The sequence below is a fragment of the Castor canadensis genome, chromosome 1 (assembly GCF_047511655.1).
Source record: "Castor canadensis chromosome 1, mCasCan1.hap1v2, whole genome shotgun sequence".
In the NCBI taxonomy this organism is placed as follows: Eukaryota; Metazoa; Chordata; class Mammalia; order Rodentia; family Castoridae; genus Castor; species Castor canadensis.
This window is the reverse complement of record NC_133386.1, coordinates 97,938,188-98,082,366: the sequence shown is the minus strand read 5'-3', so window position 1 is coordinate 98,082,366 and position 144,179 is coordinate 97,938,188. Positions and strand designations below refer to the sequence as shown.

Below are 144,179 nucleotides of genomic sequence, written 5' to 3'. Positions count from 1 at the left end.
AGTCTGCTTATTCTTAGTCTGCTTCTCTTGCTATATGCTGGACTACATAACTCACAACGAAGAGAAGTTTATTCCTTTCAGTTGGGAAGGCAAATCAAGATCAAGGTAACAAACAATGTATACACATGTACATAAATGCAAAAATTATACCAGTTGACACTATTCCAGGAATCAGGGGAGGGGAAACAGGAGAGCAGTGGAGGGGATAAATTCAAGTATGATATAGTCTTACATTAAAAGAACCTTTGTAAATGCTACAATGTACTCCCACCCTACACAACAATTTAAAAAAAGATCAAGGTATTTGCATCTGATGAGGGTCTTTTTGCTGAGTGTACACATGGCAGACGACCAGAGAGGGGGATTCCACCCAATTCATCCTTTTTATGAGAGCCGTAATACATGCTTGAGGAGCTCTCCTGACCTTATCACCTCCCAGAGGGTCCACCTTCTAATGCCATGAACATTGTGGTTGTATGTCAACATAAATTATGGAAAGAACAGCACATTTAGGCCATAGCAATGGATTAGGGAAGCTAATTTATGTAAACACAGGAGTAAAGATGTTAGGAGTTAGGGGCATAAAAGTCTAATTATAGCAATAGAGAATACATTCCATTTTCAATTAAAATTTATGAGATGGGATACCAAAAATATCCAGCTGGACACAGAGATGGTTGTTGAGAGAACAAAGTGTAGAAATTGAGACCACTGTGCTATGCTCATTTGTGTTGGAAAGGTTAGAAAATGCGAAGTGATTCAAGAAGAGTCATTGGAGGAAGGGAAATACAGGCATTGTGAAGTCAGAATTTCACCAATCATTGTGAATTAGGATAGAATTAATGCTAAAGAGAGATTAAATGCGTCAGCCACAATCACATCCAGCTCTGTGTAGCTCTAAAGGTTTTATATATTTAAAGTTTGAGAATAATTCCAAATCATCTTCTCCCCAATATTGTTGAAGATGGAAGTGGTTATGAGGCATTTCAGGACAGATTTGCCAGTCAGTCATGTTGCTGAGGATCCTATGGTACCATGGGGAGCTCAGAGGCTAGTCTGAATTTTGAAAGTTTTGATTTCCTGATTCATATTTTTTCCTAGATCTTTATATCCAGTGTATCTTAAAATTTAACATGAAGGAATTGTTTCAGTATAGGGTGCTGCTGCATGAAGAGTAGGGCTTGAGAATTTTCTTCTGTGACAAGTTGCCAAACACTGATAATGTTAGTACTTCTGGGACTGCACTATAAGGAAGATTGCTCCTCACAGAGGGTTACTCAGGCAGTGAGACTACTCTGAATGCCATTATATTGACAGATGTATGTCATTGTACATTTGTCTAAACCCATAGAATGAACACCACCAAGAGTGAACCATAATGTAAAAATCAGGCTTTGGGTGATGGTGGCCAATGTAGGTTCATCAATTGTATGAAAGGTACTGCACTGGTGGTTGATACTGATAGTGGGGGTGGATGGAAGAGGCATGGGATACAGAGACTCTCTGTATTTTCCACTCAATTTTGCTGGGAACTCAAAATTGTTCTAAAATTAGCCTATTTAAAAAAAATTGCTGTTTAGGATATATCTCAGCATGATGCATTTACTCAAAATTTTTCATTTTCAAATAGTCTGTTCTTCCCTCAAAGAAAGCTTCTGGTATTATCACACAGGATATCATTTTCTATTCAATTTTTCCTCTAGCCTTTTGAAAGAATATTAATTAATTCTAATACGTTTTCTCTATATTTTTCTCCAATAGCATTTAAAAATAAAATTCTTTACTCCAGTGAGTTTGTGTTTGCAGGAAGGAGAATAACATTTTTCTTTTGTTTATAAATATTTTTCTTATAAAACACAAATAAATAGAAAGGCACAACAATTATTAAATAATTATGCAGTGAATCCCCAAGGAAGTAAGGAAGGAAATACTCATCAATACCCTAGAAGCCTTTGAGAATTCCTTTGATATTCAATCTGTACCCTGAATTGATTTATATGATATTTGCTTCTTCTTTGTCCTTTCAATTTTCCAACCTAAAAATGCATTCCCAGACAAAATAGTCAGATTTTGTCAGAATTTGAACACTTTTATAATTGCAATAATATAATTCATTTTTAAATTTTTATTTTTAGTTCATTTAAATTTTTTACAGGTTTTTTAAAGATAGGCAGTGGCATTAACAAAAACATATTAAAGGACATTTGGTAAGGTTGTTTAAGGCAGTATATGAGAACATAAATGGCTGGGATGGGATCAACTTGGAAATGTCCATTTACAATTTATTTACTGAAGGCAATCTCATAGCCTTTTCAACACAGCATAGCTGGTCCAGCTGTTTGACAAGGAGAGACAATTAATTAGATGATAATTTAAAAGTCATACGCAAAGTATATTGCTTCTAGTAATTTGTCTAATTCTTTTATATCTTCAAATGATCTTTGCTAAAAATTATTCAAATTTGAATTTTATTGCCAACTAATGATGTCAATGATAAAGTCATTTCTACTTTTTTATCCAATCTACCCATTATTCATGTTATCTTTTTTGTTTGCTTGGTCAATATCAGCAAAACACTAATAGTGTGTTTCTCTTTTTAAAGAGTTTAACTGTTGAACCACCTTAAGTATCTATCTACATAAATGAATTCCACTCTTCCTTTTTCTCTGTCTTTATTTCATATTTTGTTTGTGTGGTAGTATGTAAGAACTGTGTTTGTATTGTAAATTCAAACCAAGATATGTAACTCTCCCCATAGAAAACACATTTTTCCACCTGTGGTTTTCTAGATTCTTAATTGCCAAATAAAAATTGTATAAATTTAAAATGTGTGACCTGATGCTTTGATAAACCTATACCTGTGAAATAATTATCACAGTCAAGATAATTACCATATCTATGCTCTGTCATACTTATCACTTCTTATTTTTATTGTGAAAACATTTGAGATTTGTTTCTCAGTAAATATCAAATATATGTAGCTCATTGTTATTAATTATCGTGACTCTATTTTACATTAGCTTTCTAGAATTTATGCATCTTAGAGTTAAGAAACTATACAGTTGTTCAAAATCTTTCCATTGGCCCCAACTCTAACTACCAGCCTCTACCATTTTACTCTTTACTTTCATGAATTTAACAATTTTAACCTCTGCATTTAGGCAAGATTGTAAATATTCACCTTTCTGCATCTGGCTTCTTTTATGTAGCACAAGGTCCTATAGCTTTACTCGTTGTCCTGAATAGGTGCATGCGTGTGTGGTAAGGGGGAGGTGTGATGACAGACACAGAGAGAGAAGGAGTGTTTGGGTGTGTCATTTTCATGTCTTGTCTATTTTGGAATAATGTCCCAGTGAACATGGCTGTGCAAATGTCTCTACAACACACAATTTCTTTTCTACTGGATATATATATTGCAGGGGATTTCTGAATAACACGATATACTAATTTTTGAGGAGCTTTTATACTGTTTTTCACAATAACTGCATCAATTTACAATCCTACCAGCAGTGGAGAAGAGTTCCCTCACCAAATCCTCATCAACAGTTGCTATCTTTTCTCTTTTTCTATCTATCTATCATTAATCTATCTATCTATCTATCTGTCTGTCTATCTATCTATCTACCTATCTATCTCTACCATCTTTCTATCTATTTGCTTTTTGTGGTACCAGGGATGGAAAGCAAGACCTGACACATGGTAGGAAAGTGCTCTACCTCTCATTTGTTTTGATTTTGAGATGGAGTCTGGTTTTGGGATCATAACTAAACCTCATTGCCCAAACTAATGGCAAGAAGTTTTTCACTGTTTTCTTCCAACAGCTTTAGAGTCTCAGGCAATATGTTCAAGTTACTAACTGATTTTGGATTGGTTCAAATGAAATGAACCATAGAAAATAGGAAAGAAACACACCCAAATTTGAATGATAAGGAAAAACATTTGTTTTGCATATGGTGTAAAATAAGGTCCAAAATCACTCTTGTATAGACAGTATTCAGTTTTCCTAACTTAATTTTTTCATTTGCCAACAAACTGACTAATTCAGATTTTTTTTCTCAGCTACTTAATTCTGGAGAACCTAATGACTTTTCCTATCAACATATTTTAGACTCCATCTGTTCTGAGTTCCCAACTAAAATGACATGAAACCATGTGTTTCCAACATGTATGAGAATGTGAGTGAGATTTTGGGAAGAAATAAAGGATAGTATTTTTTTTGTCTAAAACCCAATTTGCAGTAACTACTCTAGCCTACTAGACTGCTGTCCTCTGGTTTATAGTTATTTCTGTTACCAAATGCCTCAGAACATATTATAAAGTAGGTGAAATTAGTTCCTAAATCAAATGTTGTACATAAACTTCTGGGAAAAATTACCATTACCATATTACCAATTACCAGAAGTGTCATAGAGACTTACTTTTAAATGTTTGTTTTCCTAAGTATTCCATTTTTAAGGCAAGGCAACTGATAGAGAAATACTGTTGTTAATAGCTAACTAAATCTTTTAATCATTGCCTTTCCAAAATTCAAAGTTCATACAATATAACATTCTGTTCTGATACCCTAAAACGTTATTCCTATTCTACAATATTTCTAAGTGAGATTTATGTGTTCTGTGAACATTGTAACACTGATACTTCTGGGGCAAGTTACTTAGAACTGGGTGATGTGTCCTCTCAGTCTTTGTTCCAAAGACTAGCCAATCTAAAGAATGGTGGGCAGTTTTCTGTATCATGAACTCAAAGTTCCTTTAAAGATAGCAAGCTCTTTATATGTAGCTAAAATTTGTAGAGATGGAATGTTCAGAGCATATGACGTGAAAAACAGAAAGTAGGAGAGAGACACAGTAACATTTAAATGATACATAAAAATGTATGTGAGTGACAGGTTAGAGCAGGAGGCAATGAAGAATATTAATGTATGTTAGTGGTGGAATAATTCCAGTGCTTATACTATTAATGTATGTCTGCCATGTGTTTTCACCTGCAAGTCAAGCCTTTTATAAGAATTAGCAATAGAATAAACATTCCCAAGTCATACGATTAAATGCTTACACAATTCCATTCTATACAGTTTCTGGGAGTTACTTTCATTCATTTTTTCAGTGTGTTTATGATCATTCAGTGTAGGGGAGTTGTAGAGTACATAATGCCTGGTTTCATGAAGCTTAAGGAAAAATTCATAAATAAATCAAAATGTGATAAATTTATTACTGAAATAGTAGTATCTGGCCAAGTAGACAAACAAAGGAACATATGTTCTACGCATGGCGGATGGTAGGTATCTGAAAAGATTTTCCTGCAGGAAATACTGTTTATACAAGTCTTCAGAATAAGTAAGATTGCCTAGGGAGAGCTTGTAGCAGGAATCAGAAGTCTGTCAATGCTAAAATAGTCTAGGAAAAGAGAACAGTATGCACAAAAACAGCAAGCACTGTTGGAAGAAAACTAAAATTTTCACCTTAGAACCCAAGAGAACCAAGGTTCAAAATGTGGGATGTGAAGAATATGTAATGGAAAGAAACAATACAGTAAGTCAATGACTACGACTTAACAATGGCTCTTTCATGCATGTGAAAATACATGGTAGACATATCTCAAATAGCACGTTTTTCCTTATATATGGAATTTAGAACTTAAAAAATGAAATGAATGTAAAAAGGAGGTTTTTGGGGGGCAGCAGGTGGGACAGGGCAAAAGGACGAGATGATAGGATGGTAAACGTAATCAAAGTACTTCATATGCGTCATGAAAACAGAATAATAAAACCAATTAAAGTTGTAAAAAATTGGGGAGGAGGATAAGAAAAAGTAGAAGAGGAGTTAATTTGATCATAGCACATTATATGCCTATATTGACACATCATGATGAAATCCCTTTGTACAATTAATATATGCCAATAAAAATTTTAATTACAATATCTAATGACTGGATTTTGTCCATGAGCAACATATGTAAAGCCTGTTCCTTGCCTCCTGCTCTGATGTAGGAAGTGCAGAATAATGTCATGAAAAGAAACATGAAGTATGCTATGATCTAAGAATTAACCATATTAAAACTCCCAGATTTATCCTCACAATCTTTAGGGATCAACAAGAGTATAGCTTTTATAGTAAGAAAGTATCAGACAAGGAGAGAGAAAAGAATTAATGAGAAATTTGGAAGTACAATATGTGAGCTTAATATACTGCTTTTATTTATTTGGCTTAGAAAGTAAAGACAGAGAAGAGAGATCTTGTTTAAGAAGAAGAAAGTTATGATTCTAAAAGTGGAGAGAAGTGAACTGATCACCCAGTGTTGATGGAGGATAAAAATGATGCAAAACATTTAAACTGATTCTTAGAAAATACAGCTTATAAATCACTCAGCAAGTAGGTTAGTGAAGTTTAAAATAATTGTTTATGTTGGTAGGTTGAGGCTAATGTATTACAGACATTAAGGAGAGGAGAGCTCAAACTTGACCAAATTTTCTGTCTTTGAGAAATGTAAGAAAAGATGTTATTAAGACTTCCCCAGACAGATAAACACCTTTTATTCTCAGGAAATGTTAAAAAATGATAACTAAGCAATAATCTTCAAAATCTCATTGTAGTATATTGAATATCATGGCCTAACAATTTTCATGTGTTCAGTCTAATTGCATAATCAACAAAATTACATATCAGATGATCAACCAGCTACGTTATGCTACTTTTTGGTATGTACAATAACTACTCCACATTTCCTTATCATCTGAAAATTACCCTCTATCTTATTTCATCAGATTATTATCAAAGAAAAACATAAAAATTTATAATCTAATCACAGCTACTTGGCTTCACATAGTATGTACCTAGAGGTATATTCTATATTTTACAGTGAATTTCATTCTCTTGAAAGGATACAAATCCTTAAATTTTTAACTTTAAATTATAAACACTTGTAAATTAAAAATCATTATGTGTATAACTTTCTCAATAAATAAGTTATTTTATATGTCATAAACACTGACAATTGGTAGGAAACATACAGTTAGCCAAATTATTGCAAGATTTTTAGTATGAGGGGTGAAGGAGTATATTTAATATTTTAATAAGAATTATACAAAGAGTTCATAGATAATAAAGTAAGTGGGACATTGTGGCATACACCTGTAATTCCACCTACATAGGAGGCATAGGTAGGAGGATCTAAGACTAATACTGACTGCAGGCAAAAATGTAAGACACTACCTGAAAACTAAAGCACAAAAAAGGGTTGGGGTGTGGCTCAAGCCATAGCATGTGAGGACCTGAGTTCTAACTTTAGTACCCCCAAAAGCAAAACACAACAGATTAACAACAACCATAACACAGTCTTACAAGTAACATTCACATATTTTTCTCACAAGGCTGGTTTAATTTTAGCAAAATCAAACTACAAACTGATGCCCCCAGTACTTTGCATATTAATGTTGAGTAATTTGTGAACATTATGTCTGAGAAATATACCTTCAGCAAAGAACATAGACATATTTGTAAATCTTCTATATGTAAAGGGTGCAGCAATTTTGTAACATCTTTTTTTCAAGCAATCTTAATCATTATAGATTTAGATAACATGCATGTACCTACTTTGAAACTCTGGCCATAAATGTTGTAAATGTGTCCTCACACCCAGTATTGTATTATTGGGTTTTTATTTAAACTGTCATTACACTCAGCACAAATACTTTGAGGTTAGATTTGTATTTTCTTTAGTCTGGAGGACTAGGTGTTGACATATGTGTATTGTAACCGTGAGCCAATTTCAACTCCAACAGGATTCTTTTCAGTTTTCACTCTGCATGAATAACTTCACTATTAATCCTGCTCACCTGTTCATGATTCCACCACAGAAACTTAAATGGCTAACTGTGGACGTACTTCCTAATTTATTGTTGCATAAGGTGGTTTAAATTTTACATGTGATTTTCAACTTGTTCTTTGTTTTCAAGAAAATTTGCGTTAGAACTCTGCCCTTCATTCTCAAATGCCCATCTGTTCTTACTGTTTATTTCTAGACTTAAACCGTGAGTGACATCATCATCATTTCTATAGCAACCAATTGCATGACATTAAAAATGATACAGCCTTCAGATAGTATAAAAACAGCAGAAGCTTGTGAACTGTTAAAAAATGATTTCTTCTGTTCATGCAAATGTCTTTAATAAAAAGAAAAAAATGAATTTGTTGTAACTCTTTGAAGGCATGCACACTCTTAGGCTTTAAAATTCTTATGAATCCAAGTATTCCTAACTTTTCTGCTTTGATATTTTCCCAATTTCTATATAAACGCTGAATTTTTGTAAATTTGAAATGAGAAACCACAGGGGGTATAACAGTGATTTAAATACTGTTTTAAATTGAAATATAAGAGCTTGTGTTTACTCAAATATTCTTAAGCATTAAATATAAGATCATATAGAGCTAGATTATGACAGATATGAGGATTGTGGTAGAAGGAAGTATCAGGATCCTAACTGAACAAAATGAGGTCTGAAATTGAGAGCGTGGAGATGGGGAAGCTGGTGGTCTGAGATAATGTCAGTCAGTTCTGTGTGGACTTAGGTTAAGGGATATAGTGCATGTGTGTGTGTGCGTGTGTGTGTGTGTGTTTTAGACAGAGACGAAACATTGTGAAAAATACTAAAAATGTGAGTGTGTTGGAATGTTGGGATGAGTATGCATATGTTGCATCACACAGATCCCACCCATGGACACAAAACTCCATAGTTACTGGGAGTTTGGTAAATGTTTAATCTCAAATAAATATCTCTACAAAAATTGTTCTCAGGGAGCATTGTCAAGGATGTGATGGCACACATCTATAATCTCAACTACTAAGGAGGAAGAGGTAGAAGATGGAGGTCTAAGGCAAAAATACAAGACCCTATGTGAAAATGAACCAAAGGAAAAAAAGGATGGTGGTGTGGCTCAAGTGGATAGCACGTACCTAGGAAGTATGAGACCCTGAATTCAAACCCCAGTACTGCCAAAAAAATAAAAAAAGCATTGTCTTATCTAATGTTACCTTGTCCCCCAGGCCCCACTTATATTCTGTGGCAGATCCATGAAATAATACTGAAGCCAAGCCATCTCGGGGCCTGCTAATGAAGGAAAGAAACTAGTTCTATTGCAAAAGAACTATAGGAACTAGCCAATATGTACCAGCACAGGCCCTGTGAGGGCATAAACTGGATTCTAAGAAGCTGAATGATAGCAGAGAAGACTAACATTACAGAAGGAAAAGTTTATCAATACAGCAAAAACCTCAAGAAACAGGACACTCTGTTTTCACAGTACTTGCATGGCCCTTGAAGCTAACACTAAGTGAGAGAAATACCTTAGAAAATAGTGAGGAAAAGATTCAATGATTCAGAGAAGAGATGATATTCTAAGTAATATTTGAACACACATACACTAGATGCTGGAAATAGTTTGTGGATACCATGTCAATCAAAGCAGTACACACTGTTCTGCAGAGAAAGTCAAAACCACCATAGAGAAACTCATCTCAGATTCGACACGTCTCTCAGAGACAGGGCACGGTGCCAACTTTTTGTCAGTATCAGAGCAGGAAAGGTTCCTGCAGCAGATCAAACACATATAATTATTCAAAAAGAGATACTCAAGTGCCACTGAATCCTGGAAGAACAAAAGCAACCGACCATAACTCATCTGGTGACTTTACAGCTAGGAAGGTAGGGTTCTATCAAATCCCCCAGTTTGCTGCACAGCAGTGTTCCATCTTCTGATTGAAGTGCTGTGTTCAGGATTGAAAATGAAAATGTCCTAAATTTGCAAACAAGCCTCACAGCAGATATCCTAGACACTGAAGTCATTACCCACTCTTGCATTCAGACCACTCATTAGTGAGTGAGTGAATCTGATTCCCAGATGACTGAGGCAAAATACCATCTTGGTTTTGGGGTGGCTAAGAGAGTAGAAACTGAGAGAAAAGATAGAAATAGGAAGTGGAAAGAATATATACTTTAAGATTCAGAAATGTTTGCCTAGTTGGGTAGCAACTTTAAGGTAGGAAGACTATAATATTAAGAGTAAGAAGATCCAGAGGAAGGTCTTGTGCTGGATGTCATAAACTGTAAGGATCTTTGTATTGTATGTTAATTAAGTACTACTATGAAAAAGACACTAAGTAATCAATAAAAGAGAATGAGTCTACCTGTCAGCCTTCCATGGTAGCAGGTCTATAGACTACATGTGTAGTCTATGGTCTGGGACTCAGTCAACACATTTTTTGCCATTGCTGAATATCCCAGCTGCCATCTTAAAATCCCCTGGGATACATCCTTCAAGGAGATCAATCAGCCACTTGGACTGCTGAAATCTTGGTTCCTTAACTGGAAAATACACAGGTTCCTCATATGGATTTGCTTTTGCTGCTCTCCAACCCTTAGCCAGCACTATTCTCAAGAGTGTTGATGAAGTGTTTTATTTCTTTACAGGAGACCTCTTCCAATATTTCATCAAACCAAGAGATCTAACTGATAGCAAAGATGATAGATGTGGAATGAGATCTCCTAGAGTTGTGGTCTAAATGTGACTTCCAAAATTTATATGTTAAACTTAATTCCCAATGCAGTGTAACATTTTTAAGTGGTGGAATCTTTATTAACTTAGCACTTTGATGCTAAGTCAATGTGTGTTACATGAGCCTGTGTGCCCAACAGATAGAAAACTGTTAAGCAAGAGTACTCCTGTTCACCCCTGCATGAGATGTAATTGAGAAAGTCATAAATATCAGTTGAAGCCTCTGGTCAGGGGCAGTGATGAGGTACGAAAGTGGATGATGTAATTCATCTCAGTAAACTCCTTGAAAATTGTCTGTGGAAAGGAAATCAAACAAAATCTTGAAAGATGGCTTGAAAATTTTGTCCTTAAAAGACAACAGATTAAATGGATCAGGGGCTGGGCTCAGCAGAATCTTTGTTAGGTCACCCAGTCCACCCTTTAACATTGAAAGATTCATTCCTCCATCCTCCAGATATGCTGAAAGATGACAGATCATAGCCAACTTTTTCTCTAAGAAATCTGTGTAGGTAGAGATAGTAAGACCTCCCAAAGGGTTCCCTAATTCCACTGACTGGTTATATGTTGACCTAAAGAATGAGCTGTCTTTCTGAAGGGCAATTCTGAAGGGATATCCCAGGCTTTGCATCACATGACCTGGAGCCTTTTGCTGTCACATTCCTGTTTACTTCTTTCCTCTATGCAGTCTTTCTCCTTTCAGTACTTTGTAGAAGTGGATTCCAAGGTCAGTCGCCTCCACATTGACTGAACCTCCAATATGGAAACCCAGGCATCTCAATCTAAGAAAAATGTCTACAAATTTAAAGTCATTAGAGACAGATGCCAAGTAGTGTTTTTTCTCAGTAGAAGCAAGTAAGCAGGAACTTAGCTGTCTCCTCGAGCTATTATATATTCTTATATTGGGCGAGAATTTGAATATGAGATCTATAAGTAATTTTTGAATTCTAAATTAATCTTTTAGATTCCAAATATATAGTATATAAGAATATAAATAAATTTATATCTTTATATGTGTAATGGGAAAAAATTAAACTATTTACTTATATGTGTGAAAATAAAAATAGTGTTTTCTCAAAGGCCAAGGATATTCCTACTTTTATCAAACATTAAGCTTAAATCTACATAAATAAGATAGAATAGTGAATCATGGTTAGTAAATAGATGGATAAAAAATGGAAAATTATGGGAAAAAGTATATTGATATCACCTAAAATGTAAACTTTTATTAAGTGATAATTGCATGCATTTTTTGAATATTCTTGAATAAAAATGTTAAATAGAGCTTTAGTTTCTTTTTATCCTTGTACTCTAGTGTTAGTGCTACTGCTGTCAGCAATTTTACTTCCTAGCAGAGCCAGGCCTCTATAAATATGGTTCACTGCTTGATGAAGAAAATAAATTAAACTTTGAAGATGGCAATGTAAACTTCAGTTTGCTTGATAGGGGAGCTAATGAAAGTAAGTGAATTGGGGCTTTACATCCAGGTTCCCTGTTTGCTGATTCAAGTTTATTTTGCTATACATGTTCTTTCCAACGAAGTGGGTTTTTTTTTACATTGTGACAGACTTGTGGCTGATAGCGCTATATTGTATAATTCCAGATACATCCATGCTTGTAACAGATACTTTAAATTTTTCCAGCATATGCAAAACTATTTTCTCCTCAAAAGTCATTGTTATATACTCTAGTTAAAATCAATCATTGTTCTATACTGTAGTTAGAATAAAGCAATAAAAATAGTGAATATGTACTTCTATTTTCTTAAAAACACATTATTATAAATTATTATATTTCTTTTTTTGGTGTTTCATTTGTTACTGTTTTTTCTTTTTTATTGTTTATTCATTTATTTATATGTGTATACATTGTTTGGGCTATCTCTCCCCCCTCCCTCCACCCACCTCGCTTCCAGGCAAACCTGTTCTGCCCTCTTTTCCACTTTTGTTGAAGAGAAGACATAAGCAATAATTAGAAAAACATAGCATTTTTGCTAGCTTGAGGTAAAGACAGGTATACAGAGGGATTCTTAGCATTGCTTCCATTCACATGTGTATTACAACCCAAATTGGTTCATCTCTACCAGACCTCTTCACTACTTCCCAGTCACCTTCCCATATTGACCTCTGTCAGTTTAAGATTACTATATTAGCTGCTCTACAGTGGGCACATCAAACACTTTCAAGTTTTGGGTTTCCTACCTTTCCCTATTCCTCCTGTAGGTGTTCTCCCCTTAGCGTGTGACCCAAGTCTCATAATATTACTGCATTTATTTTAGGTCTAAGTCTGCATATGAGGGAGAACATACAATTTTTGACCTTCTGAGCCTGACTAACTTTGTTTAAGATGATGTTCTCCATTTCCATCCATTTACTTGCAAATGACAAATTTTCTTTCGTCTTCATGGCTCAGTAAAATTCCATTGTATATAAATACCCATTTTTTTTCATCCCATCATCAATCGTGGGACATCTTGGCTATTTCCATAACTTGGCTATAGTGAATAGTGCTGCAGTAAACATGGGTGTGCAGCTGCTTTTGTAATAACTTGAGTTGCATTCCATCAGATGTATCCCTAGGAGTGGCATTGCTGGATCATATAGCAGATCTATCTTTAGTTTTTTAAGGCAACTCCATACTGTTTTCCAAAGTGGTTGTACTAACTTACATTCCCACCAGCAATGTGTGAGGGTTCCTTTTCCTCTGCATCCTCTCCAGCATTTGTTGTTGATGGTACTCTTAATCTAGCCATTCCAACAGGGGTAAGGCTGAATCTTAGTGTGGTTTTGATTTGCATTTCCTTTATGGCCAGGGATGGTGAGCAATTTTTCATGTGTTTTTGGCCATTTGGATTTCTTCTTTTGCAAAAGTTCTGTTTAGTTCAGTTGCCCATTTCTTTATTGGATCATTGATTTTTGGGTAGTTGAGTTTTTTGAGATCCCGGTATATTCTGGTTATCAGTCCTTTGTCTTATGTATAGCCAGCGAATACTTTCTTCAAGCCTATGAGTGGTCTCTTTAGTTTAGAGACCATTTCTTTTGTTGTGCAGAAGGTGTTTAATTTAATGCAGTCCCATTTGTCCACACTTTCTCTTAGTTGTTGGGCTGCTGGAGTTCTATTGAGGAAGTTTTTTCCCATACCTATTGCTTCCAGAGTATTCCCTGCTCTTTCCTGGTCTAACTTCAGTTTTGGATCTGATGTTAAGGTCCTTAATCCACACTGAGTTGATACTAGTACAGGGATGGATCCAGTTTAAGTTTTCTGCAGGTAGATAATCACTTTTCCCAGCAACATTTGTTGAAGAGGATATCTATTTGCCAGCATATGTTTTTGAATCTTTTATCAAAAATAAGGTAGTCATGGCTGTGTGGATTCATATCCAGTCCTCTATTCTGTTCCAGTGGTATTCATATCTGTTTTTGTGCCAGTACTATGCTGTTTTTATTGCTATGACTCTGTAATATAGTTTGAACTCATGAATTTGATACCTCCAGCATTTCATTGGCCATTTGTAGTCTCTTGTGTGTCCAAATGAACTATAGGGTAGATTTTTCAATCTCTGTGATGAATGTCATTGGGCTTTTGAAGGGAATTTTGTTGAACATGTAGTTTGCTTTTGGTAGTATAGCCACTTTTACTATGTTGATTCTACCAATCTATGAGCACAGAAGAGCTTTCCAATTCTGTAGTCTTCCTCAATCTCTTTCTTCAGGGGTTTGTAGTTCTCCTTTTAGAGGTCATCAACATCTTGTTAAGTTTACTCTTAGTTATTTGATTTTTTTTAAGGCTATTGAAATGGAATTGTTTTCAAATATTCTTTCTCAGTTTGTTCATTGTTAGTGTATAGAAAAGCTAATGATTTTTGTAAGCTGATTTTGTATCCTGCCACATTGCTGAAGCTGTTTATGGTGTCTAGGAGTTTTGGGGTAAAGTTTTTTGGGTCTTTGAGGTATAGGATCATGTCTTCTGCAAATAGCAATACTTTGAGAGATTCTTTACCTATTTGTATTCTTTTATTTCTTCTTCTTGCCTTACTGCTCTGGCTAGGAATTCCAGGACTATGCTGAATAAGAGTGGGGAGAGTGGGCAACCTTGTCTCATTCCTGATTTTAGGGGAAATGGTTTCAGTTTTTCTCCATTAAGTATGATGTTGGCTGTAGGTTTGTCATATATAGCCTTTATAATGTTGTGGTACATAACTTCTATTCCTAGTTTTCTTAGAGCTTTTACTATGAAGTGGTATTGAATCTTATCAAAGGCTTTTTTTCATCTAATGAGATGATCAAGTGGTTTTTGTCTTTGTGTCTATTAATGTGCTGCATTACATTTATAGATTTGTGTATGTGGAATCACCCCTGTATCCCTGGGATAAAGCTGACTTGGTCACAGTGAATGAGCTTTCTGATACAGTGTTGGATTCAGTTTGCCATTATTTTACTGAGGATTTTTGCATCAATGTTCCATTAAGGACATTGGCCTATAGTTCTTTCAGATGTGTCCTTGTCAGCTTTTGGGATGAGTGTAATAGTAGTTTTATAAAATGAGTTAGGCCATGTTCCTTCCCTTTCTATTTTGTGGAAAAGCTTAAGGAAAATTGGTATTAGTTCTTTAAAGGTCTGATAGAATTGAGCAGAAAATTTGTCAGGTTCTGGAATACTCTTTTTTGGGAGAGTCTTGATTGCTGCTTCAATTTCATTTTATGTTATAAATCTGTTTTGGTGGTTAATATCCTCTTGGTTTAGTTATAGATGCTCATAAGTATCTACAAATTTGTCCATTTCTTCAAGATTTTCCACCTTATTGGAATATAGATTCACAAAGTAGTCTCTGATGATTCAGTGGATTTCCTTGTTTTTTGTTGTTATCTCCCCTTTTGCATTTCTGATTTTACTGATTTGGGTCTTTTCCCTTTTTGTTTTTGTCAGATTTGCCAGGGTTTTGTCCATCTTGTTTATTTTTTCAAAAAACCAGCTTTTTGTTTTGTTGATTTTTGTATGGTTTGTTTGGTCTCTATTTCATTAGTTTTGGCCCTTATTTTTATTATTTCTGTCCTTCTGCTGATTTGGGTTTTCCTTGTTCTTGTTTTTCTAGGAGTTTGAGGTGTAGTATTAAGTCATCTATTTGAAATCTTTCTGTCCTTTTAATATATACACTCATGGCTGTACATTTTCCTGTTAGGACTGCCTTTGCTGTGTCCCTAGGTTCATGTAGGCTGTGTTTTCATTTTCATGAGCTTCCAGGAAACTTTTAATTTCCTCTCTTATTTCTACTATGACCCACTGATCATTGAGTAATATGTTGTTGAGCTTCCAATTGTTTCCATATTTTCTGCTTTTTTTGTTGAGTTCTACTTTTAATGCATTGTGATCAGATAGAATGTATGGGATTATTTCTGTATTCTTATACTTTCTGAGGCTTGCTTTGTGTCCTATGATATGATCAATTTTGGAGAAAGTTCCATGGGCTGCTGAGAAAAATGCATACTGTGTGGATGTTGGATGACATATTCTGTAGACATCAACTAGGTCCATTTGATCTATGGTGTGATTTAGTTCTATAATTTCTTTATTCATTTTTTGTTTGGATGACCTACCTTTTGGTGATGGGAGTTATTAAAGTCTCTCATTATTACTGTGCTGGAGTCTATATGTGTTTTAAGTTTTTTAGAGTATGTTTGATGAAATTGGGTGCACTGACATTGTGTGTATATAGGTTGATCATTGTTATTTCCTTCTGGTGTATTTCCCCTTTTATTAGTATGAAGGGTCCTTCTTTATATCATCTTCATCTTCAATATAAGTTTGAAGTCTACTTTGATACAAGTATTGTTTCTCCTGCCTGTTTCTGGGGGCCATTGGCTTGGTAAATTTTCTTCCTGCCTTTAGCTCTGAGCCAGTGTTTCTTTCTGTCAATGAGATTGGTCTCCTGTAAACAACAGATTGTTGGATCTTCCTTTTTAATCCAGTTTGCCAAATGGTATCTTTTTATGGTGGAGTTGAGTCTGTTGACATTCAGCGTTAATATTGATAGGTGTGTGGTGATTCCTGCCAATTGATGTAAGGTGCTTGTGTCTGGGATTGCAGGGGGTTTGGGCTGTGTAACATTGGTGTAGTAGACTGGTCAGCAGGTGGTGATAGTTTAGGAAAGAGGGTTAGTGTGTTGACAGGTTGGTGGAGAATGGTAGGGGAAGTGTTAGGAGGGGGAGAAAGCGTATGCGAAGTGGAAGAAAGAGTAGTGGAAAGGGAGAGCAATGGATTTTATCATAGGAGAAGGAGGAGGAGTGATGCATGTGAGAGTGGGGATGAGAAGATGATTTTTACAAAGTTGATACTATAGAAAGACAAAATAGGAATAAAAATTTAAAACCCACAATAATAAGACAAAAAAGAAAACAAAAAAAAATTAAAACAAAGCAAGACAAACAAGCAAACAACAACAACAAAAGAAAAACATGAGATTCAGGAACAATGGAATTTCGGTCTTAGTTTAAGTTCTGGAGTTACTCCTCCAGCATCCAGTCCTGGTATTGGCATAAAAGCAGAATCTCTGACTGGTCTCACAAGGTGATTGTCTTGCGAGTAATGTTTTGTTCTTCTGTCTACCAGTTTAATTGAAATTGTTAGGTGATGTAGATTTGCCAGACCATGCAGAGTGGTCAGAGGTGTTGATTTCTCCAGCTGACAGCTGTGTTATCCTTCAGCTGAAGCTGGTTTGGTCAGCTCCTCCCCCAGCAAGATGGGGCAGTTCAGCTTTGAGTGCTGCCTTCTGGCTCAGGAGATCAGCTCTGCAGTCCACTGCCTGCCCTGCTTTGGAGGGGTCTGTCCCTGTGTTTGTTCACTGAGAGTTCAGCACTGAGAATTTAGTTCTTTTCCTTGTCCCCTTTCTCCAGGGCACATTCAGCATTCCACCCACCCCTCCATTGTGCTTTATTACAGTGCACTGTTTTTCAGTTTTGTGGGACAGTTCTGTTTTGGATGCTCTCTCTGGCTCAGGAGATGATCGCTGTGATCCATTACCTTCCCTGCCTCAGGGAGTGTCTTATTGCCTGCCCGCTGTCAGTCTTCATTGCCTTTCTTGTGTTTGTTTACTGAAGTTCTGTCCTGAGACCAGCTCCTTGCCCCTCCCCATTTCTCCAATGCACTTTTGGCATTCCACCTGCCCTCTCCACTGTCCATGCTAGATTACAATTCCCTGTTTATTATTCCATTTTACTGGGGAAGATCAGTCTGGCCAGAGGCTGTGCTGGTTTATATTCCTGGGGGTGGATAGGGTGCATGGTGATCAGCTGTTTGTCTGTCATTTAATGCTCAGTCATGTTTGGAGCTGGTGGCAGAGGTAGTGGCAGCAGCATCAGTGAGAAATGGCACCAAATTTTCTTAGTATAGTGTTGCATTTGGTGGCTTTCCAAGGGCTAGGGGTTCAGGATGTCAAAAGTTTGATTCTGGTTAGTGCTTTATTTCCACTTGATGGAGGAAGGAGAAGAGAAGGAAAGAAAAAAGAAAAGAAGAACAAAAATTAATATAGGGAAGGAGGGTGTCTAGGGCTGGACCCCCCTTGCTGGCTGTGCAGCAGGTCACAGTTGTTAGATGCAATTAAAGGCTGATTTGTGGGTCAGTCTTTGAAATTTTCCTTGCACCTAGTGTGATGGCAGTTATTATTTTGGCTAGAAGCAGTCAGAATTACCCAAGAGTGGCTCCAAAGTCTCAGGGAGGTTTTAGAGTTGTAGAGCTTAGGCTATCTGCTTCTGCATGCTAGTTGCCATCTTGGATCTCTCTTCCATTACATTTCTTTATAATTATAAAATCATCTTTTTCTTTTCAGTCTTTTAACTAAAATTAAACACATGCATGCCTTGTAAAATTCTGAAATTTACAATGGAAATCTTATGCTTTCTACAGATTTAATGCAATTACTACCAAAATCCTCGTTTTTTTTTTTTTTTTTTTTAGATAGAAACAGTGTATGAAACGTATATACAATCTCATCAGTCTTCAAATAGGAAAACCAACATTGAAATAGAAGTGTGGAAATCTATGCTTCTTGATTTCAAAATGTGACACAAAGCTACAGTAATTAATCTTTGTGCTGGAACCATAATGGCAGATCAATACACTAATGGGTCAGATTAGAGAGCCTGGAAATAAACCATTGTGAAACTGTTGCATTGTTTTGAAAAGGGTTAACAAGAGTATTCAAAGCATAAAAGATATTCTTTTCAGTAAGTGTTACTAGCAAAATTGAATATGTGCATATAAAGATAAGGTTGGACTTTTACCTAACATTATGCACACCAAATAGTCATCAAAGATCTAAATGTGAAGTATGAAACTATAAATCTCTTACAGGAAAACACTTGGAAAAGCCTTCATGGCATGGATTTCACTTTGAATTCTTGGCTACAACAATAAAGGTCTAGGTAACAAAAGAAAAAGTACATAAATTAGATTTCCTGAAAAAAAAATTTTAAACACATCAAAAGATTATATCAGGAGCATAAAGGGGAAACACACAGAATTAGAGAATTTATTTGCAAATCATGTACATGATAAGAAATTGATATCCAGAAAAAATAAAGAATGATGAAAACTCAATAACTACAAAAAATCTGATTTAAAAATGGAACAAGAACTTGAACAATTTAAAAAAGTGGCCAATAAAGTCATAAAAAGATAAATGTGTTCCTACTTAGATGATGTATTTGCAGTAGTCAAATTAGAGACAAAAAACAGAATGGGGTTTCCAGGGATGAAGGAGAGTTAATAACATATTTTTATTGCATGAGTACAAACTTTCAGATTTGCAATTTGAAAATATACCTGGAGATCTATGGTAATCATCCAATTTTATGTATGTCTTTAATAACACAGGAATGCATTCTTTAAATGATTACAAGGGTATACTCTATGTTATATGCATTTTAGCACAATAAAAATGAGAAAAAAAGTAATTTTTACAAGTCCTTGGAGTTTATAATGCATGGAACACTTTGGGAGAGAAGCTTGGGTGTCCTTTAATTTGTTTTCTTTAGAATGGGGAAATATTCTCATCTGCTTCTAACTAGCCATCTTGACTTTCTTAGCTTATTTCCTTTTTCCAAGATAAAAATTTTTCCTTACATTGAAATGTACTCTATCAAATGGTTGAAAACACGGTCACTGAGAATTCTGATACTAAAGTTAGAAAGACCTTATCAAATTATGGTGTTTTAGAAACCTAATTTATGATCACCAAATCTCATCACAAATTCCTCCTCCTGTATATAGATCTGAATCGCTTTCAGACCACAGAAAAGTCATTGAGTAACTTAAAGTTTCCTTTTTCCTCTTCTTGATACAAGAGAAAGATGAGAAAGAACACACGTTTTAGAGAATAGATCTCAAAATGGTAGAAGCCTTGTCATTAGGTGCAAGTCCTAAATGACTATAAGAAGAGAAGTCAGTCACAACTTGCACTGGATAAATCAACATGATATCAACAGTTATCATATTAAAATATTAAGATGCTACTACTAATTGCTGTTTTACTCTAACTTAGCTTACTCTGACCTATTTTACCTGAACAAAAGGGTAGTAATATGTAAAATTAATAGTAAGATAGAGATAACCATATAAAGACCAGTGTAGCAGGATATTATTTTAAAAATCTAAATAGACTTTTATTTTTGTTTCCTAATTTTATGTTCATTCATTTTTCTTACTTTTCTTAGTGTGTCTTAATTGTGTACAGTTAGTGGGTTTCTTTATGATATTTCCATACATCTGTATAATATACTTTGATCATATTCACCCCCTTCTTATGCCCCCAAACTTGTTTCCTCCTCCACATCCCATTTTACTTTCATCTCCTTTTTCCTCACCTCCGAATTCCACATATAACATGCTATTCTTGTCTTTGTGACAATGGTTTGTTATGATTTTCAAGATGACATCTTTTTTTTTTCTTTATGGCTAAATAAAATGCTACTCTGTATGTTTACCACATTTTCTTAAACCATTCATTCACTGATGGGCACCATGTCTGATTCCACAGTTTGACTGTTGTGAACAGTTTCACAGTAAACATGCCATGCAAGTGCCTCTACAGTATAATAACTTTCTCTTGAGTATACACCCAGACATGGTGTAGCGTGATCACATGACAGTTCCATTGTTTAATTTCTTGAGGAAATTCCATTCTTATTTCGATAGGGGACTAATAATTTACATTCTCACCCACAGTGTATAAGTGTATAAGTGTTCTTACTTCACTTATGTCCTTGCCATCATTTATTATGCTTTGCTTTGTTTGATCTCATTTTGTTTTGTTTGATGAAACCTACTCCAATTGGGGTGAGATGGACTTTCAATGTAGTTTTAATTTGGATTTTCCTGATAATTAAAGATATTGAGAATATTTCTCCTTGTAAATATTAGTCACTTACATTTCATAATTTGAAAAGTGTCTGTTCAGTAACTTTACCCATTTATTGATTGCTATTTGTTTTTATTTAATTTTTTGAATTCTTTATATATTCTGGATGTTAAATTCTTCTTGGACAAATAGCTTGCAAAGACTTTCTTTCTGTATTGGGTCTCTTCATATGCTACTTGTTTCCTTTACTATGAAGAAATTTTTAATTTGATCCAATCCCATTCTTCAGTTCTTGAATTACTTCCTGAGCTATTGAAATCATATTCAGAAAGTCATTGGCTACATTTATACCATGAATTGTTTCCCATATGTTTTCCTCTAGTGCTCACAAAATTTCAGGTGTTTGATCCATTTGTGCTGAATTTTGTTGGGGTGAGAAATAGGGTTCTAGTTTTATCTTCATCTTCCTTCTACTAGTCTTGATATTTGAATTCATTGCTGCTGTACGGATATTCAGTAAGATGTAGGATGTGCACTCTTATTTTGGGCTTAGTTAAAATAGGCCATTATCTTTCAAAAGGGAAGACTACTGGGCATAAATAAATGTATGGCGGAGATAGGTTTTTGGAAAAAGTAGATCTTTCTTTTTTACACTGAATGAAGGAGACACAGTTGTTGATAAGACATTTTTGGTTCTAAAATGGGGCTTCTGGTTCTTACTCCTGTGGCTACAAGGAGGCCACAGGAAAGCAAAGACAGAACCATTATAGAGTATGAGAATAGATAAGTGTGGCCTACAGAGATTTCTCTGCCATATATAAGAATGACTGAAAGACAAACAAATCTCTTAAGTTTAAGTATACTGTGTGTATGTCTGAATTATGGATGGGATCCTAGCTGTGTTAAAAACAGATTTGTGGTATTTGTACACAATGGAATTTCATTCATCCACAAAGAATGAAATTTTATCATTCACAAGTAAATGCATAGAACTAGAAAACATCATCTTAAGTGAAATTAGCCAGGCTCAGAAGCCCAAAAATCACATGTTCTCCCTCATATGCAGATTATAGACCCAAAACAAATGCAGTAATGTTACTGGACATGGGTCACACACTAAAGGGAGAACAGGCACAGGAAAAATAGGGAAAGGAAAGGAAACCTAAAACTTGAATGTGATTAATGTGCTCCCCTTTGAGGAGCAGATAAAGTAATCTTAAAATAGCAGAGGCCACTATGGGAAGGAGACCGAGAAGTAGTGAAGAGGTCTAGTAGAAATGAACCAATGTGGGCTGCAATACACAAGTGCATGCAAGCAACCCTAGGAATCTCTCTGTATAGCTATCTTTTGCCCAAACTAGCAAAAATGCCATGTCTTTCTTATTATCTCTTATATTTTCTCTTCAACAAAATAGGAGAAGAAGAGGGAGGAACAAGATCTGCCTGGAAGCAGGGTTTGGGGGGTGGGGGCTGGGGGTGGGAAGGAAGTGACATAAACAATGTATACACATGTAAGTAAATGTAAAAATGATAAAATAAAAGGAGAAAGAAAAAAACTAGAACTATATTAGGAATTAGAAACCTAAAGGAAAAAATATAACATAACTAAACCTGACAGTTGCTATTGCAGGTCCTCACACAAAATGCTGTGGGTTAGAGGTGGAAGCCACTAAGTGTTCTTTTTGAGGAAAAACAAGTGGTTTACAAACTATCATTATGATTTGAACTACAGGGTGCTCTAGGGCATGCCTTGTACTAAGAAGTTTGGGCAGAGTTTCATATTTCTTTTGCTCTAGTAGTAGTGTTTCATCAATTCCGTGATTGCAAAAGGGAAAAATTTAGTATTTTATGTTTCCTTAAATGACTCTTAAGTTACTTGTATTTTTTTTTAAAAAGTCACAAGATGAAACAGAATTGAAGAATAAGTTGTCTGAAAGGTGGAAAAACAAAACAAAACAAAAAAATGAGAAATACAACCACCCTGTGGTTTATCTACAATTTCCTTATCACTGCTGTCCAGTGTCCAAAGTTAAAGATGGTCAGTTGCGGCTTATCCAGTGGAAGAAATATTCCCACAGCCTGCCTATTCTTTGCCATCCTAAAAGTATAAATCTCAAAATAAATTTAAAAATACTCTCAGTTTATACCAAGGACTAGTTAAGAAGTTAAGGCCTAAGAGTAATATTTTAAGCATTGCGAACCACATGTTTTCCTTTGTAACTACTTATCTTTATCATTCTGTTATGAAAACAGCTACAAGTAATTCCAAAATAAGTAAATGAATGTAGCAGTTTCCAATAAAACTTTAGTTACATAAATAAACAGTGAAGTGAATTTGGTCCCTAGGCTCTAAATTTCCTCTCCCCAGACTAGACTATTGCTTAATTATCTTAAGTTAAAATAAAGTCAAAACCATGAGTGTGTTTTTTTTTTAAATTTGAGATCATTATTTTAGACTTTAAAGATATTTTAATTTATCTTAATTTCATGTGTTTATTTACAAAGGTCATTTACCTTTGTCAATTACTCAAATATATCCAAATGTTCTCCAAAGTGTAAATGAAATGATTTCATAATTAGGAATCTGCAATGCATGATGAGTACATGACTTTTAATTGAATTGGAGACTGACAAGCTACTCCTATAAGTTGGCAGTAATAAAATATAACAGAAAAAGAAAATATGTAGCAGTCTGATATCTTTTGAAATACAATGAAACTTATGGTATTTTTTTCCCACCATTTTAGCCATTCACATTGGTGCTTTTCCCTTACTTGCAACGCAGTTATTTTATCTCCTTGAAATGCTGAAATCTAGCCCAAATTTCAATACATTTCACAGTTAAGAGTCTACTGTGCAGAATATATTTCTTTTGCACAGTTAACAGAATTCCTAATGAGTTGTTAATGAGCTGTCAATTTCTAATATATGCTAAAGAGCGTGAGTAGTTACTGAGGAATTCTAGAAGCAGAAATATGTTACATTTCTGAAACATGATCAAATGATTCATTCAAAGATTTATAATTACCCCTAAGTTATACTGACTTTTTGAGTGATTTCTAAATCAGTAGTAGTTTTTGAAGCTCAATTAGGATCTTAGGTATTTATCATTTTACTGTATTGTTATTTCTAACATATTTTTATTTAATTTATTAAATATATTTTTTGTTAAGATGTACAAGACATCACATTCTTGAAAATTATAATTTATTGATTATCTTAATAATGATGAGGAAGATACTATGGTAATACTGTGAAGGGATAAGCAACCCCACTTATGGATGGTATTCATCCATTTGAAAATAATTTGAAACAGGCAGAAATTATTTTTCATAATTCAGAAGTGTAAATAAAACCAAATGAAAGTGGAAAGGAAACCATTCCATATTTTACAGTAAAACTTGAGGTAGATATAGTCCCTTACATTAGGCTGAATTGTACCATTTCTGACACCTAAAAAACTAGCTAGCATTTGTTGCCCTTAATGCAGAGAAACTAAAGCAGATACCTTAAAGCAACTGAGGCCAATAGGAAAAGGAGACCAGGAACTAGAGAAAAGGTTAGATGAAAAAGAATTAACCTAGAAGGTAACACCCACGCACAGGAAATCAATGTGAGTCAATGCCCTGTATAGCTATCCTTATCTCAACCAGCAAAACCCCTTGTTCCTTCCTATTATTGCTTATACTCTCTCTACAACAAAATTAGAGATAAGGGCAAAATAGTTTCTGCTGGGTATTGAGGGGGGGAGCGGGAGGGGGTGGAGTGGGTGGTAAGGGAGGGGGTGGGGGCAGGGGGGAGAAATAAACCAAGCCTTGTATGCACATATGAATAGTAAAAGAAAAATGAAAAAAAAAAAAAAAAAAAAAAAGGAATTCTCCAAAAATCTAAAATAAAGCAAAACAACCTTAAGCTAGTAGTAGAATCACACAAAGAAATTATTCCAAGTTATTTTTAAATACATCAGTCAACTTAACATGCTAAGTAGAATAAAGCTTAAAAAGAGAAGATCTACAAAAAAATAAAATAAAATAGTCTCTTCATATTATCTCTGTAGTTTCTGTAAATCTGACAGGGAAAGCACAGTGGGCAAGGCAATACGTATTTGAAATGGTAGGTTGTTTTTGGAGGGAAATAGTCATCCCATTCACTGAACCATACAGATACAATTGTGACTGACTGAACAGCTCTTAGAATTCATAAGTCAAAATCATAGAGCAAATTCACAGACAAATTTAGGTTTTCCAAGGAAAGATTTCAGCAGTGAGTCCTACAGTATTTGTATAATGTAGATCTGAACATATAAGAAAGTTTCCACGAAAGTCACTTTGATTAAATTGTCTTTCTAGTGTTCTACTCAAGAGTTTTATTGTCTTGAAAAAAATTCATGAGCAAGATGTTACAGGGTAGTATGACTAAGAGAAAGAAGAAAAGTAATATCTAAATTGGGGAACAGGATGGAATTTCAGCATCACTGGTTGGGGCCTCTATAGAAAAAAACACACAGGGTTCTTAAATTTAGATCTATAAAAAATATTATGGAGTAGGAGTAGTTTTATAAAAAGAAAGCCTGTCAGCTTTGTAAGGAATCATACCAACCAAAAGAAAGAGGATAGCCACCTTTCAAGGGCAATCATAAGAGACACATCTTTTCTCCCTCATTACTTCCTGCTGCATATCTCAAGGTAGGTGGTGGAAACAAGAGGGGCAAAGAAAGAGTATGTGATGACACCCTCCTTCTCATACATACACTGCAAGATACTTTAATCACAGCTAAAGCATGCCCCCAAATGATTGAATGAGAAATAGAATCAGATACAAAGTTAAAGTTAAAAGTTTAAGTTAAATAGGATTAGCTTATTGATACTATGACTGACGTAATTTTTATTATTTGCTTATCTATTAACATAATGGTTGGTGTGCAAGTGACACACATACAAAGTGTATCAGAAAATTATAAATTTCAGTTAGACTGATATAGCTTATAATTTTTCATATTGTGATATTTTTACAAATGCATTTTCATAAAATTGGCAAATTTTACAGTAATATCTATGTTAGCAACACAGATGTATTCTAGATATATTATTAAGATATGTAGGCATATATAAAATCATTATTATTATTAGATATATTATTTAAAATATGCAGGCATGTAGGAAATATAAATTCTTTTATATATTCCATTACTTAGGTCAAGTATTAGATTTAAACAGCTATATAATCTTTGTGTTTCGCATTAGAAACAGTGTAAGAAGTATTTTATGTATAATTATTTACTTTTATTGATTCAATCATAAGAACTTTCTACACAGAAAAGAAAATGTAGAAAATACAAAACGATAAATCAAATAAAATAAGTTACAATATTGAAGTAAGACTAGAGAAATTCTCTGGTGTTTACAAATAATACAATTTTATAATTAGGATATCTGATAAGTTAATTGAAGTGAATAAAATGAGTTGTTAGATGGAAATAATGTTGGAGTCACCAAAAAATATGCAGGTCTCTTCAAGATTCTACACACAGAGTGTTATGGATTATTTTAATATATCTGTCCATTGTATACTTGATATAGCTTCTTGTGGAACTACTGCTTTCTTTCTAGTGAATTAAGTGAATATACAAAAGGATAAAAAAAATTTATCAGATTTCACAGTTAACAATAATGGTTTGCTTTTATCACATTGTTTGTGTGTCAGGTATTTTTATAAAATATTACTAAAACTATTTCCTGTGGTAATTCAACATTACATAATACTCAATATAAATCTTAATAATATAATGTAATTATATTATTTTAGAAAGCTGAATCATAAATGCATAAAAAGGAACTTTGAGAGAATGATTCAAAGTCAAAATTCTAAGAGTAAACATTATTATATGCAAATAGTTACTATGTGAAGGATATATTGGAGAATATGAACTCTTGACATCTTGTATCCTGACTCCAAACCCTTTAAAAATCCAGACGAAAATGCTGTAGAATGTTTTAAATCATACTTATACCAACAGAAGGAATTACTACATGCTATAAATGAAACAGGAAGTGATGCCACTTTGGAGAGGAGGGAGTGCAGACATAAAGCTTTGCAGGAACATTGAAAAGAAATAATTCCTTGGAAAGGATTTTGATTAATAAACAAGGTAAGGTGCTACTGTGGTTTGAATATGAAATGTCCCTCACTGGGTCATGTGTGGAGTTTGGTCCCTAGCTGGAGGCACTATTTGGGGCGGTTGTGGAAACTTTGGAACTTGGTCCTAGATGGAGGAAGTAGGTCACTGGCGGTGTCTCTTTGAAGGTTGTACCAGGTCCCCAGACCCTTCTTTTCTCTCTCCACTTCCTGTCCATCATGAAGTGCCACACATCTCATCACCATGATGTTCTTCCCAAGTGCTGGTACCAACCAACCACAGACTGAGCCTTCTAAAACCGTTAGCTAAAATAAATCCATCCTCCTGTTTAATTGTTCTCTCAAGTACTTTGCTCACAGCGATGAGAAAGCTGATAGAGGTGCTGAGTCACATTTCCTTTCCATTTTAAATGTAACTCCAAGGAAGGGCAGGTTGCTTCATATAAAGAGTTTAAAAGTTTCAGTGTTGGTTACGGATGTGTCAAGTAAATGAATCACTCATGTTGGAATGCAAGTTTGTGGTGTAAAATGTATTCTTGGCAAGCAATGGGGAACTTGACCTATGTAAAGTGCTGACAGAGGTCTATAAACACATAAACTGTGCTGCTTAGGTAACCTGAGATGGGAAGGCATCAATACAGATAACTCAGAGGACAGAGAAAATCTCATAGGAAGAAAAGTCTGCTGAAGATTACTATACAGTCTAAGTTACAAACATAAAAGAAAAGAAACTCCAGGAGGGAAAATGAGCAGATAAAGAAGACATGAAAATTTGATCTCCAAGGCCAAGCATGAACGAGTACTAGGGAGACGGAGGCAGAAGGATGTAAAAATTCCAGGCCAGCCTGAGCTACATAGTAAGACCCTGTTTCATAAATGAATGAATGAATTAATGAAATAACACCCAAGAAACAGGTACTTCAGGAATATGCAAAATTCCTTAAAATATATGTACCAGTGCATTAAAAAAGATGAAGATAAGCAAAAAAGGTAATTGATGATGCAAGAATGATTTATTGGGGAATTGCACATGGACTTGAAAAGAAACTAAAAGGAAGAGAACATCTTTAAAAACCAAATTATTGAAATGAATATTAAACTTAGAATATATTGTAGAGAGATGAAAAGAAGACGCTATGCAAAATGCAGCCAAAGCTACCTTGGGACCATCAGAATGGTACTTAAGTTATGTATTTTATATTCCAGTGTGATTCATAGGAGTAAAATATAAAGTGCCTACGGAGTTAATGGCACATTGCATGAACAATAATAATAATACCAGTTATTACCGTGTGTTTTGCGAAAGATGAAAGGATAGTAATGAAGAATAGCATGAAAAATTCCAGTAAAAACAATCAAAACTGGGACCCAGTCAACATTTGACGTGATAAAGTGTAATATTTTTTCAAATCAAATAACAAGGAAACAAAGTATTAATACTGTAAAATGCCGAGATGAAGGGGAAAAAGAAGCTATAATTTACAGAAATATTAAATAAGAAGTAATTGAAAATGCAGTTCACTTTAGTATTGAATGTCAAAAGGTAATGGAATATTTTAATCGATAAGTGAAAACATAACCAAATTATGTAAAATTTCTCCATTGAATTCTAAATTTTACCATTTTTTTCAGATTTACAAAAGTGTTTATTTAATTTTAATCATCTAGGTCAATTTTTTTAGGTTCTTTTCAGAGAAGAATTCAAACTTGGATTCATTGTTTATCACCTGTGTTTTATAATTCCATTACAACTGTGTATGGACTTAACTCTATTACATATTGTATGTTAGTGGTTCCTACTTACATTGTCCTATTCTTTAGATAAATGCTTTTCTTTTACTTTGAACTGGACATTGTGTTTAAAAAAATGTTTATAGAAAGGCCTGGGCCCCAGGACTTTGTTTACTTTTGCACATGGTTATAATTGGTTCCTGCACAGGAGCACAGAAATTGTGGGTCTTCTTGATGGAGTAACTCCATCATTATGTGTGAAGAAAGCCCAAGTTATTCCTAATTTACTGGCATCCTATGTGGTGTAGCAATTTTCACACATTTTTCTTTTGTAAATAATTATGAACAGTTGTGATATTAAAATAAACCGCACTGGACTAGGCAAACCTCTGCTTTTACTGACTCCTTAGAAGGACATGGAAGCAGAATTCAGTAGCAAAATTCACTGAAAAGCTCAGACAGTTAAAATGAGAATGTCATGATCATATTCCCACAGATGTTGTTCTGGCCAAGAAGGAGACATAAGAGCTAAATTATCTAGCTAACTGCTCAGTGTCTACAACTTATGAGAGCAGGTCTAAGATGGCTGTAATCAAATGTTTAATCTTATGAGCAGCTGTATTCTGAATTAAATAAGTACAAGATGCAGTATTTCCAAAACACTTATGCAAAATTTGGGGCACTGATCAAGAACAATTGGTTCTGTGACATTAGGATTGGTCCCACATATTTGAACTAGATATATGTGAGATGCATGAGGAATGAAAATGAATGTAGCTTCCCTGACAGCTGTACCAGATGTGCCTCCCTTAGATACCGAGACAATTTATGCTTGTCTTGAACATCTCAACTGAGGAAATTATTCAGTGAGGTGCAGTCAATTCAACCCAGCCCTTCCCACTACTGACCTTACTTTCTCAAATTTGTAATTTGTAATTCATAATCCTAGCAGATTCAGAGGGGTTGCATTCTCACTTCAGGTTTGTATCAACTCTGCATCTCTGTGATTTGATTTAGGCTGCAGTTATAGGACAGGTTGTTGGGACATTGGAGTGTCAATTTTATCTTAATGGATCCCAGAAGTTCAGGGAGTGACAATCTACATGCTTAAATAACAATTTGGATGGCACATGTATGCCAGAGTGTGGATCAAAAGATCATAAAAATCTCAATGAAGGTTTTCAGTGTCCTGTGGTCTGTAGAAATATCTCCTGCACAGTGCAAGGAAAAGGTGCTACACTTTGCATAGTCAGATTTAATATGTGATCTATTTATTTTCCATCTTCAGGAAAATAAAAGACTCGCTGGCTTCAGGACAAAGAATTCTGTGACCTCAGCAATGTCCATTGCGATCCAGGAAACAAATGCAGATAAAGTTATGTCTTATACGGCTTTAAGATGTAAAGGTGCTCGAGCACTTCAGGGTGAAACGTGTATGCTCTCGAGCAAGTAATCATTCTCACTTGTGTATTCAAGTACATGTTCAGATGAAATTTTATTAATAATATTTGGAATATCCTAAGTATATAAAATATCCGCATGACTATCTGTATTGAGTAATAACGTGTAAAAATTGCATACATTTCACACTCAAACACACAGAAATCTCCTTTAGTCACATAGGATGGAAGTCCTGAATTTTAAAAGAAAAATGTCTTGCAGTAATATGATATATACCAGAATATCAATTTTATATAGTGTTGCTTCATATCAGATATTCAATCATATTTAGCTCATGGATGCATAAAAATAGAAAAAAATTATTGTAGCAGAAAATGAGAAACACATTCTTTCTCAAGTATAAATTTTTCTCACAATGTAACTCTAGCTTCCTTTTCAAGAGAACACGTTTTGGTGGCGTGACTCAAGAGGTAGAGTGCATAATTGGTAAGCATGAAACTCTGGGTTTAAACAGCAAATCCATCAAAGAGAACAAGTCTGGGGTACGTGTGTGTGATTTTTTTTTAACATCAGAGCATATTTCTTGTCTTGTGTTCTTCACATCATATTTGTTCTTTCCACCCAATTCAATTTGGTTTTTACTTCTATATTCCACTAAAACATTCTGGTAACAATGTGAAATGATCTTCCAGTGACTGTATGTGAACACTGCTTAGCTGTGTCACTGTGATTATGCCTGTTCTGCCTCACTCTGTAGATGACCCTCTACTTCTAAGTCTTCCTGTGGCTGGCTACTCAGAAAGCACAGTGTTTTCTCATCTCTTTAACCCTCCCCTGCTCTGTCATTTGTTTTTATCCTCTTCCTCTGCCTGCTCTTTTAAGGTTGGTGACTTTCATCGTTCTTTCAATCCTCCTCTCTCCAGTGTTTTATAACTCCTACAGCCTCCATTTCATACACTGAATAATTCCCAAACTACATTTACACTGAGATTTCCCTTGAAAGAGATCTGATTTAATTAATTCACCTCATTATGATTCTCCCTCTTCTCAATCTTGTTCCTGTATGTGCAATCTTAGTCAATGGCACCTTCCTCCCATGACACGTGAATCAGAATCAAAAGAGTAATCTTATTCTCAGCTCTCACCCTTTCTCTAATGACACAGAGCACATTTGATTGCACTCCATTAACTTTTCTCCAATTTATCACATCCTCCTCCCTGCCATCTTCACTGCTCCTCCCTTACATTTTAAACCCCCAGTCATTCATTCTCTAGATTAATTTGGTGGCCTCTTGATTGGAAGTTATCCTTCTAGTTTACTTCTCTGAAATTCATGCTGAAAACACTAGTGGTGTAACACTGTACATGCTGGTCTGACTTTGACATTCCTTGACTTGAGCCTGAAAATGTTCCCTGCTAATTTTTATTTTTTAAGGCTCAACGTTTCTCCAGAATTGACAAGTATCTGTGATTGGTGTACCTTTCAAGATTTAACTTCGTGATACCGCTTTCCAATTGTTGGCAGTTTTCATCATACAGAGTTATTTTCACCCTTTAAAATGAAGAGCTGGACTTGTGGAGTAGCTCAAGCAGTAAGAGAACCTAGCTAGCAAGCATAAGGCCCTGAGTTCAAACCCTAATGCTGCCAGAAAAAAAAAAAATGAAGTGTTATTAAGTTCTCTTCTCGTTTCTTCTTTCTTTACTTTGTCACTACAGTGTTATTTTTCCTATGGCATAGGGAGCTATTTTCGGAAATTATTTCAGATATATCTAAAATTGTTTTATATGTATTTATTATATTATTTGAAATGTATTACTTGTCATTATGTTTCTCCCATATTTTTATCTGTTTTTTTTGATGAAGTTGATACTTGATTCAGTTTTATAGTAGTAGTTTACTTCTTCCCCACAAAAAGCTTACACTAGAAATCCTATTCTCCTGTCACCAGATGATCCAAAAATTAAAAGATGACAATATTTTCCTATAAGATCTGGAAATATACACATCTATACATGTTCACACACACACACACACACATACACACACATACACACACACACACACACACACACACACAATAGAAGAATAAACCTTACGGCCTAAGATTCGATTTAAATCTGAAAGGAAAAACTAATGTCGTATGAAGTACTCTAAAACTGAAAAGAACTCTAATAGCCAAAGAGTTATGTTAAAGAGTCCTGTAAGGGATCCTACTTTTTGATTTATCAATTTTCCACCTTAGAAACTCTAACAGGGCCTGTCTATGTATATGTACAACCTGAAAAGTATTTTATGTTAAATTTTATAAATACAACAAAAATAACCTAATAGCCCTCTCTCTCTTGATTCACTGTCTTCTACTTATCTATAGGAGACACATCTATACTTTTTTTCTGACTTCTAGGTAAAAATTACCAAGGCCAGTCATGAAATGACCCTTGCTTCCTTAGAGCTCTCAACCCAGAATACACTCTCATTCCTTTTCTTTAAATTTTATTCTACTGTTTTTACATTTACTTACATGTGTATATGTTATTTGGGGCATCTCCCCTCTTCTATCTTCCAACTCTGGGCAAAGCCTGTTCCATCCTCTTGTTCTCTGATTTTGTTGAAGAAAAAAACGTAAAAGATTATAAGAAAAACATGGCATTTTTTGTTAGTTTGAGATAAGGATAGCTATACAGGGAGGTTCTTTGTGTTGTTTCCATGCATATGTGTGTTACAACCCAAATTGGTTCACTCCTTGAGCCCATCTCTCCAAGTCAGTCAGCACAACTTCCCACACTGCAGCATGTCCTTCCTAAATTCATCAAACTGAGAACCTTCAAGGATTCCCACAGAATGTGCTGTCCCCAATGAAGGATTAATAAACCTTATTTTATTTGATTACCAGAATGTTCCTGGTTCTCTCATTCACTGGGATTTATTGATTTATATGTTGTCCACAGTATCCAAATTTACCTTAAAATAGCTTATATTAAAATTAGAAGATTAAATATGCAGCAAAACTGCTGCTTGCTAGAATCACCTGGAAATGATAACTCAATTTGTACTGGGAGGGGCTTGATTATTCTTACTTTTTTGAAATTTTCTTAGGTGATTACAATACTGAAAGTGTTGAGAAACTCGGGATTAGGAGAATGGTTACAGTGTCATCTGGGTTTTCTCCTTTCCACCATTTGCCTTACACTGATGTATACTCCATGGCACGTTGCCTGGAGATTGAAGGTTCTTCCTGTTAGGACTTTTCATTAAAGGCAGAAAGCATTTTGTCTGTGCAATTGCCAAAAATCTTTTAAAGAAGTCCTTACACACTGAGTCTCCGTCAGAGCGGAAGTCTTGTCTTCCAATCAATACTTTCTTCAAAATGATGACAAACACCTGGTGGAGTGGCCCAAGTAGTAGAATGCGTGCCTAGCAAGTGTCCAGCCCTGAGTTCAAACCCCACTACTGCCAAAAACAAACCCAAAAATGAAAAACAGTTCTAACAGAATTACAAAACTGTCTGCTCATCTTAATTGATCTGTCTTTTCATTGCTGACTTCATTATTTCTAATTCCCTCAGAATTCTCTGTGCCCTTGAAGCATAGGAGGGGCAATTTTACCCCAATTTGTGTGAAGAGCAATTTCCTGAGAATATTTCTCTTCCTGCTTGGGCCCATTTAATTCTCCTATGTTCAACCGTTAAACATTTCCCAGTCCCACAACTCAAAGGCATTTCTGTTTAATGAGCTGGCTGCTGATGAATTTTACTCTGTGGATGTTCTTCAGTTTACCATTACTGGGTTCACACCAGAAGCTTGCAGACTTTTGGCTTTCATAGACCAGTCTAATCTCAGAGAAAAAAGGAAACTGAAAACTATAACTGCAGTTATAGTATCAAAATATACTGTTATTTTTCTCTTTTTCTTTGCATCCTAATTTATAAGCATTTTGACATGGAATATTATTTATAAGCATTTAGAATCTGCACATATATATTAAAATATATATATGCATATTTATTAGTAAACATTTCAACCTGTAACATTTCTTTTTGTTATTGTCTTACTTCAATGGGATAAATAGGCATTTAACAATGAAGAAGAAAAACTGAAAAGACTATAAATTTTCCAATCAAATTGGCATAACATTTAATAACTACAGTGAGAAACTTATTCACAAATTTCTATTTGTAAAATATTTTGTATTCTTAATGGAGGTAAAAAGGCAATTATCTGTGAAAATGTTTTGATTGACTTACAGGTTTCAATATGAAAGGTATGTACTTTTGAGAAGAGTTTCTACTTAGCAAAATTTGTTCTGAGTTTACTAAATATCAACAGCTATATAGAAAATTATTTCTTAATGCTAAATCTCATAGATCTCAGGAAAAATTTACATGCAGAGAAAAATTTTAGGAAATCATTTTAAACTTCATTATAGCTACAACATGAAACTTTGAAGAAAACTGCTGATATTCTTTGAAGAAGTAAAACTATTAATAAAACAGAAAAGATCCTCAAAAATACTACTAACCTAACTGTAAGTTTGAATGCACTATAAACTACATAATGGGTATCCAGAAAGTTTGTTTATGCTATTTTAAGTGCTTAATAGCTAGTAAATGAATTTCATTTTGCCTTGTTATATGTGAATACTATATTTTTAGAAACATATTACATTTTGAGAATATTATCAGATACAAATCATAGGTATAGCATAATTAATGTAAAGTGATTTTTTTGGTCCATAATATGTTTACATTTTTATGTAAATTTAATTATTTTTCATCCCCTGTTGTACTGTCACTCTGTAATAATTCAAGTGATCAGCAAGGTAAGATTTTACCTCTTCCAGGCAACCTGGTGCCTCTTGCTTGTCTTGGCCTTGGGGCGACTGGTTTGCTTCCAGTTCACACCTGCCTTTCAGATTTCAAACCTCCAAGCAACAATGTGTTGACAAGGGACTAGGACCCAATTCCTTTCATCAGCTTTTGGAGGACTCCTCTTACTTCATTCTTACACTTTCTCTGATTTAATGCTTTTGGTTTGGTTTTTGGTGCGACTGGGGTTTGAATTCATGGCTTTGCAATTTGCTAGGCACAGGCTCTACCCCTTGAGGCAGGCCTCCAGAGTACTTCCTTTGATTTAAATAAATCCTTTTTTATTGCAAGTTTTTTCAGGATTCTTAAAAATTAGCTGAATGCCAGTTGCTCATACCTGTAATCCTAGCTACTTGGGAGGCAGAGATCAGGAGGATGGCAATTTAAAGCTAGTCCAGGTAAATGGTTCACCAGAACCTATCTCAAAAATCCCTTCTCCCTCCCCTCAAAAATAGGGCTGGTGAAGTAGCTCATGATGAAAGCCCTGAGTTCAAGCCTCAGTACTGAAAAAAAAAATTGTATTTTAAATTATTTTCAAACATATCTTTTAAAATTTTTCTTCAGTGGAATATTTGTTTTGAAGTCCCTAGTCAGACTTTATGCGGTACTTCTGCAATGAAGTAGAGAAAAAACTCTATTAAAACTGCACATACATAATATCACAACCAATTTTATTTTTTGATTAATGACAATGGTACAATTTAAACCAGATCCAAGATCCTCTGACTTTTTTCATTCAGAATGTGATGTTTTAGTCACTGTTATATTCATATTTAATTGAGCCTTTCTTAAAAGAACATGGCAATTAGATTACACTACTTCCCTTTGGTTCTACACAATTTATTTTCTTAAAAGTTATAGAACAGATTTTTAAATCATGTTGTACAACACGTAATGAGATTTCCCAGTATAGTATATGTTGTATATAAATCGAACACAAATTAGATTAATTAGATGAAAATTATCTTGTGAAAGAATAAGGAAGTAAAAATATTGCCTGTGTGGGAACTTAGTACATTGTGAAGTAACCAACTAATCAAAGCAGTAAGCATATACTTTATAATTATTCTATTAACTTCAAGCATGCTACTCCTCCTCTTACCTATTCAGACTTGTATTAATGAAACCATTCATCTATAATGACAAAGTCTTTTTCAAAATAATTAAATAATACACATTGCAAAAAGAGTTTTATAGTTTTCTTTCTTTATGAATAATATAACATTGACCAAACAAAAGTTGAGGTATTTACTTCTTGAAGTTCTATGATGAAATGATCTGAGAACATTCTTGCTGCACAACAATAAAATGGATTGCTTTGTTATTGAATGGATTAAATGCCTTAATTAGAACATGTGCAGTATTAATTTCCAAAGGGAGAGATGGAGGGAGGAAAGGAGGGAGTAGAACAGGTACAAGTGACCAAATTTATTTAATCACAATCCAGTTTTTCTCTGTTCTGGTGTAAGAATTGGTTATTTTGGTCTACAGTTAGATTATCCAACATGCAATGAAAAGTTCTCATACTTGAAAGAGTGCACTATTTGACTTGATTTAAAAGACTTGATTTAAAAAGAGTCCTGCAACTGATCAACAGAAGGAAATGCAGACACAGCATGAATATTAGGGTTATCAGATAAGTGCTATGACATTAAAATATTTTAAAGATATACTTAAAAGGAAAATGTGCATAATTAGGTTGGAAATTTTGCAAACACAGGAATGAAATTAAACATAGACTAAATCTGCAGAAATTACACCAGAAAATATTCAAATTGAAACCGAAACAGAATAGAGTACCAAAAAAGTTCTCTGCAAACTGTGGATATACCATATGTTAGATTGCAGTCCCAGAAGGTGTTAGGAAAAACGCCACTCTCAAAGAAAGCTCACGAGAAAACTCACGTCCATAGAACAAAGTTTAATGGCAGGCCCAAACTGCCAGGCTGGCTGGGGAAATGATGGCTCAGCCCCGAGCCTGGGCGAGCAGTGGCTTTTATAGAAGGGGGAGGGTAAGGAAGTTAGTACAGGTGCAGTAGTCTCTGGTAGGGATGGGGCTGTCTTAGAGCATGGGAATTTGTTTAAGGGTGGGGCTGCCATTTTGGCTGATTCACAAAATGGCGACATTATTGTTCTATCATTCCCCCATTTTTTCTTTAATAATGATGAGGGTAGGAGCTGAGGATCAGGAATTGGGGTGAAGCATTGGTCTCTTTAGCTGCTTCCTGCTGGCAAAAGATGTTGTATGAGGCAAGATCCTCAGGCTTCTGTGTCCGGGTGGGGGCCCCTCAGAGCAGTCCCCTGGGTGGTTTTGGAGAGGTTGGTATCCCTGGAAGTACAACTGGTTAAATTTTTGATTAGCAATAACAGAAATGTAGTATGATACAAGGGAGGAAGCTTAAGAATAAGAGAGCAAGAACATAGGCATTAGGATGGGCATTGGCCAGGAGAACCACTGTGAAATGTTCTTCCCTAGACAATTTCAAGAGTCCTCCAACTACAGAGAGAGAAATAGGTGCCCATACATTATCTAAGACCCAGATAGTAATATTAGGAGGAGCATAAAAAGGTGTCTGTTCAGGGACTACATACCTAGGGATCTAAATTCTGCAAAATCCTATAACTGCCAGGAAAGCTGTAAGCTGTCTTATGGTATGGGGGTTGGGAAACAGAAGATTGGGTTGATGCATTTGTGACTCAGGGAGTGAGTCTGTCCCTTTAAGGCCACACCTAGGTAGGTGACCTGTGGGAGGCAGGAGCTGTCAGGATTTAAATGTAACACTCTTGGATAAAAGAGAGCTTTAGCTCATTATTTTATACAAATTGGTACTTTTAACTTTCTAAATGTTTGTACCATATTTAGATAAAGTATAACATAACACTGTTACAAGGTGGTCATTTAAGACACATAAGCAAATATATAAATGAACTCTGATTTAGTAGTACTTAAAAGCTTGACAAGATCAGCACAAAACACAAATAATTTCTTTGATAAAATCTTTCTCTGTAATGGTTTATTGTAGATGGTACTCAGAGCAGAACAATATTAAGGTAACCTTGTTATTTTATAGACATAGAGGATTTAATTTTAGTTTGACATGACCCTAAAAATCTTTTAGGCAACTCTTAGATTATATTCAACTTTAACTTTATCACACACTGAAGTTTCTTATTATGCACTTTTAAAACTTACTTAGACCTTTATATAACATACTAAACCCTTTGATAGCTTGTTTTTATCCCTCCTATTTGAAATAATCTTTAGGATAAACCCTTTTTTACAAAATCCTTTCTCATCCAAAAACATTTATTTTTCCTTTAACTTTTTAAAAAATACATTTATTACCTATCTATATCCTTTCCAGTTGTTTACTTTGTAGCTTGTATTTTAAAATTAACTTTTATAAGAATTTTAAATTTATTATAGGGGCTGGAGCAAGTAATTAGTAGACCTTGTTGTTTTTAGGAATAGGCATAAGGCCTCATCTCCCTCAGGCTTGAGGGGATATTGTTTTAGGTGTGGAAACTGTGAGGGATTTTTGAGTTTTATTTGACTAGGGAGGGCCATCCTGGCTCACCCTACACTCATCTCATCAGTCCACACTGTGGAATCTCTTTGTTCCTGAAGGAGAGGGCAGCAGAGATAGCTGCCTAGGGGGAAGAGAATTTGAGCTTTTAGTTGAGATAGTAAATCCCGTCCCCGTGGGGACACTGGAGTTTCAGGTACTATGGGGAAAGAGTGACAGGAGAGGAGGTCTCCCCAAGAGCAGGCCAGAGGCCAGGTAAACTAGTGCTCTAGGGGCTAGCCAGATTTGCCCTGAGCAATAACTTTTGTCATTGGACCGGGGACCAGGAAAAAAAGGTAAAACAGAGAAATGGGCTCCACTGTCTAGGAGGAAAATGGCCTTTTGTTTTTCTGCCATTATGGCTCCTCAACATTGATGCCAAGAAGTGGAGTGTGGCCAGGAGGCTTGGACCCATCAATCCATAGGAAGGTGGCACCTCGCCTTCCATCTGGTGAGGGGGTCACTTAGACCTCCAGTGGTTACCCTTGCAGAGGGCAGCATCCAGTTTGGGGGCAGGGCTGTCGTCCCCCCTTAAGCATTCTCTGCAGAAGTGCCCCTCCTGTACACCACAGTAGCAAGTTCAGAATACAGGCCCCAGTCGGGTGGGGCCCTCTCTGAGAGCAGCAATGAAGCCATGGTGTCTCTTATCTTTTCTCTTCTGTCAGTAAGGTCCCAGACATACAGACATAGCCATAAATACAGACGTGGTTAGCTGTATTACTTGGTTCAATGACTTTTCCCTTCAGCCACAGTCTGAGTTTTTTATGAATATCTGGGGCTGACTGTTAGAAATTTATCTTTGAGGCAAACCTCTCTCGCCTGTGACTCTGAGTCAACCGTGGTATGCTTTCTGATAGGTTGTTGCTGTAAAGTAAAGTTGTTATTTTACATTGACACCTGACACTCTGGAGAGCAGGTCTCTGAACTGTTCTGGGCCTCAGTTTCCTCACTTGAAGAATGAGGGATCTGGTCTAAGTTAAACTACGTTTTTCTACTATGAGATGACTGAAGTGACATTAATGCCACTTATCTTCTTTATCATTTTTTAAATTTTTTTTAGTAATGCTAGGGAATTGAACCCAGGGCTTTGTACATGCTGGGCAGACATTTTCCCATTGAGCTACTTCCTCAGCCCCAAATATTATTATTATTATTTTTTACTTTGGCTGTACTGGGCTTGAACTCAGGACTTTCTGCTTGTAAAGCAGCACTCTACTGCTTGAGCCATATAATCATTTCCAACCTACTGGCCTGGGCCCAAACCCACTGCTTTTCTAATGAGATAAGAGTCTGGTCTAGTAGAAGCAAAATATCCTTTCATGTCAGTTGAAAGGTTTGGATCACAGAGATAAAGGCTTGAATGTATTTGTCTGGGTATCAGTACAGCTGTTTAGATGTTTTTAAATTTCCCTTAGATCTGATAACTGGAAGGGGACATATGATTTGTCCTCTTCCTGCCATTGCCTGTTGAAGAGGGAAGCACTCATTGAGAGGTTCTGAGTACTGGGGTGGCTTAGAAGGTAGAAATTTGTTTAGGGGACCTCAGTTTACTTTTTTACTTTTATAGAAAAGTCTATTGTAATTTAAGGAGCCCTGTGAAAGCCACTTCTCTTGGTCACCCAAGGCATACTGAGGTCGACCTCAGCACAAAGCTTCCAACATCTACCAACCAGAAGACTGGAAGATGCAGCTCCCATCTAGAAAGAACAAAATGTTAGGATCCTGTCTTTTAGCTAACACCAGGCAACCTCTTTAATAAAGGCTACCTTTTTAACAAAGAAATCATTTGTAAAGTTAGAGAAGGGCATTCAGAGGGCATTTTAGGCCAATAACAGTGCCATATGGGACAACTAGTGTTAATATTTGGAGGGAAAATTTATGCTGAGGCCAAAGGTATAGAACATTCTAAATGAGAAATTTAGAGACCACAGTAATGTCTATTTAGTTATTTCTGGAACTATAACCTTGAGCTAACAATTGGCTTACAAGGGCTGGGTCTGATGCCCCAAGGTGTGAGTTTGGGCTAAGAGCAGGACTTGTGCAAGGCACCACTCCCTCCACACACCTGGCACAAATGACCCTGACTGCCTAGGCCTGATCCTGCAGCCTGTCCCCCACCCCCTTCCTGTGTACTCTGCACACATTTATTTTAGGGGAAGTGGCAGTGGGCCACAGCCATCACCAAGTGTGGCTGGCAACCCAGGATGTACTGGGTCCTCTCTATGGATTTTCTTAGCTATGGCAGGCACTTTTGCTGTGTCCAGGAGCCAGCATCTTGTGCACAGGTGCACCTGTTTGCTCTCCTTCTTCCCCTTGTGGGGGCGAAGTTAGAGCGTAAGCGTGGCAGCCACAGTTTTTTGTAAGTGCTTTTGTAAAGCAGCTGATTTAAAGTTACTTTAGACCTAGAGGCCTGGCAAACTAGTTGGAATAACTTAAGTCATAAGGTACCATGCTACAGGTTTTTCATGGGAGGCAGGGTCCCAGTAAGCCCAGGGAGGGGAAGGCAGGCAGACAGAGACAAAGGACACATGGTAGGACCATGGAGGAGGCAGAAAGGTGTGCTGACATCTTAGGTAAGGGAGGGGAAGGCAGAGCCTGGAGGCATGACACAGGCCTGAGGGATTAGTCATCACCTGTGTCTGTAGGTTGCTCCCATTGATTGATACTGGCAGGCTTTCAGCAAAATGAAACCTCCACTCTCTGGTTAACAAATAAATCTGGGGCTTTGTCTCAGCAAACAGGAAGGCAGCATGAGCTCTCTAGAGCTGGAACCACCTTGAGGCCAGAGGGCAAGATGTGGCTTGCTTAACTCCATGTCGGGGAAAGTTTTTCAGGAAGATAGGAGGAGATAGGTATAATAAGCAGTGCAAGAAGTCTGTTTACGTGGGGAAGGAAGAGGTTTGGAGAGGAATTGGCTGATTTAGAAACTGATTTACAGGCTGATAGAATCTGCACAGGGGAACACAAAGTACAGAGGTAGGGTTTGATGCAGAGGTAGGGAAAGGATTGGACGTAGGAAAGTCCCTTCCATTTACCAGCATGGTCACAGATATTGCACAGATCCCTTAAAATATTGATACTTAAAGTGCCATTAAGTGGCCACTTGGAGGCATTGTCCAATGGATATTGGGGCCAGGCCTGATTACAGAGAAAAATGAGCTTTCGTGGCTTAAGATCAGGTGTTAGGCGGAGGGGCCCAAGGTTGGCCAGGAGACATCCCACTGGGGAGTCTGAAGGAATTTGGGACGGTCCAACTACCATGGTGAAGGCCTGACCTGAGGAGAGATATGGCAAGCGTCCCCAAAATATCAGGTCCTCAGGAGAGAGAGAGAGAAATGTGGAAAACAACCCTCAGAAGGAAAGTCTTCACTACCGGGGAGTCCACAGTCCCATGTGGGGAACCCAGTTCTCGGGATGAGAGTAAGCTGCAAACTAGTGCTAGAGTTTTCGAGGGAATGAGAGAGAGACCACAGCTCTGTGTGTGAGGAGGACTCACCGAGGGAGAGAGGACCTTAAAGGAAGATTGGCCAGTGGTGGTGGATGGTGGTTGGAGGAGCGCTGGGGTGGAGGAACTTCCCTGTGAGCTAGTGAGAGAGTGGCGCTTTCTAGGATCGGGGGTCCTAGTAAAGCAGCTCAGATCCCGGAGGAAAGCTGGGAGAGCAAGGTCAGTGCCAGGAACTCAACCCAATCCCGGGTTTCAGCACCAAATGTTAGGGAAAACTCCACTCTCAAAGAAAGCTCACCAGAAAACTCACGTCCATAGAGCAAAGTTTAATGGCAGGCCCAAACTGCCAGGCTGGCTGGGGAAAAGATGGTGCAGCCCTGAGCCTAGGTGAGCAGTGGCTTTTATAGAAGGGGGAGGGTAAGGAAGTTAGTACAGGTGCAGTAGTCTCTGGTAGGAGTGGGGCTGGCAGGGCTGCCATTTTGGTGATTCACAAAATGGAGACATTATTGTTCTATCAGAAGGGAAGAAGTGAGTGATAAGGCAGCAGAAGAAATTCAAGAAGAATTAATGGCAAAAGTTTTCTATAATCAATGAAAAGCGAAAACTCACAGATCAAGAAAGTTTAGGTAAATATAAACATTATAAAACAAATAAAGTCAAAACTAGGCCTATAAATTAAAACTACTGACAGAGAGAGAGAGCAAATCTATAAACTATTGCACAAAGAGGGAGAATGATAAAATTATGGCAAACTTCATCAGAAATAGTAGCTTCAATGGAATAATATCTTGAAGGTTTTGAAAGACAAATAGCCATTAATAACCTACAAATTAGTCTGCTATTAATATAAGGATTAAAATGTATGCAATGTATACACTTTTTCAAATGGACAAAAGCCAAGGGAATTTTTTTAGAAGGTCTACATTATAAGAAATACTAAATGAAGTACTTAAGGTTAAAAAAAAAAATCATACCAGATGGAAGTTTATATCCACAGCCAGGAATGAAGAACATCAGAAAAAGTAAATATGTGAGAAAATCTAAAAAAGAATTTAAATTCAACTTGTCATTTTACTTCCTCTCTCTCTCTCTTTGTCTTTATATATATATATATATATATATATATATATATATATACATATGTATATATACACAAATATGTGTGCAGTATGTTTGTCATATGTGTATATATGTGATACATGCCATAATGTAGATAAGCTTTCAAAACATTTTGCTAAATGAAAGCAACCAGATACAAATGGCCACATATTTTATTCTTCCATTTCCATAAATTACTCAGAATAGATATATCACAGATTATTAACCAACTACTAAATAGTGAGAGAAGACTTGGGGGAGAAGTAACTGTTTAATGGGCAAAGGATTTTAATTTGGAATTATGTAAATATTTTGGAATTAGAGATGATGGTTGCACAATATTGTGAATGTAAGTGGTGTTATTACATTGTACAATTAAAAATTAACAAATCATGAAAGTAGAAAAATGTCTTATATGTTCACATTCTATATTCTGTAAAATCATACACACAACCACAATAATAAATGAAAAACATATTAAATGTAAAGAAAAATAATTAAATATAAGAAGCTGGGAAATATATCATATAAAACATTAAGAATAAAAAAGAGGGCATATTCTGTTAATATTAGAAAAATAGATTTTAAAACAGACTGTTATGACATATAAAGACATTTCATGTACATCAAACTGTAAAGGCATGAAGTACACATAGCAATCATAAATGCAAATGCACATAAGATCTTTAAAACGTGATAAAAATTAATTGTGTAATTAACAAATGTACAAACTATTTGATATGTTAATATCAATGTATTAGAAATTAAATATACCAATAATTGAAAATTCATTGAGAATATAGAAGATTTAGATATTCTTATGAAACAATTACTATAATCAATGATGCTATAATATCATTTTTCCCCATCCCACACAGATTCCCCAATATAATCCAAAAAGAGAGTTATAAAACTATTATGAACACAAATAAAAGGATTTAGATAATGCAGTGGTTTGAATGTGAGATATCCTTCCCAGGCTCATGTATTGAGGAGTCCCCAGCTGGTGGCTCTTTTCTTGGAGACTGTGGAAGCATTAGCTGGTGGAGCCTATTTGAAAGGAATAGGTTGCTAAAGTGATCACCTGGTAAGCTGTTCATTGTCCCAAGCCCTTCCTCTCTGGCATCTGCCATGAAGTGAGTGGCTTTGCTTGACTACATGCTCCCTGATGTGATGTTCAACCTTGCCTCAGGTCTTTAGCAATGAAACCAGCAGACCATATATTGAAATTTTTGAAACCATGAGCAAATCTTAATCTTTCTTCCTTTTACATTGTTCTCTCAGGTACTTGTCACAGCAGTGAAAAGTCTGGCTAATGAAGAGTTCTGAAAGCAGCAGTGCTTGATGAGTGATTCTGGTGGGAGATGAAAAGACCAGAGTGCAGGGGCTAGTAAACTTTCCTCATGATGGTTCAGATAGAGATGACAACTCTCTTAAGAAATGGACCACAGGCCACATGTATTATATGCTGGCCAAGTGTTTGGCTACATTTTCTATAAGCCCTGAGATTTTGAGGATGGCTGAATTTAAATGTCACAAATTAAATAATATAGTAGAGGAGACTGCAAGGCACTATAATATTTAGGCTATACTATGGTGATTTCTGATCTCAGTCAAGTTTAGAGTGAGATTTGGGGGACAAAAAAGCAGAACAGAAAAGTTTGAAAGCAGTTTAAAGCTGCAGACCAAGTGTATGTGGCTGGGAGATTAGGGCAATTAAAAAGAAGCCAAGTACCCTCCATGAGGACAGTTGGAAAGATGCCTTGAGGCCATCTCTGGAATTGGCTAGATCCACCCTTTGCAGGCCCAAGATGTGAAGGTATTACCTCATATTAAAGATTTGCTTTGAGAAGAGATCATTAGAAACTCCGTGCTAGCATTGAGAAACAAAAGGAAGTATTCCCCTCTATTCAGCCACCCAGGCACTCATGGTCCAAGGTAGTGTAGCTATAGTTCTAGCTGACAGCTTCACCTGGCCTCCTCCACTGTTTCAACAGATAGGCAAACTACAAGGGTTATGTAGTACAGGCTTCCACGCATATTGCATGAGAAAGCCTGAGAAGCCAGGCAAGTGTCCCAGGTTCTGATTCCCTGAAAATGGCACCTGAGAAGGCATTGCATGACAGTGTGAAAGTGAAGCCAAAATGCAGTGAAAACCCCAAGAAGTTAGAGAAGTTAGGAACATGGAATGTCTGCCAAGGAAAGCCACAGCCTATGAGAGGACCCAGCCCAAGATTGAGGACTGTAAGTGACATAGGGCTGAAGCTGCCCAGAACCGCGGAGGCACACATCTGTACCATGTGCCCAGTATTATGGACATGGAGCTACAAGCTTTAATGTTTCCTTTGCTTTGGTTGTCTTATCCTTCCTTGGAAGTATCCTATTCCTCCTTTTGGAATAGGACTTTTTATCTGTATCATCAGATATTGGAAGTATGTAGCTGGCTTTGTGCTTCTACAGAGACTCACAGATGAGAGTTTATCTGGAGTCTCAGAAGAGACTTTGGACTTGAACTTTTGAGCAATACTGGAACCATTAAGACTGGAAACTTTTGGAGGTGGACTTAATGGATTTGCTTTATGAGATGGACATGAGCCCTTATGGACCAGGACTGGAATATAATAGTTGGAATGTGAAATATCCTCCACAGGCTCATGTGTGGAGGACTTGGTACCCAGTTGACTGTCTTATTTTGGGAGGTTAGGGCCTAGTTAGAAGCAGTAGGTCACTAGTTGTGTGTTCTGGAAAATGTACCTTGTTTAGGGACACTTTCTATCTCTCTCTACTTCCTATTTGTCGTGTGGTAAAAGGCTTTGCCCGCAGCAATGGAACCAACCAAACATGCACTAAACCATCTGAAACATGACCCAAAATAATCTTCCCACCCTTTAAATTGTTAAATTGTTTCTTTCAGGTATCTATCACAGTGATGAAAATCTAACTAATAAACATAGTATGATTACTTATGATGATAATTTAATATACAAATCAAAAATATAAGAAATTTAAAAATAAAAAATGGGAATTATGTATATATTCATTCCTAATACATCAATGAACTGAAAGAGATACTAGAAAATATTTTTCACGGAATAGAAATAAAAAGACATTCAATGTTTACTGTTTATGTTCACACAGATATATATATATTAATTTTAATATTAGAGGCCCACTTTTTTTTTTCTGTGACACAGTTTACTTCAAAGGCACCTGCACACCCACGTTTATTGCAGCACTATTCACAATAACCAAGTTATGGAAACAGTCAAGATGCCCCACCACTGACAAATGGATCAAGAAAACGTGGTACTTGTACACAATGGAATTTTACTCAGCCACGAAGAAGAATGAAATCTTATCATTTGCAGGTAATTTGATGGGACTGGAGAACATCATTCTGAGTGAGGTTAGCCAGGCTCAGAAGACTAAAAATTGTATGTTCTCCCTCATACGTGGGCTTTAGATCAAGGGCAAATACAGCCATGTTGTTGGACTTGCGTCACATGCTTGGGACAGCACATACAGGAGGTATGTGGATAGGTAGAAAATCCTTCCCCCTCCAGAAAAATGCCTTACTTTGGATAATGTATATATGTACTTCAAAATATGTTGTATAGATAAATGCATCCAATTCTACCTGAATTAAAATAATTCAGATAGATAGTTAAACAGAAAATGAAAAACAAATGCTTATATTAAGAAACCTGAAAAGTGAAGGAAATTAATATTCTAAGCTTCAACTTTACACAGTTGAAATTGACAAGAAAATTAAACCTACGTAAGTATAAAGAAAAAATTAATAAAGATAAAACCTGAAATAAATAATACAGAAATTTATAAGAAAAATCAATAAAGCCCAAAAGTCTGATTTGAAAACATTAATAAAATTTATCAGTCTTAGGAATGCTAGTAAAGAAAAAAGAATATCCAAGTCCAAATCAAGAATGAAAAAGTAAACATTGCTACAAACTTTTAGTCATTAAATAAATAAATATGAGTATATATTAAAGTATACATGTGTCAATGATTCTGCAAGCAGAATTGAACTGATTGGTTTTTCTTCATTTATTTATTTGTTTATTTCTTCAATTTTTAGGCAAGGTCTTGTTACATAGCCCAGACGAGGCTCCTGCCTCAGCTTCTGAATTTCTGGGATTAGACGCATGTACCCCCATACCCAACTAAACTCACACATTGTAAAATACAATGTTATAAAAAATACGTCAGAAATCATTATACATATAACTATTGAAGCACTTAAAATGAAGACATAAACTATAGAATTTAACTACTAGTAAGAGTAATTCTGACAAAAATAGTTTTAGGAATCAATGTCACTAAATATTTAAAGAAGAGCTGAAAAAATATTATATGAAAACTTTCAGGAAATGGAGAATTTGAGCGTTTGTCACAAATTATTTTAGGAGTCTTTTGTAAACCTAATGTAAAAACATGATAAAGATATCACAAAAAATTATTGTTCATGAATATAGTAGCTAATATCCCTAAAAAATGTAGTAAAAGAAATCCACAATTTATGAAATATCCTGTCAAAGTGGAGTTCGTTCAAGAAATAAGTTTTTGCTTTTCGTGGAAACAATTAAACACTGTAATTCACCAAACTGGACAGAGGGGAGTCTTGTACAAAATAAATATTTGGTATAATTCATTGCACTTATGTGATCAGAAGTCTGAGCAAGCGAGGAATACAATGGGCTACTCAACCAGATATGTGACATTTCTATTAGATCTACGTCCAACATAGGACTCAAAACCGATGACTTCCCACTGAGATAGAAACCAAGATAAGGTTTTTTATTCTCATTAAGCTATATACAGTTTTACAAGGGAAAATGGCATAAAATGAATTTATCAAGGTTAAAGAATTAAGATCCTAAATTAAAATTATTTCTACTACTAGCAACAGAAATTTGCCAAAGTAAATTTTTTTTTACAAATGTTTCATTAGGATATATGCGTTACATAGGGGGAGGGATTCATAGTGACAATTCCAGTTAGACTTACATTGTACATTAATTACATTGCCTCCGTCGTCTCTCCCCCTCGTCCCCTCCCCACCCCACTTAAAGCAATTGCAAGAGGTTTCTTAGTTCAGTTTCATATAGGTATCTGAAGTCCATATACCATACACTGTCACCTTAATCTCCTTCACTCACCCTCTCCCCTCCTACTAGTGCCCCCACATTCTGTACTCTATTTTATGGTCCTGGTTTTCCTTATTAATATTTAAGTTGATGTTCAAAGGGTGTCCCAATGTATGCCCACTGTGGGTATACTTTACTTTGACCCATTCAACCCCTTTTATTATTCTCCCTGATCCCTTTACCTCTCACTTCCCATTTTTCAACAGCTTTCAATACACATCTCTGTATCCTCTACCTTTGCATCTTATGTTATGTGATATTACTAATCTACCATTCTTTTTTCCTTTCCCTCTTTCCCCAAGTTCCATAGAGTAGTTCCACTGTTACAAACATGTTCTGCATCTGAGTTTGTGACTGATCATGCTTGTTTTTGTTTATACGTTTATCTTTGGATCTACCTTCCATGTATCAGAGAAAACATGCAGCCTTTGTGTTTCTGAGCCTGACTTGATTCACTTAACATGATGACAGCAAAAATAAATGGATAAACAAATTAGCATATGTAAATAATAATAATGACTCACAAAACAAAATACAAAGAGTCCTGGGAATAATTTTACTTAGGATATATAATAGAAACATGGAACATTCTTGATCCAAGTCACTTTATTTGGGTATGTAGTGGATAAAATAAAAATGTGAAGAGATGATCTAATTAACCAGTATATTGCACAAAACTTATTCTTCGGCAGTTCCTAATATATTTAAGATGTATTAAATCTAGATTATTATTTGGAATAAGGGAATTCTCAGTTAAAAAACAGTAAAGAAGAGGAATGATTACATTCTCTACCATGTCTTCAGTGTGTTTTGCCTAGTTGAGGGTAAGGAAGAAGAGTGATTATGTGAGTCACTGAAATATAATTATTATTCTTTGAAAATTAGAAGAGAGAATGGCAAATTTAATAATTGCAGAGTTGTCATTTAAGAAGTACCCATTAAGTGAAATATGTAAGGAATTTTTCTCACTCTGCTCAAGTCAGATATTCATGTCTCAGGAAAATATGTTCACAGATTAACTCTTGGTGTGTAAATTCTGTTGAGGAAAGAGGTAACCAAAATTGATAAGGAACAAATGGAGACACTAGAGGAAGAATGCTCTCCTGGATGTCTATATCCCTGATGCAGTTCATTTATTGATAAATGTACCTCTAATTTGTTTATTTATTCTTTGATGTGCAGCCTTCAGACTGTTTGAATTTAAACAAATTATCATGCTTATATGCCAAAGTTCTCTAGGGTATGACTACAGCAGAGGAATTGCTAAGTAAGTGGACATGCGCTCCATGTACTCATCCCTAATCATTAGGTATTGTCAAGTTAATTCTCCAAAGAATTAGTCACAAAGTGCAAACTAGAAGCTTATCTTCCAGCTGTTAAACATTTCTGCCAAAATTGTTCTTGTCAAATCTTGATATTTTCCTCTTTTCCATCTATAGCTTTTGAAGTCTATGCTATTGTTAAATAGTACATTTGAACATCTTTCTATATGGTCTCTAGTTTTTCACATATTTATGTACCCTGTTCATACTTTTTATAATTACCTCTGGCCTCTTTGCCTTTGTCTTGCTGATGTGCAAGAAGTCTTCAGATATCCTCAATTGTAATCCATTTTTCATTCAATGAGCTATAATAACTTCTATTTTAACTTTTCTTTAAAGTTTTAGAAAATTTTCTTTTTTGTAACAGAGTCTTGTTATGTCCATCAGTCTGGTCTTGAACAGACAATACTCCTGCCTCAGTCTCCTGAATTCTGGGATTACAGTTATGTACCACTATTGCTGGTGTAAGAGAAAAAAGTTTCTTTTTTTTTTTTTTCTGGTACTGGGGCTTGAACTAAGGGTCTACATCTTGAGCCACTATACCAGCCCTTTTTGGGGTAAGTCTCACAGAACTATTAGCCCAGGCTGACTTTGAACTGTGATCCTTCTAATCTCTGCTACCTAAGTAGCTAGGATTACAGGCATGAGTTACTAGTGCCTGGCAGAGAAAATTTTGATAAAATAAAGATTTATTATGTTTATTGAACATTTTGAATTTTCCCCTTTACCTATAGAACATAGAGAAGTTCACTGCAAAGTTTTGCTAATATAAATGATATATAAAATACAATTTATAAATAATAAGATATAAAATATGCCTTTTGATGAGTTCTTTGCAGACAATTGATTTTTCTAAGGCAGTAATGTTTATTCTGTGATCAGAATGACAGGAAGGCACAAGCAAAACCTGAGGAGTGATGGAGAGTGTTTTGGCTGTGGGGAGTGGTGAGGCTGGAAGCAGCAGGACATTGAGAGAATGTCAAATGGAAGCCACAGTGGATACTGCTTAGGTGTGAGAGAGAGAAAAGGATGAAGCTCTAGAAATGAAGAGAATTATGAGCCCTGTTAGAATCATTGAAAGGGTTTCATGGGATGGTCTTCTCTTCTGTATTTTGTTAATTTTATTAAAATAAAATTGATATGAAACTTCATATATGTTATGCTTATACTTTTGAGTTTGGACATATGCACACACCTATGAACTATGGAATGGAGTTAATAAACATGTCCATCATTTCCAAAAGATTCTCTGTGGAGTCATTTATTTATTTATTTATTTATTTTGTTAGTGCACATGTGACTGTGCATGCATATGTGTCTGTGTGTGTGTCTGATAAGAACAACTAAACAGAAACCTATTCTCTAAATATATTTTAAAATCCACAATACATCACTGCTAACTGTAGGCAGCTGCAGGCACTATGCTATAGATCAGCATTGTGCAACATAGTCATCTTGTACCATCGATACTGTACAGAAACTAAACAGTAATTCACCATTGCCCTCTTCCTTGTTCTACTCTACACGCATCAGCATGACTTTTTGGATACTTCATACAGGTGGCATCACACAATGTTTTCTTATTTCACTTTGTTGTGGTGTATATTCAGGGCCTTGAGTCACTCTACCAGCCCTTTTTGTGAATGGCTGTTTTGAGATAGGGTCTGAAGAACTGTTTGGAAGTGCAATTGATCCTCCTAGTTTCTGCTTCCTGAGTAGCTAGGATTATAGGTATGAGCCACTGGTGCCTGGCTATTTCCTTCTTTTTTTTTTTAATTGACTAATTCTGATTGTACATAATTTGGGAATGGAATATCATGAAATTTAAATGCTTGGATTTGTTTTGCAAATAATTTATTTAGAATTTCTGCATCTGTGGTCAGTATATTCAGGAGTGATATTGTTCTGTGGTTTTCTTTTCTGTAGTGTCTGTTTTATTTCCCACTGAATTTCCTTCCTATATAGCTTGTTTCTAATGCATAGCAACACAATTGTTTTTATTTTCCTAATTTTCAAGATTGTATTTTACTTTAGCATTAGCATATATTAATAATATGAGGGGAGTTTTATTGCAGTAATTCTATAGCCATGTTCACTGTATCTTGAGCCCGCCCCCTATATTTCTATAACCCCATCCTGGAGGTTGCACTAGATTAAATTCCCACCAACAGAGTAAGGGGGCTCCTTTGTCCCACTTCATCACCAGCATTTGCTGTTGTTTGTTTTCTTGATGACTGCCATTCTGATTGAGGTGTGTTGGAAGAACCTCAGTGTAGTTTTAATTTTCATTTCCTTTATGGTTAAGGATATTGAATATCATGTATTGATTAGCCATTTGTATTTCTTCTTCTTATAACTACCTATTCAATTTATTTGTGCATTTGTTGATTAGATTGTTCTGCTGTTTAGTTTTTTGAGCTCTTTATATATTGTGAATATTAATCCTTTATCCTTTGAATGGCTGGTGAAGGTTTTCTTCTATCCTTTGGATTGTCTCTATATATTGGCATTTTTCTCCTTTGATGGGTAGAAACTTTTCAATTCATTATAGATCCATTTTTCAACTCTTGTTCCTATTTCTTGGATAATTTGAATCCTATTCAGAAAAAAGTTACCTATGCCTGAGTCTTCCATATATTTCTCTATTTTTCCTGTAGTAGTTTCAAATGACACATTTAGTTATTTGGCCCATTTGGAGTTGATTTTTGTACAAGATGAGAGATAGGTGTCTAGATTTGGTTTCTGCAAACAGGTAACCAGTTTTCTAAGCATCGTTTTTTAAGCAGTTGTCTCTCCTCCACCGTGGGTTTTTGACACCTTCATCAATAATCAAATGGCTACAGCTGAGTCATTGTATTTCTGGGACTTCTAATTTATCTCATTGACGTTCTTGTTTGCTTTTGTCCAGTACCATGCTGTTTTGTTACTATGGCTCTGTGGCATAATTTGAAGTCTGGTATTATTATACCTCCAGTGTTGTTGCTCTTTGGCTCAGAATTACAATTCCTAGTTAGTGTTTTTAATGTTTCCATGTGAATTTTATGATTAAGTTTTCTATTTATATGAAGAATGACCTTGAGACATTGATGGACATTGAATTCAATGTACAGATTGCTCTCATTAGTATAGCCATTTTCACAATATTAATTCTGCCAATTCATGAATATATGAGGTCTTTCCATCTTCTTCAGTGTTCTTTAATTTCTTTCTTCAAGATTTTATAATTTTTATAGCAGAGGGCTTTTTACTCCTTGGATTTTACCTAGTTATTTTTTGAGGCTATTGTGAAAGGAATGGTTTTCATGATTTCTTTCTCAGGCTGCTCATTGTTGGTATATTGAAAAGCTGCTAATTTTTGCATATTGATTTTATATCCTGATAGGTTACTGAAAGTATTTATTAAATCTAGATGTTTTTACATACAATCTTTAGGGTCTTTTGAATATTTAAACATAACATCTACAAATAGGTATAATTTGACTTCTTCCTTCTTTATTTGAAATCTTTTTATTTCATTGTCTTGACTAATTGTTCTGAATAGGAATTCCAGTTCTATATTGGATACGAGTGAGGAGAGTAGACAACTTTTTCTGTTTTTTCTGACTTCAGAGGAAATGATTTCAGTTTTTCTTCATTTAGTATGATGTTGGGTATAGGTCTATCCTAAATAGCCTTTACTATGTTCAGATATAGTCCTTCTATTCTTAATTTCTTTAGAGCTTTTATCCTCAAAGGTGGTTGAAACTTGTCAAAGGTTTCTTCTGCAACAATTGAGATGCTAATGAGATTTTGTCCGATTCTGTTTATCTGCTGCATTAAATTTATTGATTTGCATATGTTAAACCTTCCTTGCCTCCCTGGAATGAAACTAATTTTATAGTGGTATACAATCTTTTTAATATTCTGTTGAATTCAGTTTGCAAGTATTTTATTGAGAATTGTTGCATGTATGTTCATCAAAGTGATTAGAATATAATTCTCCTTTTTGATGTGTCCCTGTCTGGTTTTTCTATGAGTAGTAACACTGGAGTCATGAATGAATTTGGTAGCATCAAATGCGTCTAGTACTTTGTCCATTTCTTCTGTATTTTCAACTTTATTTGAATATAGTTTTCCAAGAATTTCCTCATGATTCTTTGGATTTTATTGACACTTGTGATAGCCCCCATTTTACTTCTAACTTTATTAATTTGGGTCTTTCTTCTCCTTTTTTTATAGAGTTTGGCTAAGAGTTTATCAGTCTTATTTATCTTTTCCAAGAACCAACATTTTGTTTCATTGGTTCTTTGTATAAATTTGGGGTTTTGGGGGGGGGTGAGGTATGTCTCTATTTCATTCATTTTTATCCTAATCTTATTCATTTTTGTCTATGAAATTTTTGTTTTGTGATTCTTGTTTCCTAGGATCTTGAGGCACATGATAAGGCTATTGATTTGAGATCACTCTGATTTTGTGTTTTCTTTCTGGTTTTTTTTTTTTTTTTGAAGTACACACTCATAGCTATAAATGGTCCTCTTTGGACCACTTTTGTTGCATCCCAAAGGCTATGATAAGTTTGTTTTCATATTCATTAGATTCTAGAAAGTTTTCATCTCCATATGTTTTAATATTTTTTATAATTTCTTTTGCTGTTCTAGTTTGATTCCATTATGATCTTACAAAACAGTTAGCTATTTTAATTGTCTTATATTTGCTAAGACCTGCTTTATATCCTAAAATAACATCTCCTTTGGAGAAAATTTCATGGGATGCTGAGTAAAATGCATATTTTGCAGCACTGGGTGAATTACTCTAGAAATGTCCATTAAGTCCATTTGGTATATAGTGTGATTTAATTCTGAAGTTTCTTTGTTGATTTTTTAATTTAAATGACTTTTATATTAGTGAAATTGCAGTATTGGAGTATCCCACTATTACTAATTGGGATCTATGCTTTTAAGTCCAGCAGTGTTAATTCAATAAAGTTGGTTGCACCAAAATTTGGAGTTTCTATGTTATTTCCTTTTGATGAGTTGTTCCCTTCATTAGTAAGAAATGACCTTTGTTTCTTGTGACTAATTTTGGTATGAAGTCTTCCTTATCAGATATGAATATATCTACTTCTGCTTGCTTTTAGGGTCCATTTGCTTTGAAGAACCTTTTCTACCCTTTCACATTAAGCCAATATATATTTTTGTCAGTGAGGTATATTTATGTATGCAACAAAAGATCAGGTTATCCATTTTAATCCAACTCCTCATTTTTTTTTGTCTTTTGGTTAGAGAATTGAAACCAGTAACATTCAATGTTAATATTCAACAGTAGGTAATATTTCCTGTCATTTTGTTGATTTTGTTTTGCTTACTATTTTCCTATTCCTCATTTGTTAATCTACTTGTCCAGTGGAATTTATTTTTTCTTATATTTTTCTGCTTGTGTTTATCTGTTCTGTGTGTTGGATTCCTTTAAGTACCTTTTGTAGTACAATTTTGCTGTTCATGAATTAATTAGTTTTTGTTTACTGTGGAAGCTTTTTTGTTTCTCCTTCAATTACAAAGGGTAGTTTTTCTGGACACACTGATGTAAGTAGAAAGTTGATTATTTGGAAGTTCTGGGATTTGAACTCAGAGCCCTCATACTAGCTAAGTAGACACTGCCACTTCAGCCACGCTACCAACCCAAAAGTTGTCTTCTTGTATCCTCCCTTTATCCAGAGTTTATGTTAAAACTTTGCTGTTATTCTAATGGATTTGCCTTTATATGTGACTTGTCACTTCTCTTTTGCAGCTTCAAATATTCGTTTTTTGTTTTATTTATTAATGTTTTAACTATATGCATGAGGGTGTTTCTTGTCTCCTCTAGCATGTTATTTGTTTCGAAAGTTTCCTTTCCCTGGATGAGCCTCTCTGTCTCAAAATTAGGGACTTTTTCTGCTATTATTTAATTGAACAGCTTCTCTAAGCCTTTAATTTTTATGTCTTTTCCTTATTATATAAGCATAATTTCTACATATTGTCTTTTGATAGTGTCTGAGAAATCTCACATGTTCTGATCATGTTTTCTTAGTATTCTTTGACTGATTAAACAAATTATTCTACTGTATCTTCAATCTATGATACTTTATTTTCAACTTTTTCTATTTTATTACCTGAGCCTTCTGTTGGAAAGTGGGTGTCAGATTCATGACTTTTTTTTTTCTAGCTTTCTATTATATTCCTTCTCTTTCTCTGGTGTGCAAATATATTTTCTTCTTTATTAATCTTGAATTTTTTTTTGTTTTGAAGTTGTTTTCTTTTTATCTTCATTCTTATACTTCTTTGTTTTATTGGTCAGTTTGCCTGAAAATCTTGCAGTTCACTCTGGAGAAGTTTGTTTCAGCTATGGATGTGTATATTAGAGAAGAAAATATCAAAATATAATGTGGAAATTCAGGAGACTTGATCAAAATTTCATGAAGTGTGAGGTGCTACATTTTCTAACTAATACTCCTCTACAGGTAGTATTCACATAAGCAAACACTGGTTAAATCGACCATTTCACCCTAGTTAGTATGAAAACAATGAAACTAGTAGTATTTTGAAATGCAAGCAAGCACGATTTCTCTTAAATGTGCATCATTTTGCTATGGCTTTTAGCTGTTGTGTTTGTTGGGAATTTGTTTTATTATCTCTGTTCAAATGTAATATGTATAGAACATAGAATATGACTTTCTCCTATTTCTCTCATAAGATTGTTTTTGTAAGGAAAAATAATGCATATGAAAGTACTTTATAGTCTGCAAACCAATCGACTAATGCACAAAGTAGGGTTAAAATGTAATTGTATTATGTGCTTTGTTGCTTAACAACTACTATTTCCAGGTGTATAAGGAATAACATATTACTCTAACCGCAGTATATCTTCTTGGACTTACAATCCTTAAGCTAGTTTAGTTCTCGGTTCACTAAAGAAAGGTGATTTGAATTAAAATATATCATTCTATTGCAAAATGTTCAATTAAATTTGTTTTAATTTCAAAAGTCTTTGATAACATATTGAACTCTAAATCAGATATTTTGAAAATTCAAACTGTGTATACAGAAAATTTATGCTTTACCTTCTAGTTATATAAGTAGGTGAATATAAACTATGAATGCATTAGAAATAATGCAGTAGAAATACATAGGTCTCTTGTTCTCTGGGAGTAGTAATGGGTATTAAGAAAGCCATTCATCTTGTGTTATCCAATTTTTACATATTTGGAAGATGCTTAACTAGTCTGTGGTGATCTTTGATTTATGCATATAATGAAATGATGAACTTTGATATTCAGAAAGCAATTAAGATAAATGATCATGAAAGAATTATGAGAAAATATACATACAAACATATTTATTGCCTTTGATATTTCCTTAATATGTTAATTTTTTGTAGGTTAACCATATCTTTTCCATATAAGGAAGGGAGATTGTGTTTTGTAATGAAGATTACACAGCTATAATCTTTGTTTGCTCCTTCTCATCAACTCTTCTCAGTATCCTTTGCTCTTACAGAACACACAGTGTAGTAATGGTCATCCTACTAATGAGAATGGCGTGATGCAATATTAAGCAGTCACAGGCCTTGAAGGAAAAGCAACATCACAGTATTTCTTAATCTAAAATATGAAAATTGTCAAAAATAACATCTTTCTCACCAATTTTCATGCATAAATATTCTAAGTCCAGATGCTATGTATCCTTGATGTGCCCCATGAGAAAATTGCTCCCCCCTTTTCTATTCTTTTCAATGATAAGTGTGAAGGTTCATAGTTACACTGTTATCAGGATGGTCCATGAACACCACACCGGTTCCAGATGAGAGTCCACTTGGACATGTGCGTCAGCAAAATGACTTTCTTCCAAGTCCCACAATTAACCATGTCATGTATTTCCAAAACACGTCTGTGAAAGTATGTCATGACCAGAAGTAAGAATAAATATAAAACTTATTTTTACATGAACTAAATGAAATCCATTATTTCACTGTGCTGGTGACTACAGCCATGGGTCTTCCTCTCCAGAGTAGAAATAAAAAGAATAAATACAGTGTACAAGTCCTCTGATTTGTCATTGCTTATTTTTACCTAGCTTTTACATCTATACATTTGAATGTTGCACACCAAATGAAAAATAATTATTAAATAAAGCATGATACACCACTGGCAATTTCTACAAGATTCAAAATGTTATTTGGATGTTTCCACATAAGTGATCATCATCATGGTGCTATTCCTAATGTCAATTTTATTTTAGGTCATATAGAAGGCCTGTTACAAAACCCAGTGAAATTTTAAAAGTACAAGTCATTTAATAGTATTTCATAACTCAGTACATGAATGATCAAAACCTTTACAGTACTGACCAAGAACAGAACCAGGGGAAGAATTTGATCTCATTTGGAGGGTTTGAATTATTTTTTCTAGTATGCATTCAATAAAAAATTCATTAAGCATTTGAAATTCCAGGGGGTTTTATACAGAATTGAAATAAGATCTTGATTTCCTTCCAAATCCTTTTCTGGTCAGTAGAATCTCCCTGCTAATATATCTAGATATTGGCTGATACACGTCAGGAGAGTAGTTAAACTCTTATAGTGGCTTCTCAGTGGATCTATGATCTTAAAGTTACTGTGTAATGGAGTGTATTGCCATTTGCCATATGATAAGATAGTCTGTCTGTCAGCCAGGGAGCTGTTTAAAGTTATATATAGGTCAAATGAGCCAAAAAGAGCAAAGGAAGACCAGGAATAGTGCGTGTCTCAAAAATGAAATGATCAAAGCATTTCAGCCACCAGGCAATTTCTTCTAATGTTTGTCTTAAATTATTATGAATTATTGAATTCATTGAGAAATGGATTTCAAAGGCGTGGCTTTCTTCCCATGCATCAATCACATGGTGTACAGATTCTATTTTCACAATGACTCTATTACTATCTGCATTTACTAAGGAAGGGTGTACTAACTTTTCCAATTTATACTTCTGGAATCAAATTATGTTTTCATCTTATTAAGAATCACTAAATGCTTTTTTTCTGAGTTTTTTCTTAGCTAAAACTACCATCCATTTACCATTCACTGACTAAAGATAAATAAATTAAGTGATGAAAATAAAAATACTTAAGCTGTTCCAAAAGCACCTTCACTATTAAGAACTCTTTAATAAATTGGAAACATAATGCTTAATATTTAAGTGATTAAGAATTTGTAGCAGAAATATATTATTATTATTGTCATGTAAGAAAGTATTCTGAAAATCTGCATGAAATTATAATTAAAAATGAATTCTAGACTAGATGAACACTGATATTAAACACACTGTAACTGTGACTCTAGTTGGATATTTTTATTTACCTTATTATAATTTATCAAAATAAATATAATCAGTGTTACTTTCATATGTGGTTACATATCTTCTATGCTAATTAAAGTATTAAAATTAATTCTAATGTAGATTTTTATAGGAGACCAAGTAGAAGATATTGGAATTAATATAAAATGTCCCTGAAAGATTGACACAGAATATTCAGCAAATGTCAGGCAAAATCTGCTGTTCCAAAGATGCTTTTTCCACAGATGTAAATCCTGCAACCGGGCAATGCCAGCTTTGTATTCAAATTTTAAAAAGGAGTTTAACTTAATTTGTTTATTCTTTTAACTACAACTTGTTGGTATTTCTTCCATTTATTAGCAAATGTTTCAAATTATTAATACAAAGTACAGAAAATGTCATTTCAGTTCCACGCAGCTTCAGATCTTACCATATCTAGAAAGATACCATTCTTACTGAGTCTGATTTTTCAGTTACATAATTTATATAATCATTTAATGGGTAGCATTGGACACTGAGAGTGCTTTGTGTTTTAAGTGATTTCCCCACTGTAGTACTGGAACTGTGCAGACTCTTGTCTGCCTTCTTGTGAAGGCTCTCTATACTGTGCTTCCGGGTGTGGCATTTAGCAAGCTACCTTTAGAAGGTAACTCGGCATCTAGTTTATGACCAGCTATTTCTCTTTTCTTTTAGCTATTCCATATGCTAGCTAATAGATTATGCACACACATGAAAACATGTGAAAACAGACTTTTCTAATTCTTTTGTGTGTGTGATACTGGGGCTTGAACTCAGGGCCTTCACCTTGAGCCACTCCGCCAGCCGATTTTGTGAAAGGTGTTGTTGAGATAGGGTCTCATGACCTATCTGCCTAGGCTGGCCACAAATAGCAATCCTTCTGATCTAACTCCTGGTAGCTAGGAATATAAGTGTGAGCCACTGATGCCTGACTTATTCTAATTTTTGTAACAACATCAATTTGAAAGCAATTTATACATTAACCTATTAGTAAAGTATCGAAACAAACTACTGAAAATTATAGTACTTAGTATTAGGATTTTGCAAAAAGAATGAGTTGATATTGTTAGATGAAAATGCTGACAATTCTAAGTCACACAGAATTCATTTAGGCAGCATAAAGAGGTAGATATTAAAATTGAGTTTTAAGATTACATGTTTAGTTTCAGAACACCTGAAACTTTTCATATAAGAAATAACTTAATTTCTGTTTTGAATTTTCCTTATCTGAAAGTTGAGTTTAGTAATATTTATCTATCATGTTATTATACAGATTAGTATATATGCATGCATAATACATGTATATTATACTATATGAGTATATATACATGTTATAATACTATATAGATAATATAGTTAATAAATCTCAAAGGACAATATAGACATACCCCCAGATTAATAACAGTATTTTTATTTGGAGAAAGAAATAGTAGGCTATTTCTCTTTTCTCTTATAGTTTGAGTCTTAAATAAAATCAAGTAAGACTAATATTAACATATACTTTAACTTCTATTTTTCTATTGTATAATCTTTTGATAGAATATTCCTTCATTTAAAAAATAAAGTGTTTAGTGTACAGTAGCAGTTATATAGAAAAACAAAATATAGACAGTTTGAAATGTTAAAGTCAAAGAAACTTTTGAACATGAAATTATTTATTTGAGGCATTCAGATAAAATGGATACATAGATAATATTAATTAGAAATTTCAGGTAATTGTGACAGAATAAACCAACACAGAGAAGAAACAGGAAAAGCTGAGATTTGTTTGCAGTATGTTTTACTTGAAATGCATTGTTGAGCAAGTCATCTGAACTCTTCTGTTTCCCAGTGAAAAATAAATGCAAAGCCACTTTATCCAAAGGGCCAGGACAGGATTGAAAGCAGTAGGATATGAGAAAGAGATCTGTAAACTATAACTCCCTGTATACCTGTTAGTTATTGCTTTATTTTTACTGAGAAATACATGTATAGAAACGGGAAGCTCAACCTCCCCAAGAATGAAAAGGTTACTTTGGCAAGAAACAGAAAATTGTGTTGACATATGGGGCACAATCAGATTATGAAGGTATTTGGAAACAAACATAGGTATTTCAGACTTGTGGAATTTCCACAAAAGCAGTGCTTCACAAACAATTGATTTTTAAATAATAATTAGCATCATTTCTGTTTTAATAAGCTGGCATTTCTGAAGTATGCATTATGTGCTTGAGGCTCTCCTGTGTTTTACATATATTGATTTATTTAATCATACAAGTGGATGGAAAAGTTACTTTTACACACTGCTTTTATCTGAGTGTTATAAACTAGCAAATTGTCACAAAAGTACAAAGAGGTTAAATAATTTGACACATTAAATGTGTTTCCTTGGGGCTGGGAGCACACACAGGCATGTTTTTAATCACTGTGTTATGAATACCCCTTATCACGCACTACTTCCCTTAAAGAAAATTGGGGCCATGCAGAGTTTGACTAGAATTCCAGAAAAAGTTAATAATTTAAATTACCCACCAAGTATGAGTTAAGAATTCTGTAAACAACACACCAGAGCAGGTAACAGGATGCCTTGTGACCACTGACCTCCTTCACTCACAGCTCCTTGTGGAGGAACTGTGTCACATATCCTCAAGATCAATGTTGAGAGTGAAAAATTTTGACGGTGGACGGGAGTTGTTTTTAGGAAGTTCTTTATCTTGTAACTGCCATCCTCTTCTCTTACAAGAGTACAGATTTGAATCTCAACATATGGGTAGAGAAATCATTTTCGAGGCATGGTTCTTGTTTGGGAGATAGTTGCTATTGGTTCTTAAAAACAAAGTAAACCATAAAAAAGCATGTGTAGATTTATATACTTATGATTGCCTCCAGTTTCTTAATGGAGTAAAGCAAATGAGACAGCAAGTTGCTCTTGTGTATAATCCTGTCCCTGGCATTGGACGTGTTATCCGTTGGAGAATGAAAGCTACATCTATTATTTTTACCCTTAAACCCATGTACACAGAGGGGACTAGCTGCTTCACACTGATCATTCCAGGACTTGAGGATGGGGCAGGAGGATCTTGAATTTAAGGCCAATCTAACTACATAATGAGTTGCAGGCCACCCTGGGCTAATTAGAAAGACCAAATTTCCAGAAAAACAGGTGTACACGGCAATAGACAAGTAACCATCATGTAGATTTTAGATAGAGGAAGGAGAACTCTGAAAAGATAGAATATTGTATATAAATAAAAAGAATGAACCACAATAGTTATTTTAAATTCTGAGTCAAAATTAGAGGAAACACTGAACTCTGGTGAGAGTACAGAATGTCAGAAAGACTTTCTTTTAGTTGGGAAATATTTCTGCGATTTTAGTGAGACTAAAACTAGACTTCCACTTTGCTGTCCTAGGATATGCAATGAAAAATTCAGCAACAGAATGAGTTTTAAATAATCTAATGACTATAAGGCAATACTTCCTTATAAAAATCATTCAAATTTGATAGGAACCTAGTGTAAGTTTTGATAAGAACCTTACTAATGATTATATCATTAGGTACGGAAAATAAAAATAAAACTGTCTACGTATTCAAAGCAGGAAATGATGATTGAGTATAGAAAATAAAAATTTACACAACTTCAGTATAGTTAAGTAAATGAGAAATAAAGTATCATTTCTAACGTAAAGTAACTCCCAAGGTGAGGAATGGGAGGAAATGCTTTGTATTTCTTCTTTTGCCAGCAGCCCTGATATCAGTGCTTCTCACAACAATGATGTGAGGCTCAGCTTTTCTTATTGTCAGCTGTTTGTAAATTCTCAGCCCTGGGCCTGGCTTGTATTCTTATTGTCTAAACTCTTATTATCTAAACTCCTCTAGTGGGAGGAGAATGGGGGACATATCACTCAAGAAGTAAAATAGTAAAGAAGGGAACAGATGACATTAAACTAATCCCAATCATCCCAATATAGGTAGTGAGAAGGGTAGGGAGGTTAGCCCTGGTTGTAATTCATGGGTGAGTTGAAAAAAGCACAAGTTACAGTACAGATAATGGAAGTTGGGGAGGTGAATAAATTGTAAAACACAGAGCTAGTGTTTGACATAGATCTGTAGCCTTTGTAAGTGTGCCAGGAATTGTGCTATATTATGTTCATTAACCTGCTCTTTTTTAACAAGTACTTATCTAGTACGTCCCATGCTCAGCTGTGCAAATATTTGTTTATTTAATCCTAATAACTCAATGAGCTCCTTTTCAATCTGGAAAAATTGAGTAATGCAGCTAACACAGCAAATAACTCAGAATTCACACAACTAGATCAAGGCAGAACAAAAATTTGTATCTAGGCAGATTGGTTCCAAAGGTCATGCTCTGAAAATCTACAGAAGGTGTCTTCCATTTTGGTTCCCATGGATTACACATTAGATGAGAAAGATACTCATTTTGATTTATTACGTGAGAAAATTGATGTCCAGAAACCTTAAATAATTTGTTCAATATGAATCATATAGTAACTCATCTACATTTTGACTTGATTTGCCGTTATAGGATATAGTAGCCACTTAACCACAGCAAACAAAATAGAGAATTTGAGAATAATTTTTAAATTGTCTAACTTGGGACATCTGAAGAACAATAATGTCACTGAAGAAAATAATATGATAAAGCAGAGGAACACATATGAAATATAGGTACTCATATTGAGATGGATGAATATGAAACAGTAAAATAAAACTTTCACAAGGGGATATTTTATATCCAATCACATGTGCGGAGTTAAAGACAAGATGTAATGTGTAAACCAAAATAATGTTGTATGACATTGTCTTCTTAGAGACAGCATTTATAATTGTTATATACAAACTAGAAATGAGTTTCTCCCAAAGAATAAAAGTTCTAGATGAGAGAATCCGAATATTGGGGCAAGATTGGCAGAAAGTACCTTGCACTTGCAATGACACTGGAATGTTTGAGCTATGTTTAGGAAATAAGGGAAGGGCGTTCTAGGTAGGAATTCTAGTCGTATTAGGCTTTGGGCTAAAGAAATAGAAGTGAGCAATTCTATGAGACTTTTCACAGCCTTTAAATCCCCAATATTACTCTCCTTGTGGGTCAGATCAGAAACAATGGGTCTGCTAAGCATGCAGATTAGTTAATATCACCCTGCATCATATCCTCATCATCCTCACTCATTCCCTGAATATGGATCATATAGTCATCTGTTATGATACATGCATTAATAATGTACCCGTGCACTTGATAATAAATCCATGTGTATTTATACATAACTTTTTTGTGGTGTTTGGGATCAAACCCAGGGTCCACGTGCAGTAGTCTACTTCTGTGCTACTCAACCTCCAACTCTATTTTTATTGCTCATGCACTTCCTTTATTTTAACTGATACAACTTTCATTGTTGAACTTAATAAAAATAACTCCTTACACATACTATTCAGTGAGTGAAGCTCCTTCGACTGCATTGACCTAATAAGTAACATCAGTCCCTTATTTCTGTACAAATGATGACTGAGCCTCCTTACACCACACTCAAGGCAATTTGGATTGGGATTTGGAATTTTCTTCACTCCTTAATGTCTTTTCTGGATCATTATTTACATAATTATGTTAACGATATGCTAAGTAATTTGATGATGCAAGAATATTCTGTATTTACTGACAGTTTCCACAGTAGACTCAAATTAATTTCAGATGACACCATCATCGTGAGTCAACTAATGTGATATGCAACTCTCGTTCAAGTGGCTACACTATCTTTGAGGTTCTGTTTAAATCCTTTCATCTGTATTACTATATTAGTCCCTTGCTTCATCTTCTTTCTACTCAATTGTTTAAATGTGAAAATGAATTCCACCCCAATCCTTTATTTTACCGTATTTCTTATGTTAATCACTATATACTACAAATTCAATTAACTTTACAGGTTTCTTTCTATCCTCTCTGTATTCCTTAGTCTAAGTCACCATCATCCTTCATCTATGGATGAAAACTGAAATGAGCTGGGTGTGCTTGTGATACCTAGCACTTTGGAAATTGAGGCAGAAAGGTCATGAGTTCAAAGCCAGCCTGGGCTATATAGCAAGACTCTGTCTCAACAAAACAAAACAAAATAAACAAAAATTGAAATGAATTATTTATTTTTCTTAATCCAGCCACACTGAAATCCATGTTCTACACTACATTCAAAAGTGGTATTCTTAAATTCAAATTAATCCTGTCACTATTCAGTTTAACACACTCAACTTCCTTTCTACTACCTATAAAAAGGGTAAGTATACTTGTTCTTCAAATAACCAGATAATGCATATTTTAGGCTTTAGGGCATACGTCCTCTGTCACAAAAGCTCAATCTTGAAGACATAGCGCAAAATATACCATAGACAATGCGTGAGTAATAGAGGTAGCTGGGGTTCCATTGGAAGGTTGAGTTTAGTCCATGGTATCTAGCTTCCCTACATCCAGTCTTTTTTTTTTTTTAACTTTTGGTTAGACTGAGATTTGAACTCAGGATTGTCTTGCAAAGCAGGTGCTCTGCTGCTTGCAAGTCTAAATGAACTTCCAGTCCATTTTCTTCTGCTTATTTTGGAAATGGAGTCTCACAAACTATTTGCCCAGGCTGGCCTTGAACCATGATCCCCCTAACCCCAGCCTCCCAAGTAGCTAGGACTACTGGTGGGAGTCATAGTCTCCTACCTCCCACACCTAGTCTTGAGGACAAAGATCAAAATTATGACCAGTGCTTTTAAACTCCTATATTTCAATTCTTTAGAGTTGGTGGACCTGATCCTGCCAAAGTGATGTAATAGTGTCTCTTCATGGTGTTCTTATTTTCTCCTTGCTTCACAACAGCACGGATTTCAGAAGCAAAGTCCAGTGGTCCGTGGAATGCAGCCACACTTGGTTCAAATCCTGGCCTCATCACATTCCTGAGCAAGTTATTTAACCTCTCTGCCTTTTTCACTCACCTACAAAATAAGAATTTTAATAGTACCCATGTTACAAGATATTATAAGGTTTAAAAGAGTTAACACTTGTCAAATATTTAGTGCTAAGTGCTAAATAGTAGTTTATTTGCATTAATTTTCCCATTACCCACCAACAATAAACAGTAGAGGATGAAAGGCATATATCCTCTGGTCATTTCTCTCCCTGCAGAATGTGCAACACAGAATGTGTGCTATTGATACATACTTAATGAATAAATTGATTGAATCAATTTTCCAGCCATTATATAAATTGCTTGATCTCTTTAGCTTTTAACCATCCTATTGTTCCTTTGCTTTTTTCTGTCTGCCATATTCTGTACCACCTAGAGTACAGAGTGTGCATTCTAAGAGGGTAAGCACTACTGCCTTCAGACCTGTCTAATCCCTTTTTTGTAGATGATCCATATTTCCTGATAAGTGTGTCCTTACACCATTATCAGGACACAGTTTTATCTTTGTGGCTCTGGGGCTGTTTGTGAATTGGCCATTAGAGTCCACTTAAGGGTAATCTCACATTTCATTTTTGTGTGTTCCATCCACACTGACAAATCTGCAGCTCACAGCAAAGTACTTTCCTAGACAGTGTGTGGCATGTGCACTTTGCCTGTCCTAGAACATCCCTTTCTCCACCCAACACACATGCAACCAAGTATCATTCATTTTTTTATAATAAAAATATTTTCTCGATTCACAAAACCTAGTTTACTTTCCACTTCATGATTCACTAGCAAAAGTGACAGACTTACTGCAGTAAGTACTTATACAATGAGTTGAGACTGCCAATTTATTGTTTTTCTCCACGAAACGGAGCCTATCTGTGCTATTCAGTATTTTTTATTCACTCCTATATCCCAAGAATATATCACAGTGTCTTGAAAGAACATTCAGCATGTATTAAATGAATAAATCAAAATAAATGTTTATTGAGAATAAAGTAGATTTTGTGTGAAAAAAATGACAAGTTATTAAACTGCATTTAAGAACCAGAATTTATCTGGGTGTGGTGGTACACACCAGTAATCTTAGCTACTTGGGAGCTGAATATTGGAAGGATTGTAGCTTGAGGCCATCACAGGCATAAAGTTAGCGATACCCCATCTCAACAAAAACAAAGCAGTTATGGTTGTGGACACCAGTAATTCCCAGCTACACAGGAGGTATAGGTAGGAAGATTGCTGTCTGAGGCTGGCCCTAGACAAAAGCAGGAGGGAAAATAACTAAAGCAACAAGGGGTTGGAGGTGTGGTTTCTCTAGCAAACATGAGTTCAAACCACAATACCACCAAAAATAGAGAAAGCAAGAAAGTATAATTTAGCTTGTTTTGAGATTTAAATTATGGAATCTACCTCGTATCTACATTACATTTTATTACAAAAAATGTAGCAAATGTCATTCCAAAACCTTAGAAGCGATAGGATGTTTGTAGACTGGGGAAGTATGGTGTTACTGCTTGGTCACTTAAAAGGTGATTAAATTGTCTAAGTTTACTCACAAATTAAAGGGCAGGTTTTCATGAGGAGCTATAATACTGATTTGTATATTTTAAACCATTTCTAGATGTTATTTTACACCTGAGACATACTCTTCCTGTTTAATATTTTACTGGCCATTTTTATTACCTTCTCACATAAGGAGAGACAATTTTTGTCTGTTAGGGTGATTTTTATGTGACATTCTGAGCCTAACTGGTCTCTTGCTCTTAAGAGATATGGAAGGCAAACAACCTGTTAAAATACACAATAAATTCTTATTGAAATTTATTTTTTATTATCTTTTACAACAGCTTCTGCTCTAACTGCTTGCCAAGCTTATTTGGATACCAGATTGCTTAGGTAGAAACAGTCTGTCTAGGTAAGGTGTACTAGAATTTGATCAGATGGATATGTCCAATTTGCATTTTTTAATGAAAGTTTGCTTTGGTTGCATAGCAAAATTAAGTACATTTCAGAAATAAATTAAAACTGTATCTCTAATAATTATTCAATCATCAAAAGCATCTTTAATAAACTCATTCTTCCCACTCTTCCTAAAATTGCTAAAATCGTTTTTTTCATTTAAAATTTATTTATATATAACAGTGGACATAAAAAAAGTATAAGAATAAGAAGAGACTAGGACAACTACACATTCACTCAGCTTCCTGTTGTCTCCTATACCTGTGCTTTCTCATTTGGTCCCCTGTCTCTGTGACCTCAATTTCTCTCTCTTTTGGTTCTTGAGGTAAAGTTGCATACATTGCAGCCTTTGCTGTTGATTATAGAATTTAGTGCTTTCTAAGCATACAAATATTTCCCTATAAACAACAATAGTGTTGAGTTTCACTAAATTTGATATCGTTTCAATCATTTTATTTAAAATGCCACCCAAGTTCCATTTTTTCAAAAGTTGCTCTATTGGCATTGGCATCTGTGCTTTCTCTACCACATGGGATTCAGTGCAGGACAGGTTTGCATTTGGTTGTCCTGACATTTCATACTTTTTAAAAATTTATTTAATTGTTTGTACATATATTCATATGTATAAACATTACTTGGGCCACTTCTCCCCCCATCCTCAGCTCCCCTCCCCTCCCCTTCACTCCCTCCCTTCCAGGCACAGCCTGTTCTCCCTCTTCTCCAATTTTGTTGGAGAAAAAACATAAGAGATAATAAGAAAGACATAGCGTTTTTGCTAGCTTGAGATAAAGATAGCTACACAGAGAGATTCCTAGCATTACTTTGATGCACAAGTGTGCTACAACCTGAATTGGTTCATCTCAACCAGACCTCTTCACTGCGTCCTGGTCACCTTCCCATAGTGACCTCTGTCAGTTTAAGATTATTTATTTGCTTGTGTACAGTGGCCACATCAAGCACTTTCAAGTTTTAGGTTTCTTCCCTTTCCCTATTCCTCCTGTATGAGTTCACCACTTAGTGTGTGACCCATATCCAATAATATTACTGCATTTGTTTTAGATCTATAATCCCGCATATGAAGGAAAACATACAATTTTTGGCCTTCTGAGCATGGCTAACTTCGGTTAACATGATGCTCTCCAGTTCCATCCGTTTACTTATGTATGACAAAATGTCATTCTTCTTTGTGGCCTTGTAAAATTCCATTGTGTATAAATACCACATTTTTCTTAATCCATTCATTGGAGGGCATCTTGGCTGTTTGTATAACTTGGCTATTGTGAATAGCGCTGCATTTAACATGGGTGTGCAGGTGCCTTTGGAATAACCTGAGTCACATTCCTTTGGGTATATCCCTAGGAGTGGTATTGCTGGATCATATGGCAGATCTATGTTTAGTTTTTTAAGAAGCCAACATATTGTTTTCCAGAGTGATTGCACTAGCTTGCATTTCCACCAGCAGTGTATGAGGTGGGAATGAGTGTGTGTTCCTTTTTTCTGACATACTTGCCAACATTTGTTGTTGGTGGTGTTTTTGATGATAGCAATTCCAACAGGAGTGAGGAGAACTCTTAGTGTGGTTTTGATTTGCATTTCTTTTATGGCCAGGGATGGTGAGTATTTTTTCATGTGTTTTTGGCCATTTGGATTTCTTCTTTTGAAAAAGTTCTGTTTAGTTCAGTTGCTTATTTCTTTATTGGTTCATTGATTTGGAGGGAGTTTAGTTTGTTGAGCTCCCTGTATATTCTGGTTATCAGTCCTTTATTTGATGCATAGCCAGCAAATAATTTCTCCCATTCTGTGGTAGTCTCTTCAGTTTAGAGACCATTTCTTATTTTGTGCAGTAGGTTTAATTTCATGTAGTCCCATTTGTCCATCATTTCCCTTAGTTGCTGGGCTGCTGGAATTCTACTGAGGAATTCTTTGCCTATACTTGTTGTTTCTAGAGTATTTCCTGCTCTTATATGTACTAACTTCAGAATTTCAGGTCTGATATTAAGGTCCTTAATCCACTGTGAGTTGATACTAGTACAGGGTAACAAGCATGGATCTAGTTTCAGTTTTCTGCAGGCAGATAACCACTTTTTCCAGCAACATTTGTTGAAGAGGCTGTCTATTCTCCATTGTATGTTTTTGGCACCCTTTTCAAAAATAAGGTTGGCATAGCTGTGTAAATTCATATCTGGGTCCACTATTCAGTGCCACTGGTCTTCATATCTGTTTTTGTTCCATATTGTTTTTATTGCTATGGCTCTGTAATATAATTTGAAGTTGTGTATTTGATACCTCCAGGTATCAAATATGCTCTTTTTCCTGAGTATTGTCTTGGCTATTCACATTCTCTCATGTTTCCAAATGAACTTTAGAATAGATTTTTTAATCTGTGTGATGAATGTCTTTGGGATTTTGATGGGAATTATGTTGAATGTGTAGGTTGCTTTTAGTAGTATATCCATTTTTACTATGTTTATTTTATCAACCCATGAGCATGGGAGATCTTTCCTCCTTCTGTAGTCTTCCTCAGTCTCTTTCTTCAGAGGTTTGTAGTATTCCCTGTAGAGGTCATTTATATCCTTTGTTAAGTTTATTTCTAGGCATTTGATTTTTTTGAGGGTATTGTAAATGTAACTGTTTTCCTATATTCTTTCTCAGTTTGTTCATTGTTGGTGTACAGAAAGGCTACTGATTTTTGTAAGTTGATTTTGTATCCTGCTACATTGCTGAAGCTGTTTATGGTGTCTATGAGTTTTTGAGTAGAGTTTTTGGATCTTTGAGGTATAGGATCATGTCATCTGCAGACAGGGATACTTTGACAATTTCTTTTTACAAATAAGTAAAGAAATTGTCAGTGTATCTTATTGAAATCATTTCCCTCAAGATCAGGAATGAGACAAGGGTGCCCACTCTCCCCACTCTTATTCAACATAGTCCTGGAATTCCTAGCCAGAGCAATATAGCCTTTTTAAAAATCTGGAACATTTTCATGACCTCTTTGTCTTTCAGGAAATTGACACATTTGAAAAGAACAACTGACTCTCCCCTTTCAAAAAATAGAACACAGATGATTTTGGGTTTTTCAAATATTTTGTCATGATTATTATCTGGTTAGGTTATATATTATTGACTGGATTATAACCAGTGTATATCCATCAGGATTTACATCTGTGAACACAAAATGTCAATCATTTCTCACTGGTGAGCTTAGTTCTGATGAGATTACCAAGCTGTTCTCTCATTCTCTATCCAGATACACAATATTGATATTACCTTTTATTAATTAACAGCTTAGAGAAAAACCTTAGGCACATGCAACTAACTTGCTTACTATAATTTCTATCTATAGAAAGAATCCGTGATAAATTTGCTAGACCCACTTTTAATAAGATGGCTGCAAGTGGCTAGCATTTTGACTTTCCAAACCCTCCTATTTCCCACAGCTACTTATTCATATTCTTATCTGTTGATTTATTTCTGTGTGTAGCAATACAGAAATTTTTTTGCCCTTCAAATTGTCCAGTAATTATCAAGTAACATGCTCCTCACTAGTATTATTAGTATTATTACCTGATTATCTTCTGCTATAAGACATCTCAAGCTTATTCTGTATGTATCTAAGCCCTATAAGAGATATTTTTCCTAGGATCCTCAGTTTCTTTTAGTGAAGAATGGTATTCGTGACCAATATCAGGTACTAGATGTGGTCATTGCTATTGGAATGTCATTGTATTTTGATCTTTTTAATGGACAGAACTAGAACACATGTGTCTGCACACATATAATAAATATCTGTATACATAATATCAGTATCAATGTACATATTGTTATGCACATACATGAACACCATTATATACAATACATAGCAATAAAATTATATATATGCAAATTTCACAAATCATAGATTTAAAGAAATACCTCCAATTCCAATGAATCAATACATGGTTCTTTCATTTAAGCATTTTTATTAGCATATATATGTACAGGGGAGATTCATTATGACAGTTCCATATATGCTTACAATGTGCCTTGGTTATGTTTGCCTCCAACATTTCTCCCTCATCCCCCTCCTCCTCTACTTAAAATGGTTACAACAGGTTTCATTTCTCTGTTTCATATAAGTATATAAAGTACATTGACCATAATCAACCTCCTTTATTCCCTCCATTCACCCTCTCCCCTTCCACAATTACCTAAACTCTAACAGGACCTATTTTACATTCCCAAACCTCATTTTAAAAACCATATTAGTTATTAAAAGGGGTTTCATGATGGTATTTCTCCTGGGAATATTCTGTACTTTAAACAGACTAACCTTTATTACTCTTCCTCACCCTTCCCCCACCCCCAATTATTCCGCAGCTTCCAGAGCATTTTGTTATGCCTTCGTCCTAAACAGATGCAATAAATTTCATGTTGTGCATTCTCTATCATTCTTTGTTTCCCTCCCTCATCCCCTGAGTCACATTGAACAATCTCACTATACAAACCTGTTCTATATGTGAATGTGTGTATGATCATGTTATGAAAGAAAACATGAGACTTGTCTTTCTCAACCTGGCTTAACTTTGGTTAACATGATATTCTCGTTCCATCTATTTACCTGCAAACAATGTAATTTCCTTCTTCTTTACAGCTGAGTAATATACCATTGTATATATGCTCCACATTTTCTTAATCCCTTCATCAATTGTAGGACATTTAGGCTGTTTTAATAGCTTGACTAGTGTAAATAGTGCTACAGTAAACATAGGTGTACAAATGTATCTATTTTTATCCTGACTTATATTCCTCTTAGTATATCCCCAGTAGTAGTATCACTGGATCATATTGTAATTCTATTTTCAGTTTTTAAAGAATTTCTATACTCCTTTCCATAGTGATTGTATCCATTTACACTCCACCCAATAGTTTATAAGGGTTCTTGTTTCACCCATAATAATCAACATTTGTTGTTATCTGTGTCCCTGAAGATCACTGTTCTAACTGGGGTAAAATGAAATCTTAATGTAGTTTTGATTCATATTTCAATTTATTCCTGGGTACTTTTTATAGTCCTGAGACTATACACATACAAGCATAAAAGCTACTGATTTTTTGGATATTGATATTGTATACTGCTTCTTTGCTGAAAATCATTATGATTTCTAAGAATTTTTTGGTGGAATTTTTGGATATTTCAGGTATAAGATGATGTCATCTGCAAATAGGGATAATTTGATTGTTTCCTTCTCTATTTCAGTCCCATTTATTTCTTCTTCTTGTCTTATTTCTCTGGCTAAGAATTGCAGAATTATATTGAATAAGAGTGGAGAGAGTGGACATGCTTGGCTCATTCTTAGCTTCAGTGGAAATGCTTTCATTTTTTCTACACTTAGTATGATGTTAGCTATAAATTTTTCACAAACAGGGTTTATTTATGTTGACATACATTCCTTCTATTCCTAGTTTCTTTAGTGCTTTTATTATGAATTTTTATGTTAAATTTTATTGAAGGTTTTCTCTGCATTTTTTGAGGGTATTGTGTGGTTTTTGTCTTTCCTTCTATTTATATGCTGTTTATATCTATTGATTTGCATATGTTGACCCATCCTTATATCCCTGAAACAAAACTGACTTGATCATGGTATATGATCTTTTTAAAAAAAAATTATTAATTAATTAATTTTTATTTTATTTTATTCATATGTGCATACAATATTTGGGTCATTTCTCCCCCCTTCCCCCTGCCCCCTCCCTTACTCCCCCGCTCCCTTCTTTACCCTCCTCCAACCTCTTGCTACCAGGCAGAAACTATTTTGCTCTTATCTCTAGTTTTGTTGAAGAGAGAGTATAAGCAATAATAGGAAGGACCAAGGGTTTTTATTAGTTGAGATAAGGATAACTATACAGGGAGTTGACTTGCATTGCTTTCCTGTACATGTATGTTACCTTCTAAGTTAATTCTTCTCGAACTAATCTTTCCTCTAGTTCCTGGTCCCCTTCTGCTATTGGCCTCAGTTGCTTTAAAGTATCTGCTTTACTTCCTCTGTGTTGAGGGCAACAAATGCTATCTAGTTTTTTGGGTGTCTTACTTATCCTCATACCTTTCTTGTGTGTTCTTGCTTTATCATGTGCTCCAAGTCCAATCCCCTTGTTGTGTTTGCCCTTGATCAAATTCCACATATGAGGGAGAACATAGGATTTTTGGTCTTTGGGGCCAGGCTAACCTCACTCAGAATTATGTTCTCGAGTTCCATCCATTTACCTGCAAATGATATCGTTTCATTCTTCTTCATGGCTGAGTAAAACTCCATTGTGTATAAATACCACATTTTCTTAATCCATTCATCAGTAGTGAGGCATTTTGGCTGTTTCCATAACTTGGCTATTGTGAATAGTGCTGCAATAAACATGGGTGTGCAAGTGCCTCTGGAGTAACCTGAGTCACATTCTTTTGGGTGTATCCCCAAGAGTGGGATTGCTGGATCATATGGTAGAGCAATGTTTAGATGTTTAAGAAGCCTCCAAATTTTTATCCAGAGTGGTTGTACTAGTTTATATTCCCACCAGCAGTGTAAGAGGGTTCTTTTTTCCCCCCTGTATCCTTGCCAACACCTGTTGTTAGTTGTGTTGCTAATGATGGCTATTGTAACAGGGGTGAGATGGAATCTTAGTGTGGTTTTAATTTGCATTTTCATTATTGCTAGGGATGGTGAGCATTTTTTCATTTGGGTTTTGGCCATTTGAATTTCTTCTTTTGAGAAAGTTCTGTTTAGTTCACTTGCCCATTTCTTTATTGGTTCATTAATTTGGGGAAAATTTAGTTTTTTAAGTTCCCTATAAATTCTGGTTATCAGTCCTTTGTCTGATGTGTAGCTGGCAAATATTTACTCCCACTCTGTGGTTAGTCTCTTTAGTTTAGAGACCATTTCTTTTGTTGAGCTTCTGTTAATGTGCTTTATTACGTTTATTGATTTGCATATGTTGAACCACCCTTGCATTCCTGGGATGAAGCCTATTTGGTTGTGGTGAATGATCTTTTTGATGTTTTGTGGAATTTGCTGTGCCATTATTTTATTGAGGATTTTTGCATCAATGCTCATTAAAGAGATTGGCCTATAGTTCTCCTTTTTGGAGGTGTTTGCCTGGTTTTGGGATAAGTATAATGCTGGCTTCATAAAATTTGTTAGGCAGTTTTCCTTCCCTTTCCATTTCATGGAAAAGTTTAAGGAGGGTTGGTGTCAGTTCTTCTTTAAAAGTCTGAGAGAATTCAGGAGAGAATCCATCAGGTCCTGGACTTTTCTTTATAAGGAGACTCTTGCTTGCTGCTTCAATTTCATTTTCTGCTATAAATCTAATCAGGTGATTAATTTCCTCTTGGTTCAGTTTTGGATATCATAAGTATCTAGAAATCTGTCAATTTCTTTAAGATTTTCAAATTTATTTGAAAATAGGTTCTCAAAATAGTTTCTGATGATTTCCAGGACTTCCATGGTGTTTGTTGTTATCTCCCCTTTTGCATTCCTGATTTAACTAATTTGGGTTTTTATCTCACCTCATTTTAGTCAGGTTTGCCAGTGCTCTATCAATCTTTTTTATTTTTTCAAAGAACCAAATTTTTGTTTCAAAATTCTTTGTATTTTTTTTTTTTTGGTTTTTATTTCATTGATTTCATCTCTTATTTTTATTATTTCTCTCCTTATATTTGTTTTGGAATTTGCTTGTTCTTGTTTTTCTAGGAGTTTGTGATGTATCATTACTTCATTGATTTGAGATCTTTCAGTCTTTTTAATATACGCACTCATGGCTATAAACTTTCCTCTCAGGACTGCCTTTGCTGTGTCCCATTAGTTCTGGTAGGTTGTGTTTTCATTTTCATTGACTTCCAGGAACTTTAATTTCCTCTTTTATTTCATCAATGACCCATTGTTCATTAAGCAATGAGTTATTAAGTTTCCAGCTGTTTGCATGTTTTTTGTCTTTATTTTTGTTGTTGAGTTCTAGTTTTATTGAATTGTGATCAGATAGAATGCATGGTATAATTTCTATTTTCTTATATTTGCTGAGGCTTGCTTTGTGCCGTAGGATATGCTCTATTTTGTGTTAGGTTCTGTGGACTGCTGAGAAAAATGTATATTGTGTAGAAGTTGGATGAAATGTTCTGTAGATATCAACTAGGTCCATTTGATCTATGGTATATTTTAGATCTAGGATTTCTTTATTGATTTTTTCTTTGGATGACCTATCTATGGATGATTAAAAAAAAGTCTCCCAAGACCACTGTGTTGGAGTTCATATATGCTTTTAGGTCCTTCAGGGTATGTTTGATGAAATTGGGTGTGTTTATATTGGGTACACATAGTTTGATAATTGTTATTTCCTTTTGGTCTATTTCCCCTTTTATTAGTATGGAGTGTCCTTCTTTATCTCATTTGATCAATGTAGGTTTGAAGTCTACTTTGTCAGAGATAAGTATTGCTACTCCTGCCTGGTTTTGGGGGCCATTGGCTTGGTAAATCTTCTTCCAGCCTTTCATCCAAAACCTGTGCTTATTTCTATTGGTGATATGGGTCTCCTGTAAGCAACAAATTGTTGGATCTTTCTTTTTAATCCATTTTGCCAAACGGTGCCTTTTGATGGGAGAATTAAGTCCATTAATATTAAGTGTTAGTACTGATAGGTATATGGTGATTCCTGTCATTTAGTTGTCTTAGTTGTTTAAAGGTTTGATTGTGTGTACCTACATTGATGTTACTCTCTACTTTCTTGCTTTTTCTTTTCCTGTAGTTTGGTACTGCCTGCCTTTTCATGGTTATGTTGGGTGTCACTTTCTGTGTGCAGAATCCCTTGATGAATCTTTTGTGGTGGTGGCTTTGTGGTCACATATTGTTTTATTTTCTGCTTATCATGAAAGACTTTTATTGCTCCATCTATTTTGAATGATAGTTTTGCTGGGTAGAGTATCCTGGGGTTGATGTTATTTTCATTCAGTTCCCGGAAGATCTCACCCCACGCTCTTCTTGCTTTTAATGTTTCTGTTGAGAAGTCTCCTGTAATTTTGATGGTTTTACCTTTGTATGTTATTTGTTTTTTCTCTCTTACAGCCTTCAATATTCTTTCTCGAGTCTTTGTACTTGTTGTTTTAATGCTAATGTGTAATGGGGTAGTTCTATTTTGATCTGGTCTCTTTGGTGTTCTGGAGGCCTCTTGCACCTGTATGGGCATAGATTTCTCTAGATTTGGGAAATTTTCTGTAATTATCTTGTGGAATATATTACACATTCCCTTTGCTTGCACCTCTTCTCCTTCTTCAATGCCTATGAGTCTCAGGTTTGGTGTTTTGATGGAGTCAGTGAGTTCTTGCATTTTCCTTTCACAGGTCTTGAGTTGTTTAACTAATAGTTCTTCAGTTTTTCCTTTAATTACTAATTCATCTTTGAGTTCTGAGATTCTCTTCTGCTTGTTCTATTCTGCTTGATTGGCTTTCCATTTTGTTGTGCATTTCTGTTTCATTCTTTTTTCTGAGGTTTTCCATAGCCTGAGTCTCTTCCTCTTTAATATTGTCTAGTTTTGTTCTGAGTTCATTTATCTTTTTATTAATCATGTTCTTTGTTTCAGTTTGGTGTTTATATAGTTCTTCTATTGTTTCTTTTACTTGTTCTTGCACTTTCTCAAATTCTCTGTTTTTGTTATCTTGGAATTTCTTGAGTGTCTCCTGTACATTTTGGTTGAACATATCCAGTAATATCTCTTCAAAATTCTCATGGATTACTTGCAGGATTTCTTCTTTCAGGTTTTTCTTGGGGGCTTCATTGGGCTCTTTGGCATAGTTTATCTTTGTTTTGTTGAAGTCTGAATCTGAGTATCTGTTTTCTTCATTTCCCTTTGGTTCCTGTACTAATTTTATTGCTGGGGGAAAACTGGTTTCTCTCTTTTTTCCATCTTCTCATCATTGCCCTTGCTATTGTTACTGTACCTGTACTGTGTGCAATTAAGTATTTTCTAGCTTGTAATAATAACAATGGTGATATCTAGAATGGAAGGGTGAGAGGAGAGGGAAAGTAAAGAAGGTATATAAAAAGGGAAAAACAAACAAGTGAAACAAAATAAAACAAACAACAACAGAAAAACCATTCTCAAAGAGATAAACAGGGAGAGGTAGTGTACTAATCAACAGTAAGCTAATCAGGCATTAGAGAGGTAGAGAGAGGAAAAAAAAATCCCCAAATTTAAATGCAATAAAGTTTCAGTCTTAATAATTTTGGTATTAGTCCCTCAGCCTCCAATTCTGGAGATGGTGTCTCAGAAGTAGTTCTGTTGTTGTCTCATCAAAGTGAAAAACAAAAAAACAAAATGAACAAAAAAAACCATAACTCAACAAAATATCCCAAGTTCAAATTCAGTACAGTTTCAGGAATTCTTTCAGCATGCAGTTGTACTTCATTTGTTTTCTCCTCAAAGAAGAGAAAAAGATAAAAGAAAAAAAAAGCGTCTGGAGACAGGTCTGTGAATATCTATCTGAGGCTGCGGCTCACCTGCCAGCTCTTGCTGGAGGCTTATTGATTGCAGATATCAGGAATGAGCTTAACACTCACTTAGCCCTGTAGGCTTTGTTTATTTAGAGTTCTCCTCGGCATTACCACCACTGTTACAAGTTTTCCCCTCTCTAAGCACACTGGGAGAGGTGGTGCTACACCTGACTTCTCTGACCGGCTTGTTTATTTACAGTTCACGTGGGAAGTGACCCTTCACACTTCTTCAGTGGTGCTTTCCTCACACAGCCACTTTTACAAGCTTTCCCACTCCAATGTTGGTGGGCAGGAGCTGCCACTCCTGCCTTCTCCAACTGGCTTGTTTATTTGCAGTTCTGTGATAGATTGCCCCTCCCCCCCTCTTCGGTGCTCAGGGCACCCCACCCTCTTTGCTACATGTCTTTTTTTGTTGTTATTGTTGTTTATTCAGTTTGGTTTTTTTCTCTTTTTTCCCAGGATGGGGGTCAGTCTATCCAGGGGGCTATGCTGATCTGGATCAGGGTTGTTTATGTAAGTACCACGTGCCACTTAGCTCACCTGGTGGTCTGCGTCTCTTGAGCCTGTAGGAACTGGTGTCTGGCAGCATGGGAGCCCTCCTGGTTTCTCTGTTTAACATGAAGTGGGGATGCTATGCTGGGCGGGGGGTGTGGAGGAGTCGGAGTTTTGCCTCTTCTCTGTGGTTTTTCCTGTAAGGTGTATCTGCAGCATCTCTCAAAGATTTTACTTTAGGAAGCACCCTTTCCACTTCCTCCCTCTAGTTGCCATATTGGAATCTCATGTATGATCTTTTTGATGTGTTCTTGAATTTAGTTTGCCAACATTTTATTCAGAATTTTGCATAATTAAGCATATTGGTCTACTTGTTGTTGTTTTGCTTCCTTTTTGGGTTTTGGAGAGAGTGTAATACTGGCTTCATAGAATGAGTTTGGAAATGATCCTTCCTCTTCTATTTCCTGGAATATTTTGAGGAGTATTGGCATTAGTTCTTTAAATCTCTCATAGAACTCTGCAGTGAATTCATTAAATTTTTGACTGTTCTTTGTTGCAAGATTCTTTATTGCTGCTTCAATCTCAATACTTGTTATAGATCTATGTAGTTGCTTTATATCCTCTTGGTTCAATTTTGGTTGGTTAAATGTGTACAGAAATTTATCTATTTCTTCTAGAATTTCTAGTTTACTTGAACTGTAGGATTTAAAAGTATTCCATAATGATCTTCTGGATTTCGTTGGTATTTGCTGTGATAGCTCCTTTTTCTTCTTAGGTTTTATTAATTTGAGTCTTTCCTTTCCCCTTCTAGTCCAATTGGCTAACAGTTTATCAATTTTATTAATGTTTTTGAAGAACCAACTTTTGTTTCCTTAATTCTTTGTATAGTTTTTTTGTCTCAATTTCATTGATCGTAGTCCTGATCTTTATTATATCACTCAGTCTGCTAGTTTGAGATTTAGTTTGCTCTTGTTTTTCTACAATTGTAAAGTGCATCATTGGTTTGTTTATTTGAGACCTCTCAGTTTTGTTTTGTCTTTAATGTAGGCTCTCATAGATATCAATGGATTTGCTCCATCCCAATGGCTCTGGTAGGTTGTGCTTTTATTTTTATTAGATTGTAGGAAATTATTTATTTCTTCTCTGCTTTCTTCTGTGATCCACTGATCATGCAATAATGTGTATTGTTCAGTCTCCATTTTGTTGTTGAGTTCTACTTTTATTGCATTGTGATCAGATTGGTACAGGGAGTTTTTGCAATTTTCTTATATTTGTTAAGATTTGCTTTGTGTTTTAGAATATTATCTATTTTGGAGAAAGGTTCATAAGCTGCTGAGAAGAATATTTATTGTGTGGTTACTGGTTACAATACTCTGTAGATGTCTGTTAAGTTCATTTCTTCTACTATATTTGTTAATTCTGATGTTTCTTTGTTGATTTTTTTGCCCGGATGACCTAACTATTGGCGACAGTGGGTATTAAAGTCTCCTTCTGTCATTGTGTTGGGGTCTATCTATGCTTTTAAGTCTAGTCTAGTAGTGTTTTTTTTTAATGTAGTTGGACGCATTGAAATGTTTGTGGCATTATGTTAAGAATTTCTACTTCATTTTGTTCCCTTTATTAGTATGAAACTGTCTTTGTTATCTTTCTGACTAATTTTAGTCTGAAGTCTGCTTTGTCAGTTATTTCTGTATGTTTTCAGGGTCAATTTGCTTATAATATCATTTTCCACCCTTTCACTGTAAGTTGATATTGTTTTTTGGCAGTGATATATGTTCCTTATAAGTAAAAAATGGTGATATATTACTTTTTAATCCAATTTGCCATTGCATGTCTTTTGATTGAGGGATTGAGGCTATTAACATTCAGTGTTAATATTGAGAAGTATGTAGCATTTTAAATCATTTGGTATTTCTTTCTGATATTTACTTTTCCCCTATTACTTTTTTGGTAATCTACTTTGGTAGTGAGCTTTATTCTTTCTTACATTTTCCTAGTTAAGTATAAGTTCTTCAACTGTCTGTAGAATTCCTTTAAATATTTTCCATAATGCTGGTTTGATGGTCATAAGTTTCTTTAGTTTGTGCTTGTTGGGAAAGGTTTTTATTTCTGTTTCAATTAGGAAGGATAGTTTTGCTGTATAGACTATTTTAGGTTGAAAGTTGTTTTCTTCTAGGACTTCAAATATATCCTTCCATGATATTCTTTTTTTAGCATTCATGTTAAGAAATCTGCAGTTATTCTAATGGGTTTGTCTTTATATGTGACATGCTGCTTCTTTTTTCCTACTTTCAATAGTCTTTCTTTGTTCCATTAATGAGTGTTTAAATTATATGTCTGATGATGTTTCTCTCCTGATCTTACTGATTTGATGTTTTAAAAACATGGATATTCCTTCTTTTCTTGAGATTGGAGATGTTTTCATTTATTGTGTTGTAGAATAAGTTGTCTATGCTTTTAGTCTGTATCTTTTCTCCTAACACTCATAATTCATAGGTTTGATTTTTTGATGGTATCCAGAGGTCTTGCATGTTCTAGTCATATTTTCTTGTCATTTTTTCATGCTGTTTGACTAACTGATCTAATTCCTCTACTTTGTCTTCCATTTCTGATATTCTATTTTCAAATTGCTCCACTCTGTTAGTCAAAATTTTAATTTTAGTTTTTTATTTGTTATCTTGAAATATTCATTTCAATTTGATTCTTTTTCAGGATTTCTGTGTTTTTCTTTTTTCCCTCTGCACTCTCTGAGTTTTTCAGTCCACTAGATGGCAGTCTAATTGAATACCTGCTTCTAGTTTAGTATCTGTGAACACCCTTATGTGCCTTCTCCAGTGCAGGTGGAAAGGGGCAGTATTTTGAGATGTAAATAAAATATCTACTGAAGGCTTGTAGAGTTTGGGTTCACAAGTCACCAGTCTTATACCATCCCTTCTTGTAGCTTTCCCCTCTTTCAAACTCACCACTACTTACAGTCTGTGTTTATGTTCTAGATGCAGACTTTTGTGACATGTCCTCTCTGGCAGTTTTTTCAGTAGAATTGGAAGCACAGCATGGGCAGATCCTGGTTTCTCTGGCACATTAAAGACCTTGCTCTGGGCTTGGTGCTACAGTTGCCACTGTTGCCACTGTCACTGCCACCTCCAATGCTGCTACATGTGCTCCAGGCAGCTTCTCTGTTCTGGTATATACTATGATCAACTTTTCTGGGTCCTCCATGGGCTGCCATTTCCATTCACTGGGTCCCATTGGCTTTTCTGCCACAGGTTGCATGCTGGGCAGCTTCCAGCATGTCTTCCAGTTCTCAGCTGCTTCTTTTTCCTTCCCCGCCACATGGGTACTTAGTTTAGGCATTTGTGAGTGTACTCATGAAATGTTGATTATTTCAAAACTATTTTGCCTGAGGTACCAGTTTCTCTGAGGTTCTTTGGGTGGAGAGTTTGGCTTCCATGGGTCTTTCTTACTTCTCCCATGCCATATTTGTCATTCTTTCTTTTTTGGTAAGACCATTGGCTCTCAAAAATATCAATACATAGTCTTTTGTTTCATATTTCTCTCCCCCATACTTCAACAAAAAATAAACATCCTGAAAAGATAGGAAGATTCAAATATTATTTTCAATAATATTTTTAAATTTACTTAAAATGTCTCTATCTTTCTTTCTCTTTCTCTCTCTCTCTCTCTCTCTCTCTCTCTGTCCCTCTGACCCCTCTCATGGCCCCCACATGGTGGTGATTTTATTCACTTGAAATATATGTGGGTAAATTGATTTAACTTTGCTTTCATTTCATTACTATTATTTTCATTTAATTATTATTGAATTAATTTAATTAAATTTTTATTTATGTATAAAATAATATTGTTAAAAGAGTCAGCATTAATACCTCCTATAATTATTTTGTAAAGAAAAGTGTGTGTATGTATATATATGTTTATATATGTATATATCCACATGTCAATTTATTTTCTTTTACAAAAAAAACTGTATGCATAAATATACATATGCATGTTTCATGTTCTTTTTACTGAACACTGTCTCCTAGAAATAATTTCACTTCTGTCCCTAGGCATTCAACTTCCACTGCTGTATATTATAATTATACATTCTAAATTGTATCTACCATCATTTATTCATTTAATCTCTCTATGTTTGGTTTCTAATATTTTGCCATTACAAATAATGCTCCACTGATTTGTATGTATCTTGAAGTTCTGAGTTGAACTTCAAGATCCAGTGCTAGGAGTGAGATTGCTGGGCTTAAATCAAAAAGCACATTCGATAGCTTCTCCAAGGGGATTTTATCAACTTTCATTTCCATCAAGTCCATGAGTGCCTTATTCTTTACATCCCTGCCTCTTGCCAGGCTTTTCATGCTTTACAAATCACATGTATGAAATTTCAGAGTAGTCTTAACTTCATTCCTGTTGTTATGAAATAAGTTGAACTTCATTTCATATGGTTAAGGACCAATTTCATAATCTTGTGTGGATTCCTTTTTCATGTATTTTCTCATTTCCTGAAGATTTGGGGGGTTTTCATCTTAACTTGAAAAAATTTATTGAAAAATGGTGGCTAAAGTAAGGAATCAGAACTCCCAAGCTCCATGACACCAGGAACCTTGAGATGCTGGAGCTACACTTGGGTAATTCTGATTGCTCAAATAACCACCATCACATTAGGTGCAGATAAAATTCAAAGATTGACCCTTAAATAAGCACTTAATTGCACTTAATAGCCATGAAACTCCCAGCTGGCACAGTCAGCCAGGTGTGTCCAGCCTCTGGTCCTGGGAAAAAGCCCTCAACCACTTCTCTCTCTCTTTTTTCCCTCTCCCAACAAACAGAAGACATGAAATCAATCAGAACCAAATTCTTTGACATCCTGGACCCCTAGTCTGAGGAAAGCCTTCCTACTCTGCACCACCATTTCTCCCCATCAGTGGCTCCAAAATTGCCTCTTTGAAACTCCAGAAGGAACAGCTGGGAATCATGAACCATGCATGACTCCCCTGCCCATCCCCACCATGAGAAAATAATCCAGGGAAGCCCCCAAGCAGACTGAAAAAAACGCCCAGCAAAAATATAAAACATAAACAGTTCACTGTAATCTAAAACTGACACGTGGGGGGTGGAATGCTGAATGTGCCCTGGAGAATGGAGACGTGGCAAGAAGCCAAACTCTCAGTGCCAAATTCTCAGTGACTGCATGTAAAGCAGCAAAGTCAGGGAGCAGGAGAGGGAAACAAGACAATGTCCCAGAGGGGCTGCCATTACTCAGTAGAGATCAGGAAAAGCACAAAGGCTGAGAACAAGTGTGGGGTTAAAGGTCAATCTCCCAAACCAGGGCAGGAGGTGTATCCTGGAGCTAATCGCTGGACAAAGGGCATCATTCAAAACTGAATTGCCCCACCTTGCTGGGGAAGGAGTTAACAAACAGAGCTGCAGGTGAAGGTCCAAACAACTGCTGCCTGGTGTGAACAACAGCTCTGACCATATTGCACAAGTTGGCTGTCTTACCTCATCTCACAATTTCAACTAATCTTGTGGACAGAAGGACCAAATACCACTCATAAGCCAGTCACCAGGTAAGAACACATCAGAGCCTCTACTGCCATACCAATACCAGCATTGGACATCTAAGGAATAACTCCAGAACATTTACCAGTGGACTGAACTTTTTGTGATTCCTGAACGTGGTGCTTTTTATTGTGTTTGTTTGTTTGTTTGTTTGTTTCTTTCTTTCTTTCTTCTTTCCTTTCTTTCTCTTTTTTATTCTTGTATTAACTTCATCATCACAATTCTCATCCTTATTCTTACCTTCTTCATTTTCCCTTCTTTTCCTATAGTACAATCCATTGTTCTCCCTCCCAACTACTCTTTATGCCCCTTCTCATCCACTCTTTCCCTTGTTTTCACCTTCCCTTACTATCCTCCCTCAACCTGTCATCACACTACCATTCCCTCTTACACACTTACCACCTGCCTACTAACCTATCGCACCAACTGTACATAATCCCAGCCCCCTGTGATCCCTGACACAAACACCCTCCACTACAGCAACAGAAAAACAGCCAAACACAGACAAGGGCACAAAACCCAAAAATCCCCACACCTCATCCAGCACCTACCCACCCCTTTTCCTGCCCCCATTTTTAGTGCCAACTTTACTATGTACTCACTGTAGAGAACTGAATAAAGCAATCTTAAACTGGCAGAGGCCACAATGGGAGGGGACCAGGAAATAGTGAAGGGGTCAGGTAGAGATGAACCAATGGGGGTTGTAATACACAAGTGCATAGAAAGAATACTAGGAATCTCTCTGTATAGCTATCTTTATGTCAAACTACCAAAAACGATATGTCTTTCTGATTATCTCCTCTTCAATCAAATTGGAGCCAAGAAGGGGGAACAGTTTCTGCCAGGAAGTTGGAGGGGAGTGTGGGGGGAGGGGGAAGATGGCACAAACAATGTATACATGTGTAAGTAAATGTAAAAACAATAAGAGAAAAAAAGTTTATTTTTGTATTTCAAGAATAATAGTCTTTTATTTATACTATATGTTGAAAATATTTTATTTGGCTGGATATATTTGTCATTTGATTCTGTTTCTAGGACTTTTCTTCACGGAATTTTTGTTCTTTAATTTTGGATAGTTAAATGATCATTGATTTACTTTGATTGCATTTGAATTTTGTTTATAGTCAGAGTGTTTTCTTAGCTGAGCATATTGGCACTCACTGTACACCCAGCAATTTAGGATGCAGAAGTATTAGGATCTGGAGTGAAGGACAGCTATGGAAAACTTAGCTAGACATTGTCTTCAAATTAAATGCAAAACAAAAGGGCTGGAGGCATGGTTCAATGGTTAAGCACTTGCCCACAGTGTGTGAGGCTCTGGATTCAATCCCACATTGAGAAAATAAATAAACAAATGAAGTCTTTTCTGATTTCCATGTTGGTCAAAATTCACATATATATATGTGAATATATATATATATATATAAATATATATATATTTATATATATATATATATATATAAATATATATATTTAAAAATATATATATATTTATATATATATAAAATATATATATTTATATATATATATATAAATATATATATATTTATATATATATATATATATATAAATATATATATATTTATATGTCACCATTCTTTTTGGAGTTCATTCTTTTTTGTGGTGTGAGGAGTCTTAGTTTTCTCTAAAAATTATTCACTAGCCCCAAGATTGTTAATTATCCAATATCTTTTCTTTGCCTTGGTAATGTGAGATACCACCATATCACAAGTACATATACTATTTTACTGGATTTCTAGTATGCTTTAAGATCTGATAAGATTATTTCCCCATTATAGAACTTTTTGCCAAATATTTCTTAAAGATTCCTATGACATAACAATTTTTGAAACTTGTTAAAGACATGATATATTATCTTTATTTGTAATTTCTCCTCATGGTTAGACATCTCAGAGTCAATGTTAATTCTTAGGGAACTTCCCATCTCCTCAAATGTAAATTAAATCTAAAATGTTTAGAATTTGATTACACTTTATTCTTCCATTTATAATATGTACCAGCAAACTGTATTTTTTTACTTTGATACTATTTATTTATTATCTTGTATCATAACATAGGCATTTGGTGGGGGAGAGTCAGATACAAGATTCACAACTTAAAAGGGGCCATGGTTGAAAACCTTGTGTATGAGCACATGTAAAGAACATGAATGACATTTTACCAAATACCACAGGAGCATGAGGGGAGCAGGACAGTAAAATTTAAAGAACAAAACTTCCAATCTCTAATCAGCAATAAAACATTTCTGAGGAAAGAGTAGGGAATGGGTCATAAATACCTACTGAGTTCATAAATGTCAAATAAGTTAGATGGTGGATAGCACAGAGAGTGAAAGGAGGTGTGAATTAGTTGTACCATGACCAGGGATGTTCAATGCAACTCCATGGCAATGCCTCTGATACTTGTAAAGAATGCAGTGCTGTAAAACAAGACCTGGTCTAAAATACCATTAAAACTATAAGTGAAACAGGAAAAAAAATGGTTGGGAAGAAAAATATTAATATCAATAGATACATTATTGTATCAGGTCATCTTTGCAGTGTGAAGGCATTAGGCTTGGTTCATATAACACAGTGTTCACCTTCTGTTTGTACTTATATCTCAGATATTCATGGAAGGGAATTTTCTTTTGGAAAAAAAACTCATAGAAATATATTTCCTTTGAGTTAGTGTCCTACATCTTCAGGTTCTGCATAGGGTACAATGATATTAAAAGAAAAAATATGGTAACCACCTAATTTAAAGTGATTATAAATTCTATGTTAAAGATTTTACCTACAAATTCACTCACTGAATGCTATATGAATGCTATAGAACTAAAAGGTGTGTGTATGTGTGTGTGTGTGTGTGTGTGTGTGTGTGTGTATACAGGTGAATGTGTGTCATTTTACCTGTCTGAACTAATACCACTTTGCTCAGAGGTGTTCACTTGTACAGTGTCTGGGTGACCAAGTGGCTTAAAAAGAAAAGATAGAATAATTGTAGATTTGGTGCTGAATAGACTACTAATAGCTATAATCTCATAGGTTTTCATCTTAAATCATCAAATAATTATCTTATTTCCCTCAAAGATGTGTAAATCAAATTCTACATGCATGTTATTAGTTGGTGAAATAATCCACTAATAATAGAGATGATTTGACTCTGTTGCACAGTGGGAAAGATTTAGTGATTTGCATATGAAATTTTTGAGAATTTCCTTGAAGCATAGTGCAGATTGTATATCTATACATCAGTTCTGTATTATTGAAAGAACCAGGGTATGGCCACAGAATGGATCACTGTGGACTTGTATTTGTATCTTCACACAGTGAACATGCATTGACCACGGACAAGGTAGAGAAAGCACTGCATGTCAAATCGTCTCCTGTCAGCATTCCAGGAAAATGATCACAGTCTGATCATTCAATTCCTGTTGCTTCAGATGTGTAGATCAAGCATTTGTTCTAGGTAGTAGACTCTGCACTGAGAGAATCAGGTTCATTAACTGTGAAACATTTCAGAATATAAAAATTCCAGTGCTTCATTTCTTATGACAAAGTTTAAGAATAGACAGAAATTAACACATATTAATCAATTCTTGTGACAAGTACTGAAATATAAACTGGAACTGGAAAAGTTTTTTTACTTATTAGAGCCTTCAGAGTTTAATTCATTATTTTTCTATTTTTATATGTCTAAATATAAAATCATATATTCAGATACAATTGTGTATATAAATCATAACAGTGATAAGATTTATATGACATACTGTAATTATGTATTTATTCTTGCCTTTGTTATTAACTTTCTTTAATTTTCCTTCTAATAATTACTGGCATCACAATGCTAAACATTATGTATAAGAAATTTTGAATATAGAGGTGAAAAGAGGGAGGAAGCAAGAGCAGTCACTGGATAAAGGTAAAAGTTCATATTGCTTTTACATAAGTAACTAAATGAGGTTAAACCTAGGAAGGTGTTGGAATAAAAATCCCTGACAGATCACATGGTATTGTGAAAATATGGATGCTGCTTTTTTATATCCTCATGAAATATTTTAGACTGCCAAAAATTCATGCTAAAGGCTTTTTCTAGAATTTCTTTCTTCAGATTGTCTAAATGCATTAGACAACATTTAAACACAATATGAAATTACAGAAGAATCAATTCTGTAACACAACAGAAGTAGGGTTGTATAAGGAGTATTGAAAAAAAGTTATTGATGTAGAAATACTTTCAGTAACTATATGTAAATTTATGGAATATTGTGTTCTGCCAATATGAACACAATCTAAATCAATTCTTATTTACTGTTAAGAAAGATTTATAAGTACTCTTAAAAACATTTGACTTGAAGATCAATTATAATTCCTAGATTGCCATATGCTAGCCATAAATTTAAATTTTGAAATAATTCTGACCTCTTATGTACACAAACTGATTTCCTATAATTTAATTCATTCAAAATATAATTATGTAATATTTTCTTCAGTAGTTAACATTGAATGCACACAATAAAATCAAACATTTCAAAGTTATTCTAGATTAACACTGACAAAATTCTGCTAAGTATTGCAATTAAAAATTTTTTTCATTCATTTATAGATACATTCCTACATTGTTTGGACAATTTCTCCCCCTTCCCCCTCCTTCTCCCCCACACCTTCCTCACTTCCAGGCAGAACCTGTTCTGTCCTCTTCTCCAATTTTGTTGAAGAGAAGACATCTGGAATAATAAGAAAGACATAGCATTTTTGCTAGTTGGAGATAAGAATAGCTGTACAGAGGGATTCCTAGCATTGTTTCCAAGCACATGTGCATTACAACTCAAATTGATTCATCTCTTCACTATTTTCCTGTCACCTCCCCATATTGACCTCTGTCATTTTAAGGTTACTATACTAACTCCTCTACAGTGGCCACACCAAATACTTTCAAGTTTTGGGTTTCCTAACTTTCCCTATTCCTCCTGTATATATCCTCCCCTTAACATGGGGCTCATGTCTTATAATATTAATGCATTTGTTTTAGATCTAAAATCCACATATGAGGGAGATTATATGATTTTTGGCTTTCTGACCCTGGCTAAATTCGCTTAAGACAGTCTTCTCTACTTCCATCCATTTATAAGCAAATGATAAGATTTTATTTTTCTTCATGGCTGAATAAAATTCCACTGTGTATAAATACCACATTTTCTTCATCCATTTGTCAGTAGTGGGCATCTTAGCTGTTTCCATAGCTTGGCTATTGTGAATTGAGATACAATAAACATGGGTGTGCATGTGCCTCTGGAGTAACCTGAGTCACATTCCTTTGGTATATCCCTAAGAGTTCAATGCTGGATCATATAGCAGATCTATGGTTAGTTTTTAAGAAACCTCCATATTGTTTTCCAGAGTGGTTGTACTAGCTTGCATTCCCACCAACACTGTGTAAGTAAGTGTTCCTTTTTCCTCACATCCTTGCCAACGTTTGTTGTTGGTGGTGTTTTTGATGATAGCTTCTCTAGCAGGGGTGAGGTGGATTCTTAGTGTGGTCTTGATTTGCATTTCCTTTATTGCCAGGGATGGTGAGCATTTCTTCATGTTTTTTGGCCATTTGGATGTCTTCCTTTGAAGAAGTTCTATTTTGTTCATTTGCCCACTTCTTTATTGGTTTATTGATTACGGGGGAGTTTAGTTTTTTGAGCTCCTTGTATATTCTGGTTATCAGTCCTTTAGGTCTGATATATAGCCAGCAAATATTTTCTACCACTCTGTGGGTGTTCTCTTCAGTTTAGAGACAATTTCTTTTATTGTGCAGAAGCTTTTTAATTTCAGGTAGTCCCATTTGTCTCCTTTCTCTAAGTTTCTGAGCTGCTGGGGTTCTACTGAGGAAGTCTTTGCCTATACCTATTGCTTCCAGAGTATTCCCTGCTCTTTCCTGTACTAGCTTCAGAGTTGTGGGTCTGATATTAAGGTCCTTGATCCATTTTGAGTTGATACTAGTAGAAGGTGATAAATATTGACCTAGTTTTTGTTTTCTGCAGGCAGATAACCACTTTTTCCAGCAATATTTGTTGAAGAGGCTGTCTATTTTCTATTATATGTTTTTGGCCTGTTAGTCAAAATAAGGTGGGGATAGCTGTGTGGATTCATATCTTGGTCCTCTATTCTGTTCCACTGGACTTCATATTTGTTTTTGTGCCAGTACCATGTTGTTTTTATTGCTATTGCTTTGTAATATAGTTTGAAGTTGATATTGTGATACCTGAAGCATTGCTCTTTTTGCTGAGTATTGCCTTAGCTATTTATGGTCTCTTGTGTTTCCAAATGCACTTTAGGGTAGATTTTTCAGTCTCTGTGATGAATGTCATTAGGATATTGATGGGAATTGCATTAAATATGTAGACTGCTTTTGGTAGTATAGCTATTTTTACTATGTTGAGTCCACCAATCTATGAGCATGGAAGTTTTTTCCACATTCTGTAGTCTTCCTCAATCTCCTTCTTCAGAGGTTTATAATTCTCTTTATAGAGGTCATTCACATCCTTTGTTAAGTTCACTCCTACATATTTGATTATTTGAGGCTATTGTAAATGGAATTGTTTCCATATATTTTATCTCAATTTGTTCATTGTTGGTGTATAGAGCAGCTAAAGATTTTTGTAAGTTGATTTTGTACCCTGACACATTGCTGAAGCTGTTTATGGTGTCTAGGAATTTTTGGGTAGAGTTTTTTGTGTCTTTGAGGTATAGCATCATGTCACCTACAAATAGGGATATTGTGACAGTTTCTTTACTTATTTGAATTCCATTTATTTCTTCTTCTTGCCTTATTTCTCTGGCTAGGAATTCCAGGACTATGTTGAATAGTAGTGGGGATAGTGGGCACCCTTGTCTTTTCCTGATTTTAAGGAAAATGATTTCAATTTTGCTCCATTAAGTATGATGTTGGCTATAGATTTATCATATATAGCCTTTATAATATTGATGTACATTCCTTGTATTCCTAGTTATCTTAGAACTTTTATCATGAAGTTGTGTTGAATCTTATCAAAGTCTTCTTCTGCATCTAGGATCAAGTGGTTTTTGTCTTTGCTTCTATTAATGTGCTACATTACATTTATAGATTTGCATATGTGGAGCTACCCCTGCATCCCTGTGATGAAGCTGACTTGATTGTGGTGAATGATCTTTCTGATATGTTGTTGGATTTGGTTTGCCATTATTTTGTTGAGGATTTTTCCATCAATGTTCATTAAGGAGATTGGCCTTTAGTTCTTTTTGGGGTGTCTTGTCTGGTTTTGGATGAGTGTAATACTAGCTTCATAGAATGAGTTAGGCAGTATTCCTTCCCTTTCTATTTCATGGAAAAGTTTAAGGAGAGTTGGTATTAGTTCTTCTTGAAAGGTCTGATAGAATTCAGCAGAGAATCCATCAGGTTCTGGACTTTTCTTTTTTGGAAGACTCTTTATTGCTGTTTCAACATCATTTCCTGCTATAGAACTATTTAGGTGGTTAATATCCTCTTTGCTCAATTTTGGATTGTCATAAGTATATATTAATTTGTCCATTTCTTTAAGATTTTCATATTTATTGGAGTATGGATTCTCAAAGTTGTCTCTGATAATTCCCTGGATTTCCATGGTGTTTTCTGTTATCTCCACTTTTGCATTTCTGATTATACTGATTTGGGTTTTTTCCCTCCTTATTTTAGTCATATTTCCCAGGGATTTGTTGAACTTTTTTATTTTCTCAAGGAACCAGCTTTTTGTTTCATTGATTCTTTGTATTTTTTTATCTCTATTTCATTACTTTCAGCCATTATTTTTATTTCTTGCCTCTGCTTGTTTTGGGTTTTGCTTGTTCTTGTTTTTCTAGGACTTATAGATGTAGCATTAGGCTATTAATCTGAGAACTTTCTGCCCTTTTAATATATGCAGTCATGGCTATAAACTCTCCTCTAAGGACTGCCTTTGCTGTGTCCCATAGGTTCTGGTAGGTTGTGTTTTCATTTTCATTAACTTTCAGGAACCTGTTAATTTCATCTTTTATTTCACTGATGACCCACTGATCATTGACCAATGTGTTGTTCAACTTCCAATTGTTTGCATATTTTCTGCTGTTGTTTTTGTTGTTAAGTTCTACTTTTAATGCACTGTGATCAGATAGAATGCATGGGATTATTTCTGTTTTCTTATATTTTGCTGAGGCTTGCTTTGTGCCATAAGATACGATCAATTTTGGAGAAAGTTTCATGGGGTGCTGAGAAGAATGTATATTGTATTGATGTTGGATGAAATATTCTGTAGGGAACAGGTGGGTCCATTTGATCTATGGTGTGATTTAGTTCTATAATTTCTTTATTGATTTTTTGTTTGGATGACCTAGCTATTGGTGATAGGAGGATATTAATGTCTCCCACTACCACTCTTTTGTGGTCTGTATGTGCTTTTAAGTCCTTTAGAATATGTTTGATAAAATTGGGTGCACTGACAACATTGGGTGCATATAGATTGATAAGTGTTTTTTCCTCTTGGTGTATTTCTCCTGTTATTAATATGGAGTGTCCTTCTTTATCTCATTTGATCAATGTAAGTTTGAAGTCTACTTTTCTGAGATAATTATTGCTACTCCTTCCTTTTTTTGGAGGTTCATTGTCTTGGTTAATCTTCTTACAACCTTTCACCCTAAGCCAGTGTTTGTTTCTGTCAATGAGATGGGTCTCCTGTAAACAATAAATTGTTGGATCTTCCTTTTTAATCCAGTTTGCCAGATGGTGTCTTTTGATGGGGGAGTTGAGTCCATTGAATTCAGTGTTAATATTGATAGGTTTGTGGTGATTCCTGTCATTTAGTTGTTTTTGTTGTTTAAGGTTTTGATTGCATCAGCTCAATCAATGTTATTCTCTGATTCCTTGTCTTTTCTTCTTTGATGCTGCCTGTCCTCTAGTCATTTTATTTGCTTTCATTTTTCTATGTGCAGAATTCCTTAGAGAATCTTTTGTAGTGGTGGTTTTGTGGTCATACATTTTTTAGTTACTGCTTATCCTGGAAGACTTTTATTGCTCCATCTTTATTGAATGATAGTTTTGCTGGGTAGAGTATCCTAGGGTTGAAGTTATTTTTATTCAGTGCCTGGAATACCTCATGCCATGCCCTTCTTATTTTTGTGGTTTCCATTGAGAAATCTGCTGTGATTTTGATAGGTTTAGCTTCGTATGTTAACTTGTTTTTCCTCTCTTACAGCCTTCAATAGTCTTTCTCTATTCTCTGTGCTTGTTTTAATGATAATATGTTATGGGGAAGTTCTATTTTGATCAAGTCTGTTTGGTGTCCTGGATGCTTCCTATACCTGAATGTGCATAACTTTCTCTAGATTTGGGAAATTTTCTGTTATTATTTTATTGAATATGTTACAAATCTTTTTTGCTTGGGCCTCTTCTCTTTCTTCAATGCCCATGATTCTCAGATTTGATTTTTGATGGAGTCAGTGAGTTCTTGCATATTCCTTTCGCAGGTCTTGAGTGGTCTAACAGTTCTTCAATTTTTCCATTAATTTCCATTTTATCTTCAAGTTCTGAGATTCTGTCTTCTGCTTGTTCTAGTAAGCTGGAATGGACTTCCACAAGTGTTTTGTGCTTCTGTTTCATTCTTTTTTTTTTAGTTTTCCATATCAGGGGTCACTTCATCTTTCATATTGTCTATTTTCATCTTTAATTCATTTACCTCTATTTATAGTGTTCCCTATTTCACTTTGTTGTTTATTTAGGGCTCCTATGAGATCATTTATTTGTTCTGTGTCTTCTCATATTCTTTATTTTTGGTGTCTTGAAATTTCTTGAGTGCCTCTTGTACATTTTTGTTAACCATGTCTAGTATCATCTCCATGAAATTCTCAGTAATTACTTGCAGGATTTCTTCTTTGAGTTTGTTTTTGTGGACATTGTTGGGTTCCTTGGTGTCATTTATCTTTGATTTGTTGGAGTCTGGAACTGGGTATTGATTTTCTTCATTTCCCTCTGATTCCTGTATTAAATAATTTTTGGGGGGAGAATGGTTTCCATTCTTTTTTCTTCTTCCCATTGCTCCACTTGGCACTGTGCAACTATGTGCATGATAGGTGTTTTTAGTCACCTATTTTCTTTCTCTTGATTTAATTTTTGTTTTGTGGCTGTCTTGGGTTTTTAGCTAAGTTGGTGTGCTATTTCTGTCCCTGGTCTAGGTTTAATTTAGTATTAACAAATTCACAGGTTTAATACCCAACCAGTAGTTTGTGTGTTACACAGAAGACCCCTTGGTGGTAATATCTATAAGCAGTGGGAGTTGGGGGGGTTATTGTTTGTAATGCCAGCTATAGAAATTTGGGGATATGGATAGGGTGGCACTAAAGGGGGAGATGGGAAGTGGTGTGGGTTTTTGGGGAAAGCAGTATGGTGACTGCTGTTTTTATGGTCCTTTTGTGTGTTTGGTTATGTTTTTGTTGTTGTAGAAGAGGATGTTTGTGTTAGGGTTTGCAGGGGTTTGGGATAGTGTAAAATTGGTATAGTAGGTTGGCCAGTGGATGACGAGTATGGTGGAGGGAGGGGTAGTCTGGTGACAGGTTGGAGGAGAATAGGAGGGGAAGGTGAGGGCTGGGGGAAGAGAGTGGGTGAGAAGGGGCAGAGCAAGTTGTTAGAGAGGAGAGCAATGGGTTTTACCAGAGGAGTGTGAAAGGGGTGAGAGTAGGGATGAGAGGATGGTAATTGTGAAGTTGATAATATAGAAAGAGAGAGAAAAAAGATAATAGGAATAAAAAAAATAGAAAACCCACAATAACAAAACTAACAACAACAAAACCAAAGGAATCAATGAGGAGAAACAAATAAGCAAACATAAAAAAAAACAATAAACCAACCAAACAAAGAAAACAAAAAAACACTCCAGATTCAGGAACACTAGAATTTCTGCCTGGTTTAAGTTCTGGAGTTACTCCTACAGGATCCATTCATGGTGTTGGCATATGAGCAGAAGCTCTGTTGTGGTCTCACCAGGTGATTGGCTTGTCAATAGTGTTTTGTTCTTCTGTCTTTCAGCCGTAGCTACTTGGTCAGTTCCTCCTCCAGTGAGGTGTGGCAGTGTAAGTTTGTATGCTGTCCTCAGGTTCAGGAAATTATCTCTGTAGTCCACTAGTTGTCTTGCTTCTGAGGTGGCTTTTCACTGTGGAATGTTTACTGGGATTTTTGCACTGGGAGTTTACTTGCCCCACCCTCTTTCTCTGGGGCAGGATCAGTGTTCTGTCAGCCCTCCCATCCCCACTGTCATGGTGTTATGGTGGTTCCCTGTTTGCTTTTCAATTTTGTGGGGGCAATTTGACTTTGGGTGCTGCTCACTGGCTCAGTATATGAGCTTTATGATCTGCTACATGACTTGTTTCAGGGAGTTGCTCATCACCCACCTGCTGTCAGCCTTCCTGCATTTCCAGCATTTGTTTATTGATAGTTCTGCTGAGATTAGCTCCTTGTCCTTTCCCTTTCTCCAGTGCACTGTCACTGACCCCTCCCCTTCCTCTGTGTGCTACATTAAAGTTCACTGTTCATTGTTCAGGGTTTTTTTTAGAGGGTCAGTCTGCTCAGGGGGCTGTGATGGTTTATCCTAAGGATGGTTGGGGGAATTCCATGTGACATGTGGAGCTCACATGTTTGGTCTGCCAAATCTCTCACAGGCAGGTTTGGAGCTGGCAATGGCAGAAGCCATGGTGGTGGCAGTGGCGGCAGTGGCAGTGGTAGCCCACAAGTTTTGTCAGTGTGACATGGCATGGAGAAGGCTTCCAAGGGCTAGGGGTTCAGGTATCTAAGTTTTGATTCTCATCAGTGCGTTATTTCTGCCAAGTGTGGCTCTAGCATCTCAGCGAGGTTTTGGAGTCACAGAGTACATGTTGTCTACTTCTGCACCCTACTCGCCATCTTAGATCTGAGTTTTGCAATATTTTAATCCAACTTGATTGATGCAATGAATGCATCTACAGTCTCCCATTAATTAAATCAGACTTGGGTTCTTCCCTCTCAGAGAGAGTTTTCTGGAACCTGTCTGACTTCCCCCAAAACAGTAGATATGCACTTTTAGAGGTCTTCTTGTTTTCTCAGGCAAGCATGGGCATACTTAATCTACTTCTGTAATGATCAAGATAAGGAAATTATGGTCATTGAGGACATTTCTAATACTTTCAAGAATACTGGGTTCAGAAATGTTTTTACTGCAGAATAAAAAGGAAAGATGCATAAAAATAATGGAATAAGAGTAAGATAAATTATCAACAATGCAAAATATCTAGTATTACTTAGTTTATGATGGAACAAATAGCCATAGTATTTACAGCTGTGGACTTTTGGTAGGTGTGACAAGTTCAGGGACACTTGGAAGCATACTTTCAAAAACATGAAAAAGTAGGATGTAAAAACCTGAGCTTTCCAAAAAAATTTTTCAGTAATTATAACCTCACAATGAACTACATTTAAATCACTTGACTACACAAGACTTTTGATAATGTGAGAAACAATTAAATACTTTATTATTTTCATCCATTTTAAAGTGAAATTTTGCTGACATTCTCAGCTTGCCTTCATGACTACATGTTATCTGTTTTTCTAGCATATTCTTCTCCTGCATACATACTTTACCAAATCAAAATCTCATAGTTAAACACCATAATTAAAAACCCCTACCATAATTCATTTTAGGTCCACAGTCTGAAAGATTTTTTTTCTTCTTTTTGGCCTTATTCATACTTTTTCTGTCTCTACAAATTTAGTCCAAATTATATCTTATTTATAGATCATAATTTCCATCACATATCAACTGGATATTTTGCACATATTATATATATTATCTGTTTAATTTTATCTTGGTTTATAGCTTGTTATATCCCAAAAGGTCTACGCTATTTGATTTTATTGTATACCATATTTTGTATTTAAAAAAAATCTAAGAAGAATGAAATTTTGTCATTCACAAGTAAATGGATGGAACTGGAGAACATCATCTTAATCAAAGTTGGCCAGCCTCAGAAAGACAAAAATTGTATGTTATCCCTCATATGCAGATTACAGACCTAAACAAATGTAGTAATATTATTGGACACATGTCACACACTAAGGGGAGAATGCACATTGGAGGAATAGGGCAAGGGAAGGAAACCTAAAACTTGGATGGGGTTGATGTATCCACTATAGAGGAGTGAATAAAGTAATTTTAAACTGACAGAGGCCACTATGGGAAGGGGACTAGGAAGTATTGAAGAGGTTTTGTAGAGCTGAACCAATTCGGGTTGTAATGCACATGTGCATGGAAGCAACACTAAGAATATCTCTGTATAGTTATCTATCTCAAACTAGCAAAATTCTGTGTGTTTCTTACTATTTCTTATGTTTTCTCTTCAGCAAATTTAGAGAACACAAGGGCAGAACAGGTTCTGCCTGGAAGTTGGAGTTGGGGGAAAGTGGCCCAAATAATGTATACACATGTGAGTAAATGTAAAAATGATAAAATACAAACCAAAAAAACAAGGACCTGATTTTTTATCATTGCATTGCTCACAACACTTAGTTCATATAATTGTTATAGAGATCCTGACAGTAACAATATTAGGTAATGTTTGTATTGTGCTTATACAGTCCTAGACATTGAGTTTAGATTCTTGTAGATAATTATTTCATTTTAAACTCACTTAATACAAGTAACTATTATCAATAGTAGGATTTTAATAAACATATTTAAAACTAGCTATCATCTTTAAAAAATCTACCTTATCTAAAGATGATATTTTATTTATCTATTAAGAAAGTCAATATTGAATGAGATCTATTAGAAGAGACTGTATTTCCAATAAATAACATGATGCCTTTCTTTCAGGCATGGTCAATGTACATGTTGGCCACCAGGTAGTGTGTGATAGAGCTCATTTTGTATAAATTCTGTAATTAACTGCTCCTTTATCAGTTAAATATAAAAAGTTGTATTTCCTTCATGAACCCAGAGCCAAAGAAAATAGGATTACATATGAAAATGTCTTCACTGTGTTAAGTGTATGAATGGGTTTCATTATGTCATTGTCATACAAGTCTCATGCTGGTCCTTGTTTTCCCCAGGTAGATATCCTATTTTAATGACTTTAAAAAACATCCAGATTCCACATATGAGAAAAAAAATGCAATGCTTTTCTTTCTAAGACTGGTTTATTTTACATAGCATGATGGTCTTCATTTACATCTATTTCCCTATAAATGATACAATTTTGTATTCTTTATTGGTAAATAAATATGTATAATTTTTTTATACATTAATCCACTGATGGGCACCTAGGCTGATTTCATAATTTGGCTATTGTGACTACTTCTTTAATAAACATGGGTGTACTTATATTTCTATTGTATTCTGACTTTGGTACCTTTGGATATGTGTTCAGGTATAAAGTTTCATATAGAATTCTATTTTTTTGTTTGTTTTAGAAAATTCCATACAGATTTCTATAGTAGCTGTAGTAGTTTTTGCATTTCTATCAATAGACTTTGATAACTTTTTCACACATCCTTACCACATCATCACCAGAATGCATTGTTTTCCTTTATAACATCCATTCTGACTGGGGAAAGGGATCTCAGTATAGTTTTAATTTGCATTTCCTTTATCATTTAGTGTGTTGAACATTTTTTCATGTATTTATTGTAGAATCTGTAGATTGCTTTTGGTAATATAGCTATCTTCACAATATCAATTCTATCAATCCAAGAAAATATGTATGTTTTCTACTGTCTGTTGACTTCAATTTCTTTCTTCAGGGCTTTATGGTTTTTATTGTAGAGGTCTTTCACCTCCTTGGTTAGCTTTATTGCTAGGTGGGGTTTTTTTGGAGCTACTGTGAATAGGATTGCTTTAAGGATGCCTTTCTCAGTGTGTTCATTGTTGGTGTACAGAAAAGCTACTGATTTTTGTATGCGATTTTGTATCCTGCTACTTTGCAGGGTAGAAGAGTGTTTTGGTAAAGTATTTATGGTCTTTCAAGTACAGGATCACATTGTCTGTGAAAAGAGATTATTTGACTTCTCCTTTTCTTTTCTTTTGTTTTATTGTTCTTTTCTTTTGTTTTATTGCTCTGGTAAGAATTTAAGTGCTATATTGAATAAGAGTGGAGAGGGTGTCCACCCTTGTCTAATTCTGATTTCCTTTCAGATTTTCTCCATTTAGTACACTGCTGTGTATAAGTATGTTGTACATGGTTTTTACTCTGCTGAAGTGAACCTTTTTTACTTCTAGTTTCTTCAGGGATTTTTATAAGGAAAGGATGTTGAATTTGTCAAAGGCTTTTACAGCATTTATTGTGGTGATCATAGCATTTTTGTCCCTGATTCTATGTGCTATGTTATATTTACTCATTTGCATATATTGCATCCTTGTAATGATCTTTATGATACTTGTTGAATTTTTTAGAAGCATTTTATTGAAAATGTTTGTGTTTCTGTTCATAAAGGAAATTCATTGACTTCAAACCAGAATTTAACTTAATTTTATACCTCACAATCCAGATGCAGTCAATTTACATTAACAAGTTTAATTGACTCTATTTAAAAGTTGTATCTTAATCTAATAATTTGTTATCTCTAGTCTTAATCAGGGCACTGTCTTCTCTGTTCTTGACAGCTACAATGACCAGTCAGCTCATCTTCTTAATGTCATGCTGGGCTCTGTAGCAGATTCCACAGTCAAAGTACTGTTTTTAAATAGAGAGCAGATAATGTGATTCACTCATACATAAATTTCCAAAGCTTGCTCATTAAAACAGATAAAATCCAGGTTCCTTACCACGATTTTTAGCACTATTCAAGATATACCATGCTTCCTAGGCACTGGCTCATGGCAGTAACTACAGATACTTGGGAGGCAGAGATCTGCAGGATTGTTATTAAAAGTCAATCCAGGCAAAAAGTTTGCAAGGATCCTGCTGCCACAAAAAAGCTCTCATACCAGCTACATGGAAAGCATATGTAGAGGGATTGAGAACCAGGCTATCAATGGCAAAAATGTGAGAAGCTGTCTCAAAAATAACCTCAGCAAAAAGACCTGGAGCATGGCACAAGTGGAAGAGCTCCTATCTAGCAAGTGCAAGGCCTTGAGTTCAAACCCCAGTACTGCCCATAACAACAAAAACTATATAAAGTGCTTAATCTAATATTTTAATTGCTGCATCTTTAAAATAATGCTATCATATGAGTGCTTTATATTTTTTCTTATGTAAATTGACCCATAATCCATTGCCCTTTGAGATTTGTTCATGCATTTTTGCATCATTTTGATCTCATAAACAAAACTTGTCTTAGAATTCTGATTGAAACTTTATTGTATTTCAGACAATCTTTGATATGTATCCAGTAGGCATGTTAAAACTTTTCAGTATTTTACAAAATCTAAATATTATCAATAAAAAAAGAGGAGATATTAACTTAATATGTAAAATAAGACATATGAGAATACATTCTAAAAAGCAAACTTTCACTCTAGTAGGTAAAAAACAAAATTTATAAACAAAGGCAATAAAACAAAAATTCTTTTAAATGAAGTGAAAATTAGCATAATAACATTTAAATTAAAAATGCAATTAGTAAGTAATTAAGTATGTGAATAAAATGAGACATTTAATACTGGCAAATATAAATGAGTATTTAAATTTAATACTTGAAGTAAGAACTTAAGGAAAAGGACTATAAAAGAAAATAACTCAAGCAGTTAAAGCTCAAAAGCAAATGTTAAGAACTGTATGTATCTGTATGCATGTATGATAGAAATTAAAACATTCTAATTACCATGCAATGCATGTTAAATCCCTACAGAAGATAAAAGAACACAAAAACTTTAGTCATGACAATGTGTGTGTATTTTGTAATGGCCTTTGGTTAGAGATATTTTCATGAGCTAAAGTTATGTAGGTTCATTCTTAATTTGTTGGAAACAGAAGCTGTATTCCTCCTAATGTCTCTTCAGTTTGTTATTTCTTTGTGATTGTTCCTTTTGTAAAATGTAAATGTATGCTAAATTTTCATTGCTGGAGCAAGTCTGAATTAATTCTTCATAAATTATCATGTAAGGTCAAAAATACTCTCAAGCAAACTGAGTGACTTTACCTTTGAAGAAAGTAAGAAACCACATGAAGAATCAGACAGGCCGTTGTTTTGATGATGACTTGAGTTGACAAGACAAAATAAAGATTATCAAAGTGGACTAAACACAAATATATTACATTTATACCTTTATCACATATAATTTTTGAGTGTTTTCTTATAATTTTACTTTTAAAAATTGCTTTTGTTATAGAATTTAAATGAAAGCCTTTGCCAATCAGATAAATCATGACATGACTACTATTTTCAAACAAAAGATGATTTATAATAGAATTCTGAAAAACAAGTATAAGGAAGTAAATTTATTATGTGAAATCTGGGCAATGGATTTTATGGAGATACAGAAAATCTATAGAAAAATCTCATGATTTTGTGCAACATCTGAATAACTTTAGCATTTATAAGTACAAGTTCCTTCCAATAAAAAACTTAAATCTTTTAGGCTGTGATTTGTTTCTCTTGTTAAGGTAAGCTTCTTTTCAGAATGATTTGTAGCAAAATCTCTCCTGAATGTTTCTTTTACAATAGCCACAACTTACCTGAGTTTGTCAGTGGTTTTTATTTGCTTATATTTCACTATTAATATTCTTCAAACATATATATTTTTATCTCTTATTTTTTACTCCAGTACTATACATCTTTTTCCCTATCATTTGAATCCTATCTTTTTTATTTTTAATTAGATAGGAAATACAGATAAGCACAAAAAAACTAGAAGTAAATGTAAAAAACCATAAAAGCAAATGTAAAGATGAAATGATGATTATGCTAGAAGTGGGTGGCAGTAGAATTAATAGCAGAAGTATAGTAAAAATAATAGCACCCTTAAGAATAGAATTATAATCATTTCTCTACTTTAAATAGACTCACAAATTATACACTCACAAATTTCACAAGGTGTTCACGGTGAAAGATCTAAGTTGTGACAGGAATCATTTTAAGTCCACAGAACAAAGGTAACTCTCAATTAATCTGATTAACAAATCATACTATTATGAGTTAATGAAGCTTTGAGATACTTTAATAAGAGTATATCTGATTTTATTAATTCTTTTGTTGAAAACAGTATGGCTCATAAGTTTCCCATAGCTGGGCTTTCAGTGTAAAAAATCTATGTATGACTGGAAAATTCATTATATATTATAAAGTTATGAAAGAACCACTCTCAATGTATTTTTAATAAACTTGTCCTTGAAGAAAGTATGAAACTAGGAAGAAAATCATGAAACATATTGCTTCTATGAGAAGTATAATTGAAAATATAATAATAAAAATGGTCATCTCACATCCACACATATGTATGTGCTCACCAGGAGAAAAATATAACCATATCTATGGCTACATAAATGCGAGTTTATGTATTATTTATATCTATATATGCTTTCATATATACTCAGTTATTTTCAAATAGGAGGGATAATATACAATAACTATATATTAAAAACATCTAAAACATGTTATATACGTGTTTTAGCACAGGAGAAATATTTGCTCTCAGAACCTTCATCACTTAAACTTCTGACTAAACTAACCTATTTTGTTTATTGCCTAGGCATTCAATGAACTGATACCCTTCACTAACCTTCATGCTTAGCAGTTTAGAGTCTGTATTTCTCACCTAGTTCTCTCTACAAAGTTCCTTGCTGGGTCCGGGTAATTGAAGGCTGTCTGTCTCACAGAGCATCCTCACGCTCTTGAGTTTGGGACCCATAATCCTTCTAGGCTGCTTCTCAACTTCTCAAGAGCTCAGACAGCACAGAAAGAAATGCATTCCCTTAAATAATACTCAATATAAAAAATGTTCCATATTTTAAGTACTACCGATGTTTTCTATATTCAAGGAGGTTTTTCTTGAGTATGTTTACACTTGTTTATTCAATTCCTTTTTTGTTATTATAATTTTCTTTACCTATAAAATAGGAAAATGAAAGTAAGTGAAGCAACAAGCACCTTTTCAAATAACCCTAGCAATAATTTGTTTGAAATTTGAGGTGGATTTGAGCACTTTGATACAGAGGAAGTCCTAATAAGTAACTTAAAAAAGAGTGTAAGGTAGAGTAGTGATTCAGTTAAAATGCAGTCAGTAAAAGCCAATGTAGAAATGTTCCTCCATACAGAATATAAGAGTTTGTATAACACTGATTAACTTGCTGTCTCTGAGCATCTGTTTAAACAATAAACTTCATTTCTCTATAGTGTAAATAAATTCTCAAGTTACTATCCTAAAAATATTAAAATGTTAAAATTTTGGGCACGGTTAGAATAGTGGCTGATAAATATTTTTGTGAGGACTCATATAAATATAAAACTATAGTTTAAAATTAGTCATACAGCCAGGCATAGTGGAGCTTACCTGGAATCCCAGCGTGCAGGAGGGAGAGGCAGGAAGACTGCAAGTTTGAGGTCAGTGTGGGCTACATAGTGAAACCATGCCTCAAAAAAAAACCAATGAAAATTAAAATAAAATATCTCAAATTATAGGTGATATAGTTCATTTCTAAATGCATTCAAAGTTATTGCTTATAATGTCCTTTAGATAAATAGATGCAAGGACTAGATTTGAAATATTTGTATGTTGTCATCAAATAACCTCTTTCTTCTCTCCTGTTATTTACGAATGTTTCCTTTGCATGTCTCAGTTTCACAGTGAATGAAGGTATTTTTTCTGTTATGGTGGTGGTGCTGTTCTCTGATCACTAATTGTATTTTCCTGTTATTGGTAATTAGGTAGATGGCCTTCCATAAATATCATCTTATTTTATCTGCACACTACTCTAGGCAACTAATTTTTTTAAATGGACAAATAAAATTTGTACACAGTTACCAGGTATGATACTTTGTTTTAAAATATGCAAACATTATGGAATAGATAATTTGATCTGAATTAACATGTGCATTACCTCAGACACTTACCATTTATTTTGTGGTGAGAACATTTAAAGTATACTCTACTAGAAATTTTCAAAAACTCAATTAATTGTTATTAATGATAGTCACCAAGTTGCACAAGGGACAAAAAAAAAAAAAAGCAAGTGTTACTTCTGCTTCACAGGGGATAACAATACTTAGAAAAGTCAAAGAATATGTCTGCCACCAGTAACAAGTGTCCATGAAAGTTGAGGTTTAAGCCTAGACTCTGACTTCAGAGCTTCAGCCCTGCACCCTCATGCCATAAAACTTCAGGTTTAATAAACAGCTATTTAATTAATACTTCAAAATTAAAAGGAAACTTTGTTTAATTCAGCATGTGTACTATTCTTTCATACTCAGGAATTTAAATTTTAATTCATATTACTATCACAACAATAAGTGACATTAGAAGGCTGTATGATCTGGTGTGATAGACAGTTTAATTCAGCTTAAAAATATGAGAGACTTAAACTTTCCTTTCATTTTATTTTAAACTAAACCACAGCAAGAAGACTTTAAAAAAAATCTCATCACAAAACATTGGTTACATATATTAATTACTTTACAAATGTCAATGAAAGAATTACTACTAATTTTGTCACTTCACGTCTAAAATTGCACTTGTGGTCCAAATCAGAAAAGGTGGGCTACACAGTTTCTTCTACTGTTAATTTCAATAGATTCTATTGCTATGCCTTCAATTTTTTTGTTTTAAGTAACTATTTTTCCAAAAATATAATTATAGAGGTAAAACATTTTAGGGAAACCTTTCTTTCAAATTTTAATTTTTATGAGGATAACATTAAAATTATCAATTTAGATTGATTTTGGTGATACCAAAAGTAAATTGCTAGTGCTTTTCAAGCTGTGATTGTGAATTACCAGTGAGAATCTACACACTAACAATCTTCATTCATTTAATGTTAGACACTTATTAATTTCCTTTACTGAGCAGTACAGCAATGTTTTGCACCAATATTGTTAAAAATGAGCATATTAAAGTCTTTTTAAAATATTTTTTAAATCTTTTATTTTTTTTTAGAGTAGGTTTAGGTTCACAGAAAAACTGTGCAGAGAGTACAAAGAGTTCTTCTGTACTCCTGGCCCAGGCATGCACAGCGTCTCTCACTATCAACATCCCCCACCAGAGTGGTACATTTGTTAGAATGGATGAACTTTCATTGACAACACTGTCACACGCAGTCCATAGTTTACATTAGGATTCTCTCTTGATGTTATACATTCTATACATTTGGAAAATGTGTCGTGACATATATACACTGTTACCCTATCATAGAGAAGAGTATCACTTTTCTAAAGATCCTTGGCATTCTACCTGTCTACCTCCTTTTCCCCTCCCAGCTCCTAGCAATCATTGATCTCTTTGCTATATCCACAGTTTTTCCTTTCCTACACTGTTACAGAGTAAGAATAATGCAGCTGGAACAGATTGACTTTTTAAAAATTTGTTGACAGTACTGTTAAATGACAACCTATAGTAAGGAAGAAAACATTTACAATCTGTATATAAAAGAGGTTAATATTCAAAATATATAAGTAAGTCACACAATTGAATAATAAAACAAAAATAAAAACAGCAAACAGCATGATTAAAACTGGACAGTTTAGTAATAGACATTTTCCAAAAGAAGACATATGGATGACCAACAGTGAATGAAAAGACACTCCACATCACTAAACATTGGAGAAACACAAATCAGAGTCACAATGAGTTATCATCCACGACCTATTATGATCGCTTTTATTTAAAAAAAGACTAAAGAATTAAAAAAATGAAAAGTAAAAAGTTATAAGGAGCTGGTGGGAAGGGAATCCTGTGCATTGTTGGTTGGAATGTAAAATGATGTAATCACGATAGAAAACACTATAGAGTTCCTCACAAATAAAGTACCATGTGATCAGTCAATCTCATTTTTGGGTATATATCCAAAGGCAATGGAATCATTATTTTGAATGCCCCTTTCATTGCAGCAGTATTCACAATAGCACAGATATGAATTCAATTTTTTTGTGCATGGACAGATGAATTATAAAGAATACATGACACAAGCACACATATATACCCCTACTGGAATGTTATTCAACAGTGAAAGAGAAATCCTACCATTTATGGGAACATGAATGAAAATGGAGGACATTCTGCTAAGCAAGAAAAGTGAAAATAAATTGATGGTGTGAGCTTATTTATATGTAGAATATAAACATGATATACTCATAGAAAGCATGCTGATGTTGACTAGGGGCAAAGGGGGTGGGAAATGAGAAGCTATTGACCAAGGGAAGCAAATGCTCAGTTATACGGTGAACACCTTCTGGGATTAACACCAATGTGGTCGGGGATGGGAATTAAGCCAATAGCAGTAAACTTTGCACAATGTGTGCACATATGGATCAATCACAATGACATTTGTATATATCATCCTTTTTTTGTATATGAAATATTTTTAAATAAATTACAGTACTTCCACCTTAAATTCACAGGAAATGAACAGCTGAATAAAAAAGTAGTATGGTTGGAACACTCATTATTTAAGGAATTATTAACTTAAGGAGCAATTAGTTGTTTAAGGAATAATGGAGTCAATAAATATGTAGAACTTTTAGATATGCTGTCTACATTCACAGACTGTGCAGCATTACCTGAAAGTAAAAGTCATCATTTCTAAAAAGTCTTGTTCCCTTTTATATTACTTTCAGTCCCATCCAATGTTTCCTTGTTCTTCTTTACCTTCTCTATAGTTCCTTGATAAAATTAAGTTTTCTATTGCACCTGGCCAACTTCTAGCATGTAGCAGATAAACCTGAAACTTTCCAGCAGAAATTGGGAATTTGTCTATTAAAGGAAACTGTATTTGAAACTATGGTCCCTGAAGATCAGGACAAAGACAATTAGGTCCAATTTGGTGTCAGAAGTTCTAAAAGCTAGCCTGAGCCCTTGCCAGGTTAACAGGGTGGGGAGTGGAGAGAGAGAGATAGAGAGAGGAGAGAGAAAAGGAGAAGGAGGAGGAGAGGAGGAGGAAAAGGGAAGGAGAGAGGAAGGAGGGAGAAGGAAAAGGAAGAAAGATGGGTATAAACACCTCTGAGGATTCCTGTCCTCGTGTCTGAACTTCCCTGAGTAAAAGTTTTAAGAGCTCTATGTGGGTTGTTAAAGTAACAGAACTACACGAAAGTTAATTTCCTAAATGAAGAACAGTGTCATTAACAACATTATCTCTGGCTTTTGGAGCACAAGATACGTCAGTTTTGCCCATGCACAGCTTGGTGATAAGGCACAGTGAGGGGCTTACTCCCTCTTTAGTCCCTGTCACCAGCTTGTTTTGACCCAAAAGAAAGGAATTGGAGATCATCAAAGCCAGTCTCATAAAAACAAGTATCTCATGTTTTCTCTGATACATGATAACCAGGGACAAAAAAGACAAAATGACATGAAAGGAAGAGGGGCAGGACCAGGGAAGAAGAAGGGAATGGGGGCTGGGTAATGAGGGAGGGAAGGTGACCATGTGCGAAAATGTTACAATGAAACCTGCCATTTTATACAATGAATACATGCTAATAAACAATTTTAAAGCAAAACAAATATTTTTTAAAAAGTAAATGTATTGATATGAGAGAAATCTAAAAACTGCTACAGAAGCAAGCACTCTCCTAGGTCCCATGAGATAGTGGAAATCAAATGACTAGAAAATGAGACCACAAACAAGTTTTTGTGAGGAACTTCTAGATTGCTAATTGAGGGTCATAGATGATCAATTGAATTCCAACAACTGGCAGATAAGGAGTAACATTTTAGTTTCTGAAGTGACCAAAATATTTTGTTGTACATGGCAGAACAATACAAGGATGAGACAAATTAGAATGTTCAGGTAGAATTGGTTACCAGACTGAATGAGGATCTTTCTGGCCCCAAAGTCAATCTGTACCAGGTAAAGCCACCTTTATGTAGGATTGTGGGAAATATTTACAAAAATAAAATTTTGGCCATGTTTACATCAAATCAAAGCAAAAAATCAGGGAAAAAAACCTGATAGGTATTTTCTCACAAGTCTATTGAATGCCCGTAAAGCATATTGGTTCCTATCTATGAAATTATTAGTGTTCTCTGCTTCTTCTCTGTGGTTGTCACATAGCACAACACAAGAAACCAAAGTTAGCTCAGGTAATAATTTAAAGATCTCAAAAAATCTATCGTTATAAATTTCTATATTACCTGTTCTAAATTTGTGTGTGAATAACGTATTCTGGACTTAGAACTAAAATGTTTTAAATTATATATAAAATATACAAATAATAGCAATGAACCTGATTGACTACAAAAACTGGAGAAGAAACGAATTCTGTAGAATAATACAAAGGCATGAACTACAGAAATTGGGCCTATTCAATTTTTTTAATTGAGCTTTTGGAGTAAAAGTTTACAATTTGATTTCATTTTCTGGCTTTGCTTATTTGCTCTTTATAATAGGACAGATGAAATTATAGGATAATCAAACTTACTTTTGTCAAGAACTTTAAATAATGGGAGATTTAAAACTTTTAAGCTGCCTGTTATAAAAGATAAATTGAGACTCAGGGATTCATGACAATACAGAACCTCAGGAATTTTAGATGAAGTATTAATATTACATGTTTATTTATATTGCTCTTTTCATTTCTAATTTTTGTCCACTTTTATCTGAAATACTAGCTACACTGGCATGTGTACTTTAATGTAAATATGAAATAGGAATAATAATTTTAATTTTTTTCAGAAAATTGATGCTCATAACAACAAGGAAAAGGATCAGAATTAAAAAATTAGAGACAAATGCTGGATTTAAGAGCAATGGATCAAGGAGATGAAGTGAGCCTGAGGAACATAATTTGAAGTCAACGTTAGTTATGATCTGTATCAAGGGACCAGTGCTAGTAATAAGAGGGAAAACTTGAAAGACTAAGTAAGGTTAACAGACATGAGTTAGGAGTAACAGTAGATTCTTTCCATTATAAGGAGAAAACTAAGACTGTTCTTCCTGCATGAGAGCCATAGTCATTTATAAAATGCCTATTTTGAGATAAAGTATTGAATGCAGAAGTTTCCTGAGTCCCTGTAGAGAGATGGACACATGTTTGAGGAAATAAGGGAGAAGAGCTTTGAAGAGCAAGAAGCTGACTGGCAATGTGGTTGCATGTGAAGCCTCAGCCAACCCTGAAGACTGCTTTGGACTACGATGGCCTTTGCAACTTGTTTCAAATTAAGAAAATGCAGCTGACCTTTGAATTGTTGCAACACTGGACACTGTTTGACTGCTAAGTTGGAATGTAACTTTGGACTAATTGAGCAAAGCAGTTCCAGTTGACAGTTGAAGTCATGGTCCACCAACATTCAAATTTTCTGGCAGCAAGGCTGTGTGTCTGCCCTGAAGAAGGCATCAGAAAGAACACTGCAGTATCTGCAGGAGGAACTATGGATGGTAGAAGGTGATGAATCCTTCTGAGAAAATGAGGCAGGACATAAATCTGTTGTGACTAGAAAGACCAGGATGTGATGCCAAAATTGTTTCATGACACACGCATTTTTTTGAGTGGTGAACATAAGGGTATCATTTTACAAAGAGACACACAAAGTTCCCAGTATGCAGTTCAACTCCTAATTTTAATTGATTTCTTTAATTCCTTTTTTTGTTTCGTTTTTGTTTTTTGAGACAGTGTTTCTTGAACTACTTGAGGTAGGGTCCACCTACCTCAGCTTTCCCAGTGCTGGGATTACAGGCATGGGCCACATACATGGCTCTATTTCATTTTTTAGCAAAATTATCAAGGTTAGTTAGCTAGAAATATGACCTCAGGAAATATCCAGGAGGCAGCTCTTTAATCAGACATGTCATTTTCTTTTTGTATTATTTTGGAGGACATTTCTGAGATGTCTCAGTTACCTGGTGCCTAAGTCAATTATTGCTTTTGTTTTTCTGAAAATGCAGTGTAAATTTGAAAGTAATATTTTTGTAATCAAGCTTGTTGAACTGTGCATCTCCACTGTGACATTGAGCTAGATCTTAACATGTAAATACCAATTTTTCTTTGTAAATAATGACATTGCAAAAGGGAAGATTTAGTGACAAAACATGACAGGTCTATAAATGCCAAGCACTGTGCATCATGTACACTCAGCACTCATAAACCTGAGTGTACATATCACTTGGTATGTACACCGGTGTAATGCAGTAGGAACAATCAAAGCAATGTTTACAAGTGTGCTCTGAGTTTCTTGTAAGGCAGCTTTTCCAACAGCTCCACTCTTTCTCCTGTTGTGTGGATAAGCATGCCATGAAAGGATTGAAGTAAACTGATGAACTATGCAGTTTTAAACTTTTACGTAATGTTTAAGTGCACAGTGCTACCAAATGCCAGGTTTTTTACACCTGTTTCCAGGAGCTTAGTTTCGATGTACTTAGTCTACTTTAAGTTTTAAGCATATTTTTCTCAATCAGTTAATTTATTAAGTTGAGTTGTAATCTGGACTTGATGAATTTTACCAAAATGGAGCATGTGTTATATGAAATTTAAAAAATAAATACACATATGGAAGTGATCAGGGAACGTATTTTAAATGTGAACAAGACAGGTGATGCATGCATGTTACCATGGCAACCCTGTAAGAAGACTATTACTGTGCAAAGCACCACAGCAAAGAAAATTTCCTTTTTAAACCAACCATTCTATAATAGCAGCACCCACAGAGTCTATCATTTGAATTTAAGGAATCAGAAAAAATGATTTGGCCTTTTCTGCCAAATTTCTACTTTATTACCTGAAAAAGAAATAAAGTGGTTCTTATGAATTATTTATTTTGTACAAGTTGCTGTAATATAAGTGAAATAATCTTTGGAAAATGAAGAGACCCTGGGCAGTAGTAATCTGTGGGAATAAAAAGAAAAGAAGAGGTAAGTCAGCCTTTTTTTTCTGTACCCATTAAGAGCAGGGGAAATATAGATTGAATCTTAAACATTTTTATATTTCAGACCACCTAAATACTTTAAAAGCCAAGTGAAATATAGATTATGAAGTTAGAGAACTGTCTTTAGTCAGTTTAAGCAGAATTTAAATTTTAAATTTACAATGCTTTCCCTCTGTAAGTCATTTGAACAGCAGTTCCCTAATTTTCAAAGATTTTGCTTTCCTCTATTTTAGTCAATAAGAAGAACAATTACTTTTAATGATTTTAAAGTATACTGTAAAATTAGCATGTAAATTCCTGTGGGTCACAGCTTATGTATTAGTTATTTTATATAATAGTGAGAATACACTAAATGTTAATATCCTATTTTCCTTAATGACTTAATTTAGAGTTTTCAAACACTAAAAATTGCAGTGTCGAGTAACTAGCTAAATAAAATGCCAAATAAGTAGTCTATATTTGAACTCTGTTTATTTAAAAATCTACAAAATATTTGTGCTTGGACCCATTCCTATTCTGATCATGACATCCACTCCATACAGACAATCATATTCTCAATGCAAACTGTGGACTTAAGATTTACCTTTATAGTAATGTGGTTTTGGCTACATGACCAAAACAAAATTATGGACGTTGGCTTATATAATTAAGAGAAGTTACAAGTCTTTCATTAGACAATATCCCAATGTTCTTGAGAGTCATTGGAGAATTATATCCACTCAACAGGAAAACTTGACTTCGAAAATGAATGATTCCTATCAAGGACTGATTATTCATTTAGGGAAAGGACACATGTCTCCTGTTGATTATATTTCACCAGAAAACCCTTGGTTCCCAGATAAGTGCATTCTTAGTAAACAGTACCTTGTAGAAGTTTCTGCCATACTGGGTGCACTGCATTCTAATAGACAGCACCCCCTACTGGGATAGCATGGCCTTGCAGCTGTGTCTTCAGCTGTGCCTTCTATTGGTCTTTTCAATGTGTTCCCAGGCCAGTGGATTCAAAAATGCAGAAGTGATATGACTAAGAATCTCCTCTATCAAAAAAAAAATTACCTCTGCATCTCCTGTGCATAAAGCAGATTTGCTGAGCTGAAAGATTGTTAATTAAGATCCTGTTCTGTTAGCTCAATAGCTTTATAAAACATTGGATATTGGTGTTGAGTCCCTAATGGCACACAAGACAACTTCAACCTTAGAGTAGTTTTCTCTCTTCTTTTTTGAATTTTTCATTAGTATATATTAATTGTAGAAAGAGGCTTCATTGTGATATTTTCAGGTGCTCTTGAAATGTACTTTAGTAAATTTCATTCCCTCTATTATTCTCCCTTATTATCCTTCCCTTTTAAACAATACTGAGTTTCTTTTCTATTCACGTAGGCTTATAATGTACTTAAATCATATTCATACTCCCCATCATCCTGTTCTTTTTTCCTCACACTGATTCAAGCAGTCCCCATTTACACTCATATTATTCTTTTCTTAAGGTCTCACTTTGGCATATGCGTGCACATGTGATATTTGTCTTTCTCAGCTTGACTTACTTCCATAACCAGAATGATCCTTAGTTCCATTCATTTTCCTGAGGCAACATGATTTCATTCTTCTTTATGCCTGAATAGTACTCTATTATGTATATATACCACATTTTCTTTATCCATTCATCAGTTATAGACACTTAGGCAGATTACACAGTTTGGCTATTGCAAATAGTACTGTAGTAAACATGGGTGTGTAGGTATCTGTGTATGCTGACTTACATTCCTTCAGATACATGCGAAGTCCAAACATAGAAAACTTGCAATCAAGAGGCCCGTTGGAGAGATACTGTGGGTATTGTTTTGTGTCTGTTGTTAGTATGGAAGAGATCTGAGGTAGCAGTATATACATTGAGCTTGGGAACAAGGGCTGTGCTTTTGCACCAATATGTATTGCACATCTCTAACAGCACAGACACTTCTTCACATAGCTACCATTCCAGCAGTGCCTGCCTATTGTCAACTGCTGTGATCATTTGTTAATTGGGTTGTCTAGTTCCTATTCTGTATTGAATGCTCACTTTCATATATTCATCTACAGTTTCTCCCTTACCCCGTCATAATATGGGATCTTCTGTTTCCCTTTCTAAAGCCTTGTAAACAAGAAGTTTAACTCTTTTCATTAGTCCATGCATTATAATCACACACATACGCACAAGTGGATGATGAATGAACTTGGAGTTCTGCTCATCAAGAAGTTCTTCCTTTATCATGTCTTTCAAATTTTCCTTGTTGGGGTTATCCTTTTTTGGAAGACATCCAAAAATGAGCCAATTATGCTGTAAGCCAAGATTAGGCATTTTTCTCCTTTTTTGAATTGTGATGTAGAATCCATAATACAGCTCAAGGTACAAGCTGAATCATCTGGGCACTGGTGAAACAGTGGGGTATAGCAGGAGTCTCTGAGCATTTTCATTGTTCAATTTACATTCACCCTCTGGTTTTGCTTGTACTTGGTCCTTTATGTATGACCTCAATATTAACAGATTGTTATTGTCTGTCCTCCCTATGCTATGTATTCAATCTGATAGTACTGATTCTGATAGTACTCAACACATAATTTGTAGTACTGGATCCGTGTTTACGGGGTGTTCTGTAATGAGTTTTTCTGTCTCTTCTAGGACTTAAGAGGTTGTCAATAATTATTTTCTAAAAGGCTGTTGAGACACAGGAGTGATATGCATGACTCAGGGAGCTGAATTATGATTCTTCTGCTGGGTCTTACTACAATTTGCCCACAGTGTCTTTCTTTTCAAACCACTAACAATACACCCAACACCAACCTTAAGGGATGCTTTAGTAGCAGGGTGTTTCCATATGGGTCCTACTCAAAACATGTAGTATTTCTTATGAAACAGTATAAATTATGAAGCAGTAGAATATTATTGAGTCACAAAAAAGAATGAAATAATGTCTTTTGCTGAAACGTGAATGGAACTGAAGGTAATTATGTTAAGTGAAATAATCCAGACAGAGAAAGACGAGTACCACACATTCTCTCTCATATGTGGGAGTTGGAAAATAAACATCAATTTGAATGAATGACCATGATCACCACAGGCTGCAAAGTTGGGGAGAAAGGGAGACTGGATAAGGGGAGGTTGGATTTGATCAGTGAATGATGTATGTTATGTATTGTAATATCACTCTGAGGTGCCTTAATATGTATAATAATACATGTTAAATAAAAATTTTAAAAAGAAAGAGAAAGAATTTGTGAGGAGAAAATGTCATTTCAATCAGAGAATAATGAAGTGAATGAATTTATACATTCAACAAGTAATTATTTGGCATCTTATGTGTCACATATCATATATTTGCAAGGTTTTTTGAAAAAGGATAAATATGTATTATAAATATGATAAAGTTTAATCCTTTCATTAACTAAATTATTCATAAATAAATGAAATAGAATATTTCTCAAGGGTTTGATTAACTGTTATAACTACTGAGCAATGAAGCTCAAAAACAAAACTGGAACTTGCCTCTTTTGATTAAAAATCTACTTTTATCCTCCACTGAATTCACAGTACATGGTCTTGTAGTCACCCAGGCTGTGTTAATTACACCCAGAACAATTGGTTGCCACTCAAATGCAGAATACATTTACACAACTGCAATTAGTTCAACGGTTCCTTGGGATTCATTCTAGGAAAGGTATTTACATTTCTACCACCATTTTGTTTTATATTTTCTACTCTGTGTTTCTAACACAGGCTCAAATGTAATGATGATAAAGAAAAGATCATTGTAAATAAGTCAAATTTTTGTAGCATTTCTAAAAAAAGTAAATGAAAAGTAATGGGGCTGAATTAAATGACCACAAATGTTAATGCTATTCTTTTTAGACTAGTGATATAGCAATAAATGGATGTTAGATCTCTCTGGAGTTTTAAATGTCAGAATTCCATTTCTCTAAATTGTTAACAACATTTTATTAGACTCCAGTGATAATAGAATAATGAATTCCATGTAGAAAACTTGATGTTTTGTTTTTCAGTATTAATGTAGATACTTATAAATTAGTCCACGGTTGATCAAAACACTTTAAAGTATCATATTTGAACTAAAATATTACAATAACAACAATTTTAGAAATTTAACAATACTTATGCTCCACAAAGGTCTTGCATATATTATTGGAAGTCAAATTAATAATCGAATGTCCATTTTTCCAATTCTAAAATATATTTATTGAATGAAGAACAAACTGAGATTGCTTCTCCATGAGAGAACTTTGTTTTGGGGGCAGGAGTGACTGGCCACCTTGATTGTAAATTCCACTTTGCTGAAAGTTTAATAACCAATACCAACACAAAATAAGTGTAGTTCTTCCTATAAAAGCAAGAATGTATAGTCCACTATAATTTTCAAATGTTTTTACCATTCATACTGCATGTTAAATCACCAAAATTATTCATTTTACAACTGAAACTTTGTGCCTTTTGAACAATAGCTCCCTTTTGTATCCTCCCTGAGCCCCTGGTTACCACCAACCTACCATCAGTTTCTATGAGTTTGGTTTTTTTGGATTCTAGACACAAGTAAGATCATGTATTATTTGTCTCCCTGTGTCTGGCTTATTTCATTTAGTATAACAGGCTTATTCATATTGTCAGAAATGACAGAATCCCCTTTCTTTTCATAGTTGAATAGTACTCCATTACAGGTATGAGCAACATTTCTTCTGTCCATTCCTCTGGTGACAGACATGGGTTGATTCCATGTATTTCCCATGGTAAATAATGCTGAGTCCTGTAAACATGGACAAACTTCTTCAAGATACTGACATCATTTCCTTTAGAGCCACACAAGAAGAGAAATTGTTGATCACATGGAAGTTCTGCTCTCATTTTTTAAGGGGGATTCACATTGATTTCCGCAGTGGCTGTGCCATTCCACAGCCCCACCCAGAGTCGACAGAGTTCTCTATTCATACTCTATTCTTTTTTTTTTTCTTTTGTTTTGTGGTACTGGGGCTTGAACTCAGGGTCTTCACCTTGAGCCACTCCACCAGCCCTATTTGTGAAGGGTTTTTCGAGATAGGGTCTCACAGAAATATTCCCCCATGCTGACTTCAAACTGCAATCCACCTGATCTCCGCCTCCTGAGAAGCTGGGATTTCAGGCATGAGCCACCAGTGCCTGGCTATTCTTTTTATTAATAGTTGTCTAACCAACGTGAAGCAGTCAGTACATTATTTTGGTTTTAATTTCAATTTCTGTGATGATTAGGATACTTGATGCCTTTTCATATGTCTGTTGGACATTTGCATGAAGTTTTTGGAAAATAAAGCCTATTCAAGTTCTTTATAATACAGAAATCATTGGTGTTTAGTATATTCACAAAGTTGTGGAACCATAATTACTATCTGGAGGGGGTGCTTCTTTCTCACTCCATTCCTTGTTGGAGCGAGCTTTCTCTCTCCTTCCCGGTTATTACCGAACCTAACTGGGCTTAACTGGGTGGGGGAGAGGGGGGCAACTAGAGATTCAGAAAAGACACAGGATAGACAAACAGAAAGAAACTGGGATCAGGTGTGTTGAGTGCACAGGAAGAGACACACAACCCTCATTGCTTCTTTACTCTATCATTATTCATTAAGGCCTTTCTCCTTGCAGTTCCTTAAAACCTTGCTTAAAACCTTTTTCCTTAGACTTGCTCTGTCCCAGGTTTGCTCTCAGCTTATCTTTAGCTTAATCGCTCTTAAAGTCTATTGCCCCCAGGCTTGCACTGTCCCATCTCTCTTTAGCTTTCTTAAAACCTTGGTGCTCAGACTTATGAACAACAGCCACACCTAAAAGCTGCATATACATAACTCTTAAAGTCTCCATCCTCTATCTTGCACTGTAATGTTCTTGCTTTGGCTTTTCTTTATCTTAGGTTTTCTAAGGCCTATGTTAAAGTTCTAGGTGCAAACTTTCTGTCAACCCCTCTTTAGCCATTCCCCTTTAGCAATCTTTTTCCCTTCAGCAATCTTTTCCCTTCCAAATGCTTCCCACGCCAAAAAGCCCAAAGCAAAAGGCAAAAGCCCAAAGTAAAAGCCAAAGGCAAAAAGGCCCTCTTCCTCCTTCAGGGCCCTTTATAAACAGCAGCAAACAGGGTTGAGGAGAGGCTCACTGGAAGGGCATGAGATTGTAACAGGACAAACCTGCTTTCCTGCTTCTCTGAATGCAAACAAATGAGGAAACACAGCTGTTCCACTTCCAGGGCTGTGCCAGTCTCAGAAAAGCAGGTGAGCTGTATCTCGCCTTGCTTGTGTCCAGTTCTCATAGGCTTTCCATAATCTTCTCTCCACAACTATCTAATTTCCAAATATTTTCACCATCCCCGTGATCCCCAAATAAACCCTTGTATCAATGACCTATCACTCCCCATTCCAACATTCCTCAGACCATGACAAGTAAGCAATTATCTGATTTTTATCTCTATGGATTTACCTATTCCACACATTTCCTACAAATTGAATCAAGTGATAAAGGAACTTTCTCAATAGATTTTAACACTTAGCATAATGTTTTCAAGGTTTAGGCCCATTGTGTCATACATCAATGCTTCATTCCTTTTTAGTGATAAGTAATATTCAATTGTGTTAATAGATGACAATAAGGCTGCTATAACAACTTGTTGCATAAAAATTTGTTTTCAGCAAAGTGGAAGTTACACACAAGGTAGCCAGTCACTGCTGCTGCCAAAACAAAGTTCTTTAATGGAGAAGCAATCTCAGGCTTGTCCTTACAAACTGAGAGCTGAGCACAAAGGAGCCCAAAACACAGGATGGAGAAAAAACAGGCTGTTCAACAAATGTTGCTGGGAAAACTGGATATCCACATGTAGAAGACTGAAACTGGATTCCTGTTTTTAACTCCTCTTATACCAAAATCAACTCAAAATGGATCAAAGACCTTAATATAAAGCCTGAAACTTTGAAACACCTCTGGGAAATACACTGGAACATATAGGTATAAGGAAGAACTTCCTTATCAGTACTCAAAATATTCAGTGCCTAAGAGAAAAAATAAACACGTGGGACTTCATCAAACTAAAGAACTTCTGCACAGCAAAACAAGCAGTCACTAGACTCAAGAGACAGACCACTGAATGGGAGAAAATGCTTGCCAGTTACTCATCTGATAAGGAACTATTATCCAGAATCTATAGGGAACTCAAAAAAACTCAACCCCCAAAGAATTAGCAGTGAAGAAATGGGCACATGAATTAAACAGGGTATTCTTAAAGTAAGAGCTACAAATGATCAGTAAATACATGAAGAAGTGCTCAACTTCTCCTGTTATAAAAGAAGTGCAAATCTACTTCATCTCACCTCAGCGAGAATGTCCATAATAAGGTAATAACAACAAATGCTGGTGAGGATGTAGTGAAACAGGAATACATATACACTGTTGGTGGGAATGAAGATTAGTACAACTACTATGGAAATTCCTCAAAAATGGAGATTCCTCACAAAGCTAAAGATAGAAAAAGCAATATGGTCCACTGATACCACTTCTGGGCATCTACCCAAGGGAACGTAAGTCAGGATACAATACAGACACCTATATGCAGATGTTCATCACAGCACTATTCACAACAGCCAAGCTATGGAAAAAACTCAGATGCCCTACAAGTGATGAATGGTTCAAGAAATTGTGATATATATAAACAATGGAGTTTTATTCAGCCATAAAGAATAATGACATGTGGTTTGGAGGTAAATGGATGCAATTGGAGAATATCATATTAAGTGAAGTAAGTCAGGCTCAGAAAGACAAAGACAACACATTTTCTCTCACACATGGAAGATAGATCCAAAAGATAAACATACACAAAAATAAGCATGATCATACACAAACTCATATGTAGCACATTTTTATAATAATAGAACTACTTTATGGAACCCAGGAAAGGAGGGAGAAGAAAAGAGAATAATGGAGCATCAGTAATGTCATAAAGCACAACATTTGTGAAGGTAGAGGATATAAGGATGTATATTCAAAGCTGTTGACAAAGGGGAGAGGTTGGAGGTAAAGTGGTAAGGGAGAGTAATGGAAAGGGTTGAATGGACCAAAATAAAGTATACCCACAGTGGGGATACGTGGTGAAACCCCTTTGAACATCAACTTAAATATTAATAATGAAATACAAGACTGTAAAATAGGTACAGTGTGTGGGGAAGAGGGTAATAATACAAAGGGAGAAGATGAATGAAGGAGATTAATACAAGGGTGTATGGTTGATGGACTTCACGTACTTGTATGAAATAGAACAAAGGAACCTCTTGCAATTGCTTTAGTTGGGGTGGGGAGAGAGGTGAGGGGGAGAGAAAATGTACATGTAACTGATGTACAATAAAAGCCTAATCAGAATTGTCACTATGAATCTCCCTGTGTATAATGGATATAACATAATACAATTTTTATAATAAAAAAATGAATGAACAAAAATATTTAATAGATGTTTTAATTAATGTTTCTTACTCCTAACTATTGGTCAAAGTGCAAGATAATTTTTGAGAAAAACCTTTTTTTAATGACTTTACAGCATATTGACACTTTGGTATAATATGAAAAATATAACAAGATCATCAAGCTACATATTTAACTTGTGTTTTAAAGCTTGTTTAAGATTGTGTTCAAATTATCATACACCTTATTGAACGTAGATAAAACATGAAGCAGCTTAATATGGGCAAGTGTGGACATATATTAATATTTTGACAAAAAGTAATATAAAATTTGGATTCCCTCTGATGTTCACTTAAAAAAATAGGTGAGCACAGTGGCAGGTGCTTGTCATCCTGAGCTACACAAGAGGCTTGGTTCGCTTCTTTCACTTAGTTATACATATTCTTTTCTTGATGTGATAACTCATTTTACTTTTGGTGCTGAAAAACATCCCATTTCACATTGTACTATAGCTCTTTATCATTCACCTACTGGTGGATATCTGTGTGGCTTCTAAATCTTGACAATTATAAATAAAAGTGCTATAAACATCTGTGCACAAGCTTCTGTAGAAATAGGTTTCTAAACCATTTGGGGTAAATACCAGGGAATTTGATTGTTGGATTGTGTTATGAAATTATGATTGGTTTCCTATGAACCTGCCCAACTGTCTATGGTGACCAACTGTGCACTGCCACCAGAGGGCATGAGAGATCCATTTGTTCCACACGCTGTCCAGCACCTGCTGTCAGGGTTCCAGACCTTTGGCCATCCTAGCAGATGTGTAATGGTGCCTCCTTGTTTATAGTCTGCAGTTTCCCAGTAACAGATGATATTGAAATTACTTTAAATTATTATTTTCCAAGTAAGATAACTATTTTGATGTTTTTGCTCATTTTAATGGGGTTGTTCACTTCCTTCAATAGATGTGTCTTTCCAAAGCACTTTCCCTCAGTCCAAGGCTTGGTCTTCTCATTTTGTTGACATAGTCTTACATATGGCAAAAGATTTAATTTCAGTGAAGTAATGTTTAAAATCATTTCTTTCATCTTCTATTTCTTTTTTTCTTTCTTCTTTCTCTTTATTGTGATGCTGGGTGGGGGTACATAGTGACAATTTAACAGAAGTTCTTACAATGTATCAAATATGTCATACTTGAATTCATCCCCTCCACCACTCTCCTTTACCCCCCCATTCCTGAAGTGGTTTCAGCAGTTATCATGTTTGAATTTACATACATGTATACAAATTTTCTGCACCATATCATCTTGTATTTCTTGCCTTCAGTTTTTAATCTAAAAAAATTAGTCATATACAAGGTCACATAGATTTTCTCCTCTTATTTTATAGAATTGTAAATTTTATTTTTTATATCTAGGTTTATGATTTAAGTTCATTTTGTAAAGAAAAAGAGGTCTATTATGGATTTTTGACAATGCCATTCTTTTTTGATTGCTACAGTTTTGTAGTATATTTTGATGTAAGGTACTGTAACTTTTTTCTTTTTTGTTGATATTACTTTAGTTAAAATTAAAAAAATTTATTCGGGTCCATTACAAATTTTAGGACTGCTATTCTTTGTACTATGAACAATGTCATTGTTATTTTAACAGGGGATCTGTAATCACTTTGTGTAATATGGACATTTTAAACAGTATTATTTTTTTCCAATCCAGAAATGCAGTATGTCCATTCATGTGTGTGTGGCGGGGGCAGGGGTTGGTTTTTTTCAGGTAGGGTCTGGTGAACTATTTGCCTGTGCTGGCCTTAAACCGTGCTCCTCCTGATCTCTTCTTCCCAGGTATGTAGGGTTATAGACATGAGCCACCGGCACTAGCACTTCACTGTCTTTTATCATCTTTTTATAATTTTTGTTGTAGATGTTTTTCACCTCTTTATTTAAGTTTACTAAAAAAAAAAAAAAGAGGAGAAATACTTTAGGACATGGGAATGGGCAAAAATTACTTTTTTTGACATGAACCCAAAAGCACATGAAACAAAAGCAAAAACAGAGAGATAAGGAGCTAAGCAAATAGACATACAGGATGGGGAAAATTTTGCAAATGATATATTTAATAAAATTTAATATGCAAATATATAAAAGTTCCAAAAACTCAACAGCAATAAATAAATAAATGAATAAAAACATATTCGATTTTCATTATCAAAAGAAGACACATGAATGGCTAAATATATAATAGTTCAATATATTATGTAACAAATGTTAATTTAGTACAGCCATTATGATAAACATTATGACCCAGTTACTCCCTTCCTTTTTATACAGCCAAAGGGAGTGAAGTTGGTATGTTGAACAGACACCTGCCTTGGCCTAATGGTTTGAGTGCTATTCACAATAGCCTAGAAATGGAAACAATCTAAGTGTCCATCACTGATGAATGAATGAAGAAATGTGGTACGTATTCACAACAGGCTATTTTTCATCCTGAAAAAGAATGAAATTCTGTCATTTGTAACAATATGTTTGGATGTAAAGACCACGTTAAGTGAAACAAGCCAGGAACAGACTAACCACATTATCTCCCACTCTCTCATATATGTGGAATCTAAAAGGTTGATGTCATAGATGTTGGAGTAGAAAGTTGGTTATCAAAGCCTGGGGTGACTAGTGGAGAGAAAGAGAAGAAGGGCAAAGGTTGATTTATGGGTACTAAGTTACATAAGAGTTACATAAGAAGTTCTAGTGCATTATTAAACAATAAGGCGACTAGAGATAGTAATAATATTCTGCATGTTTCATGAAGCTTGAGTAAAGATTTTGAGTGCTTTCATTACAAAAATGGTAAATATTTAAGGAAATAAATATGTTTAACCATATTGAACATTATGCAATGCATGTATTTATTGAAAAAAATCACAGTTGAACATACTATAAGTGTACTTAACTTTTGTTTTTTTGTAAGTTAAAAATAAAATTAAAAAGTAAATTTCTGAAAGAAGAAAATACACGAACTTAGAATTGAGAATAAAATACTAATTTACCAGTTAGAGAAAGTATAAAGAATATTCTTAGCAAGAATCGATAAAATATAGCTAGGAATGTCTTCTGCTGGTTTCATAAAACACAAAATATTAAAAGTTTTGCTGAGTAGTAGAAAGATGATTCTTATAATGACCTTCTCCCAAAAACCAATATTAAAAAGTATTGAATGGAACATTAAACATATGAGTGTAACTTGTCTATCTCATTCAGTAAGATGTCTTGAACTCTTAAGTATATTATCACAATTTCAGTATATAGTCATTATGATTGCAATGTTCATTTAAAATACTTATTAGTATATTATATAGACAGACCCAATGGTTTCATGAGAAAAATCAGAAAAAAAATGCTTTCACATTTTTAGACATATGAGTCAAACTTTATAGAATCAGATTAATTTGAGGACAAGTACATATGCCTACGATGACTGTAAAATAACAATGACATCAAATTTATGTATATATAGAAGTATACATAATCAGAAATTATTATATAATTTTAAAGAGCAAATGTATAGTATGAATCCTTATATAATATTCATAAACAGCAAAAGTAATCGACATATAATTTAAAGTTTCATAGACAGGGAAAATTATAAATATAAGGTGAGAAATATGTTATGTACAATTTAGAAGTGTGTTTACCTCTAAGGGGAAAGAATAGAATGAAAATGAGCAAGGATCCTCCAGACTTCAAAGATTGAACAATAATAATTACATGCTACAACTCAGTAAGTGATATCTCATGAGAAATCATTTGATTACTAGCAATCATAAACCTTCTTAATAGTTTCCAAAACCAAGGGACAAATTAAAAGTTCCTTCAGTACTCTGTGAATCAACTGTTTTGTTCTTGATTTATGAAGTGGAGTATTACCAATTCTTAAGCTTCTATTGGTATGATAGCCAGTCTTTTGTTACCGTACAAAATAGCTGATATAATCAACTTATTGGAGGAAAAGGTTATTTTTGTTTCAGAGTTTTGTAGGTTCATGTTCAGATGAACATACAGTTCATGACTTATGGTGAAACCGCATTTTGTGGTGGCAAGTGCACAGCAGAGCAAAACCTTCACATCATGAGATGTGATGAAAGTACATATGTCTGGAATGAGAGTCAGACGGGAGGGTCTGCATTCTTATTATCATCTTTCAGGATGTGTCTCTAGTCCCCAGTGACCTAAGATGTCCCATTAAGACCCTCCTCATCCCCACCAAGCTGGGGACTAAGTCTGAGGGGGAAAATTCTACTTTAGAGTACAGTAGTTGCCAATCTAACTATATGTTACCCTTTTAAAAATTATTATTTTTAAACAGTTAAACCTGTGTCTCCACACAGGTAAAAGTACCTGTAAACAATGCTGTCCATTTGTTTTGTGTGCTGATTTCTCAAATATGCAATAATCCATCAGGTTAACGTTTTTACCTGAAAATAAAGAAAATTTGCCTCAAAAAATTATTATGGACTCAAACAGCTTGCTAAGATTTTGATAATGAAAGAAGCAATGTGATAGATGATTTAAAAGACTTGAGTATGACAAAATGTAGGTGTTGTGCTTTTAGCATAATTTTTAAGAATAATGAATGATATGCCTTGTTATTTTAGGAAGAATAATTATTTTTAAATTTACTGAATTACTTTAGGGGACAGTTAGTAATAGTGATGAGAGGGAATTGGCTATTTGGTCCTTTAGCCGAAACTATAAATTATCATTTTTAACCAAAAAATATCTAATGTGGAAATTACATGTTCACAAGTTATGAAATTGAACATTTACTTGGTCTTCTCCATGTGCAATCTAGAAACCTACTTGTTAATGCAATTCGGCCCTCCCAGTCTGTGAGTTCCACATCCAGAGTCAAACACTTGTGGAACAAAAATATTCAAGAATATATTATATTTGTAATGAACATGTACAAAATTTATTTTTTATTTTTATTCCTTAAGCAATACAGTATAATATATATTTATATATCATTTACATGGTATTAGGTATCACAGATACTGTTAAATGATTTAAAATATATGGAATGATGCGCTTAAGCTGTATGCAAACAGTATGTCCATTTTTTATAAGGCAATAGGGAATGTACAGAGTTTGGAATCCACAAGAGGTCCTGAAGCCAGTCCCCATTAATAACAGGGTCTCCTGTTTCCATATTTTTACAATGACATTCACATTCTGTAATCATTTCTAATGAAAATAAATATAAAGAATATCTTAAATGGATAAGATATATTTTATAGAATTATCGATACAATTTGATGTGAACATTCATAAAATTTTTGTTTCAGAAATTTTCATGTTGATAAATAAATTACTAAATTATGAGCTCCTTCTATATAAATCAACCTGTATTTGCTACAGAAAACAATACAGATTTTCCCTTATTCTGGAAATACATTATTTTAACACCATTTTGAAGAATGATGGAAGAAACTGATTTGGAGTATTCTTAATTAGCTATATTTTGTTGTGGTTTGGTTTCTTTTATTAGTCCCAATATTTTCAGTATATATGTTACAAAATAATACTATTTTTTATGGTCTTATTCAGATTCTAATGTAAATTGTTTGGGATTATTAATAAACATTTTTAGGTAAAAACTATCAAACACTTCTGCCATGCAATCTTTTCGTGACATACTGTGCTGCTACAGCCCCAAAGATTCAAGACCAAGCAAGTATGGACTGTAACCTCAGAAACCATGAGTCAAAAAACTGATTATCCTATGTATTTTGTTAAAGTGACAGAAAGCTGACTAATTTAAGCAAGTATCAATTTATTGTAATTTGTCTTTCGACCCTATAATTCAGTAAGGCAAAGAACAGCAGGGGTGGGGATGGAGTTTCTGAAGATTCTGGAAGTACAGCAAGCTTACTCATGCATTTTGATGTACACATTTCTGGAGTTCTCTGCCAAAATTTGCTACATACCATGCCATTGAGGATTTGGTGGCACAAAATAAAGCATCTGTTACTAAGTTGCCAACAAAGTGTCTTACTTCAATGGAGGAAGGCAGTTTTATCTTTCTCTAGGTATAAATAAAAAAGAAAAAGTTTAAAATTTTTGGTTCATTTTTATGCCCAAGTTTAATTCCTATTTGTTTTCATTTTCATCTGGTGAAGTTTTGTGAGGGGAAATTAGTTGATGTGGGGTTCATTTGCAGTCTTCTGTGTGCATTACAATATGTTCAATAATTCTATATTTGGAATAAATCCTTTTGTCATGACAAATAATGTAATCCACACATGAGGATAAAAGTTCCTTGATGACAGTTTTAGTAATTTTGTTAAATTGTATATGTGCATGTACACATATACAAGCACAGTGTTAGCCACAGTTGGACAGAGCAAGAATAAGGATAGTTTATTATCACAATTTTCATTCCATTGTTTATCAAAAATCTCTTAGATATTTTAAATGATTTGTAAAACTAAGTAGTTTTGATTTCTTCTCTCTGCCTTCTATAAAGCATCTTTTTTTTTCTACAAACCTTTCTCAACAATAAATCCAAACCATTTCATGGTGGTCAGCAGCTGGGTAGCAGTTTTATAGCTCTTTCTTTTCCCTACTTCAGTTTTCTTCCCTTGTACTCGCCTTTATCAGTCTGAGTCAAAATTGTATTAAATTTTTTTCTTCCACTTTTTATTTTTAGCATTATCACTATAAATCGATGAGCAAACAATATGCTTTGTCTCTTTTTTCTTTCTCCTTTCCTCCTTCCCTCCGTCTGTAAGAACTATCTTGCTTTTATCAAGTAAGAGCCTGCATTCTTATACATACAGAGTCCAGGTCTCCTGGAGAAGTCACATGTTTTCAATTTCAAGTAAGTTAACAGTAGAGTTTGTCTGCAGTTTTTGGAAGTTCATGCTTGCAGTTCTTATGTTACTTAATTTCATCTATATCTCTCTACTGTTTTTCTTGTTTATATCTGAATCCATGAGTTTTCTCGTTGCAGTGGGTAGATAGAACACCAGCTTAGCCTTTTTTCTTTAGGCTATACAGCAATTGCCTTGAAACCTTAGAATGAACACGTGTGTGTGTGTGTATGTGTGTGTGTGTTGGTGCGTGTCTATTTGACCTATTTCTAAAAGTCATTTAGAGATAGCATTCGCCTTGTGAAATGGAACGATGTGTTCTTTCCTAGTAAACAAGGGACTATTCTGTGCCTCTGGAATTTGTTCAACTCTTCCTTAAATTTCCAGTTCAGTTTTCATGGTATTTATAGCTTAAGGTCCAAAAGTACATTGAAGGCAGGATACTCAATGAAAGATCAGGAATTCATAGGCATTGAATGTATTATTAAAATGAGATTTGTAACTCAAGCTCGGCAGAAGAGCCGTCGTTCTTCTCTCTTGCTTCTAGTGCTCACATTTGGTCTGCTTTAATTTTCTCTGACATTTTTTTCAACACAGGTCTTCTTTCTGTGCATAAGATAGTGTTTCAAAATTGAAATGAGTTCACAGCTACTGTTTCCTTTTGTATTCCTCAAGTCATTGTGTATGTATATGTACATAAATGTGCACACACACACACACACACACACATATATATACATATATATGAGAGAGAGAGAGAGAGAGAGGGAGAGAGAAAGAGATGATGAATCTCTGAACCTCCATTGAGCCCCAGAAAAACACCTGTACTTCCTCATCCTATTCCTGCTTTTAAGTCTCCATTCATTCCTTCCAGTTATGTTTTAGGGAATAATAGCACAGTATTTTTATGCTCATATCTAAAGTACTAATATGTGAATCCAAAGACTGTTATATGTATACTAAAAAACATCTCAATCAGACTTAAATTGATTTAAAAAAATAATGCATAGTGTAGGAGACCAGTAACTGAATGGACCTAGAAGAAACCTTGACATGAGTGTGGCCATGTCAAGGATCTTTAAGCTGAGAAGGCATGGCCCCAGCTTAAAGTAAGTGGACAAGGTTCAGCACGGCTGCCTTGTGTGGAAAACAGGGCATGTTTACCTTTAGACAAGGGCAGTCAGAATAGAAAAACAGCTTACCATAGCATCCTTGATCTTGCTGACTATGTGACTCGGCCCACAAGAACCTAACTTGACTTCCGCATGTGCACTGTATAAATAAACGCGCTAGGATGTGGAGGTGGGTCACAGGTGTCTTTCCTCAGGAGCGTCAGACCCACCCGATCCCAGCTTTTCTCTACGTCTGTCTTTGTGTCTTTGTTCTAATCCCCAGTTGCCCCCAGTCTGGTTAATGGACTTGCTCACGCTGGCTGTGACAGCATAGTATTTTGATGGTTCCAATATTACACGTATACAAATTTAGGACAATGGTAATCAACTTTTTCACTTTCCTTTTCTTCTCAAAAACATATTTTCATTAACTACTTTCATAATGGTATTAGAATTTGCATGGCTCTTTCTCTCTCACTCGCAGTATTTTCTATCCCATTTTGTTCTCTAATGGCTATCAGTTAACAGGCTTAATAAGTTTTTGCTGAGATTAACTAAATATGTTAGATTCAATCCTGGTAGGCATGACCATAGCCCCTGTTGCCATTTCTTTTCTTTTTCATTTCTAAGTAATAGGATAATTCACACTAGTAACTTTTATGGTGTTGACATGGTCTCTTCCCATTCTTGCCAGTGTTAAGAAATGTGAGTGTGACAAGGCATTTCACAGAGAGTGATAGTTGTATTTCCTCAACCACTAACTACAAAAAAACCTGAAAATTTTTGTTTTCAGTTCTGGAAACAAATCATGCTTACCTCTGCTTTAGAAATCATGCACTTGCCTTTGTCATTGAAGGCCAGGACAAAATCCTGGCTTCGTATCATTGGGTTTTAGCATGGATGTCATATCCTCAGCATCCTTGCCTTCTTGTTTGCTGTCTGTATGGAAAGGATTCTTTGTACTTTGCCCATCACACAGCAATTTTAATTATATGATTTTATTTCTGGTATCCCCCAAGAATGTTAGACTCTATTATGTGATTCAAGACTATCTTCAGCACCTACAGTGGTATTGCCTGCATATGAGGGGCATAAATAAGAACTTGTTTGAAAAGGGAAGAGTGAGGGTCATCCTCACCTATAAAATGAGGATAAGATGCCATCCCACAAGGAGTGCACAAATACTGAATGTGAGTGACATATATTTGATATATGCATTAACTATGTAGCCACACATATATGCACATACTATCCATCTATTTGTCTTTATCAATCTATATCATCATCATCATTGTAAAATAGCCTATTCTTGATGGCTGTTTTCTTCCAAACATAGCTTCTTTTTGTTCATGACCTGAAAGTGATTCACTGTGTGACCAGTTTATTAAATCATTTTCTGAGCCTTGGTACATTCAACTTTAAATAATATGTATGTTTTAATTTGTTATGAGTGTTACAATAGATAAGGCATAAGAAGCACCTTGTCTTTAGAAGGTTATTTGAAAATAACTTCAAGTCAGTGTTATCTATACTTTTTACCATTAAATAATTATGGTAGCAGTAAAAAACATTGTACAGCATAGCCTTTGAATTATTCATTCAGACAAGCTGCTGAAAAGCATGGTCATTTTCTTCTGCAAATATTCATTGTAGACTGAATATGTTGAGTATTTAGAATCAGACATTGAAGCAAATCGTCTATGGAGTTTACAATGTTAAAGTTATCTCAACTGCAATTGAGAAAAATTCATGGCCTCCTTTGTCTTGGAAATTTTCTGTTTTTGTGATACAGAAATTATTGTGTGAGAAAAACTTGAAGCCTAATTCTCAGAAATGTTTATTTACCCTAAATCATCATATACTCGTAGGAAATACTCAATTTACACAGAGTAGCAGTTAGTGGATAAGCTTGTTTTATATTGCTGAGAAATAACGATTTCCATTTGTCAGTAACATAAAATACTAATCAGGGTGGGTTGTTTTTTCATGTTACAAACTGGCTGAAAGTTTGTGCTGTATACTTCAAGATTACCTTGATCTAAATTTAAATATTTTTCAGAAAATAGCCGTGTAGACTAATAAGCATGGCTCTTGCCAAGACTAGGTTTAACTCATTTGATTTTAGTTTAACATCTTATGGAGTATCAAAGATAAACACACTTACTACTTGTAATCACTCCAAGACTACAGTCCTCCTACCTATGGCCTTCTGAGTAGCTGGGAACACAGGCACGAATGTACCACCAGGCCTGGCTTGCTGATTGAGATGGCATCTCCTTAACTTTTACCCTGACTGGCTTGGACCTTTGAGCTCTTCAATCTCCACTTCTGTAATAGCTGGGACTACAAGCATGAGTCACCACACCTGTATACTTGTGTTTTAATAGGAAAGTTTTTAAATAATTTAATGAGTTTCATTATGAAGTTTCCATAACTATGTCCTTGACATAGGTGTACGTATGTGTCAATGTGAGTGAGCATTTACATTTCTTTATGCAGTACAATAAATTGTGGTTTATAAGAACACAAAAGGTAACCAAATTTAAAAGGAACTTAGTCTATGGCAAGTTAGTACATGTTCTCCAATTTCACTTTCTTCATCTGTAAAATGGGGATAATAGCAGCAATCACATCAATGTATTATGATGACGTTTCAGTGGGTTAATATAGCACTTAGAGAGGCCCGTATTACATAGTTAATTTTATGGGTATTGGTTATTATTTAGAAATAAAAATCTACTTCCTTCTTAATTGTATTAATTGTAATTTATGGATACTTGAAAGATAGAATAAATGACACATTATTTTTATAATAAGTGACTAATTCACCTTACCAGTGGTTTTAACCATACAATGTACTAAATTACCACCTGGACTGTTGATTAAAACCTTCTCTTTGGAGAAGCTGAGTGATGGTCCGTGGTGACCTGGAGGCTTATCTACTTTAAGCAATCATGATAGGCCAGTTCAGTGCATGTGACAAGGAGCAATCATGAAGAATAACAGATTTAAGTGAAATAAATATAAAGTGATGGACTCCTAAAGATCATTAAATTTGTTAATCTTAAAATCTACCCAAGGAAATAGTCAATATCCAAGCTGCAGTACAGGAAGTGTTGTGATATTCATTATAAGGATTTTATTTAATTCTGAGTATTCACAGAAAAGAGATCAATTTTGACTGTTGACATTAGAAAAAGATTCCCAATTAGAGATGAAACAAAAAGAGGTGTGATTTCAATTAACCCAGAAATTAATCAGTGGTAGAGAAGAAAATATGAAAAATTAAAGACAAAAACAAAGAGGTACAGTACCATTAACTGCAAAAATATATGTGCATATGTGTGTGTGTGTGTGTGTGTGTCTGTGTGTGTGTGTGTGTGTGTGCATAGTGTCATTATGGATAAACACATGTGTGTATTTGTATATGTATAAATTCTAACCTGAATACATTATACATATACACACCACAAAGAAGTGGGTTGACAGACTCTTGAGTTTAAGACAACAGAACAGATTCAACGATTTAGAGGTTTCAAATGATGACAGGAGTTAGAAAGCTATTAACTATGTTGTTAACAACATCCATAATTTTCATACAAATAATAAAAGAATAGGAATTAAAGTTAAAGTGATATTTCTTAAAAATAGAAATAGCGGAAGTTCCGCCTTCGGAAAAGGAAAAAGCTGCGCTTGAGAACGCCGCGGTGACCGCGGAGACAGCGGTGACCCAGAGAGAGAAAGGCGGCTGTGGGGGCGGTGGCAGGCTTTCTGCCCTCTGGACTTCAGTTGGCGATTAGAGACCGAGCCACTGCCTGGCGCAGCCAGGGCAGGAATCAGCTGGAAAGTTAAATTTGGGAGTCAACATCGATTCCATCCATGGGTTCCTCAGCATCCACTCCATCTGTTTCAGTTCAGACCCCAAATGCTTCAGATCATCAGCCAGCATCACAACCTTCAGGATGCCCAATGCATGAAAGGAAAATGAAAGGCTGCCCAATGAGTGCAGCACCATCTGGCTCAACTTGTGAAAACAAAGCATCATGTGTGCCTGCCCACCAAGAACGTGCGTATGAATATGTGGAGTGTCCTGTTACTGGTGCTGAGGCTAAGAACAAGGAGAACCTGGATCCCTCAAATCTGATGCCACCACCTAATCAAACACCGGCCCCAGACCAGCCATTTGTATTGTCTACTGCCAGAGAGGAGTCATCCATTTCGAGAGCAGATTCAGAGAAAAAGTGGATTTATCCTTCTGAACAGATGTTCTGGAATGCAATGTTAAGGAAAGGGTGGAAGTGAAAGGATGAGGATATTAGTCAGAAAGACATGTATAATATCATTAAAATTCACAATCAGAATAATGAACAGGCTTGGAAGGAGATTTTGAAGTGGGAAGCCCTTCATGCTCGGGAGTGTCCTTGTGGTCCGTCACTGATCCGATTTGGAGGGAAAGCAAAAGAATATTCACCAAGGGCAAGAATTCGTTCTTGGATGGGGTATGAATTGCCTTTCGACAGGCATGATTGGATCATCAACCGTTGTGGGACTGAAGTTAGATATGTGATCGATTACTATGACAGTGGCGAGGTCAACAAGGACTACCAGTTTACCATTCTGGACGTGCGTCCCGCCTTCGATTCGCTCTCTGCAGTGTGGGATAGAATGAAGGTCGCTTGGTGGCGCTGGACTTCATTACCACTGTTTTGTTCATGATGAAAAAGATATAGACTATTTTTTGGAGAGATACATTAAACTACTTATCCCAAATTGAATTGCACTCATGATGTCATGGGAATTTCAAGTGGGTAATCACACTTGATCCTTCACTTAGTGAAGGATGCTATGTTCCATTAACTTTTGAGTCGCCTTTTTGCCTTGCAGTTTTTAGCAGATCATTTTAAGTTTTCTTCCCACTTGAACTGAGTGGAAAGCAGTCTCTCAGTTTTTCTTTTAACTGTAATATTACCTGTGTATCTTATTTACAAAAGACTGAACAGTTTGTGAAAAAGAGATTTTAAAAAGTAATAAAATCTGCTTTTTTGCTTACTGTTTTCTCAGGAATACTGATTCAAAAGTCAGTGTGACACTCAAGCTTTTACCTGGTCAGACATTTCAACTCAAACTGTTCATTACAAATAAGAAATAATCATGGCTTTTAAAAAGTGAATAGTATTTCTAAAGTCCCTACAATGTAATAGTGACCCTAAACACAATGCAGAGGTAATGCACTAAACAAGACTAAGGCGTGGATTAGCTCTCCAAGTTCTTGCTTACATGAATTTTTCAGACTAGACCTTCGTACAGAAGTTTCAGCCTACTGTGAGGTGATGATGCACACACTTTGGAACATTTATTTTAACTTATAAAATATTATGCTTCTAATTCTGGTTGTTCTAATATGTAACTGCTCCTAAAAAATATCATTGTCCCTGGCATTTGACAAGTTATCCCAACTTTTGAGTCCCATTTCTTCCCCCTGTCCTAGGAACCTTCTCCCAGTCAGCCTAATTCAAACCTTTAAAGCCTAACTCAAGTCACAGTGGCAGTGATGGTCCATCCCTCTCTAAAACGTGTTTATACTTGGCTGTTAAAATTCAGAACAAAAATATTTTTCTCAGATGTAGAATGTTTGCATCAATTTACTGTCTCGGTATTTTTTATTGTTTTAAGGAAACTAAATTTGCTGTTGAAATTCTTTTGTATCAATAATTCATAAACTGCTTGTTCTAATTACAGAAGCATGTGACAAGTGACTATTGCTTTTTTTTAAGTATTGATAATATTAAGTCCTTTAATTTATCCTGTATTGTTAAATTAGTAAATGAAGTTGGCAGTCTTTGAGTGATTAATTTGGTTATGGATTTCTTTGCTGTGTCAGTTTTGCATGAAGTTTCAAAACTGCAACAACTTTAAATTCTGCAAGTCAAAATTTTTGTATTTTTAAATATATCCGATCAGTAACAGGTTTTGAAAATCTTTTCATAGTAACGTTATAGTTAGTTACTAATTGTTTTTCCAGATATGAAATCTTTACAAAAACAATGTTATAGTCTTCCCACTTGAGGCAGCCATTTTCTCATGTGTTAGTCATATATATTTTAACTGTACAGGAAAATAATGACTGTTAGTTTATTTTTTTCCGTTCCTAAATGCTATTGATTGGATATAGGATAAAGTATTATGAGAAACTAAACATTGTAACTGGAAACTGAAAATAAACGGCATTTTTTGAGACAGACGGTCTCGAAAGTCAAAATAAATAAATAAATAAATAAAAATAAAAATAGAAATAAACTTAAGATGCTGACAATAAAAAGCAAAGGATACAGGGAAGGCCGTGATTAATGATAAGCGCTACGCAGAGCTTCTCTGGGACTCCAGTCCATGCTTTCTGAACTAAGAATGAACTTTATTCTTAGGGTTCAGTGATTGGGAAAGAGGACAAAAGGGATTTGAAGATGAAATACAAAGAGGAAAACATTTGCAAAATTTGTCAAGATGCATACTTTTCTACAAATGTTCATATTAGATTTTCAAATTAAGAACTAGGATTTTTAATTTTAAATGACATTTAAAAATAATGCAATTAATTTTCAAAATCATTACTGAATTTTACATAGGAGAAACTCCAAGGAGATAATGAATTTTTTTCAGTACTGGGGCTTAAACTGGGGCTCAGGGACTTGCATTGCTAAGAAATCATCGTACCACTTCTATCATGCCCCAGACCTGCAGAATTATTTTAAAATTCTGCCATTTGTCAAAATACCTTTTGGATACACTTAAAGTATGTGATATTTTTTATAGAGGCTAGGGGAGTATAGCTCAAAGTCCTACCGTGATTAGAGTCCTGGTCTACTTGCCTACCATGCTCAAAGTCCTGGGTCAATGGGTTAATCTTTATCACTGTCTCTGTGCACACACACACACACACACACACACATAGTTTAAATATAACAAAACACACAGGTTATAATTGTTCAGTAGATTTTATGCAATAGTCATCATAATAAAAAAATGCAGTATTTCCTTTACTCTTGAGTTTTTCTCACATTGGTTTTGCAGTCAATCAACAACACTGTTATAATTATTTCCATACCTGAGTTTAGCTTCACTTAGGACTTCATGAACGGGTGTAGACTGACACCACTATTATATTTGTATATATTTATACATATTACATGTACTCTTATGTTTTGTGCATGCATATATGCATATGTGTGCACATCTTGCTGTAGCAACTGTCAACAGTTCATTTATCTCTGAGCCTACAATAGCTTCCTTTATTGAAGCACTGCTGCTTGTGAATCCATTCACACTGATGGGCTTTTAAAAAATCAGACTGCTAATAACATCTTTATAGAAGCCATTTGTTGATATATATTATATATTTAGATATATCATTCATATATATTTCTCTTTCAGTAAATACCAACAGTAAAATTTTGGTATTATTATTGCCTTTTTACATATGCCATAATTCATTTATTCTTTATATTTGTGTTTTTTTCACCTGACTAAAATATAAGCTGCATGATAAAAGGGACATTGATTGCTTTTATCTGTCAGTTCATCCAATGTGATAAGAAAAGTATCTAGCACTTGATAGGTAAAGAATATTTAGCCACTTAATATATGAAATGCAAGATATTTCCTTTCTGTAAATTCCTTCATATAGAGGAAAGAATCCATGTCCAGTGATGAAAATATTTGTAGATCCAGGCTGTTAGATTATACCAGTCTCTAAAATTCTGTTAAGTAGTTTTTTCATATATAATTGGAGGAAGGACTGCAGCCCTTGCAGCATCATCAGCAGATGAACTACTATTATATTTCTGAAAGAGCTCTGTAAACTATTGGTATAAAATAAGGACTTTGTTTATGTTAATGACTGACTGTTAAATGTAGAAAGGGTACCATATTTAGCATCATAAATCTGGGATGGTATCTTTATAACCAACATAATTCAATCCATTGCTGACTTCTTAATTTTTATAACCTCTGTATCACTCATGGAGGTTCAAAACATTTGCAGTACATCAAATTGCAACACTTGAATGTATTTTAATAAGTGAACTGATTTCAAATGTCAATATTTCATATATTTCCTACTTGCCACATAAATGAAGTAAGAATTTACATAAAATTGTGGGTTTTAGGGTCTCTCAGAGCTTACAAATGTTGTTGCTATAGCTGCATCTCTTCTTTTGCCTCCATCTTTCTACTGAAGTGCTTCTCCTGACAGCACATCAGATTCTGAACCTGCTGTCTACTGCTAGAGCTAATGTTTAGTACAATCATAAAACATCTCCATGGGACTCTGAATAGTCCATTTTGTGTGTTATTAGGGCATGTGCTAGCCATATCATGATGCATTCAGCTGTGAAAATTAGTAGTCCTTGGGAAGAGCATTGATATGACTATGTCAATCCAATGAAAGCTGTCTCACTGCTGCTTCCTGTATGTTGGATGAAAGGACAGATGACCTTAATGAAGTAGATTAGAAAGTGCAAAGGCTTAGGGAGAATCTGATTTCCTTATGACCCTATTTGTGTGTATTTTGAATGAAAAAGCTGGCCATGGATTCCATAAGTTATAAATGTTATAAATGGCATGATAGTAATTTTGAGGAAATGTTTTAAGAACAGCTATGCTGGAAAACAACAATAACAACAAGGCACAAAGCAGTGGAATGTGTATTTACTGTGAAATAATCATTTTGAAGCTTAAAGATTTTTGCAAAGCAATGAATTGCCTACCTGGAGTGCAATGATATCATGCAAGAGACATCTAAGCTTGCTTATGTGTAGTTAGCAGCAGCGTGAATTCAGCTGTGATATGTCTATTTAGCCAATAATTTTGTTTTGGAATAATTTTAGTGATGTAATACTTACCAGGATGTTTATAAAATGTCTCTCCATAAGAGAAATCATGAGGGCAGGCTGTCATAAATAAGGAAAAAATGAAGCCAGAGAGAAGATTGTGGTGCTAACTTAATATTTTGTTAGGAAAAACTGGCTGTGTTTAAGCAAAGGAGAAATATTTTCACATGGGAACTGTTGTTCCTGGCTAATAGATAAAGAAAACCTCAAACTTTCTTCTACAGGTGAAAATGTATCTGTTATTTAAATCATATAATGATCATGATCTCAAATAAAGTAGATACTGAGTTCATTTAATGATTATTAATTTCATAGTAGACTTTCAGAAAGAAATGAAACACAAGAATATAAAAAATAAAATACCTATTTTTTATACTAATATTACTAAGAATATAAAAAAATAAAATACCTAAACCCATCAATGAAAATAACCTGTATATGTAACATAACACAAATCAAGGTGGGTATATATTATTCAATTAGTTGTCAAAATTCCTAAATAAATAAAATTTTAAAATATTGCAAAAACATTTTTTTCAGATGTCTTTTTCCATTGTCTCTGGACAATAGTTTTAAATTTTATGCAACTTATTAGTATACTAAGTTATTTTCTACTGACTTGATTAAATTAGTATAATTTTCTTTTTTAAGCAGTGTTTCTCATAGAATTTAAAGCATATTTGATAACTGTACATTTCCTCCAATATATATTTAATATGAAACTATCTAGTTTTTACTCCTGCTGCATTTGTTTCACATTTGACTCACAGAATTATATCCGTCAAATATGGGATTATGGTAAATTAGGTGGTCTATTATACTAGTTTCTATTCACATTAAAACTTTCCAAAAGAAAGTTGATATGATTCTTTTTTTGTAGCTCATATGAGGAAGTGAAAGTTTTTTAGTTTTCTGCCATATTTAGATTTCCTCTATATCTTAGTCATATAATCATTTTCTTTTCTTTAAAAATGATTTGTAATTATAAAGACTTTCTCCAACTCTTCAGACTGTTCCGTGACTGTGGTAAATTATACTCATTGTTCCATCAGTCCAACATTTTTAAAGAAAAGGGTGAGAGAGGGTGTTAGCAGATTTTTGGCAAATGTATTATTCAGGAAAGGTTAGTTAACTGCTTCTAGCTGAGCCAGAATACCATCCTTGTTCTATCTTATAAAAACAAAAGCACACATGAAGATTTCCCCATTGTATTGGAGAAGCTCGCTGAGCCACACAGAAAGTAGCATTTGCTCAGAATCATTTGTAATGATTCCCTCCACAGATAGACCGGAAACCTAAAGCTCTTTAATATTCTAGCCTCATTATTCTCATTTTCTGTAATTTAACAACTTCTCATATTATTCTTAATGGAAAAGTCATGCAATATTGAGCAGTAACTGCTGTTAATTTCCTGCTGTATATCATTTGCATTTTTTTGTTGCTGGTAAAGAGTAATTAACATGCTCTAATTATCATACTGATTGTCTCCTTTAGCTTTAGAGAATATAGTCATCTCAACCCTGGTTGATTTTACAATAGTATGTTTTATTGTTTCCAATAATAGTATCCTGGGATATACAGGACAAATTTTTATAGGAAAAAATTGTGTGATTCTGCAGTAGCAGGTTTTCTAAATGGTTCAATTTAGAACAGAGTAATGTGACTTTTTATAGTTCCTATCAAAAAACATGGAGTCTTATTTCTATGGCAGGACAATACTATCCATCTTCCAAAGGGAATTACAGTTATATTACACTATTATCACACAAGAAAATGTTTTCTTGCATCCCACTCAGATAGTATCTTTTATTCCTTCATATTTTTAAAAGTTCATGTTAAAATTTTTGCTATGAGTATACTTAAAAGTAATAAGTTAGCTTGCAAGGATCGTTAGTACATTAGATTATTTCTCTGTTTAAAATATTTTGCCCGCTAGAGATGAGGTACAAGTGGTGAGTGCCTGCTTTTCATGCTCAAAGCCCTAATTTGAAACCCCACTTCCACTACAAATAAATCAATACTTTGCAATTCCTAATATTTTCAACTAAAAACTTATAACACAGTGGGAATAAAGATGAAATATAAAGGAAATTACCCTTTATTTTAAAAATAGCTGGTAATTATCAGCATAGTTCAACTCACATAGCTGGATCACTAAGAGCTAGTTCACACGTTCGTTTGGTGAAGGGCAGAGTCTAGGGCTGTATCCTGGCTCATAATGCTGGCATTATGTTCACAGAATGTAATTTCATAAAGCTTGTAGGTGATAACTCATGCTTGTATTAACTTCCATTTGCTCCCCAAATCTGTTTATTCTGTGCCATGAAAATGATTTTTTTAAAAATCACAGACAATTTGAATATAAAAAGTTACCCAAAGGTTCTCTATTTTTATTGATTTCAGAATGCACAATGAACTGAAATAGAGTTCCATAAAACAATAAAATAGATTATAAGAGAAGGTAACGGTAACTCATTATTATATTAGTAAAAACGTGTGACTGTGAGAACAGAAATACAAATCACATGTGCTTCAAAAGAGAAGTAGAGAAGAACTTTTTCACTATTATTATGCTGGGGATACATGGTGGCAATTACAAAAGTTCTTATAATATATCAAATATATCAGAGTTGAAGTCACCCCCTCCACCATTCTCCTTCATCTCCCCCTCCTTCTCCCATTCCTAGAATAATTTCAACAGATATCATTTTTTTCATTTATATACATGTGTACATCCTCCCACATCCTTTCTTCACCTCGCCCTCCTCTCACTGGTACCAACCCCAACCCCCAAACAGGACCTTTTCCATCTTCCTGTTCTCCATTTATGTAAAATACACACACACACACACACACACACACACACACACACACATGCGCAGAATTTACAAGTGATATTTCCATTTGTAAGAATTGTATCTTGCATTGATTCACCTCCTTGATTTCTCTCCTTTCTGCCTTACTCCCCTTGTGGTGATTTCAACAGGTTTAAAAATTCTATATTCATTCTTCTATAGGAAGTACATCACCATATTCACCTTCTTAACCTCCTTCTTTTACCCTTCCCTTCTAGTATGTGATCTTTACTTGGTGTGCAGAAAACTTTTGACTCTGAATGCTGACTGAGCAAATTCTATTCACAATTTTACCATTTGTCTGAGTTATAATATACTAAAAGTTATCTGGTCTATGGCCACACACCCTAAACGCGCCCGATCTTGTCTAAAAGTTACCTGAATACTCTGGGCTTTATTTCCCTCATTGTTAAACTATACTAACTGTAACATTTATCTCAATGATTGTTTTAAGTATTAAAATTACTACATAAGGTATAGTACTTAACATGTATTTTTAAGTCTAAACTTTTAGGGAAATTAAATACGGCCGTTAATTTAATAATTAAATTTGTGAGTCACAATGCTTTTAAAGACTCTGAAAGGGCAGCTCAAAGGCAGAGCAAGGCATTTCCTTAGGAGTCCTTGGCCCATCCTTGCTTTCTACCCCCTCAGCAGAAACAGCCAGCAGCCTGTAGGAAGGTCACCCTTCCATTCACCAAGCTCAAGGACGATTAGGAGTCACAGCCACCAGCAGCCCAGGGAGCCAGAGGGGGAGGCAGCCAACCCAGGACAGGCCTGCCTCTCCCCAGAAAGCAACTCCACTTCCAAGCAGGCAATGGGTACGGAGGTGCCATGGAGTTAACTCAGCCATGCTCTCAGGTTAAGATGTACGACACCACCCCCTCCCGCGCCCCTCCACACATACAAGCACGCACGGGGCGTTGAAGGGCGGGGAGCCTTCAGGGGCCTGGTGCCATTCCTGGAACCCTGGCTGGGGAAGCTCACAGGGACTCTGTGGCCCGGGCTGGGCACTCGGTAGATGAGCTTGGGAGCAGACAGGCTTCTCCGTGGGCCAAGACCATGGTGCCTGTGGCCTCCCGAAGGCTGGCGTGTTGTCTGGGAAGAGATGCCGCAGATGCGCTGCGAGCTCAGATCCTCCGCCTGCGATGAGGCTTCTGGCAGCGGGCGGAGCTGCTGAGTCTCATCGCTGTCCATCCACCAAGCCTCAGCAGCGCCACGCTCAGAGCACCGCCGGGCGGTCATCAGGGCACAGGTACACCCAGGTAGCCCTGTCTCGTTACAGGCGCTTCCCCTATCTGCAGTCTCCCGTGTAGACAAGGCAGCAGCAGGACGCAGGGATTCCCAGCAGTGACCAGGGATCCCTAGGCACTTGGATTCCAGCCTGTCCTTTCTCCTGTCCCTCCATGAAGGACATTGTAGATTGTCTCAGAGTAAAAAAAAATTAAAACTTGGTTATCAAACCCATATTGCAAAGGAGCTTCAGGTAGTCTCAACCAGCTTTGGGGGATGATGGAATTCTGGCTTCATCACCAGAACTAGATTTGCGTCTTGGCTCAACTCTGCTGTTCCTGGGGTTTTATTCTTGGATTACATCTGGTCCCCGAATGACTGCAGTACTTACTGTTTCACGTCCTCTCAGGCCAAAATCCAAATTTGCTGCTGAAAATCCAGAAAAATTGTTCTAAGTAAGAGATTGATAAGGCTTGAAAACAAGGAAACCCAAGTAAAGGTAAAACATTATTTGCTATGAACACTATTGAAACAATTTAGGTTGTGTGACTGAAAGAAAACCAAGTAATTAATTAATGTGTGAGCTTAACTATACCATCTAAATTCTTAGATTCTCAAGGTCTTCATGAGTAAGAGAGAAAAACGACTTCTTCTGAAGATTTTCTGCATCATAACTGAGATGATACCTACCTACAAAATGCTTAGTTTACTGCTTTGAGAGTATTGTATGGTAGGTAAATGTCATATTGAAATTACAAAATAATTATAAAATGTAATAAAAAACAATCAAGAAAACTCAAAAGTTTACTAATAGAGAATTGGTTAAACTGTTAAATTGTGTTTTATTTATACAATGTAAGAATAGAAGTCATTTAAAAAGATAGAGATAAATAAAGGAAAAGGTAGTTGATTATATGAAATACTACAAGATTATCAGGAAATGTGTGTTCATATACACTGATGTATGAGAATGTAAAATAATTTATTTTGGAATGCAAATTTGAATTACCTATTCAGTTATTGAATATTCTTACCTGGTATTTTCACCTCAAGGTATTTAATCTTGGGAACTAAGATGTAGGCAGAGGAGAATGGAAGCATGCTCAAGAAAGTTAAATGGCTTATTTCTGTTTAATGCACAAAAAATGAAAAAATACATCAGTTAAGATTTTGTTTCAATGACTTTGAAAGAGACTACAAACAAGATAGCTGTTTCATTGTTCTTTGAAAGTAATCAGCTAAACCGAGAAGCAATCTAGGGAAACAGGGTCGATTTCTTATACAAGGGCTTTCAGGAGCACAGATCCATCTAGCAAGTCTGTGTTCTTGCCTGAGGTTCCCTCCAAGTCACCACAGCTGGTTCAGCACCATCACCTTGTCCAGACGCAGGGAACTTGTTGTGTATGGGGGTAGAGCAAGGACTGAGAAGGTTCCTTTTAAATGTAGCACGTGTTGTTTTTTTTTTTTTCTTTTATTATTCATATGTGCATACAAGGCTTGGATCATTTCTCCCCCCTGCCCCCACCCCTTCCCTTACCACCCACTCCACCCCCTCCCTCACCCCCCCCAATACCCAGCAGAAATTATTTTGCCCTTATTTCTAATGTTTTTGTAGAGAGAGTATAAGCAATAATAGGAAGGAACAAGGGTTTTTGCTGGTTGAGATAAGGATAGCTATACAGGGCATTGACTCACATTGATTTCCTGTGCGTGGGTGTTACCTTCTAGGTTAATTTTAAACACATTACTTCTGATCATTTCCTTCATTCTTAATGTACTCATCTGGCTGTTCTTAGTTGAATGAAAGCCTGAAAACTGTGGCATATGGGCACTTATGATTCAAGGTCACTGCCACTAGTTTACTCTGAGTCACTTGAGGAAGTTGTGGCTGAGACTTTATTAGAATGGCAAAAGCCAACAGTCAGTTGAATATTCTGATTTAGAATGTTTATTTTCCTGAAACAATGAAAATACTCTAGGAAATTTCAGAATCACACATTTAAGTTTGGAACTCTTTAAAGCTAAACCTGAAGTATTCTCAATTTATAATCATATTGTTAAATTGACAAATATTTTCCTTGACAGTTATGAAATGTCCATGAGAATTCATCTGTCTTCCTGTCATATCTAAATCATTTCCCCTTGAAGACACATAAATGTATCTGATTTAAATCATAAATAACATTCACATCTTACTGAAAATCCTTGCCCAAAATGTTAAAGATTCTTTTCTATACCACCTATGGTTTTCTTCCAGACTACTATAAAGATATGGAAGAATAATATTCCTACTACTTTCCCAGGCCACTAGCTTGGTGAATGTAATTGGGTCACAGCAATTTTAAGTCTTCTTGGTAGTCTAAAGCAACCTCAATTCCACATAATTGTTCATTTTCTTCCTAACTTATCAGAATTAAAGGTCATTTAAAATAAGAAGGAAAAGTATCTCATCATATTTTTTGGTATATTCTCTTTATTTTATTATTTTAACTTTAACTGACAAGCAAAAACATAAAACTTGGGGATATTAAGGTATACCATACAATGTTTTGATACATGTGCTCATTATATAATATTCAAGTCCAAGTAAGCATGTCTTTTTTCTAGTTTTTTGAAATATTCAATGCATTATCATTATCTAGTCACCCTACTATACAATAGCACAACAGAACTTCTTGTTCCTATCTAGATGTAACTTAATACCAACTGGCCAACCTCTTCTCATCTACCATCCCCTAGACTATCCCCAGCCTTCTGTAGCTTTTTATTTTATTTTTTGAGAATTTGGTAATGATTTATTTGGTAAAGCTGGGAGAAGTAGGAAAGAAGAAAGGAGCATCCTTGATACACAAGTGTGAGAGAAAAATACTCAAAATGGTGGTCCTAATTCTAGGTGTATTTAGACCTTGTAGATTAAGTTGGGGAACATAGTTTAAGTTCTTTCTAAATAAGTGGTCATGTCACCTGGCAACTCCATGCTTAATCCAAACATGGAGAGAAAGGGTTTAGAGTAGCTCTACACTTCTGTTTTAATATTACCCAAAGGCAGAGGAAATAAACCTAGTCTTACAGCTTTTTAAATGTACTGCTTGATGGAATGTTGTGATTCAATTTATTTCCCAACAATTTAACATTTCATTTCAAGAGAAAATTAATCCTAAAATTTATAAAAATGCATCTTACTGTCTTCTAATCATTTTTCAAAAAACTGCTCAACAAACAGAAAAATGGAAAAAAAAACCCAATAAATGGATTGGAGTAAATAAATCTGAAGTACTTGAAAATTTAAAATACTGTAGATAGAAAATAAACATGTATAATAATGTGATTGAATGAATTTAAAAATTAAGATTTTACTTTGAAAAT

At 35.0% G+C, this 144,179-nt stretch overlaps 1 pseudogene; it reads left to right on the top strand.

Annotated features, from left to right (window-relative positions):
* The first annotated feature begins 84,216 nt into the window (after positions 1-84,216).
* On the top strand, positions 84,217-134,077 carry LOC141424970 (holocytochrome c-type synthase pseudogene; annotated as a pseudogene).
* Positions 134,078-144,179: the final 10,102 nt, after the last annotated feature.